This window comes from Bos indicus x Bos taurus, chromosome 14, assembly GCF_003369695.1.
Source record: "Bos indicus x Bos taurus breed Angus x Brahman F1 hybrid chromosome 14, Bos_hybrid_MaternalHap_v2.0, whole genome shotgun sequence".
Classification (NCBI taxonomy): Eukaryota; Metazoa; Chordata; class Mammalia; order Artiodactyla; family Bovidae; genus Bos; species Bos indicus x Bos taurus.
The window spans coordinates 42,252,139-42,396,317 of record NC_040089.1 but is presented as its reverse complement, the minus strand read 5'-3'; the positions used below and the strand labels follow the sequence as shown (position 1 = coordinate 42,396,317).

The 144,179-nt window shown below is 37.9% G+C and overlaps 1 protein-coding gene and 1 long non-coding RNA gene across 2 annotated transcripts; one reads left to right on the top strand and one right to left on the bottom strand.

Moving 5' to 3' along the window:
- Window positions 1-79,561: 79,561 nt before the first annotated feature.
- Window positions 79,562-83,857, bottom strand: LOC113904287. Its single transcript, XR_003514475.1, has 2 exons — window positions 80,944-83,857; window positions 79,562-80,237 (listed from the first exon to the last, which is right to left on the bottom strand). It is a non-coding gene; the product is annotated as an uncharacterized LOC113904287 (long non-coding RNA).
- IL7 (interleukin 7) lies at window positions 80,234-143,065 on the top strand. Its single transcript, XM_027561241.1, has 6 exons — window positions 80,234-80,536; window positions 86,804-86,937; window positions 132,686-132,766; window positions 133,805-133,936; window positions 137,465-137,518; window positions 140,891-143,065. The coding sequence occupies exons 1-6, from the start codon at window positions 80,527-80,529 to the stop codon at window positions 141,008-141,010; spliced, it is 531 nt and encodes a 176-aa protein (XP_027417042.1). The 5' UTR covers window positions 80,234-80,526; the 3' UTR covers window positions 141,011-143,065.
- Window positions 143,066-144,179: the final 1,114 nt, after the last annotated feature.

Sequence of the window (144,179 nt, the reverse complement as noted above, 5' to 3'; positions counted from 1 at the left end):
GCTAATTGACCAAAATAATCTGATAGAGTCACTTTGTCGTATTATCTACCTTAGTGCTGGTTTGTTGGTACTGATACAATGTATATCATACGACCGTGCATATGCTCACAACTGATGAAAATGTCAGTAACTTTAGAATCAACAGAGAAAATACGATTCTGTACACAGGAAACTCTTCTCCCAGAAATATTCAATACTCAAGAGTCTCCAAAATCCCCTTCCTCTTGCTACCAAACATTCTCTACTTTCTCCATGGCCTACAGAAAAAATATTCTTGTAAAAAGGGAAATCAGCTTTCTTTAGACAAACAACACCAGCTGCATTTTCTCTGATAATCTGAAGAATTCCAATTGTACTGAAAGAAAAAAGCACTCAATATAAAGTACCGTCATTTAGGAAGCGTTTTGCTTAGGGATAGATGTTAACGCCACTTGTGTAATCTAGAAATCTCCAGAGACCTATTTCCTAAAAAGAACAAAACTTACTCATGTATTTTTTAAAGTCATATATCATTGGTCTTTTAAAAAATAATTGTTTTATATTGTTTGTGGATTCTGTGTATCAGAAATTGGGAAAGGGCTCAGTGAGGAAGCACTAACTCTGTTCTGTGATGTCTGGAGTTTAAGCTGGGAAGACTTCAAGCATGGGGGTGACTATGAGAGGCTGAAATCCTCTGAAGGCTTGTTCACTGTTTGTGATAGTCACACAGGTCCAGTCAAGTTCATAGTTCAGTTCAGTTCAGCTCAGTCGCTCAGTCGTGTCTGACTCTTTGCGACCCCATGAATCTCAGCACGTCAGGCCTCCCTGTCCATCACCAACTCCCAGAGTTCACTCAAACTCACGTCCATCGAGTCGGTGATGTCATCCAGCCATCTCATCCTCTGTCGTCCCCTTCTCCTCCTGCCCACAGTCCCTCCCAGCATCAGAGTCTTTTCCAATGAGTCAACTCTTCACATGAGGTGGCCAAAGTACTGGAGTTTCAGCTTCAGCATCAGTCCTAATTAACACCCAGGACTGATCTCCTTTAGGATGGATTGGTTGGATCTCCTTGCAGTCCAAGGGACTCTCAAGAGTCTTCTCCAACACCACAGTTCAAAAGCATCAATTCTTTGGCGCTCAGCTTTCTTCACAGTCCAACTCTCACATCCATACATTACCACAGGAAAAACCATAGCCTTGACTAGATGGAGCTTTGCTGGCAAAGTAATGCCTCTGCTTTTCAATATGCTATCTAGGTTGGTCATAACTTTCCTTCCAAGGAGTAAGCGTCTTTTAATTTCATGGCTGCAATCACCATCTGCAGTAATTTTGGAGCCCAAAAAAAAGTCTGACACTGTTTCCACTGTTTCCCCATCTATTTGCCATGAGGCAATGGGACCAGATGCCATGATCTTAGTTTTCTGAATGTTGAGCTTTAAGCCAACTTTTTCACTCTTCTCTTTCACTTTCATCAAGAGGCTCTTTAGTTCCTCTTCACTTTCTGCCATAAGGGTGGTGTCATCTGCATATCTGAGGTTATTGATATTTCTCCGGGCAATCTTCATTCCAGCTTGTGCTTCTTCCAGCCCAGCGTTTCTCATGATGTACTCTGCATATAAGTTAAATAAGCAGGGTGACAATATACAGCCTTGATGTACTCCTTTTCCTATTTGAAACAAGTCTGTTGTTCCATGGTAAGTGAGCATAAACCTAATACCAAATGAAAAAAAAAAATGACAGGTCACATCATAAGAAAGTTCAGGATGAGAATATTACTGTGGCCATAACTGGAAAATAAAATCAGCCACAGCATCCCTGCTATGAACTTTGTATTTATCATTTTCATATATTTTAAAATTTACAAATAGACCTTACAAATAGCTGAGAAAAGAAGAGAAGCTAAAGGCGAAGGAGAAAAGAAAAGATATACCCATTTGAATTCAGAATGCCAAAGAATAGCAAGGAGAGATAAGAAAGCCTTCCTCAGCGATCAATGCAAGAAATAGAGGAAAACAATAGAATAGGAAAGACTAGAAATCTTTTTGAGAAAATTAGAGATACCAAGGGACCATTTCATGCAAAGATGAGCACAATAAAGGACAGAAATGGTATGGACCTAACAGAAGCAGAAGATATTAAGAAGAGGTGGCAAGAATACATGGAATAACTATACAAAAAAGATTTTCATGACTCAGGTAATCATGATGGTGTGATCACTCACCTAGAACTTGACATTCTAGAGTGCAAAGTCAAGTGGGCCTTAGGAAGCGTCACTATGAACAAAGCTAGTGGAGGTGATGGAATTCCAGTTGAGCTGTTTCAAATCCTAAGAGATGATGCTGTGAAAGTGCTGCACTCAATATGTCAGCAAATCTGGAAAACTCAGCAGTGGCCACAGACTGGAAAGGGTCAGTTTTCTTTCCAATCCCAAAGAAAGGCAATGCCAAAGAATGTTCAAACTACCACACAATTGTACTCATCTCACATGCTAGCAAAGTAATGCTCAAAATTCTCTGAGCCAGGCTTCAGCAATACATGAACCGTGAACTTCCAGAAGTTCAAGCTGGATTTAGAAAAGGCAGAGGAACCAGACATCAAATTGCCAACATATGCTGGATCATCGAAAAAGCAAGAGGGTTCCAGGAAAACATCTACTTTTGCTTTATTGACTATGCCAACGCCTCTGACTGTGTGGATCATAACAAACTGGAAAATGGTTCAAGAGATGGGAATACCAGACCACCTTACCCGCCTCCTGAGAAATCTGTTTGCAGGTCAAAGAAGCAACAGTTAGAACTGAACATGGAATAACAGACTGGTTCCAAATATAAAAAGGAGTACATCAAGGCTGTATATTGTCACCCTGCTTATTTAACTTATATGCAGGATGAAAGTGAAAGTGAAGTTGCTCAGTCATGTCCGACTCTTTTCGACCCCATGGACTGTAGCCTACCAGGCTCCTCTGTCCATGTGATTTTCCAGGCAATAGTACTAGAGTGGATTGCCGTTTCCTTCTCCAGGGGATCTTCCTGACCCAGGAATAGAACCCAGGTCTCCCACATCATATACAGATGCTTTACTGTCTGAGCCAATAATGAGAAATGCTGGGCTCGATGAAGCACAAGCTGGAATCAAGATTGCTGAGAGAAATATCAACAACCTCAGATACCCAAATGACACTACACTTATGGCAGAAAGTGAAGAAGAAATAAAGAGCCTCTTGACGAAAGTGAAAGAGGAGAGTGCAAAAGTTGGCTTAAAATTCAACATTCAGAAAACTAAGATCATCGCATCTAGTCCCATCACTTCATGGCAAATAGATGGGGAAACCACAGAAATGGTGAGAGACTTTATACTTTTGGGTTCCAAAATTACTGCAGATAGTGACTGCAGCCATGAAATTAAAAGACACTTACTCCTTGGAAGAAAAGGCATGACCAACCTAGACAGCATGTTAAAAAGCAGAGACATTACTTTGCCAACAAATGTCCATCTAGTCGAAGCTCTGGTTGTTCCAGTAGTCACATATGAATATGAGAGTTGGACTATAAAGAAAGCTGAGTGCCGAAGAATTGACGCTTTTGAACTGTGGGGTTGGAGAAGACCCTTGAGAGTCCCTTGGACTACAAGGAGATCCAACCAGTCCATCCTAAAGAAAGTCAATCCTGACTATTCATTGGAAGGACTGATGTTGAAGCTGAAATTCCAATACTTTGGCCACCTGATGCAAAGAAGCAACTCACTAAAAAAGACCCTGATGCTGGGAAAGATTCCAGATGGGAGGAGAAGGGGACAACAGAGGATGAAATGGTTGGGTGGCATCACCAACTTGATGAACATGAAATTGAATAGGCTCCAGGAGTTGGTGTTGGACAGGGAAGCCCGGTGTGCTAAAGTCCATGGGATCGCAAAGAGTCAGACACAACTGAGCAACTGAATTGAAATGAACTGAACTGATTTTCATATATGTTTAAAATTTTAGTATATATGCATGCAGAAATAAAAATATATTTCAAGCCCTCTATAGATTTTTTCTCAATTTTCTTTTTAAAATTAATCCAGATTGCTATATGTAGCCCTAGTTCTATTAATTTCCATATAATAATTTTGGGGTAAGATTGCTTAGTTGCTCAGTCATGTCTGACTATTTGTGACCCCATGAACTTTAGCCCATCAGGCTCCTCAGTCCATGGGGATTCTCCATCCCAGAATACTGGAGTGGGTTGCCATACCTCCTCCAGGGGATCTTCCCAACCCAGGGATTGAACCCAGGTCTCCCACATTGCAGGTGGATTCTTTGCCATCTGAGCCACCAGGGTTCTTCCTACTCCTGCTTATTTGATATTTTAAAGGCCCAGCAAAAGTGGACTTTCAGCACTCTTCAGTCTGCAATGATGTCTTGGTTATCAACATGTTTATTATGAGTTTCTATAACATGTTAACAGAAATAAAATAGAAATTGAAACAAGTTCATTGTCAAAAGTCTATGTGAATGTTTAACTCTTGTGTTCAATCTAAAAGAGCTTTTTAAAAAAATTTTTACAATGTAATACTTGTTTTTCAGTCACTAAATCCTGTCTGACTCTTTGCAACCATGTGGTCTACAGCACGCCAGGCTCCTCTGTGCTCCTCTATCTCCTGGAATGTATTCAAATTCATGTCCTTTGAGTCAGGGATCCTATCTAACCATCTCATCCTCTGCCATCCCCTTTTCCCTTTGCTTTCAGTCTTTCCCAGCATCAGAGTCTTTTCCAATGAGTCAGCTCTTCACATCAGGTGGCCAAAAGATTGGAGCTTCTGCTTCAGCAGCAGTCCTTCCAATAAATATTCAGAGTTGATTTCCTTTAGGATTGACTGGTTTGACTCCCTTGCTGTCCAAGGGATTCTCAAGAGTTTTCCCCAGCACCACAATTCAAAAACATCAATTCTTTGGCATCTAACTCTCCCATTTGTACATCACTGCTGAAAAAACCATAGCTTTGTCTATCTGGACCTTTGTCGGCAAAGTGATGTCTCTGCTTTTTAGTAGCTTTCTGGGTTTGTCATAGCTTTCTTTTCAAGGAATAAGGATTTTTTTAATTTCATGACTGCAGTCACCACCCTCAGTGTAATGCTTGCAATGTTATTTAAAAATGACAGTAAACTAGCTGAATAAATGAATCAATCAATCAGTGGACCAACCAATGCCCTGATGATTATCCAAGCAATCAGAGAACTGAAGACCTTCCATTATCTGGAGACAAACTTCCGGACTTGACTTGTCACACTCCCTCCTCCCTCTGTTGACATTGGTGCCTGCCTTGGAGTGCCTTCCATCACAATTTCTGTCAGTTCAAACCTTACCATCCTTCAAGCTGCATCTGAAAGTTGGTCTGGCAAAGTGACAAACACCCAGACTAATGATTCAGAAAAATCTAGTTCTGAATATCTGCTCAGTCACTTTTACAGGCTATGGGCTTGAGCGTGTTTTATATATTTTTAAGCTATGAAATATAAATAATAATTGTATTAACCTGATAGGTTTATTTAAAAATTGAAAAACTAATATATGAAAAATGCCTATCATGTGGTAAATTTTTGGTAGTATGAGCTTAAAAAGGTTTTGGGCATTTCCTTCATGATACTTTTCGTAAGCACCACATCCCAGTAGCATAGTGAAGTAGTTCCCACAATTGTTTGTTCCTCAGAATCACCTGGGTGATTTTTAAAAATCTAAATTCCTGGCTATGCCTCAGAATAATTAATCAAAGGATGATGTTTGGGAGTGGGAAAGAAGAAGTATTAGTTTTTCAAGTTCACTAGGTGATTCCAATATGCAGACAAACTTGGGAAATATGGCAGTAATGTCTACCCAATCTGCCCGATCATTAAAATGATCTGGAATATTAATTATCAATTAGAAGAACCTTCACTCCAGATCTAAGAATCTGAATCTCCAAGACAGAGACACAGGATTCTGTATTTCTAACATGTCACAGGTAAATCTCATTATCAGGGAGGTAGGGAAACAAGCTATTGGTATATTAGACATACTTCTGTGTTCAGTTCAGTTCAGTTCAGTCACTCAGTCGTGTCCGACTCTTTGCGACCCCATAAATCGCAGCACGTCAGGCCTCCCTGTCAATCACCAACTCCTGGAGTTCACCCAGACTCACGTCCATCAAGTCAGTGATGCCATCCAGCCATCTCATCCTCTGTCGTCCCCTTCTCCTCCTGCCCCCAATCCCTCCCAGCATCAGAGCCTTTTCCAATGAGTGAACTCTTCACATGACTCTCTTAATTGTTTATAAGCTCCCTTTCAATGCAAGGACAGTGCCTCTTTTAAACTTTGCTTCTTAGCATAGTGCTTACATATATTGGGTATGGGGAAAATGTTCTGAGTTTAACTGAATTAAGAATCATCAAAGTCCAGGTTCGATGCACGATACTGGAAGCATGGGGCTGGTGCACTGGGACGACCCAGAGGGATGGTACAGGGAGGGAGGAAGAAGGAGGGTTCAGGATGGGGAACACGTATATACCTGTGGTGGATTCATGTTGATATATGGCAAAACCAATACAATATTGTAAAGTTAAAAAATAAAATTAAATTAAAAAAAAAAGAATCATCAAAGTAGAGTAATTATTATAAATGTTTCTCCAAACTGAAACCCTTATAATTTGTATTAAAAAAAAAAAGTGAAGGTGGGCCATTAGTATCCAAAATATAAACCCTTGAATATAATCTCACATCTGAAAAGTGTTGCCCTTCGTTTCAACTTTGCCACCATCTAGCTTCAGGACCTTGGAAAGCTGCATCACTTCCCTGCACCTCAGTTTCCTTCTGTGTATAATGCTGTGAATGGGCACGTAGGTAATATGTTTTCAAAGTTCATCCCTACTGAATACCAAACTAAGTCCAAATTTTATTAAGAATGCATAAGGAGAAACAGAAGCTACTGTTTCTCTATTTTAAAATGCCTCTTAATTATTTCTTCCTGAAAACAATTTCATCACTTTTCTATAACCAACCATTCTTTCACATTTTAGGTTGCTTTTTACCGCCTACAGATGAAACGTGCTCTGAGCCTTGATACCTCCGCCTTCCCATGAGGGCGACAGCCTCTATCGGTGCACTCTGCCATCCACACACGCGTCTATCTACACTTATCTTTATTCTGAGGCTTCTCTCTCTCTGTCTGGTTCATGAATTATGTGTCTGCTTTCTGTTTCCTGCCAGAGTATTCACTCCTCACCAGTTAGCCATTTTTCATCAGTAGAAGCACAAAATCATCACCCTCATTGGTAATCCTCTCACTGTACCAAATGAAAAACGTATTTATTTTTGTTCCTGTATTTAACCCCATCTCTTTTCACTTTTCAGTGAACTGGCTTTAAGATTAAGATGAGAAGACTAAGAGAATAGATATAGAATGCTTATTCTCTGGTCTTATTATTATTCACTGATTATAACAGCATCATCTTCAGAAAGGATAAATAGCTGTTAACTTCCAATTCATTTTTCACTAATTATATGGAAAAAATGTATTGATATTGAAATGCATTTGACTCAATAAACTTAAATGACTTAAACACTATGCCTAAGAAACAATAGGTGTTAATGAGTATAATATTTATAGATAATTGATAGAAATAAAACTGTCATTGTTCATATTTTTTAAATATGCACTTAAAGATAATTCATTTTTAAATACATAAGAAAAAGTGAATGTTAAAGGAAATAATAATGACAAAAATATATTATTATTTTTTGTCAAATCATAAATATATTTTTATGTCATAAAATGACATAAATATATTATGAAAATAATTTTAAGAGAAAAATAAGACTACAATCATAGTGCATGTCTCTTCAATAAGAGTAAGCTTTTTTCAATACTGCCTTTTAGAATATGTGATTGAATGAGCTATCAAAAATGAGTTAAATTTTTATTACTAAATCTAATCCTGGATTGGGACCAAGATCTGCTTCATTTTGTCAATTGATGGCCTGAATGTTAGGTACAGGTCAAATGTCCATGATCATTCTGTAGGTCATTCAACTACCTACAGTCACAGTGAGTCATACAGCTTGACAGAACAGATGGAGATATTTTATGGTGATTCTGCTTCTGTAGCCAGATGAAACTATCAGAGAGATTCTTCAGCCAGACATTTGTAATCATTACCCTAAGTCTGAATAAATCAATAAATCTCTGTTCAGTGCTAGTAAATAATATAGATGATAAAGTAGAAGATGAAGAAGAGCAAAGAATAACTGCCATTTCAATTTTTAAATGCATTTTGAGGACTGATCATACAAGAATGGTTGTTGAAGATACAGAGATAACTGGCATACCAGACAAATGGTTTTAATAAACTTTAGAAATATAATGCAACTGAGCCCCATTCCCACATCCATTGAATGCTGGTCCTCAGGATAATCACTTTGAACATGTTTACAATATTCTCCTCCATTGCTCTCTTTCAAAACTGTTCTGAAATATCTCTTTTGGTAGAGATATTTCAGAACAGTTTTGAAATATCTCTTTTGGTAGAGATATGTATTTTCCATATGACAGAATGACTTGCTTGTGATGGGTTCCAATTTTTTCATTGTCTTTGGTAAATGGATTATTAGCATATACAAATACATAGCAAAATGGTTAAGAGAGTTGAATCTGAATTAAAAATGCTTGGAGTTAAATCCCAGTCCAACCAATTTCTACCTGTAAGATCTTGACAAGTTACTTAACCCATCTATACGTAGATTTCCTTTTCTCTAACTCTACACATAATTTATTGAGAAGTTGTGAAGATTAAATGATTGAACATATATGTATGGATATATGTATATATCATAGGTATGTATATATGACAGACTAAGTAAGTAGTTGCTATTATTATTATATAATTAGAGAATATCCTTCTTTTGATTTTTTTGGTAAGAAGTTTTCTTTGAAGTTATTTATCTTTCACTTTGTAAATAATGCCTTTAACCATGCCAAATATATTTTCAAAATACTGTAAGATTTATTAGAAATAAACTTGATATAACCATTACAATAACAATTTTGACATAGTAATCTCAGTATGATGAATAGTATTATTATGTGTTAATTTTTCCAAAATTTTTAGAATACTTTTGAAATGGCTTTAATCTTTATATAAATTTAGGAGAAAATATTTATATGATATTTAATCTTTCTACACATGTTCATAGCCTGTATCTCCATTTTCAAGCCCTCTTTTAAATGATACTCACTAGTATTTTGTCAGAGAAGGCAATGGCACCCCACTCCAGTACTCTTGCCTGGAAAATCCCATGGATGGAGGAGCCTTGTAGGCTGCAGTCCATGGGGTGGCTAAGAGTCAGACACGACTGAGTGACTGCACTTTCACTTTCATGCATTGGAGAAGGAAATGGCAACCCACTCCAGTGTTCTTGCCTGGAGAATCCCAGGGACGGGGGAGCCTGGTGGGCTGCCGTCTATGGGGTCGCACAGAGTCAGACACGACTGAGGCGACTTCACTTTCACTTTTCACTTTCACGCACTGGAGAAGGAAATGGCAACCCACTCCAGTGTTCTTGCCTGGAGAATCCCAGGGACGGCGGAGCCTGGTGGGCTGCCGTCTATGGGGTCGCACAGAGTCGGACACAACTGAAGTGATTTGGCAGCAGCAGTATTTTGTACTTTAATTCATATTGTTACTTTTATGCATTTTACATTTTTGATTTGATTTATTATGAATGGAATTATATTTTTCCATTGTATTTTCCAACAGGTAATTGCTGATATCTTAGGTTTGTTTTCCCCAAAGCAGATGCTAAGTCAAGGATTCCCATGCAATTAACTTTTTGAGTGTTTCCATGGAAAACTAGCAAGATAGTGAAAGGAAGGATAGGGAAAGGATAACAGCCCAGCAAAGATACAGTCTCAGATCAAATTCTGCATAAAGCAACTTCAAGTTGATCCCACAGGGAGCAGTGATGTGTAAACTAAAACCCAAGGCACAGAAGCTAATGGCTTTCATATGCCCAAACATGTCAGTGTATGGTTACTGGGCACACGCAAGGAAATATAAATTCCCTGACATTCCTTGATGTTCATTCAAGCAATGTAAGGCACAAATATCCTTAAGACAGTTATACAAAAATAAGGACCATAACTGCTGGTTTTTGGAAACAAAAGAGCGTAAGACTATGGCACATAGAACAGTAAAAAGTGATCTGGAAAGATCTTGGCAAAGCACCAAATGGTTTGCTTTGATCCCAGCATTACACTTCTCTGATCTACGCCCACCACACAATTCAGTTCAGTCCATCCTATAATAGATTCTTCAAAATGATGGCTGGTCACAATTTCTGAGTAAAAAGAACTTAGGGGAAAAATCCATATCTGGAACAGTAGCTATAATCGCAGTTATGCCTGATTAAGCTAAAATAATGCAGTCATTTCCAAAGACCCATCACCTTCTGTACAAGCCAACAGGAAGAGATAAATGGGAGTGTGAACATATCAACACCCTGCATCTTTGAAACATTTCACGGTGGCATTCATGTCTGCAATTCTCTGCAGGGATGCAGTGTTGCTTTCAGTTAAATATCCTGGTGAGGAGGGAAAGTTCAGAGGCTTCCACTTGCCCTTCCTGCTGTAACAGCCCTCACTTCCTGGATCAGAGGACCACTGCAGAGATCCTGTCAAATGCCAAGTGTGTCTGCCAGAGGTCAATTACACATTTAGGAACTGGAGAAATAACTGCAGGATGAGGCCATGGACCTTTTGGGCACTTGGTGATTCAAACTTAGAACATAACTTCAATTATTACCTGATTATCATAAGTTCCAGACAAAATATCTAAACTCTTGGGGATTGACTAAGCCTTGGGGATTCAGAGTTTAGATATTTCATTATTTTCAGTGCACAATTACTCTAGTAATTGGCCTCAGATCTCTTTTGACAAGACTGAAGGAAAGATAAATGATAGATCCCAATGGCAGGGTTTCGGTGGACCCCAAAGACTCCTTCAGTCTTGGTCTGTGAACTGCCTTCAGTCAGGAATTAAGAAAGAAGACATGATTTTCCTTTGCAGTTACTCAAATCATGAATTTGGCACACTGCTTGACATGTTTCCCTGAAAGATCCCCTGATTAATGAAATGGCAAACCGCTCCAATATTCTTACCTGGAGAATTCCATGCAGCTGGTGCACTACAGTCCATGGAGTCGCAGAGTCGGATATGACAGAGGAACTAACACTTTCACTTCAGAATTTTTATTGTTCTACATCAAGTAATGTTTTGCTAGTCTGCACATTTACCTTATTTTTAGGAAGATGAGATTTATTATCATCTGCAAAATATTTCTATGGATTAAAACTTCAGATTAAATGTACACTTAGTCTCTGGCAGTTAAATATTGCATTATTCTCATGAGGAACTCAGCTCAATGACAGCATCTTCCAACACTATACCTGGTCCATCAAAGATATTCCTATATTTTAAAGATATAAATGTTCCTCTCACCTATGTAATTTCTCAGTAATCTAGTGAAGGGAGTGCCCTTTCAGAAAAACCAATATGGGAAGGACCAGTTGCACATGATAAATCCATTCCAACTTGCCTATTTCCTTAAGCCCTTGGATTCTTTCCTCTATATTATACCAAGGAAGTTCTGATATCTCAACCTCATTGAGTAACCACTGAGTCAAAAATTTTTACTCAACCAACCAGGTAAAATGCTAGAGACCTTTCCACCTGCCGCAACCAACACATTACATTCAGATTCACTGGTAGGTGCAGCCATATAAATAAATTTGACTTTTTCCATGCACAAGCATTTTGCAATTCATTTTGACATATGAGATATTTTCTCCCAGGTTACTATGAGCATAACTGCTTGGAGCATGCTAAGAACTGATCCTAGTTACAATATACTTGAGGCAAATCTTGAGGAGAAAAGATGTATTTCTTATAAGATAACTGTACCAGGAAAAGTAATTAAAAAACCTTAATAAAAGCAGACTAATCAGAAACACAGAAGGGAAGGCTTCTTCCAAGGCATTATTTACAGAAGTTCAGAAAAGGAACTTCTGAGTGTTTAGATGTTCAATATTCTTAACATTATCCAAGTCTTCCCAAATGTTCTATTCCAAATCTCAGCAACTTTTCCTTCCCAAGTGATGCCTTGACTTCATATAAGAGATTTGATGAGGCTCTAAATTTATTTTATGTAACCCATACAATTAAGTTTTGTTTCTGATTTTCCAGAGAGATTATCGTAGAACTTTAGGAATGAGAGATGTTGTTTAGAATCATCATAGAAATTCTGTGACTCTCTGAATATGAGTTGGCTGAGAGTCACATAATTCAAGCGAGTTTAAGGATCTGAGATATAATTTTCATTCTGAAAGTCTCATTGCCCTGAGGAGCAGTCATCTCACTCCACATATTTTTGGTCATCATCAGAGTCATAACAGTTAGATGTGGCTACTTCAATTTTCCAAACATGTAGTTCCTCTTTTACTAAAGTATAGTTGATGTACAATATTATATGTTACACGTATACAATATAATGATTCACAATTTTTAAAGATTGTACTCTATTTATAGTTCCTATCAAATATTGACTATATTCCCATGTTCTACAATATATCCTTACAGCTTATTTTATAGGTGATAAGTTTGCACTTTGCAGTTCCCTACCCCAATATTGTACCTCCTGCCTTCCCTGTCCACAATGGTATCACCAGTTTTTTCTCTGTGTCTGTCAGTTTGCTTCATTTTTGTTTTATTCTCTTTTTGCTATTGTTGTTGTTTAGTCGCTATGTCATGTCTGACTCTTTTGCATCTCCATGGACTGTAGCCTGCCAGACTCCTCTGTCCATGGAATTTTCTAGGTAAGAATACTGGAGTGGATTGCCAATTTCCTTCTCCAGGGGAATCTTCCCAATCCAGCGATCAAACCCATGTCTCCTGTATTGGCAGGCAGATTATTTACCACTAAGCCACCAGGGAATCTAAAAAATACAACAAGCTAGTGAATCATATATTCACTAGGTAATTTTTAAGATTCCACATATGAGTTATATCAAACACTATTTGTCTTTCTTTGTTTGACTTATTTCACTTACCATATCCTCCAAGTGACGTATCCTCACTTACCATAATAATGTCCTCCAAGTCCATCCATGTTGGAAAGGGCAAAATTTATTCTTATTTGTAGCTGAGTAGTATTCCAGTGTGTGTGTGTATGTGTGTGTGTGTGTATGCCACATCTCCATCTATTCATCTGTTGATGTACACTTAGATTGCTTCCATATCTTGGCAATTGTAAAGAGTGCTGCTAAGAACATTCAGATTAGATCAGATCAGGCGCTCAGTCGTGTCCGACTCTTTCCGACCCCATGAATCGCAGCACGCCAGGCCTCCCTGTCCATCACCAACTCCCGGAGTTCACCCAGACTCACGTCCATAGAGTCAGTGATGCCATCCAGCCATCTCATCCTCTGTCGTTCCCTTCTCCTCCTGCCCCCAATCCCTCCCAGCATCAGAGTCTTTTCCAATGAGTCAACTCTTCACATGAGGTGGCCAAAGTACTGGAGTTTCAGCTTTAGCATCATTCCTTCCAAAGAAATCCCAGGGCCGATCTCCTTCAGAATGGACTGGTTAGATCTCCTTGCAGTCCAAGGGACTCTCAAGAGTCTTCTCCAACACCACAGTTCAAAAGCATCAATTCTTTGGTGCTCAGCCTTCTTCACAGTCCAACTCTCACATCCATACATGACCACAGGAAAAACCATAGCCTTGACTAGATGAATCTTTGTTGGCAAAGTAATGTCTCTGCTTTTGAGTATGCTATCTAGATTGGTCATAACTTTCCTTCCAAGGAGTAAGCGTCTTTTAATTTCATGGCTGCAGTCACCATCTGCAGTGATTTTGGAGCCCAGAAAAATAAGGTCTGACACTGTTTCCACTGTTTCCCCATCTATTTCCCATGAAGTGATGGGATGGGATGCCATGATCTTCGTTTTCTGAATGTTGAGCTTTAAGCCAACTTTTTCACTCTCCACTTTCACTCTCATCAAGAGGCTTTTTAGTTCCTCTTCACTTTCTGCCATAAAGGTGCTGTCATCTGCCTATCTGAGGTTATTGATATTTTCCCAGCAATCTTGATTCCAGCTTCTGTTTCTTCCAGTCCAGCATTTCTCATGATGTACTCTGCATATAAATTAAATAAACAGGGTGACAATATACAGCCTTGACGAACTCCTTTTCCTATTTGGAACCAGTTCCATGTCCAGTTCTAACTGTTGCTTCCTGACCTGCATACAAATTTCTCAAGAGGCAGGTCAGGTGGTCTGGTATTCCCATCTCTTTCAGAATTTCCCACAGTTTATTGTGATCCATACAGTCAAAGGCTTTGGCATAGTCAATAAAGCAGAAATAGATGCCTTTCTGGAACTCTCTTGCTTTTTCCATGATCCAGCGGATGTTGGCAATTTGATCTCTGGTTCCTCTGCCTTTTCTAAAACCAGATTGAACATCAGGAAGTTCATGGTTCACATATTGCTAAAGCCTGGCTTGGAGAATTTTGAGCATTACTTTACTAGCGTGTGAGATGAGTGCAATTGTGCAGTAGTTTGAGCATTCTTTGGCATTGCCTTTCTTTGGGATTGGAATGAAAACGGACCTTTTCCCGTCCTGTGGCCACTGCTGAGTTTTCCAAATTTGCTGGCATATTGAGTGTAGCACTTTCACAGCATTATCTTTCAGGATTTGGAATAGCTCAACTAGAATTTCATCACCTCCACTAGCTCTGTTCGTAGTGATGCTTTCTAAGGGCCACTTGACTTCACATTCCAGGATGTCTGGCTCTAGGTCAGTGATCACACCATCATGATATCTGGGTCGTGAAGATCTTTTTTGTACAGTTTTTCTGTGTATTCTTGCCACCTCTTCTTAATATCTTCTGCTTCTGTTAGGTCCATACCATTTCTGTCCTTTATTGAGCCCATCTTTGCATGAAATGTTCCTTTGGTATCTCTGATTTTCTTGAAGAGATCTCTAGTCTTTCCCATTCTTTTGTTTTCCTCTATTTCTTTGCATTGATCGCTGAAGAAGGCTTTCTTATCTCTCCTTGCTATTCTTTGGAACTCTGCTTTCAGATGTTTATATCTTTCCTTTTCTCCTTTGCTTTTCGCTTCTCTTCTCTTCACAGCTATTTGTAAGGCCTCCCCAGACAGCCGTTTTGCTTTTTTGCATTTCTTTTCCATGGGGATGGTCTTGATCCCTGTCTCCTGTACAATGTCACGAACCTCATTAGGATGCATTTATTTTCCCTTTTCTCCACTTCCTCACCAACACTTATTATCTGTGTTCTTTATGATGATAGGCATTCTGACAGGTGTGAGGTGATATCTTACTACGGTTTTTATTTGAATTTGGTAATGTTTGACAATATTGAACATCTTTTCATGTGCCTGGTAGCCATCTGCATTTCCACTTTGGAAAAATGTCTATTTTGTTCTTCTGCCTGTTTTTTAATGGGTTGTTTTTTTTTATGTTGATTTCTATCAGCTATTTATATATGTTGGCTATTAAGCCTTTATTGGTCACATCATTTGCAAATATTTTCTCCCGTTCAGTAAGTTGTCCATTTATTTGTAAAGATCCCTTTACCTTTGGTGATCTCTTAAGAAACTGATGCATTTAGGTATTGATATCATCTTCCTTTTACCTGCCTAAGATTCAGGTTTGCTTCTTGAATACAGAGATTCATGTAGTCAATTACAGAAAATCTTAAGCTTTGTCTCTTTAAATAGATTTTTTTCCTTCATTGGTTCAATTCTCTTCTAAAATTCCTAATAGTGTGAGTAAACATTTCATGACAAGTATATTTGATTATATTTTTCATTGCAAATTTTTTGTTTCCTTCTAAAATGTTTATTCTTTTTATTATTTGTGCTTCTTTCTCATATTTTCTATGTTGCCGTTGTTCTCATTCACTCTGCCTAATTTCCTTGTGTACTACTTTTAATTGCAAACTTATATTCAGTGGACTTTTTCTGTGGAATTTTCATCTTGCCTGGGATAAGTCATCCCTCTTTGGAAGACACGTACCTTTTCTCACAGCATATGTAAACTATCTTATTTCATGCTGTTTATTTTGTCCATTTTTATGTTTTATTTGGGTTTCTCAAGTGACTCAGCTGGTAAAGAACCCACCTGCCAATGAAAGCAGGAGACACAAAAGATGTGAGTTCGATCCCTGGATCAGGAAGATGCCCTGGAGAAGGAAATAGCAACCCACTCCAGCATTCTTGCCTGGAAAATTCCATGGACAGAGAAGCCTGGTGAGTTACATTCCATGGGGTCGCAAAAAGTTGGACATGACTGAGCATGCATACATGTTTATTATTTGTCTTTCACTATGCACATTATGTTTTGCTGCTTTTGAATCAACTTAAATTCAATTATCAGCTTGTGGTTCCCTTAGACACATGAGAAGTGTAAATTTAAACTCCAAACTAATGTGGCTGCACATTTGCAACGGAGACCTTTTGTTCATGGTTGTCTTCTTTCTTTGTTCATGAGAAATGTTTCTAGATTGTTGTTTTTATTTTTTCCATCTAATCTTTTACTAATAATTACTTTAGCCCTTTTGATTCTCAGCTTTCTTCAGGAGCTTCACTTCCAAACTCCTCCACACATAGGTCCAAGGCCTGGTCTCCTGGGAGAGCTTCTAGCTTTTCTGGAACTCTTCTGCACGAAAGTTGTGGATTTCAGTTTTATTTTCTAATTACTTTTCTCTCTCTTTTTTTTTTTAACCTCAAGGGATTCACTTCCATTACAGTGAATACATTAAAAAATGATTTGCTATATTTTATCCACATAGTAATGCATGTTTCTAGTGAAACTTTTCAGGGTATGTATTATGCATTATTGCCAAAATTACAAATCCTGAAATTTTCATTTTAAAACTTCATCTTTGATCTGAGACCTCCTTAAAAATAATTTTTAATTTCCACATATTTGTGAATATTTTTGCTTAATTTTGAGATTCATTGAAGGGTTATTCTGAAATATGACCCAACTGAGGAATTTACTGATGTTTCCTGTGTGGTCTAGTATATCATTGATTTGATAAATGTAAGGAAAATGAAAGTGTTGAAATATTTTTAAAGGAAGAAATGTCAATTATCAATTTAATAATTAAATCCACTAAATAGACTGTTTAATGTCTTTACTTTATGTCTTATCACTTGTCAAAAATTGAAAGTAGTCATGTTCAAAACCATTGCACTGTCTTATTTCCTTCCCATTTCCTCTAGCAGTTTCTACTCTGTATATATTAATATACTGTTATTTTCTGCATAGATTTTGATTCTTCTGTATCTTCAGTGTGAATAGTAGCCTTTATCTTTCTTCCATTTACTGGTTTTGTTTTGTAATTATGCCTCAGTGGATATTCATAATCTCACGCCTAATAAACAATAGAATTTGCTGAATATGCCTTTGCCTATCTTTTTATTGTTTATTTTTCCTCATACTTTGTTTTGGGTTATTTTTTATATGTACATGTTTAGATATTTTGGAGTGTGTTTTAATGGTGAGCTTAACCTGTTTTTCATTTACGATTGTGTATGAAATATTTAGTCACATGAGTATCACTGTGATTCATGCTCTATTTATTTTCTGCTTTCTTTCTGTTTCCTTTTCACTGGTCTTTCTCCACATAGATATTTTCTTTGCTTAGTTTCTGTAATAATTTATAAGCCACTCTATTTTTATTTTTCTACTGATTACTTAAAATTTAACATTTGAAAAGTGTACTGTAATATATATATTTAAATATTCTACTTCAGTGCAGAAGTGCCATTCACTGACTTCCTCCTATGAAAGATAAGAAACCTAGCAGACTTTACTTCCATGCCTCTTGCCATCAACCTCATTCCACTGCCCAGTTTTAATAAAAGATAATCTGGATTCAGTGGTTTGATTTGTTATTAATGTTTGCTATGTATCTTCCCTTGATTTTTTAATATTTACTTGAAATTTTACAGCTGTTGATAAAAAGAAGCAATGTTCAAATAGTTTCAGTGCTTACTGGTTGACATTTTATACCGCAACTTCCTCATTTTTGTGATCTCTGAATTAATCTCTTGTTTGACTGGTGAATTTCTTTCTTTTTTTCTTGAAGTGAATGTTGGCAGCCTATTTTCTGAGAGTTTGCATACGAGAAAAGAACTTTCTGTTGCCAAAGCACATGACCAATAATCTGGCTGAGTACAGGATTTTTCATTGCAAACACTACCCCTCAAAAAAAACTATTACCCCATTTTTTCCCTAGGCATTTAGCAGTAGAGGATTAATTCTTATATCCTGATGTGAGTGCTTTTTTTTTTTTCTCTTTTAAAAATATATATTAGGTCAGAGATCCAGTTGTCCTTTGAGAAAAAGTGAAGTTATCAACTCTCTGCATAAGTCAAACAGGGCCTCTGCCTCTCTTCAACAGTTTTTCCCTGTTGTCTTTGCCTGACAGGATACAATTTATCATTTGCCCAGCTTCTCACACCAGACAGATGGCTTGGCCACACTGAGGTCCTTCGATGTTGGGAACCAACCTCCATGTTGTAAACTCTCTGCTTGGTTGGAATTATTCATTCCAGGAACAAATCCTACAAATCTCTAATTCTACTGATGGAGCCCAAAACCACATGTTTGAAAAAGAGAAAAGCAATTCAAGTATAATTGCTATAAGTCTACTTCACCTCCATCATTCACCTGCTGATTTAGCTAGTAAAAATTATTTTATTTCCTAGCCTCATTTTTTCATATTCATGTATATTTCTCAATCCAATCGTTGCTCTTCATAAGAAGATGTATATGGCCCAGCCTCTTAATTCTCAATATCAACACAAAACAAAAACTCCTTGGCATAAAAGTAAATTGTACATATCCATGAAATACATAGTAAATGGCCCTGCTTTGACTTTTGCTGAGCTGAACTTGATTACCTATGCATTCTGCTTTTGTGAAGGTTATTAAAGGAAATCATCTTGACATTCATAAGTGCATTTGGTGAAATAGTGTACATTACATGGTACAGTAAGGCTGTCATCTATAAGTTCAGCCTTAACCTAAGTTTTCCCTAAGAAGGGACATTTCTCATTTTGTTTTCAAGGTATATCCTCATCTCTAAACTTAGGCTATTGACTTGTAGCTCAGTTTCAGTAACTGCGTTCTGCCCTAGTAAAGCTGTATCTTTTCTATTAAGTCTTTGTGCTGCCTTGTCCTTATCAGTTTGCCTAGTTATTAGAGTGCTGCCCCAAGCTCCAGTCCTTGTGATTGAACAAGGTCTATCTGGCATTAGCTAAACTGCTCTGACATAGACTCTTCCTACACAAGAGTTCTCAATCTTTGCATTTCTTGGCCACTGCCACACCTTCTTCAGAGCCTTCTAATTTCCTTCCAATTGCATACTTTAGAGGCTTTCCAAAAAAATCTCCACACCTCAGTGGGCCCATGTGACCCTAAGAACCTACGTTCCTAAATTCAATCTGTCCTACCATTCCACAAGCCTACAGTTCTAGCACAATACTTCTTTTTCCTGGAAAATATTTTGGTGCTGAAACATTAAAACTAAATGAAAAGAAGAAAATATGCACAGGAAGAAATTTTTTCAAAAATTCTATCCAAATATTTTTTTCTTTTAACCCCAAAGAGCAGAAGCTACCATTTGTTAGGCACGTAGTTAGTTCCAATTTTTTCTTTTTCTTTTTGAGTTTATTTATTTATTTTAATTGGAGGGTAGTTTCTTCACAATATTGTGGTGGGTTTTGCCATACATCCACTTACCTACCTCCTGAGAAATTTGTATGCAGGTCAAGAAGCAACAATTAGAATCCAACATGTAACAATGGACTGGTTCCAAATTGGGGAAGGAGTATATTGAGGTTGTATATTGTCACCTTGCTTATTTAACTTCTATGCATCATGCAAAATGCCAGGCTGGATGAAGCACAAGCTAGAATCAAGACTGCCAGGAGAAATATCAATAAACTCAGATATGCAGATGACTTCACTCTTATGGCAGAAAGTGAAGAAGAACCAAGGAGTCTCTTGATGAAAGTGAAAGAAGAGAGTGGAAAAGCTGGCTTAAAACTCAATATTCAAGAAACCAAGATCATGGCATTCAGTCCCATCACTTCATGGCAAATAGATGGGGAAACAATGGAAACAGTGACAAACTTTATTTTCCTGGGCTCCAAGATCACTGTAGATGGTGACTGCAGCCATGAAATTAAAAGACATTTGCTCCTTGGAAGAAAAGCTGTGAAAAACCTAGACAGCATATTAAAAAGCAGAGACATTACTTTACAGACAAAGGTCTGTCTAATCAAAGCTGTGGTTTTTCCAGTAGTCATGTATGGATGTGAGAGTTGGACCATAAAGAAATATGAGTGCTGAAGAATTGATGCTTTTGAACTACGATGCTGGAGAAGATTCTGAGAGTCCCTTGGACTGCAAGGAGATCAAAGCAGTCAATCCTAAATGAAATCAGTCCTGAATATACATTGGAAGGACTGATGCTGAAGCTGAAGCTCCAATCATTTGGCCACCTGATGCAAAGAACTGACTCCTTGGAAAAGACCCTGATGCTGGGAAAGACTGAAGGCAGGAGGAAAAGGGGACAACAGAGGATGAGATAGTTGGATGGCATCACTGACTCAGTGGAGTTTGAGCAAGCTTCAGGAGTTGGTGATGGAAAGGGAAGCCTGGCAGTGCTGCAGTCCATTGGGTTGCAACGAGTTGGACACGACTGAGTGACTGAACTGAACTGAACTGACATGAATCACCCACTCTCTTTTGAAAATATAGAGTGAATAGCTCTAATTTGAATCTGATAAATCAAAGAACAAAACAATCTAAATATTTTAATAAATGAGTATTTCATTTCTGTGATACTCATTTTATCTCCTTGAATCTTTACGCGAGTTTTTGAGTTTTGCTGATGACATTGCACATAGTTATTTTTATTTATCATGAGAATTTATTGCATGCCTATTATAGCCATAACTTTTCCCAAGCATTTCACATGTACTACCTCACTCCATCTCTTCTTAGATCTCTAAGACAAGATCATCATCACCATTCCATAGATGAGAAAACTGAAACACACAGCTCCCAAAGGCATCTTATGTCAAATGAACTAATACAAACATTCTGGATGGAAAAGGAAAAGGAGACCAAATCATTAGTATAATAATGTTGACCTAGTGCATAGTAATGCTATGAAAAAATATATATGTGTTTTACTTAAACAAATGCAATTGCCAGACACTTTTCTATTATTAAATAAATGTCCATAATTAACAAATATCAACTCAATTAACCCTCAGAACAATATGATAGGGAGAAGGCAATGGCACCCCACTCCAGTACTCTTGCCTGGAAAATCCCATGGACAGAGGAGCCTGGTGGGCTGCAGTCCATGGGGTCACTATGAGTTGGACACAACTGAGTGACTTCACTTTCACTTTTCACTTTCATGCATTGGAGGAGAAAATGGCAACCCACTCCAGTGTTCTTGCCTCGAGAATCCCAGGGACGGCGGGGCCTGGTGGGCAGCCGTCTATGGGGTTGCACAGAGTCGGACACGACTGAAGTGACTTAGCAGCAGCAGCAGTTATTATCTCCATTTTATAGATGGAAAAACTGAGATAAAAAGAAATTATAGCATGTTCAAGATAACTCAGTAAGTGGCGAAGCAAAATTTCAGATCCTAGCAGTCAGGCTTAGCTGTTCCTGTACATCACCATTCTGCTAAAATTAAAGACAAGACAGCATAGGCAAGTCTGTACAGAGCAATAACCAGTAATGTAATACTTCATAATGCTTTCCATACATTTGAGATTTTTGACTTTGGCATATAGCTTATTTTATTGAAAATAACAATGCTATATGTGTCTTTGCTCAGGTTTTTAGAAAGAAAAGGATGAAAACCAATGACTGGCAAGGGGAGTTAAAATAAATGTTCATGGGATTTCTCCCTTGGGAAAGATATTTTCTAAGAATGTATTATTCATTGGGGGGTATTATAACATCTGAGCAAAACATTCATAGAATTATTAAATTTGAAATACGAGGTGTAAAAAAGAGAATACCATCCAGAAGTATTTTTCTGCAGAAAAATGTTATCACCCTAGCTTCAAACCTTCAGCTCATGCATATTTAGCATTAGTGAAGAGCTCTTTATTTTTAAAGAAGTAAAATAAACTCCATTTCATGTGATGCACTAGTAAGGTGGCACCAGAATACACATTTGAAAATTTATCCTTTTCATCTTTCTACATTTCTGTAACTCCTTGCTTCTCCTTGGGAATTTGTTTCTTTAAACACTTTATTGGTTGGTGTCTGCCCCCTGTGGTAAGCCAAGGAGGCAGCAGCCATAATACATGGGTTATGTGTATTTCAGTTCAGGTTGTGAAGTTGTGAAGTTGCTCAGTCGTGTCTGACTCTTTGCGACCCATATAGACTGTAGCCTACCAGGCTCCTCTGTCCATGGGATTTTCCAGGCAATAGTACTGGAATGGATTGCCATTTCCTTCTCCAGGGGATCAGTTCAGGTTACAGAATGTGTATCATTGGGGACCCCACTATTTCAGCATAAAATCAATCCTGACACTTTGGGCTTTGTAAGGTGGGGCAAGGCCAGTGGAGGATGAGGGGAGGGGAACATAGCACTCAGGATGCCCCAAGCTTCTGAAGGAGCTAGAATATTGTAGGGTCTGACAGTGACAGATTTCCTAGGCTCCTGTGACTCTGGCTGTAGAAATGCTGGTCCAGCATTACGGGATAATCACCATGGGCCTCAGAGCTTAGTACTTTCTTGGGTACCTGGGAGACCTTATGTATTTAATATTTCACTTGATTTTCACAAACAGTTTTCCAACTACATAGTTCAGTTGCAGAGCTACCCTGAAATCAAATACAATATATTTTTTTGTCCAAAATGCTAACATTGAGGCAGTGCCTTTGTTAAATCTTGTTATTGATATAGTGACTGCATTTGCAAGCATCCTGGACGAATCTGCCTGCAATGCAGGAGACCCTGGTTCAATTCCTTGGTCAGGGAGATCCACTGGAGAAGGGATAGGCTACCCACTTCAGTATTCTTGGAGTTTCCTTGTGGCTCAGCTGGTAAGGAATCCACCTGCAATGTGGGAGACCTGGCTTAGATCCCTGGGTTGGGAAGATCCCATGGAGAAGGGAAAGGCTGCCTACTCCAGTATTCTGGCCTGGAGAATTCTGTGGACTGTATGTCCATGGGGTCACAAAGAGTTGGACACGACTGAGTGATTTTCACTTCACTGGAGAGAATAAGAGGTTAAAGGTGAGGAAGGAAGAATATATCAATGCTGAATCTGAATGAATATATTTCACCACTATTCTGGGTTTGTAATTTGTTTTTTTAACTTTTTATTTTATATTGAAGTATATTTGATTAGTAATGTTGTGTTAGTTTCAGTTGTACAGCAAAGTGATTCAGCTATACATGTATATGTATCTATTATTTTTCAAATTCTTTTCCCATTTATGTTGTTAGGTAATATTAGGTAATTAATTAGGTAATATGGAACAGAGTTCCCTATGCTATACAGCAGGTCCTTGTTGGTTATCCATTTTAAATACAGCAGGAATTAATTTTTTTATAGAGACAATATTCTAGTTATGGTGGTGAAATACCATTGACTTCCACTCAGAAATGTGAATTAAAATATTTGATTCTCAGGGAGAATAAGATGGCAGAGGAGTAGGTGGACATGGAGTACATCTCTCTCCACAGACACATCAGGAAAACATCTTCAGACGCAGAGTGCATGCAGAACACCATCTGAGAGCGGACAGGAGTAACTGACCAGTGGAAAAGAATATATAGAACCACTCAAACTCAGTAGAAGGAAGGAACTAGAGGGAAAAACAGAAGTGTTGGTAGGACTGGACCTGCCCTCAACCAGTGGGGGAACTGAAGCAGGGATCCAATCCCCATATCGGGGCAATGGTCTGAGTCAGGGGAAGAACATTTAAGGCTGAGAGTGAAACAACTGATCTGTGACAGCTAAATGGAATGAGAATGAGACAGTCCTTGCCACAGCCATACATACCCTGGGCAGGGACGCAGGTCCTCTGGAAGGCACAGCGGCTGGGAGCTGGAGTTTAGGGATTGTGGAGCAATCCCAGAGCGAGGGCTGCTGTTGACTCTGGAGAGACAGATTGAGGGGATGTGAGGGAGGAGATTGTGATGGGAAATGCCTGTGAAGGAAAGCCAGGCAGCTATGGAAGCAGGGCGATACTGCTGAGTCACGCATGGGGTGTGGAGCCATCACCAAAGCCTTTCTTTCCACAGGCCAGCATCGGAAGCTAAACAATAGGCTGGCCCATCAAACCTCTGACGCACTGAACTACAAGGTAGAACCCCACCCAGGGTGCCCCTTTAAGTGCCTGATGCTCTGATCTGCAGAGCAGGACCCCAACCAGGGGTCCCCTCTATGTGCCTAACATGTGGAACAACAGAGAAAGACCCAGGCAAGGGAGCCCTCTAAGTGCCTAAACAGGCAGAGCTACAAAGAAAGACTAACCAAAGAGGCCTTCTGAATGCCAGCTACAAGAGGTTTGAAAAAAGACTCTGATAGGGCCATAACTCCTGCGGCAGAGACGGTCCATGTCCCTGCACATTTGGCACCGTCAGGGTCTCCACAAGCCAAGCAGCTGTGCCACCTACATGCTCAAAACTCTCACTGGGGAAGAGCTGCCACAGGCGAAAAAAGTCTTGCGCCTATGCGCACAGGGTCGCTTTGGTCTTGTCTGACTCTTTGTGGCCCTGTAGACTGTGGCCTGCCAGCCTTCTCTGTCAGGGACAGGGAATCTCCAAGCATGAATACTGAAGCATATTGGCCAATACTGATTGCCATACGCTTCAGTTCAGTTCAGTTCAGTTCAGTCGCTCAGTCGTGTCCGACTCTGCGACCCCATGAATTGCAGCACGCCAGGCCTCCCTGTCCATCACCAACTCCTGGAGTTCACTCAAACTCACGTCCATCGAGTCAGTGATGCCATCCAGCCATCTCATCCTCTGGCGTCCCCTTCTCCTCCTGCCCCCAATCCCTCCCAGCATCAGAGTCTTTTCCAATGAGTCAACTCTTCGCATGAGGTGGCCAAAGTACTGGAGTTTCAGCTTTAGCATCATTCCTTCCAAAGAAATCCCAGGGCTGATCTCCTTCAGAATGGACTGGTTGGATCTCCTTGCAGTCCAAGGGACTCTCAAGAGTCTTCTCCAACACCACAGTTTGAAAGCATCAATTTTTCGGTGCTCAGCCTTCTTACAGTCCAACTCTCACATCCACTAGAGCACTATGTTTCCTGCTGCCCTAGCCGCCAACTCCCCTGAGTACCTGGTGTGGCCAGAACCCCTGCAACCCAAGCAGCTGCACCACCTCCACACCTGGCCCTCACAGGGGCAAACCCAAGTCCTCCAAGGCAGCCTCAGGGGAAAACCCCAGTGGACAACCCACATGCAGAAGTGGAAGTAAAACCACAATTGAAACCCAGGGGCAGTGTGGCTAAGGAAGAAGACCCAAAACTTTCCCACAAGCTGTACAAGCTGCAGATTAAATCCACACAATCAACTAGGCAGACTCTCTGCCTATGGGATATATAAAAGGTCGCTGAGAGCTTCCACAAAAGAAAAGGCACTAGTTCTGATAGCTGTGGACATTGGAAGCAAGAACACACAGGAGTAGGTCCAGATTAGACTCTGAGCTACACCCACAGCAGGTCCAGAGATCAGCACAGTGTTGGAGGACATCCTAGGGAGGTGAGGTGGACTGTGACTCCATCGAGAAAAAGGACTCTGACATCAGTGACTCAAGAAAAACATTTATTATTCTTATGTTTTGACTTGTTCTATAGATTTTTTCTTTCTCTCTCTCTCTCTTTTTTTTTTCTTTACTTTTTCTCCCTCTCTGCTGTAGTTGTCAATTTTATTGGCACTATGAAATCTAATTAAGTTTTGAGCATTTTTTTCCCCTCAGTCACATTTTTTATTGTTGTTAAAAATCTCTGCCTTTACATTGGGCCTTTGCAGTTCTGTGGAGTTTTCCTTTTTTTTTTTTTCTTTTTCTTTCTTTTTTTAATTTTAATTTTTTAAACCTATTAATACTTTTTCTACATTTATTCCTTTGTTTGCTTTTCCTACTGTTCTTTTCCCCTTGCAGTTAATCTTTAATGTATATACATCTTCTTTATCTAGCTCTATTTAATTTTCCATATCTATTCTTTATTTCTTTTCTTTCTTTCCTTTCCTCTTAACATATTTGTTAGTTTTATTTTCATTGTTTTATTTCCCAGTTGGCACCTTGCTTTAGCTTTGTTTTCCTGTTTGTGCTTTAGTTAGTTTTGTTCTGGGAGATACAACTTTTGGTTTCCTTTGTCTGCCGTGTCAATCTATTGTACCTTATTTTTGTTGGACTGCTTTGATTTTGCTTATGGGAGTATATGTATGTGTGTATTCAGTCACACTTTTTTATTGTTGTTATAAAACTGCTACTATGTTGGGGTTTTGCAGTTCTGTGGAGTTTTCCTTCTTTTTTTTCCATTTTTCTTTCTTTTTCCATTTTTTCCTTCTTTTCTTTTTTTATAATTTTAATTTTTAACTTTTTAAGCATATTATATTTTCTCTACATTTATTCTTTGTTTTTCTTTCCTCCTGTTCTTTCCCCCTTGCAGTTAATCTTTAATGTATATAAATCTTCTTCATCTACCTCTATTTAATTTTCCATATCTATGCTTTCTTTCTTTTCCTCTTAACATATATGTTAGATTTGTTTTCATTGCTTTATTCACCACTTAGCACCTTGCTTTAGTTTTGTTTTCCAGTTTGTGCTTTAGTTAGTTTTGTTCTTAACTGGTAAATATAATTTTTTAATTTCCTTTGTTTGCCACATCAATATACTGTATTTTTGTTGGGTTGTTTTGACTTTGCTCATGATTGTATATGTATATGTGTATATTCCATTATTTTAATTATTAATTGCCTGATTTTGTAACTGTCATTTGTCTGGAGTTCATCTTTGGTTTCTCATTTTTGGGTATTTCTATTAATCTCACTTAATGCCATAACAAACCACTTGTGGAATCTTCATTCCTGACCAGAGATCAAGCCCTTAGCCTTTGGAGTGGGAGCACTGACTCCAAGACCCTGGAATACCAGAGAACTAACCCTAGGGAGTATCAAATAGTGAGAACTCACACAAAAGAAACCACTTAAATACAAGACGTGGCATCACCCAACCATCAGTAGCACCCTGTTGCAGGACAACCCATCTAAACAACAAGCAAAACAAACATACAAACCCAATCATCAGCAGACAGGATTACCATCCCACTCAGCCTTGCCAATCAGAGGAAAAACAAACAAAAACTCAGCACAAATCTCGCCTTATATGAAGCTTACAGAAACCACTGGACCAACCTTAGAAGGGCAGAAATCAAAAGGAAAAAAAGAATTCAACCTTGAAGCCTGGAAAAAGGAGACCTCAAACACAATAAGTTAAAAAATAATAATAATGAAAAGGCAGAAATGCTACACAAATGAAGGAACAAACTAGAAACACAGAAGTCCAAATAAATGAAGAGGAAATAGGCAAATTACCTGAAAAAAGAATTCAGAATAATGATAATAATGATCAAAAACCTTGAAAACAAAATGGAGAAAATGCAAAAATCAATTAACAAAGACCTGGGAGAAGGCAACGAAGTCCATGGGGTCACTAAGAGTCGGACACGACTGAGAGACTTCACTTTCACTTTTCACTTTCATGCATTGGAGAAGGAAATGGCAACCCACTCCAGTGTTCTTGCCTGGAGAATCCCAGGGACGGGAGAGCCTGGTGGGCTGCCGTCTATGGGGTCACACAGAGTTGGACATGACTGAAGCGACTTAGCAGCAGCAGGAGAATTAAAGAATAAACTTACAGAGACAAACAACACAATTACTGAAATTAAAAATACTCTAGAAGGAATCAATAGCAGAATATCTGAAGCAGAAGAATGAATCAGTGAGCTGGAAGATAAAATGGTGGAAATAACTTCTGAAGATCAAAATAAAGTAAAAAGAATGAAAAGAACTGAGGATAGTCTCAGAGACCTCTGGGACATTAGCAAAAACACCAACATTCGAATTATAGGGGTCCCAGAAGAAGAACAGAAAAACAAACGGTATGAGAAAATTTTTGACTAGATTATAGTTGAAAATTTCCCCAACATGGAAAAGGAAATAGTCAATCAAGTGCAAGAGGCACAAAGAGTCCCACACAGGATAAACCCAAGGAGAAACACACCAAGACACATACTAATCAAATTAACAAAGACTAAACACAAAGTAAGAATATTAAAAGCAGCAAGGGAGAAGCAACAAGTAGCATACAAGGGAAACCGCATATGTTTAACAGTTGATCTTTCAGCAGAAACTCCTCAGGCCAGAAGGGAATGGCAGGATATATTTAAAGTACTGAAAGGGAAAAATCTACAGCCAAGATTGCTGTATGTGGCAAGAAAATCACTCAAAATTGATGGAGAAATCAAAAACTTTTCAGACAAGCAAATGTTAAGAGAAGTCAGTACCACCAAACCAGCCTTACAACAAATGTTGAAGGGATTTATACAGGCAAGAAATACAAGAGAAGATCTACAAAATCAACCCCAAACAATTAACAAAATGGCAATAGGAACATATATATTAATACTTACTTTAAGTGTAAATGGATTAAATGCTTCAACCAAAAGACACAGACTGGCTGAATGGATACAAAAGCCAGACCCATATATATGCTGTTTACAAGAAACCCACTTCATACCTAAAGACACATATAGACTAAAAGTTAGAGGATGGAAAAATATATTCCCTGCAAATGGGAAGCAAAAGAAAGCTGGAGTAGCAATCCTCATATCAGATAAAGTAGACTTTAAAATAAAGAAGATTACAAGAGATAAGGAAGGACACCACATAACTACATTGATCAAGGGATCAATCCAAGAGGAAGACTTCACAATTGTAAATATCTATGAACCCAACAAAGGAGCACCTCAATACATAAGACAAACACTAGCAGACATAAAAGGAGAAATTGACAATAATGCAATCATAGTAGGAGACTTTAACACCCCACTGACACCAATGGACAGATCATCAAAAGGGAAAATTAATAACGAAACACAAGTCTTAAATGATGCATGAGATGAGATGGATCTCATTGATATCTTCAGGACATTCCATCCAAATGCAGAAGAGTACACATTTTTCTCTTCACACGGAACATTCTCCAGGATAGAAGCACATCTTGGGTCACAAATCAAGCCTCAGGAAACTTAAGAAAATTGATCTTATCAAGCATCTTCTCCAACAACAACGCTATGAGACTAGATATCAATTAGGTGAAAAAAACTGTAAGAAACACAAACACATGGAGATTAAACAACACATTTCTAAATAACCAACAGGTTACTGAAGTAATCAAAAGGGAAATAAAAAACTTTCTAGAAACAAATGACAATGAAAACACAACAAATCAAAACCTATGGGATGCAGCAAAGCAGTTCTAAGAGGGAAGTTTACAGCAATATAATCCTACCTCAAGAAACAAGAAAAACATTGAATAGACAAGCTAACTTTACACCTAAAACAACTGGAAAAAGATGAACAAAGGAAAAAAAAATTAGTAGAAGGAAAGAAATCATAAAGATCTGAGCAGAAATAAATGAAAAAGAAATGAAAGAAACAATAGTAAAGATTAATAAAACTAAAAGCTAGTTCTTTGAGAAGATAAACAAAATTGACAAACCTTTATCCAGACTCATCAAGAAAAAAAAAGAGAAGAATCAAATCAACAAAATTAGAAATGAAAAAGGAAAGGTTACAACAGACAATGCAGAAATACAAAGGGTTATAAGAGACTATTATGAACAACTATGGAAACTAAGATCATGGCATCCAGTCCCATCACTTCATGGCAAATAGATGGGGAAACAGTGGAAACAGTGACTGACTTTATTTTTCTGGGCTCCAAAATCACTGCAGATGACAATTGCAGCAATGAAATTAAAAGATGCTTACTCCTTGGAAGGAAAGTTATGACCAATCTAGATAGCATATTAAAAAGCAGAGACATTATTTTGCCAACAAAGGTCCATCTAGTCAAGGCTATGGTTTTTCCAGTGGTCATGTATGGATGTGAAAGTTGGATTATAAAGAAAGCTGAGCACTGAAGAATTGATGCTTTTGAAACTGTAGTGTTGGAGAAGACTCTTGAGAGTCCCTTGAACTGCAAGGAGATCCAACCAATCCATCCTAAAGGAGATCAGTCCTGGGTATTCATTGGAAGGACTGATGTTGAAGCTGAAACTCCAATACTTTGGCCACCTGATGCGAACAGCTGACTCATTTGAAAAGACCTTGATGCTGGGAAGGATTGGGGGCAGGAGGAGAAGGGGAAAACAGAGGATGAGATGGTTGGATGACATCATCGACTTGATGGACATGGGTTTGAGTGGACTCCAGGAGCTGGTGATGGACAAGGAGGCCTGCTGTGCTGCAGTTCATGGGGTCACAAAGAGTCAGACACGACTGAGTGACTGAACTGAACTGATGAACTACTATATGACAATAAGATTGATAACCTGAAAGAAATGGACAGATTCCTAGAAAAGTTCAATCTTTCAAGACTGAGCCAGGAAGAAATAGAAATTATGAACAATCCAATTACAAGCAGTGAAATTGAAGCTGTGGTCAAAAATCTCCCAAAAAACAAAAACCCAGGACAAGATGGCTTCACAGGAGAATTCTGTCAAACGTTTAGAGAAAAGCTAATGTCTATCCTTCTAAAGCTCTTTCAAAAAATTGCAGAGGAAGGAACACTTCCCAACTCGTTCTACGAGGCCACCATCACTCTGATACCAAGCCAGACAAAGACAACACACACAAAAAGAAAACTACAGGCCAATATCACTGATGAACATAGATGCAAAAATCCTCAATAAAATTTTAGCAAACAGAATTCAGCAACACATCAAAAAGCTCATACACCATGATCATGTTGGGTCTTTTCAAGGGATGCAAGGATTCTTTAATATATGCAAATCAATCAATGTGATACACCATATTAACAAATTGAAAGATAAAAACCACATGATCATCTCAATAGATGCAAAAAAAGCCTTTGACTAAGTTCAGCACCCATTTATGATTAAAACTCTTCAAAAAATGGGCATAGAAGGAACCTACCTCAACATAGTAAAGGCCATATATGATAAGCCTACAGCAAGCATTATTCTCAATGGTGAAAAACTGAAAGTATTCCCCCTAAGATCAGGAACAAGACCAGGATGCCCCCTTTCACCACTATTATTCAACATAGTTCTGGAAGTCCTAGCTACAGCAATCAGAGAAGAAAAAGAAATAAAAAGGAATCCAGATAGGAAAAGAAGGAGTAAAGCTCTCACTGTTTGCAGATGATGTGATACTGTACATAGAAAACCCTAAAAATAATATCAGAAAATTACTAGAGCTAATCAGTGAATTTAGCAAAGTTGAAGAATACAAAATCAATGCACAGAAGTCCCTTGCATTTCTACATACTAACAATGAAAAATCAGAAAGAGAAATTAAGGAATCAATCCCATTCACCATTGCAACAAAAAGAATTAAATATCTAGGAATAAACTTATCTAAGGAGACAAAAGAACTGTACACGGAAAATTATAAGACATTAATGAAAGAAATAAAAGATGACATAAACAGATGGAGAGCTATTTCATGTTCCTGCATAGGAAGAATCAATATTGTGAAAATGACTCTACTACCAAATGCAATCTACAGATTCAATGCGATCCCTACCAAATTATCAATGGCATTTTTCACAGAACTAGAACAAAACATTTCACAATTCATATGGAAACACAAAAGACCCCAAATATCCAAAGCAGTCTTGAGAATGGAGTTGGAAGAATCACTCTTCCTGACTTTGGTTTATACTACAGAGCTACAGTCATCAAGACAGTATGGTACTGGCACAAAAACAGAAATATAGACCAATGGACCAAGATAGAAAACCAAGAAATAAATCCATGCACCTATTGGTACCTTATTTTTGACAAAGGAGGCAAGAATATACAATGGGGCAAAGACAGCCTCTTCAATGAATGGTGCTGGCAGAACTGGACAGCTACATGTAAAAGAATGAAATTAGAGAACTTCCTAACACTATACACAAAGATAAACTCAAAATGGATTAAAGACCTAAATGTAAGACAAGAAACTATCAAACTCTTAGAGGAAAACATAGGCAAAACACTCGATGAAAAGATCCTCTCGACTCACCTCTTGGAGTAACAGAAATAAAAACAAAAGTAAACAAGTGGAACTTGATTAAACTTAAAAGCTTTGGCACAGCAAAGGAAATTAAAGCAAGGTGAAAAGACAATCCTCAGAATGGGAGAAAACAATAGCAAATGAAACAACTGACAAAGGATCAATTTCCAAAATATACAGGCAGCGAAATGGCAACCCACTCCAGTGTTCTTGCCTGGAGAATCCCAGGGACAGGGGAGCCTGGTGGGCTGCTGTCTATGGGATCGCGTGGAGTCAGACATGACTGAAGCGACTTAGCAGCATCAGCATACAACTCAATGCTAGAAAAATAAACAACCCAATCAAAAAATGGGGGAAAGACCTAAACAGACATTTCTCCAAAGAAGACATACATATGGCTAACAAACACATGAAAAGATGCTCAACATCACTCTTTATTAGAGAAATGCAAATCAAAACTACAATGAGATATTACCTCACACCTGTCAGAATGGCCGTCATCAAAAAATCTACAAACAATAAATGCTGGAGAGGGTGTGGAGAAAAAGGAACACTCTTGCACTGTTGGTGGGAATGTAAGTTGATACAGCCACTATGGAAGATGGTATGGAGATTCCTTAAAACCACCATATGACCCAGAAACCCCACTCTTAGGCATATACCCTGAGGAAACCAAAACTGAAAAAAAAAAACACATATGTCCCATTGTTCACTGCAGCACTATTTACAATAGCTGATATGGAAGCAACCTATATGTCCATCAACAAATGGATAGATAAAGAAGTTGTGGTACATATACACAATGGAATATTACTCAGCCATAAAAAGGAACACATTTGAGTCAGTTCGGATGAGGTGGATGAACCTGGAACCTATTATACAGAGTGAAGAAAGTCAGAAAGAGAAAGAAAAGTATCATATTCTAACACATATGTATGGAATCTAGAAGAATGATACTGAAGAACTTATTTACAGGGCAGCAATAGAGAAACAGACATAGAGAACAGACTTATGGACATGGGGAGAAGGGAGAAGAGTGTGAGATGTATGGAAAGAGTAACATGGAAACTTACATTACCATATGTAAAATAGATAGCCCACAGGAATTTGCTATATGGCTTAGGAAACTCAAACAGGGGCTCTGTATCAACCTAGAGGGTTGGGGTGGTGAGGGAGATGGGAGGGAGGTTCAAAGGAGAGGGATATATGTATACCTATGGCTGATTCATGTTGAGTTTTGACAGTAAACAGCAGAATTCTGTAAAGCAATTATCCTTCAATAAAAAATAATAAATTAAAAAAATTTTTGATTCTAATTAAGCATCACTGGCAGAAGCAGGCCAACTTGCAGCCTTGTGAAGAAGTGAAAGGCAATATACCAACCAATGCAGCTAAGAGTCCTGGACGCAACCCCAGGTCTCTCATTCATCTTCTCCATGGCTTGAGGTAAGTTCCTTAATTTCTGTGCAATTGCAATGGCCATGTAATAGGGCTGATGGAGTTACTGTGTGTGAAAACTTGCAGAAGTTTTAAAATCGGGTACAGGGGCAACAGATAAATGCCAGGGTGCTCCTAGGAAGTGTCCCTCCTAAGAATTGTCCTACTCTAAGACACTTGGCAAGCAGCAGGGAAATGTGACTCAGAGGCCTGATATTTGAAAGGGAGGTTTTTCTGGGAGATACAAGATCCTTCATCCCTGGAGAGCCAGTGTGGTAGGTTTGGTCTGCCTGCAGGAAACTTTTGGATAATTCCCTCTCCCATTCCACACTCGCATAGTATTTGTGGCGGGGGGTGGGAGTGGGGGTGGGGAAATACTTATAAAACTTGATTCTTCTAGGGAAAATATCCATAGCCTCTTATTTAATAACTATTAGTTAAACTAATGTGGAATCTCTAGTAGAATGAGGTTTTAGGCTTTTAATGAACCAAAGACTGAATAAGTAAGCCCACATGCCATAAAAAATAGCTGTTTGAATTGTTTATTTTCAACCATAAAATCCATAAAATTTGCCTCTTATTTATTTTACTCTCATTGACTTTTAGAATCCATAGATTTGGGGACTCCCTCTGGTGGTTAAATGAAATATTATTTTTATATTAATAAAGTTAAATAAACAAAAAGAAAAAAAGTAACATCTATGTAAAATAACTTCCTGGAGAATATGAAAATTCTTTGATTTTTAAGATATGACACCCATCAAGCTATGGTGATCATGATGATGATGATGACAATGAATAATTTTACTCAATTCTGACTTGGGTTGATTTCCAGAATCATAGGTAAAAACAATCTGGCAAAAACAAGCAGAAAAGGCAAAGCAAATTATAAAATTTTTTAAATACATGTAATCCACAAATGACCAAAATTCTTGAAAACAATATAGAAACTGAAAAAAAACAATAAAACATCTTGAGGTTCACAAACAATACCCCAAATTCCAAAGTGCTTCAATATCAATAATGCAGATCAACAACAATATAAAAACAAATAACACTTTCACTGCTATAGCCAAAATATTGTCACTATGACTTTATTATTTTGTCCAAATTTTTTTCTGTTTATTCACTCAGAGCAAAATTATAATTGCTTTACTAATGAAGTCATCCTTTGAAAGTCTATTTGATAGATGGATTTATTTCTCCCTCCTTCTTTACCAGTCCTCATAAAAGAACAGGATTTATTTATCTGCTTTTCTTAGCTCCTTTATCCTTTCCACTGATCCAGGACAGAGGACTATTACTGTTATCAATCTCCTTTAGTATAGTGTGGTAGCTCAGCTAAAAATTCCCTTCTGCTGAAGTTATGCTGCTGCTGCTGCTGCTAAGTCACTTCAGTCATGTCCAACTGTGAGACCCCATAGACGGCAGCCCACCAGGCTCCCCCGTCCCTGGGATTCTCCAGGCAAGAACACTGGAGTGGGTTGCCATTTCCTTCTCCAATGCATGAAAGTGAAAAGTGAAAGTGAAGTCGTTCAGTCCTGTCTGACTCTTTAGCGACCCCATGGACTGCAGCCCACCAGGCTCCTCCGTCCACGGGATTTTCCAGGCAAGAGTACTGGAGTGGGGTGCCATTGCCTTCTCTGGCTGAAGTTATAGGGAGCACCAAATTTCTGCTATTGTCAAAGTTCTTTATCAAATACATTTTCTTGGATAATTACATAAATAGCACTTAACATGGTTGTATGTGGGTGTTCTAGAAGTAAAAAATGAAAGTGAGACAGTGGGTCTTATTTCTGGAAGATCTTCCAGGAATATGAAGAACCCTACCTCTTCCCAATCATCTCAGTCTTCACCAAATTCTTCATGCTTATTTTTTTCCAGTGGCATCTTAAGGGACCATAAAGAGAACAAATTAGATCAATCTCCTCCTATTCTGTACCTGACTGAAATGAATTTTTATTATTGTACTTTAGGAACTAAAATTTTTTTTCATAGAGAAATTATCTCAAATATAGAAAAATAAACTGATTTTTTTTCTAGTTTATAAGATCAGCTTTAAAAAATTGAGCTTTTTTAGAAACCATCAAGCAAACACTCTTATCTGAGTAAAGCTCATCTGCCCCTCATCCTGAATTCACATATAGTCATATAAGTATAGTCAAAGCTATGGTTTTTCTACTAGTCATGTATGGATGTGAGAGTTGGACCATAAAGAAAGCTGAGTGCTCAAGAATTAATGTTTTTGCACTGTGGTGTTGGAGAAGACTCTTGAGAGTCCCTTGGACTGCAAGGAGATCAAACCAGTCCATCCTAAAGGAAATCAGTCCTTAATGTTCATTGGAAGGACTGATGCTGAAGCTGAAGCTCCAATACTTTGGCCACCTGATGCAAAGAACTGACTTATTGGAAAAGACCCTGATGCTGGGAAAGATTGAAGGCAGGAGGAGAAGGGGATGACAGAGGATGAGACGGTTGGATGGCATCACCGACTCAATAGACATGAGTTTGAGCAAGTTCCGGGAGTTGCTTATGGACAGGGAAGCCTGGAATACTGAAGTCCATAGTGTCGCAAAGAGTTGGACATGACTGAGCAACTGAACTGAACTGAAGTATATCTATTTACACATCCAACTTTATGTGGCCCAGGTCATTTCTAGGGCAAAACAGTGAAAGGAAAATAAGGAAAATCTGTCTCACCAGCTCATATTACCCCAGATTCTTCCTCCCCTGGAGAAATCTACTAATCTATTTAATATAAATGAGCAATATGAGAAGAATCTTAAGAGATATTCATAAATTTGAGCTAAAGAGAGACTGTTGGTGGGAATGCAAACTAGTACAGCCACTATGGAGAACAGTGTGGAGATTCCTTAAAAAACTGGAAATACAACTGCCATACGACCCAGCAATCCCACTGCTGGGCATACACACTGAGGAAACCAGAAGGGAAAGAGACACGTGTACCCCAATGTTCATCGCAGCACTGTTTATAATAGCCAGGACATGGAAGCAACCTAGATGTCCATCAGCAGATGAATGGATAAGAAAGCTGTGGTACATATACACAATGGAGTATTACTCAGCCATTAAAAAGAATACATTTGAATCAGTTCTAATGAGGTGGATGAAACTGGAGCCTATTATACAAAGTGAAGTAAGCCAGAAAGAAAAACACCAATACAGTATACTAATGCATATTTATGGAATTTAGAAAGATGGTAACAACAACCCTGTGTGCGAGACAGCAAAAGAGACACAGATGTATAGAACAGTCTTTTGGACTCTGTGGGAGAGGGAGTGGGGGGATGATTTGGGAGAATGGCATTAAAACACGTATAATATCATATATGAAATGAATGGCCGGTCCAGGTTCGATGCAGGATACAGGAAGCTTGGGGCTGGTGCACTGGGATGACCCAGAGGGATGGTATGGGGATGGAGGTGGGAGGGGGGTTCAGGATGGGGAATACGTATACACCTGTGGCAGATGCATGTTGATGTATGGCAAAACCAATACAACATTGTAAAGTAAAATAAATAAATAATAATAATAAAAGACAAATTTAAAAAAAAACAAAAACAAAAAATAAATAGAGACTGAGAACCACTCCTAAGATGGGAAGTTGCAAACTTATAAGTAGGCAGCCACAGGTAGCAAGGACTACCCTCCAAATGGACATTTTCATCCCTTCTCTCAGCCTCTAACTATAGTGTTACATTCCCAAGTATGATGCCCCAGGATACTTGTAGAGCAATGTTCTGAGGGAGGAAAAATACATTCAAAATCAACTGAGTTAGAAAACGTTCCATATTATATGATTGGAATGAAGATGAGGAAGGAAGGAAAGGGGAAGAAGTAATGTTCAGTAAGTAAAATATATATGATATAAATCATTTTTTAATGAATCTGGAAAAAAAAAGGTGAGAGAGAGAACAAAAGGGAGAAAAAGAGTCTAGGAGAAATACAACCTATTTGCCTATGTATGACTGTGGTTGAAGTGAGTAGACACAGGAAGTATCATGACCAGAGTATGAAAGCATGATGTTCCCCACTGTTAACACCAATCTATAAACATTGCATGAACTAGCATCCTACAGACCGTACTTTGGGGGAAGCTTTACAGCAGAACTCATAAAAATGTCATGCATGTGTGCTAAGTCACTTTAGTCACGTATGACTCTATGCAACCCTATGGACTGTAGACCACCAGGCTTAACTGTCCATGGTATTCTCCAAGCAAGAATAATGGATTGGGTTGCCATTCCCTTCTCCAGGGTATCTTCCCAACCCAGGGATCAAACCCGTGGCTCTTATGTCTCCTGCATTTGCAGGCTGGTTCTTTACCACTAATGCCACCTAGAAAGCCCCCAAAATGTCATAGCTAAGTGAAAAACTAATAAGAGGATTGATTTATATGTATAAAGATTTTCCCCAAAGTTTTACAATCCAGGTTCTTGTGCCCAATTTATAATTCTTACATGCCTTCAAAATGCCCTCTTGATAGAAGAGCCACTAGATCTTAACCCTGGCTGCATCTTATAATCACTCAAGGAGCTTTAAAAACAGTCTGGTCTTACCCCCAGATTACTGGGTGATCCAACTAATAATGTTCTAAGGTGACTAATACATACAGAAGTACTCAGATAGTCAAGTTGTAAACCCAGTGTTAACAGTCAAAGGACACCTCGTTTCCTCTTGGTTACAGCTCCTTGGTTTTCTTCCCATCTTTCCTTTTCTTTTCCAACTTTGTTATTGAGGAAGCATCACCATTTCTCTCCTTCACTAAGAGCTGATTCCACAGGTTAAGAGTAGTGGTGACAAGAGAAATAAAAACAAGGAGAAACAGGAGGAACCCAGCTGCCCTTCTGGACTAGCCTCCTCCACACACTGTCAAGGTTCTAAGCCTACAGGGGAGTCCTCCTATAATTCTTAAATGGAACCTCAGTTTCTTGATCAGTCCTGAAAGTAAGCAGAATCAGGTATACCAGTGATCTGTTTCTTCACCCTGAAATATCCTAGAAAGAGCCTAATGTACACAGGTATAGACTCTGCCCTTCAATATGAGTAAGTCTTGTTCTTCGATATACTTTTCTATAGGAGCCCCATCATGACTTCTGGATTGTGGATTGTAAACAGTGATGCCAGGAAGCATTTTCCAGGGCATAGCTTTGGTGTTTGATCGTCCCAATCACAGCACCCAACTCTCTCCTGAAATGTTGATTCCTTCTCTAGTGCGGCTTGCTCTTCTACCTAATTCTCTTGCTTTCCCTCTAGGACTTGAAGTCTTTCCTAGACCTCTGGCCATTCCTCTGAGTCATGGGACCTTGTGCAGTTCTTTTCAAGCCCTTCTTTTTTTGTGCCTGAACCAAGGCTTGACTCTCTAGGAGAGGCACATGCCACCTGGGCTCCAACTTTCCATCCACAATGTGAATCACAGTTGCCATGCCCCACCCTTAGGACTGCAGAGCTTGGTATGCACACCTGCAGAGTTAGAACTGGGAGAGATTCATCACTATCTGACTGCCTTCCAAGAATCAGCCCCAGTAGCAAGGTGAGTGTCCCCAGATCTGGTTCTGACTCACTTTGCAGCTTCCAGCTAGACCTCAGGAGGCCTAATGCCTTTTAGGATATACTTGTATCCAAGCTTATAACTTTAATTACTCTACAACAAAAGCATTGATAACATGTGTAACAAAACATTCTGCAATGTAAAACCCCATGCACATTATGCCTTAACATCAATTAGCTTACATTTTCATTAATAGAGCAAGGCCTTCCTGGTGGCTCAGTGGTAAAGAATCCACCTGCCCACGCAGGAGATGCCAGTTCAATCCCTGATCTGGGGAGATCCCCTGGAGAAGGAAATGGCATCCCACTCCAGTATTCTTTCCTGGGAAATCCCATGGACAGAGGAGCCTGGGGGCTACATACAGTCCAAGGGGTCGCAAAGAGTCGGACATTACTTAGCAACTGAACAGCAACATCAGATACATTATGTATTAATTAGGATCTGTGAGTCTTCCTCATGAATATCATGAAGAGGGTTGTTTCTATGAACAACATGCACTGAATTCTAAAGCACCCACTGGCATATTTGGTTCCCCAGATATCTAGTTAAACTACAAAATCAGTATCTCTTGGTAGATATAGGTAAAATGTGCTTTGTTGGCAACATGGTTACCAAAAGGAATCTTGAATAACAAGATCTCTTTATTACTGGTTTGTTTTTTTTTTTACTGTATCTAAAAGAATATGTGCCGATCAAGATAATACAGGGTAATTCAGTGTGGAGACCTGGCCTGTAAAGGTCTATGTGGCTCTGTCTGCAAGAGGGTGTGCCCTAGTGAAATCTGCCCAAAAGGGGTTGTGCTATGTCACAGTTTTATATACTGCAGCACCAATATGCAGGCACAATGAATTTTTCTTGATCTTGGATGCCCTTAGGTTAGCAGAAGGGCAGAACCAGTCTGCCCTTAATCATAAAATCTGCTGCATTGCAACCAAGTAGAAAAGTCACTGTACCCTTTCCCTTTAAATGCTAAGGCTGACTTATCCTCAGTGAATATGTGTATTCAATATCTATTTTCCAATAAGTTTCGATTTCATCTGCTCTGACCGTTAGTTCTAGTCAGCTTATAACACCTCCCCTCTAGGAAATTCTTTAGCCCCAAAAGACAAATCTAGGATGGCAAAGTGATGTGCTTTCTGTTAAGATCATTTTAGGCACATAAAAATTCTTAAAATATTCCTACTTCACTCCCAGCAAAACTGGGGTAGCCAAGCAGGTGCCTTCACCCCAGGTTGTTCATAGGAATATTTGCATAAGCTTTAAACTTTCTCGTGAAACATGTTTCTTTCAAGAGCTCTTAAACTCAGTCACTACCATGTGATTCATTCTCTACTACCCAGCCTCATGTGATTATGTCTCAGCAACATTTCAAGCCACTGCATCATGCATTTTGGGAATGTTCTTAATTTACTAAAATGATGAATGTCCACTATTCCCAGGACAGGGTTCTTCTGCTTCAGTTAACAATCTTTATGTGCTATCCCCATGTGCCACATAGCAAGGACAGAGACAATCCATCCCCAAAGCAATTTCCAAAAGATGAGCTAGACACCTTCCCTTTTTCTCCCACTTAATAAATTATGTCATAAATCAAATGAATGACACTGATGTTATTTTAAGTATAACCTGAAACACAGTGCATTTTGTCTTTAAAAAGGAAACTGCATAATATTACAAACTTGGAAATATTAAGAACTAGCAACATATTTCACAGTGAAGCGCAACACATTACAACATTACAACACATTACAACAGCACGTTTGAAAAGAACTGGTCCATAGACTTCATTGTTGGACAGTCAGATTTTTATAGCACTTTACATGCATTGCTTCACTCAGTTTTCACAATATTCCTATAAAGTGGGAGATGAACATATATTTCCTTCATATTAAAACTTCCATATATATATATGGCATATAAAAATTCTCCTTAAAATATTCCTACTTCACTCACAGCAAAATTGTGGTATATAAATATATATATTTATATATATGAGAGCCTGAGCCAAGTAAGCAGTTCTGTGTTGCATATCAGGGGCATTTAAGTATTTGCTGCATGAACAGAGGGAAGAGGGGAGCAGTGAGGGAGGGAGAATGAAGAATGTTTTATGATTCAATTTGCAAGGCTCAGATATGCAAAGAACACTTCCTTTATTCTTAACTTCTTCACCTACAATTAGGAAATGATGTTGCTATACCAGTATTTCCCATAATCTGTTCTACAAATTTGTTTTTCCTTTGTGATGATTTATGGGAAAAAAAGGACTGAATTTAAATAAGTTCTAGGAAAACATCGTATATTATGTCTGTCTTATACGCTCACAATTTTCTTTTCACATGTTAAAGGGACTAAAAGTCCCTTAGTAAAGAATCGTGTTTAATTTTGTTTCATTTGTGTTATTAACATTTATTTGATCATGAAAACCTATTCTCCTGTAACTCCTATTAACATGTGTAGAACTGGGTTCTGAGGAACACACTTTCGGAACTATTGCAATAAGGAGTTAACTGTCTCATAGTTCAAATAATCAAGTGCCTTAGAGATGCTTTACTCACTATTATTTGAAAGAAATGGCAGTGTCTGATGGAGCCCCCTTATAAAGGCCTCTACTTGGAAACTGACAAAGATAACTAAAAAGAAATAAAACATGAGAAAGAAAGTGCTTATCAGTTCTGAAACTAGTAAATACTGCCAATGACAGAATTTCACAAATTTTTGGCAGGAATTACCAGCAAATACAGTAAATTTTAATCAGTGTGAAGAAAAGCATCAAAGGTTGATGAGCAACTTCCCTTCCTGAAAATGTGGTTTCCAGAGAAATCACTATATATTCTGGCAGTTCTCACTAATAGAAAGTAAATGGAGAACAGGGCTGGAACCAGAGGAGACCTTGAAAGAAGCAGCTTTCTGCCCTAGAATGCCCCTGCCCCGAGGCTAAGCAAATTCAGAAAAATGAACAGCCACTCTTTAGCATAGCATGTTGCGTGACTGACTGAACGATGACATTCTTCTTTTGTTGTTCTGTCGCCCAGTCGTGTCCGACTCTGCGACCCCATGAACTGCAGCACGAGAGGCTTTCCTGTCCTTTACAGTCTCCTGGAGTTTGCCCAAGTTCATGATCACTGCATCAGAGATTCTCTCCAGCCCCATCTCATCCTCTGACTCCCTCTTCTCTTTCTACCCTCGATCTTTCCCAGCATCAGGGACTTTTCCAATGAGTCGTCTCTTTGAAGAGACGCTTTTCTTAAAAGTAGCATATTCTCCAGCAAGTCGGTGGGGAAAGAATTCTCATCGTCCAGAGACTCTAGAAGCAAGGGTGAATGATTTTTACAGATGCAAATGTGGTTATGCAAAAGAACACTAAAAAAAATGTGACCTCACCAAACTAAAAGCCGTAGGCCATGTAACTTTTCTCCAAGCTGATTTCTTACCTCTGTCTTAGTTTTCTTGGGCTGCTGGAACAAAATACTATAGACTGAGTAGCTTCAATAACACACATTTATTTTCTCAGAGTCTGAAAGCTGGAAATCCAAGATAGGGGTGGCTGGCAGAGTGGGTATCACAAATGTTCCTGGTCACAGATGGTCACGTTCTCACTGTGTGCTCATATGACCTTTCCTTGGTGTGTATGCTTTTTCCTTCTTTTCTCCTCCTAAGGGCATTAATTTCTTCTTGAGGGTCTTACCCTCAGGACCACATGGAAACCTAATCACCTTCCCCAAACCCATCTCCAAATACCACCACACTGAGAGTTCAACATATGAATTCTGAGGTAATACAAGTATTCAGTCCATAACACTTGCCTAGTAAACACAGGTGATCAGTCAAATGCCAAAAAAGTACTTTTTCATACCCTTAATGCAAAACATACACAAAATCCATCCAAACCCACCACCACTTATCTACATATACTGGAACACACACAACACACTAGAAATGAAGTCTTCTGCTTTCTTACCCCATCACATATAGAGAGCAAAACATTCAGAAATAGTTTTCTAACAAAAGGGCACAGTCTTGCCACAGAAATCAGAACAGTCTTATCAAGCATCTGAATCCAGTTGCCAGCTTACAGAAAATGTACACGATAAATAAAAAAATATGATGATTTGTGAAAAACCATCTAAGTCCAATTCCCTGGGACATTCAAGGTATTTATTATGAAGGAATGAATGGGAAAGAGAGAGAATGTGTAGATTAAAAAAGAAAACACTTGTAAGTAAAATAAAGTTTTAAAAAGTAGGGATGCATTATTGGGTGATAAAATCATAAAGAAAAGCAAGGAAGTACTAACTATAAAAGTCAGAATAGTGGGTAATTTGAAAGGAGAAGAGCCCTAAGTAAGATGGGAAAATAAAATAAGTCCTGGAATGTAATGTACAGGATGGTGATTATAGGTAATAATACTGTACAATATATTTAAAAATTACTAAGAGTAGATCTTAAAAGTTCTCATCACAAGAATTTAAAATATATAACTCTGTGAAGTGACAGATGTTAGCTAAATTCATGGTAGTTATTTTGCAGTATATACATCAATGCACTATATCAGATCAATTTTTTGTATACCTAAAACTAATAAGATACATCAGTTATATCTCAACAAAAAATAAAATTCAAAAACAACAAAAAGAAGATAAGAAAATGAAGGGGTTCCTGGAATGGATACTAAAATTCTATTTTTTGATCTAAATAATGGTTATAAGACTATTAATTTTTTCAGATATGTAAGATAAGTTATTGAGATCTATATTGCACTATGCCAATAGCCACTATCCTATTGTTTACTTAAACCTTGCTAAGAGAGTAGCTCTTACATTAAGTACTCTTATCACAGATAAATACATAAACTAATAATAAAAAAGGAAGTAGGAAGAAGCTTTGAGAGGTCTTGCATATGTTTATGGCCTTGAAGGTGATGATAGTTTCATGGATGCCTACTTATCCCCAAACTCAGTAAATTGTACACATTAATTATGTACAGATTTTTATATGTCAACAATACCTTAATAAAGTGGTTTTTAAAATTATTCAGCTTTTAATAATTCATTAATCTCTAAATTCCGTTTTTTGCTTTCTTTGTGGTTTATTTTACAAGAAAATATTTTTTAAATGTGGCAGAAAGCACTGCATGCAAAACATAAATGAAGTATGTTCTTTGCCAACAGAATTACTCCAGAAAAGAGAAGAATTTTTAAAGAGGAACTATGGCTTTAAGAGAATTTTAAACATAGGAAATAATATAAACTATTATTTACAGTAATTCCTCTCCTTTTCAAGTTCCCAGAGATGGTATTAAATTTATATAAAGTATTCAACACTATGATTATAAGTTTGAAAATCTATTTGAAAGAAATTTTTCCTGGGAAATAAGTGAAGTAAATTGTCTGAAAATAAGTCAACAGCTAAATAAGGCATTGATGAAGCTGTTACACAACAGCAAAGAATGTGTTACAATAGAATTCTTTCAGAGTTCAAGGAAGAGTTTACTTCTAGGAGCACAAAGAAAGAAAGCTTCACAATCTTTTATGTAAAGTTAATTTAACTCTGAAACAAAATCTACTAAAAACAGTGATGATATAATCATAACTTCAAACAACATGCATCCTCAGTCGTGTCAGACTCTTTGCAAGCCTCTAGACTGTAGCCCATCAGGCTCTTCTGTCCATGCGATTTCCCAGGCAAGAATACTGGAATGGGCTGCCCTTTCCTCCTCCAGTGGATCTTCCTGAGCCAGGGATTGAACCCTTGTCTCTGCTTTAGCAGGCGGATTCTTCGCCCACTGCACCATCAGGGAAGCCCAATAAAAATATAGACAACATGTCAATAAAAATTTAACAGCAAAAATTGTTAATAAAATGTTAATATTTGTAACATTATTGATTATAATTCTACTATTATATGACCAACTGATACTCATTCCCAGAATTAAAAAAAAATTGTTCAATACTAGAAGGTTTATTAATGCAATTTCTCTCAAAAAAATAAATAAATGAAGGAAAAAATGCTCTGCAATCATAATAGGTACCCAAGTCATTAAACAAATGTTTTACATTTTTAAACTTCTAAATAAAGATCTTTAACATGATTTTTAAAAGATAGATGGCAAGAGGAGAAGGGGGTGACAGAGGACAAGATGGGTGAATGGCATCACTGACTCAATGGACAGGAGTTTGAGCAAGCTCCAGGAGATAATGAAGGACAGGGAGGCCTGGCGTGCTGCAGTCCATGGGGTCGCAAAGAGCTGGACATGACTGAGTGAACAGCAACAACAGCAAAAAAACCTAACAGAACTTTTTACTCTCAACATTACCCTAATATTGTTTTAAAAATAACAAAGGAATTGTTAAAAGTGCCTTCTAAGAATATGAAATATAAACAATTGAAAGAAGACCTTACAGAGTAAGGGCTCAAAATTTGTTAAATAGTTTTGTGTTCAGATAAAAATAATTCTACATGAAGAAAAGAAAATATTAACTAAAAATAAGAAAGTTTCACAAAGGTATCCAGTTACAAAATTAATATTTTTAAAAGTATCTTTCCTATATTAGTAATTAAAGAGAATAAGTATATTCCAATCACAATAGCTATTGTTATTGGAAAACCTTCAGTTTAATTCAGTTCAGTTGCTCAGTCGTGTCCAACTCTTTATGACCCTATGGACTGCAGCACGCCAGGCTTCCCTGTCCATCACCAACTCCCAGAGCTTATTCAAACTCCTGTCAATTGAGTCTGCGATACCATCCAACCATCTCATCCTCTGATGTCCCCTTCTCTTCCTGCCTTCAATCTTTCCTAGCATCAGGGTCTTTCAAGTGAGTCAGTTATTTGCATCAGGTGGCCAAAGTATTGGAGTTTCAGCTTCAGCATCAGTCCTTCCAATGAATATTCAGGACTGATTTCAAAAGCCTTACAGACATCAAATGTTAATAGTGAGAGATGGGATTACCTGTGCTTTTATTTTCAACTTTGTTAGTTTTCTGTACTGCTTTTTAAAAAGACATGTATTAGTTTTACTACTGAAAAAATAAAGATCCATTTTCTTTAAAAATAAATACGGGGGTTGGGGCGAGAATGGATACATGTGTACGTATGGCTGAGTCTCTTCAGCATTCACCTGAAACCATCACAACATGTTAATTGGCTAAACCCCAGTACAAAATGTTTTTGATGTTAAAGAAAATAAAAATTAAAAAAATTTAAGTGGAAAAATAGAATACATTAACAAATTCTGCATTTGTATTTTAATAGGTGATATATTTAAAAGGAGTCTTTATTAAAGACTCACTTTGTAGAATTGTTTTTTAGTACTAGCAGAGTTTTTAGAAAGTATCTAACTCAAGTTCTCATTTTCAAATAGGAAATTTAGGGCCTCATAGTTTACAAGGTTTGCTTCAGGTTGCTAGCCAATGACAAAGATAGGATTAAAATCCAAGACTTCTGGTTTCAAGTCCATATTTCCTTTTCTTTTGCCTAATTCTCGTGTTCATTTCACTCACGTTATATTAAGAATAAAGTCTTAGCTATTAATGGTCTTTGTTGAATTTGATTACATTTTAAAATATTAATAAAACACTTCTTTCAGTTCACACTGATACTTTAAGCTTGGAGCCAAAATTTATCAATGGCAATTTAGGATTCAGTCTAGCTTGATATAAAAAATCCTTGCAGGTATGTTTTCTCATTTGACATTGACCATTCTGCAACAACCATATTTATTTTCTGCTGTTTATAAAATCTAAAAATGGGAAAATGTTCCCTCTTCCAGTGGCTTCTCTGCCCCTTGCTCTTCTTTACACTCATCTAAGAACAGAAACAGATAAAGGTAACATATCCATTCACAAAAATACATGTCCTCCTTGACCACTTGTGAAACTCTTTAAACAGAATGAAAGGATTTGTGGTCAGATATTGTCTTAGTACCAACATGGTTATACTGATCTGCAAACTTGATTCAGAAACAGATCCTTCTTGGAAATCTAGTTTTAAATTCTAGCTTAACCAAACATGGTCAATATTAATTATTCATAAAACAGTGGAAAAAGTTACAAGTTGCAAACAATTTGCCCCTAGGACCATAACTCAGTCACAAAAGTGTGAACAGTATGGTTTAGACTAGGAAAGGAAGATTAATTATATCTCTACTGATGTGAGGCTTCCCTGGTGGTGCAGATGGTAAAAAAAATCTGCCTGTAATTCAGGGGACCCGGGTTCAATCCCTGGGTAGGGAAGATCCCATGCAGAAGGGAATGGCTACCCACTCCAGTATTCTTGCCTGGAGAATCCCATGGACAGAGGAGCCTGGTGGGCTGCAGTCCATGGGGTTGCAAAGAGTCAGACATGAATGAACAAGTAACACTTTCACTTTCTTTCACTACTGATTCAAGGAGCCAGCTCATCGAAAAAGTCCACAATGCTGGGAAAGATTGAAGGCAGGAGGAGATGGTTGGATGGCATCACTGACTCAACAGACAAGAGTTTGAGGAAACTCTGGGCGATGGTGAAGGACAGGGAAGCCTGCATGTTGTAGTCCATTGGATCACAAAGTCAGACCTGACTCTCTGAACAATGACAACTCATCAGGAAGCAGAGGCAGAAGAGGACAAACGCTAGGGGTCAAGCAAGCTTTGACTAACTTTACAGTCCTGAATCACCCTTTGCAATAATGGCGAGGACATCTCCCACCCACCTGTACTTGTACACTCTGATTATCTAATCCACTCTTCTACATGACTTCTTTCATAAGTATCTCCCTTCATATACACCCCAGACACTTCTTCTGTCATCATTCTCAACTTACAGCTGTGCTTCCTTCTTTGCTGTAAAGACTGAGACCATCAGAATGCACCCTCACAGCCTCCAACTATATTTGCCCATAGTAAAAGTGAAAGTTGCTCAGTCATGTGACTCTTTGCAGCCCCATGGACTATACAGTCCATGAAATTCTCCAGGCCAGAATACTGGAGTGGGTAGCCTTTCCCTTCTCCAGGGAATCTTCCCAACCCAGGGACTGAACCCAGGTCTCTTGCATTGTGGGTGGATTCTTTACCAACTGAGTCACAGGGGAAGCCCAAAAATACTGGAGTGAGTAGCCTAGCCCTTCTCCAGTAGATCTTCCCAACCCAGGAACTGAACTGAAGTATCCTGCATTGCAGGTGGATTCTTTACGAACTGAGCTATCAGGGAAGCCCTCTTAGTTAAGGCGCTAGCTCACATTCAACCTAGCTATTCAAGGCTACAGCTCCTCAAATATCTCTTCTACCTGCATCATCAATTTCCTACTCAACGCCATTTCCATTAGTGTTCAAGCACTTTGTTATTTCTTCTGTACTAAGTTAAAACACACACATACACACACACACACACAAACGTCTCTCTTGACCTTATCTCTCTATTCAGATGCCACAACACCGCTCTGCTCCCTGTGTATTGCTATCCAGTCTCTGTTCTTTTCCTTCTCCAACCTTTCCCACTCCACTGAACCAACAACATGAGTGACCTTCATGTTACTCAATCCCTGATCAAGTCTCAAATTTCACCTTATTTGATTAACTAGAAACATTTAAAATAGTTCTTTACTTTCAAGACGTTCTTGAAAAAGATACCCTTGTACAGTGTTGGTGGGATTGTAAACTGATGCAAGCATTATGGAGAACAGTATGGAGGTTCCTCAAAAAACTACACACAGAGTTGCCATATAAATCAGGCACCTCTCACGCCTGGGCATATCTCCAGGCAACATTGTAATTTGAAAACATTCATGCACTCCTATGTTCATAGCATCACTACTTACAATAGTCAAGATATGGAAGCAAACTAACTGTCTATCAATAGATGAACGGATAAAGAAGATATGATGTATATACTCAGCCATGAAAAAGAAAGAATAATGCCATTTTGCAGCTACATGGATGGACCTAGAGATTACCATACTAAGCAAAGTAAGAAAGAGAAAGACAATAGCATAGTATATCACTCACATGTGGAATCTACAATATGACGCAAATGAACTTACGTACCAAACAGAAACAGACAGACGTAGAGGGCAAACTTGTAACCAGAAGAGGGGCTCGGGGCAACGTAGGATTGGGAATTTGGGACTAACAGATGCCAACTATTATACAGAGTAGATAAACAAAGTCCTACTGTGTAGCACAGGGAGCTATATTTAATATCCTATAATAAACCATCATGGAAAGAATATACATACATATGTACATGCTGCTGCTAAGTCGCTTCAGTCGTGTCCGACTCTGTGCGACCCCATAGACGGCAGCCCACCAGGCCCCGCTGTCCCTGGGATTCTCCAGGCAAGAACACTGGAGTGGGTTGCCATTTCCTCCTCCAATGCATGAAAGTGAAAAGTGAAAGTGAAGTCGCTCAGTCGTGTCCGAATCTAAGCGACCCCATGGACTGCAGCCTTCCAGGCTCCTCTGTCCATGGGATTCTCCAGGCAAGAGTACTGGAGTGGGGTGCCATTGCCTTCTCCACATATGTATGTGCATATATATATATATATATATATATATATATATATATGTAATTGAATCATTTTGCTGTACATCAGAGACTAAACACAACATTGCAAATCACCTAAATTAAAAAAAAAAAAGTGCTCCTGATTTTCTTCCCCCCTCACTCCTGCTCTGTTTCCTTCACAGCCTTTCTTCATCTCCTAGCCCTTTTAAGTTGTAAGACTCTCATACTCAGTCCTTTAACCTCATTGCCTTGGGGACTTTATCTTCACTCACAGACTTCAATACTATTCTGTCATGGATAGCACACAAATTTGTATCTGAAGCTCACAATTTCCCCCTGAACTACGTGTTCATAAGTCTAAAATGTCCTTTACAATTTAGATTAGCGTATCCAAAACAGAGCCTTTCTTCTTTTCTAAATGCTGCTCCTTCTTCCCATCTTAGAATGGAATTACCACTTATTCAGGTACTCATATCAAAATCCTTAGGTTTGTCTTTCTTCTCTTTGCGTCACACCCTACATCCAATTTGTTAACAGCTTTTGATGACTCAACCTTCAGATTATACATAGGACCTAACCTCTCCCTAATCTCTCACTATTGTCACCCTGGACTGTCACTAACTTCTTGCACCTGGATTGTTACAACATCTTCCAAACTGGTTCTCCTGCTTTCATCTTAACCCATTTCAGTCTGTTTTTCAATAAGACAACAGAGTACTGTTTTAAAACGTAAGTCATATCAGCAAAAGCTAGGTTCTTAATATTGCCTACAAAGCCCTACACCTCTGGTTCCATCATTGCCTCTCTGACCTCCTTGTCGCTTCACCTTGCTCCTTCTGCTTTAGCTACAATGGGTTCATGGTGTTCCTGTAAGAAATGAGGAACACTTTCACTTCAGGGCCTTAGCACTTGCTGTTCTCATGACAGACATATACAACCTGTTAACAAATCCTGATAACTCTACCTTCAGATTAACTCTAGAATCTGATCTTAACACAAAAATGTTCTCACATTGTCCCCCCTAAATAGGACACAGTCTGCTCAGAATCAGATCTACCTTCATCGCAACCCCTAATCCTTTAGATATTCCCTAACTCTATTTTATTAATCATTTTCATTGTGCATAGAGTATTCTTACCATGCCCATGCAACTTAATTATTTATTATATTTTATTGTCTATTCCCCCTCTCCAGAATGGAAGTTCAGTAAGGGCAGGATATATACTGTTTTGCTTATTGCTTTATCCCTATTACTTTTCCCCTATTGTTCAGAACTACCTCAGACACATAGTCAGAACTACATCTGGCACTTAGTAAACCAATAACGTTCCCTGATGTTCCCTGGTAGAGCAGGTGGTAAGCAGTCTGCTTCAATGTGGGAGACTTGGTTTGATCCTTGGGTTGGGAAGATCCCCTAGAAAAGGAAATGGCAACCCACTCCAGTATTCTTGCCTAGAAAATCCCATGGACTGAAGAGCCTGGTGGGCTACATTCCATGGGGTCACAAAGAGTTGGACATGACTGAGTGACTAACAACAAATCAATAAACAATTAAATGAGTGAATGAATGAATCTAATTGTGTAGTTCATTACCAGGATAGAATTTACAAGAAGGATTTGTGCTGTCAGAATAGTCTGTTACTAATATATAAAAAAATAACATTTTACATTTGCTTGGCATTTCATTTACTGTTTACATAAAGCTTTATTCCATAGGTCTTTCTACTCTTACAGTTGGCAAAATTTTTTTCCAAAAAAAATTGATACCTAATTTAAGGCTGATATAATCAATTTGATATTTCCAAATAGCTGAAACCCAAGTTTGGTTTGTAATATCTCAGGATTCAGGAGCTGTGATATTTCCATCCTGATTACCCCATATTCTCAGATTGTTAACTGACTCCATTCCTTCCTTTTGATTCTCATGGTATATTTATTTAAATTTAAATTAAATTTATTTAATAAAACATGGAACTCAAGATATTATAATTCAGTCTGTCAGCCCATCTGCTCTGTGACCCCTGGCACAGATAACTTGCCTGGTGATGCACTTGGAGGTGGCAAGTATAAATTGCCCCAAGTTGACTTACCACACAACACTGGAAGTATTTAGACCATCTGCTGACTGTGGAGAGACATGTTGCAACTAAATTTTTATGTTAAGACCAGCATCAGTTCATGAGAAAGGATGATAATCCTTTCTGATTTGTGGAATACACAAACCTGCCTTCAGAGACATCAAACTGGAGAAGTTAGACCACGTTACTGAAAGAATTGATCTGTATCTTGAGAAGTTTAGAAATGTGATCTGCCAAGATATGGAAGACCTATGTTAACTGCACAAGAACATCACTGATGCATATGTTTAGTTTTGTTTTCACCTTTTCAACCAGTTAAAATGCAAGAGATAAAAAAAAAATACAATAACTATAAAACAAAATAGGGCTTCCCAGGTGGCTCAGTAGTAAAAAAATCAACCTGCCAAGCAGGAGAAGCAAGTTTAGTCCCTTGGTTGGGAAGATCCCATGAGGAAGGAAACGGCAATCCATTCCAGTATCCTTGTCTGGGAAACCCTGTGGACAGAGGAGTCTGGCAGTTCATGGAGACACAAAAGAGTTGCACATGACTGAGCAACTAAATAATCAAGCAACATAAAGCAAATGCCAATATTTTTTGAGTTCTTTCTAATATTAAACCTGGGCTTCCCTGATACCTCAGTTGGTAAAGAATTTGCCTGCAATGCAGGAGACCCCGGTTTGACTGGTGAGTCTGGAAGATTCACTGGAGTAGGGATAGGCTACCCACTCCAATATTCCTGGGCTTCCTTTGTGGCTCAGCTGGTTAAGAATCTGCCCACAATGTGGGAGACCTGAGTTTGATCCCTGTGTTGGGAAGATTCCCTGGAGAAGGGAAAGGCTACCAAAATACCAGTTCTATGGTGAGTTCCAATTTCTATTTCCTGGGGAATTATAATGGACAGGAGTATTTTAATGTGATAGTGTGGGACCTGATGTTTCTACAAATGCAGAAAACTGGTAATGTTGCTGCTATCATGAGCTCTCTGTGTTGGTGGTACTAAAAAGGTTTGCCTTCCTCTTTTCCTAGAGCCATTGTAGACCAGAGCCACCACAAAGTCTTTGCAATGTGTCAGGCTAAGACATGGTGGGGAATCCATCTTTGAAATATGAAGGCAAACTACTAAAGCAAAAGACTTTAGACCAACCAGGAAATAACTTGCCTCTGGCGTGGCTGCATCTGATTAGGTTCTCTCTCTCTTTCTCTCTCTCTTACACACACACACACCACCTTTATCTTACCACCATCACTAAGACACATTTCTGATTACGGTTTGTAAAGTCTCAGTCTTGTAAGCTCCTCTAGATCTCATGGTCCCTATGAGATCTTTGTGTTAAGGGAGGAACATCTACATGTACTTGGTTAGAGAACTGGGTATTACTCCATCCTAGTCTAAATCTTAGAACATGTGACATGTAGCTGAAAAAAAAAGTAGATAATTTTTCACTACTATACCATGCTTATCTCTAAGCATAGTGAAAGTCCCCACGATTGTAAATTACCAGACTGCTTCACTTATACAACTGAGAAAAAAAAAAAAAGGTGTTTCCCATTAGTCTGCAAAATGCTTCACAGTGCTCAGTTTATATTTTACTATGGTGTAAAAGGCTGAATCAATAAGCGAAAAAATTAAGTGCTCACTATAGAAGCACCAAGGGAGAGAGCTGCTTCCTGTTCTAATTCCAGAGTGCTTGCATCACTGGATCAGGCATTTCCCCTCATGACTGGAAACATCTCTGCTTCCTGCCCATCCTCTGATGTGCTCTGCACCCGTGCAGCAGACAGGCCTTCAGCGAAGTGCTAAAGGGCCAAGTCATCCTGAATGTGCTGAATGGGCATTCGATGTCATGAGGATGTTGTTTACGAAATAATTCAAAAGCACACCACCAAATTGTCTTTTTGATTCAGAAAAAAGAGTAAAGTAAGTTTCAAGATGGTTGTATTTATTCAAAGCTATACCCTACCCAATGCTGTGCATCAAAAAAAAATCACAGTAAATTATAAAATTCATTTTTTAAAAATAAGGAAGAAGTAAACTAGAGAAATGGGTAAAGGCAGTCAGAAGGTACAAACTGGGGATGTAACATACAGCTTGGTGACTACAGAAAAACAGACTAACAGTACTGTTTTGTATATTCAAAGGTTTCCAAGAGAGTAGTTCTTAAAAGTTCTCATTAAGAGATGAAAACTAAAATTTGAAAAAATGTACACATTCCAATGTTTATTTCAGTTCTGTGTACATTAGCCAAGACATGGAAGCAACCTAAGTGTCCATCAGCAGATGAATAAAGGAGATGTCATAGACAATGGAATATTACTCAGCCATAAAAGAAAGTGAAATAATCCCACTTGCAGCACAATGGATGGGCCTAGAGATTATCACATGAAGTGAAGTAAGTCAGACAGAGAAAGACAGATATCACTTACATGTGGAATCTAAAAAAGTGATACAAAGGGACTTATGTACAATGCAAAAAGTGACTCATAGACATAGAAAACAAACTTATGACTACCGAAGGGGAAAAGTACGAGAGGAATAAATTAGGAGTCTGAAACTTAACAGATACACACTACTATATACAAAATAAATAAACAACTATGCTGCATAGCATAGGAAACTGTATCTGATATCTTGTAATAACCTACGATGGAAAAGAATCTGAAAAACAATATAAATAGTATTTAAATACATATATATATAAAAAAACAGAATCACTTTGCTGTACACCTGAAACTAACACAATATTACAAATCAACCATCCTTCAATAAAAAAAAAATGTTCTCACCACAAGAAAACAATTTGAAACTTTATGTGATGATGAACATTAGCTAAATTTATTGTGGTAATTACTTTACAAATCAGTTCACCTAAAACTAATATACTATTATATGTCAATTATATCTCAATTAAAAATAAAACTGGAGAAAATCAACCCATCAAATTTCAGATAGCCTTTCTTATCCTAAAATGGGGAAAATTTTTTCAAAGATTTGTAGATTACATATTATTTTAAAACTTTGGAACATGAAAATGCATCATAAAGTCAAAAGGCAATTAATAACCTGGAAAATTATTTCAGCACACATGACATAAAAAGGTCAATGTCTATGTTAATGTATAACATATAGAGATGTCTTATAAATCAGTGTGAATAGCCTAAATAGGCAATGGACATGGAGAGGAATTTTACCAAAGAAGAACTGATAAATACTAGGTTATGATATGGTACTTTATTAAGCCCCAAATCTCTGGCACTTAGTACAAGAAAACTGATTTCTCATTCTTGGGACAAGTTTATCACAGATTGGAGGGGAACTCTGTTTCACACCATCACCAACATTTAGGAATGTAGCCTGAGGAAGGTCCACCAATTCACAGCTGTTTCATTTGAAACCATGCCCTTCTTAGCTAATGAAGAAGTGTGAGAAGAGGGAAGAGAATCATATGTAACCTCTTCTCTGCTTTGACCCAGAAGTAACACAGGTCACTTCTGCTCCCAACTTCCTTACCTGGTACAAGTCATATACCTTTCCAATTCCTCTCAATTTGGCAGAAATTTTTAAAAGAAACAGAAGGAAGGAAGGGAAGAAGAAAGGAAGGAAGAAAGGAGGTACGGAGGAAGGGAAGGAGGGAGGGAAGGAGGGAGGGGAGGAGGGAGGAAGGAACAAAAAAGAAAGAAACGATCTGTGTTGATCAAGATATTTCTTGTTAAAAGAGCAGTGTGAGAAGGGGAACCAGACATGAAAGTGTATGGCATATTTGGAATTCTGCAAGGTCTTTAGCTGAGAGAGAAAAGACAGTAAGGAACAGATTGGGAGGTAAAGAGAGGCTGCCTAATAAAGGACCTTACAGAATTTCAACTTCACTCTGAAGATAATTAGGATTACTGAAGATTTTAAAGCAGAAAGCGTTATGATCAAATGCACATTTTGAAAAATTTATCTGGTTGCTGCAAAAAAAAAAAAATGAAGGTGGAAAAACTGGAGACTGAGATCAGGGAAGACACGCTAGCAGGACTAATAAAAGTATAAATTAAGAACAGCCACTCTGTAACACATTTGAGGATGTCTATCAGCTTAACTCATGTTCCCATTCAATTTCATACAGAACCTAAGCATTATAAACCAACTTAAATAACCAAACTACAGGATTTAAAGTTCATACTGCAGCTGGTACAAGAAGCTGCAAAACCCTTTCCCCAACTATTCATACCACCAAGATCTTATCCTTGTGACATTTTTGAATCCTGTGCTCTCTTTCCAGTTGCGGAAATGAGATGGGTTCTAACAAGCTGCAGACTCCAGTAAAGCCAGCTATCTTCGACAGTGTGCTTTTTCTCTTTCCAAAACCCAGAGGCTACATGCAAACCTTTTTTTTTATTCCTCTTCTAATTTCACAAAGGGAGGAAGATGTTTAGTGTCATCTTCTTGCAGTAACCTTTTTTTCCCTTCTATGTGGCTTGTTCATTCTTTCTCTTTATAGAGTTACTTCAAAGCCCCTTTGATATCTTTTGCCTTTCTTTCTCTATCATCTCTTCAACTGATTCAAAATTGTCACTCAAGAGTAAATCATAGGAGTGAAGGGCACAGATTGATACCAGACGGCTGGAATTCAAATGCTAGTGCCACCATCTAATTAATCTATGACCTTGAGCTGGCTACTCAGTAGCTTAGTTTCTTTTAAAATGAAAATAATAATAATAATGCTTATTTGTGGAGGAAAAGTTGCATGAATGGCTCCAGTTCTTTACTGGATTCCTACACATAGCATTTTGACTTTGTAGTCCTTCTCATGAAGAGGTAGAGCTTGTCCCCACCTTTTGAGCCTGGACCAGTGTTTTGATTTCCTTTATCAATAGAATGATAGAAAGCAATTGCATAAAGTGTAAGCTTAGATTTCAGGAAAGATTAGATGCTTTCACTCTTTCCCTTGAAATCTTGGTGTGACCATGGGAATACTCCCAGGCTAGCCTTTTGGTTCTTATAGTCAAAGCTATGGTTTTACCAGTAGTCATGTACAGATAAGAGTTGGACCATAAAGAAGGCTGAGCACCAAAAAATTGATGCTTTTGAACTGTGGTGTTGGAGAAGACTCTTGAGACTCCCTTGAACAACAAGGGGATCAAATCAGTCAATTCTAAAGGAAATCAACACTGAATATCCACTGGAAGGACTGTTGCTGAAGCCAAAGCTCCAGTATGTTGGCTACCTGATGCAAAGTGCCAACTTATTGGAAAAGACCTTGATGCTGGGAAAGATTGAAGGTAAAAGGAGAAGGCGGCAGCAGATGATGTGATGGTTAGATAACATCACTGATTCAATGCACATCAATTTGAGCAAGCTCTGGCACATAGTGGAGGACAGGTAAGCCTGACATGCCACAGTCCATGGGGTCACAAAGAGTCAGACATGACTAGTGACTAAACAACAACAGCTTTTTGAAAAATCAGCAACCACATAGAAAACACCAGGTTGTCTTATCCAAGGTCATCTTAGACCCACAACTCCATTCAACCTGACAGTTGACTGCAAACCAATGAGCGACCAAAGTCATGATCACTCCATAGCAAATAGATGGGGAATCAGTGGAAACAGTGACAGACTTTATTTTTTGGTGCTCCAAAATCACTGCAGATGGTGACTGGAGCCATGAAATTAAAAGATGCTTGCTCCTTGGAAGAAAAGTTATGACAGCATATTAAAAAGCAAACATTACTTTGCCAACAAAGGTCTGTCTAGTCAAAGCTATGGTTTTTCCAGTAGTCATGTATGGACTTGAGAGTTGGACTATAAAGAAAGCTGAGTGCTGAAGAACTGATGCTTTTGAACTGTGGTGTTGGAGAAGACTCTTGAGAGTCCCTTGGACTGCAAGGAGATCCAACCAGTCCATTCTGAAGGAGATCAGCCCTGGGATTTCTTTGGAAGGAATGATGCTAAAGCTGAAACTCCAGTACTTTGGCCACCTCATGCGAAGAGTTGACTCATTGGAAAAGACTCTGATGCTGGGAGGGATTGGGGGCAGGAGGAGAAGGGGACGACAGAGGATGAGATGGTTGGATGGTATCACCAACTCAATGGACATGAATTTGAGTGAACTCTGGGAGTTGGTGACAGACAGGGAGGCCTGGCGTGCACGGTCCATGGGGTCGCAAAGAGCTGGACATGACTGAGCAACTGAACTGAACTGACTGAAGATCAGCAGAAACAGAGACTTGTAAAAAATTATACGTGGCTATTGTTGTAAATTGCTTTACATTTTTTAAGGTTTTGAGTGGTTTGTCATTCTGTCATATAGCATTATTATTGCAATAGATAACTAATACAGTATCACAGCATTGAGGTTTAAATGAGTTAAAACATGTCAAGTACCTAAAACAATGATTGACATTTATTAAGTGTTTTGTAAATGTTGATTCTATTATTATCTGTAGTAGTTTGGACTTCCCTGGTGGCTCAGATGGTAAAGCATCTGCCCGTAATGCAGGAGACCTGGGTTCAATCCTTGGGTTGGGAAGATACCCTGGAGAAAGGAACGGCAGCCCACTCCAGTACTCTTGCCTGGAAAATCCTATGAACAGAGGACTCTGGTAGGCTATAGTCCTGCCAGACTGTAGGTCTGGTAGGGGTTGCAAAGAATTGAACACGACTGAGTGACTGAGTGACTTCACTTTCTTTCTTTCTTTAATGATAGTAGTAGTAGAGAATTGGGATTTGGATTGGAAATACAGAACTAAAAACAATAATGAAAGTAGCTACAGAAAACATGACAACAGATGAGGCTCACAGAAACCATTTAAAAACCTAATTTAATTTGCTTTTTAAAACTTGGCAGATTGAAAGGTACATTTATTTTGCTATGTCTAGAAGCATTCCAAAAATTGAAATTAAAAATTGTAAAATTACATAAAGACAATGAGAACAAAAGGTTAGCAGTTGAAAAAAGTTACATCAATTACAAGAGAAGAGGTTTTCCTTAGCAAAAATCCATTCATCAGATTCTATGCATGGAAGGCAGTAGTAAGAAGTGTGACTGACAATGAGGCATTGGAGATATCTAGGCAACTTAGCCTGATTTCAGTCCCACAGCCCTACCAATCAAAGACAGACTACTACTACTTCCACCCACCCCCACAGCCCCTTCACAGGAGTCTAAAGATAATTTTCTTGGAAAACAGGACCAGAGGGACTAAACTGTGGAAGAGTAAGCAAAGAAGGAGGAACTATGGTAAAGAGAAGAGATAAGGAGTTTAAGGAAAAATCTGCATGCATGCTTAAGATATCCAGACCCCTCCTTTCTGCCCTGACATTAGTAGATAGCTTTATGCCAATTACCCTCTTCTAAGAGATAATGAAGACTCTTCTCAGCTTTAGCAAGATACACAGTGAATAGGAAAAAAAAAAAAAAACTCAAGTGGAAATAAAGCAAGTGAAAAATGGTCATTGAAATATCTCTCTCTCTGTCTTGCAACATAAAAGAAAATATTGCAACCACAAATCAAAAATTGTCTTCTATACAAAAAAGGGAAGAATCAGAGAATAAGAACTCAAAACTGGGTGCTCTAATTAACCACTCACTGCTTTAAAATATGACACCAAATAGGGGTACCCTTATTGTAAACAGGCACTGTAAGTAACACAACATTTGATAGACTTAGATAGACAAGCTTTTCATCACTTGGATGGTCGGAGAAATCTCAAACTTTGAACTCAGATTAAGATGATCGCAGACTGGAAGTGCCTTCAGTTACCTGACAAAAAAAAGCAAAAGTCCTTTCTAGAGGATGACATCCATCATTCCAGACTTCAAATTATTCTTACAAATGAGGTTTCTAAAACAATGTCTAGTACACAAGGTAATGTGCCATCACCAGGCACACAAAGAAACAAGACCCCATGAGTGAAAACAAACAGTAGAGATAGAAACATAGCCACAAATACTTGATATACTACCTTTATGATCAGTAGCTGGAGGTATAAGAAGACTACAAGGTATATATACTTATGCTATTCAATAAAAAATAAAAGATCAAGCTTGATTATTTCAGCAGGCACTATAAACTATAAAAAGTGACACAGCACACTAAAAAAGAGCCAAATATAAAGTCAAGAACAGAAGAACACAATGAAAACAATTTCTATGGGATTTTTCTTTTCTTTACATATCATCAAAGAAAGAACTAGTAACCTGGAAGAAAGATTTGCCAAAACTAAACATTTAAAGCACTGAAGGACAAAGGGATGAAAAAAATGGAGGAAATGGTAAGAGATTTTGTAAGTACAGTGATAAAGTATTACATCTCAGAAATAGAACATAAAGAATGTGGCAGAGAAAATATTTGAAGAAATAATAGGTGAGATTTTCTAGAACTGATAAAAGATAGCAAACTACATTCAAGAAGCTCCAAAAATCTTAAATAAGATAAATAAAAAGGAATCCATATCCAGACGCACCATAGTAAAACTTTATAAAAATTAATATCAGTAAGGTAAATTTTTAAAGAGCCAGAGAGAAAGTGATGGATAAATTTCAAAATAGCAACATATTCTATGACCTAGAAATGGCAACCCACTCCAGTGTTCTTGCCTTGAGAATCCCAGGGACGGGGGAGCCTGGTGGGCTGCCGTCTATGGGGTCGCACAGAGTCGGACACAACTGAAGCGACATAGCAGCAGCAGCAATTCTATGTGCTGAATAAGTTTTACAATTATATCTTCCATAAGCAGATCTCTAAAACAGACCTTAATACCACCTGTGAGTTAGACCATTCCACTGTTGGATAGCTCTAAATGTTAAAAAGTGCTTTCTTTTACTAAGCCATTATCTCACAACTCATGCCAAATGGTGTACTGATAAATGATACATTTAACATTTTTATCTTGCTGTCTTCTGTGGCAGAAACACTCTCACCATAGCTGGTTTTAGGCAATCAATGGGGCATCACTGCATTTCACTGAATGTCATCAACTTTCCCAGGCCAGTAGAGCGAAAGCCAGCACATTCTTGATTGTACTCCTGATTATGTCTTTTCTTGTCAAGGTTCAGTTCAGTTCAGTTGCTCAGTCGTGTCCGACTCTTCACGACCCCATGAATCGCAGCACGCCACGCCTCCCTGTCCATCACCAACTCCCAGAGTTCACTCACACTCAGGTCCATCGAGTCAGTGATGCCATCTAGCCATCTCATCCTCTGTCATCCCCTTCTCCTCCTGCCCCCAATCCCTCCCAACATCAGAGTCTTTTCCAATGAGGCAAGTCTTCTCATGAGGTGGCCAAAGTACTGGAGTTTCAGCTTCAGCATCATTCCCTCCAAAGAAATCCCAGGGCTGATCTCCTTCAGAATGGACTGGTTAAATATCCCTAATTCTTTAGTTATTTACAATTATCTGTGGAGTATTCATTGAATATATATTAAGAACCTACTATTTTCCAGAAATGTTCTAGGAACTAAGTTTATGTCAGTGAACCAAAAAATAAATAAAATCTTTATGAAGCTTATGTTACAGTGGAGAGAAAAAGACAATGAACAAACGAGTAAATATGCAATCTGTCAAATGTTGATAAATGACATGGAGAAAAATATATGGGGACAAGGTAGGGGAAATTGCTATTTTATAAGGGGGAAAGCCTCATTGATAAAAGGCCTTTGCATATTTCTTCTCTGCTCTCACTCTTTGCCATAGTATTATTGATTAATAAGAGAGGTAAACAGTTGGCCTGAAGAAGGCTGAATTTATGAAAACTGTAAGATGAGCTTACATAGGATATACCAAAATTGCAAGTCAAGTTTTCAAAAGAACTGAGTCATAGTAGTAGTAGTAGTAGTGTTAGTCACTCAGTTGTGTCCGACTCTTTGTGACCCCGTGGACTGTAGCCCACCAGGCTCCTCTGTCCATGGAATTCTCCAGGCAAGAATACTGGAGTGGGTTTCCATTCCCTTTTCTAGGGGACCTTCCTGACCCAGGGATCAAATCTGGGTCTTTTGCATCGCAGGTAGATTCTTTACCATCTGAGCTACAGGAAAGCTCAAGAAGAACTGAGCCAACACTTAAAAACTGGGAGGGTCCAGCTAATATGCAAATTTTAAGCCTTGGCCACAAGACTAGAAAACCAGGCAATGCTGATTCTGCATTCTGGCCCCGTCTGGACAAGGCCTGAGCTCTGCAATGAATCATCACCCTCCCCAGCAGGCTGTCTGCACATTACCTACCTGGTCTCTGTAGCCATGTAAACTTGTGATCTGGCCAAAATTAATAATTGCATTTTTAAGAATTCCATAATTCCTTAATTCCTTCTATGATTTATCTTTTCACTGTTTTCAAAAACAAAACCCATAATCACAACAGAAATATTTTTTAAAGAATATACTAGAGGCGCTGCAATAGACACTAAAAGGCTTTCCCAAATACATCTTGAAGAATGACTGCATGAATAAACTAAAATAGGTGAAAAAATTCATAAGGTTGCCACTTTGAAGGGGAAAAAAATCAAAGTAAAACTTCCAGTGTTAAATGTTCATAATATCTTATATTAGTAATCAAGGTACATAGTATTATACAGACACCCTTATTGTTCAATATGTTAGTATTTCAACATAACTTGATTTTAGAACACAGTTTCTTCTTATGATCACTTTATCATACCTGAATAATATCATATCATTTTTGAAACATAATGAAATTTAGGTGGCATGTCATACTTTGAAAGTATTTAATAAATATTGGAAAATGTAGGAGGTTACACCAAATTAATTAAAAGTATGCTTTCATCAATGAATTTACTATTAAATGTTATCAAATTATTGCCCATCCAATTCAGATAGAATATCTTTTTCCAATTCACAATTCCAAAATGCAAATACACTTTAAAATCAACATGAAAACCAATACCTACACTAGTTTATAAATCATATTTCATGGACTTAGTTTTTGCAATATCACCTGTCATCTGCCAAGACACATGCAAACTAAATTCTATTTACAATGCTGCCTAGAAACCACCTTTAGTCATCATAATCATTGCTATAATCAAATAATTCCCATAAACCAAACATCACAAATAAAAATGAGTGATTCTGGAATAATTTTATTTTCAATTTAACAATATATGTAAATGAAATGCTTTAAATAAATATTTGATGTAAGAAACTATTTAACATTTATCTCAATTCTCCTTCCCTCCATTTTGCTATATCCTTATATCTATTTCTCAGTTATAGAACACACACAATAACACACAATACACAAGGCATTAAACCCATCTGGAGGCCATTTTTTAATAAGAAACATTTTATATTTATAATGCTGTTCTATCAAGATTATTCAAAGTGTGAGTACATTAAACTCCTTAGGGTAAGAATTCTTCCTTGCACTGTATTTTTAATATGCCAAATATGCTAGATAACATAGATGATATCAGGTATGTATGATGAAATCATAACAGTGAATTTATTGTTCGAATATATGACTAAGTTGAATGTGTCTAAAAGGTGAAGTCTGTCGGTATCTAGAATTCTGAAGAGCAAGATATTCTAATTAATCTAAACCCTAATCATCGGCAGATAAGTAAACTGTTGTTCAGTCACTAAATCGTGTCCAACTCTTTTGAGATCCCATGGACTGTAGCCTGCCAGGCTCCTCTGTCCATGTGATTTCCCAGGCAAGAATACTGGAGTGGGCTGCCATTTCCTTCTCCAGGGGATCTTCCTGACCCAGGGGTTGAATCTGCATTTCTTGCATTGGCAGGTGGGTTCTTTATCACTGAGCCACCAAGGAAGCCCCGTTGAGTAAACATCTAGCATGATGGTTGGATGGCATCATCGACCCAATGGACAGGAGTCTGAGCAAACTCTAGGAGGTAGTGAAGGATAGGGGAGCCTGGCGTGCTGCAGTTCATGGGATCACTAAGAGTCAGACACGAGTCAGTGACTGAACAACAATGATATATGCATCTAGGTCTAAGATGATATTGACTATATGTTTACTGAGTGTGATGGTCAGGGACGGTGCTAACACTGAGAACTGAATCACAAACAAGATAGATATCTGTCTTCAGGAAATTGTAAGTCTAGAGTGTAACACAAGCACCAGTAGAATCAGTCATGCATTCATTCAACAAGCTTAAATCAAACACCTAATGTAAAACAGTCACTGTGCTGGACACAAAAGACACTGTAAGAAAAGAGAAGGCTTTGCCTTCAAGGATCTTACATGGTAGGGATAAAATTATTGAAACAAGTACAGTATAGCTGATGAACATCTGATAAAATAAGGACCTAGACCACACAAGTGATACTAAGTAGAACATCCCACTGGAAATAAAACCTGAGCTTAACTTGAAGAGTGAAGTAGGGAAGCACTTTAGGCGGAAGGACAGTTTGTGCAGAGGTTGGGGAGCCTGGAAGTCTGAATGATTTGAGGGTTCAAGATGCCAGGTGGGGCATCAAAGTGATTGGATGGCAAGAGGGTGGCACTAAATCATGAAGGAGCTTGAGTTCTGTGCACTGTATCTGTGAACACTTCTCTAAGGAAACAGGAACCACTGAAAACATTTAAGCATGGATTGACTGAAGCAGTTTTGTCAAAAAACATCTTTCAAGGAGTTTTATAATTGAGGGGACATGGGAAAAGAGCCTAAATAAAAGTAGCAGGAAAGGATGAAAGAGGACAGTTACAAGCAAGCACATAGCATCGAATAGGATTTAGCAATTAATTTTTATCAATCCTACATTTCCTCCAACACGGAGGATAAAAAGTACAATTAAAGTATATATTCTAGACGGATATAGGGTGGGAGGAATGAACTAGAAAATCAGTATGTGTTTGTATATGTTGAGTTTGAGCTATCTTTGAGAAATTCAGAGGTGCACCATAGCCTATTGGATAACAGCGTTGGATTATAAAGCCATATAGAACCCACCTGCAAGTGCAGGAGATGTGAGAGACACAGATGCAGTCTCTGGGTTGGGAAGATCCCCTGGAGGAGGACATGGCAACCCACTCCAGTATTCTTGCCAGGAGAATTCCAAGGACAGATGGAGCCTGGCAGGCTATAGTCCCATAGGGGCACAAAGAATTGGACATGACTGAAGCAACTTAGCACACATGCACGCAGGACTAGGCTGGAGATGTAAGGTGAGCAATGAGCATAAAACAGTGGTTAACACCATCCAAGCGGAGGAGGTGACTCGGGAAATGAGAAGAGAGGGGCCAAGAACAAAGCCCTGAAGAAAAGAAATGTGTCAACAGACAAGCAGAGGAAGTGAATACAAAGGATGAGAAGGGAAGATTGTAGGTCTATAAGATGAGAATTAGGAGAATGATGTTAGTGGAAACATTGGAGGGGATAAAAACCCAAGAAAGAGTAATTAAGGGCCCAGTGCTTCTGAGATGTCAAGTAAACTAAGAGGTAAAAAGTACCAGAAGTGCTTTTTTATGACTCTGTCCAAACGAAGTAGCCAGCAGCAGAGGTTTTGTTGACAGAATTATGAATCATTTACATATAATGCATCTATTGAAAACCAAAAAAAAAAAAAAAAAAAACTGTATTTCTGACATGGGGGAAATATTTACCCACTGGGTGAAGAAGACAAGGGGTAGAAGAGGAAAAAGAATTTGTCACTCTGTACTACACTTTCTAAAGCAGTAAATTTTAGAATACCCTTGAAAACAACTGAAACTATCATAAGCTAAACTGATTAAAATAAACATAAAACAGATTGATTTAAATGACTTTGGAATACAGCATTTTGATGTTACATATATTTTTAGAGAAATGCATTCAAGGAACAGAAAGAGCTTGAATATGGTCTAAAATTCCCTTAGAATTTATGGTACTTAGGTGCCCAGTCACGTTTGGATGCATAACTGGCTGCCGCAGCCTAACTAAGCTGATATAGAAAACTGCTCACCACAGATGTTTTATCAATGGTGCTATATAGAAGGAGAAGTTTTGAAACTACTGTAAAAATAAGACCGATAACTGGAAGCAGGAGGCTTAAGTCCAAACCCTGACTCCAGGGAACTCCTGACTCCAGGGAACATTAATTGACAGGAGCTCATCAAACGCCTCCATACCTACACTGAAACCAAGCACCACACAAGGACCAACAAGTTCCAGGGCAAGACATACCAAGCAAATTCTCCAGCAACACAGGAACACAGCCCTGAGCTCCAAGATACAGGCTGCCCATCTCATAACTCATTACTGGACACTTCATTGCACTCCAGAGAGAAGAAATACAGCTCCACCCACCAGAACACCAACACAAGCTTCCCTAACCAGGAAATCTAGACAAGCCACCTGTACAAACCCACACACAGCAAGGAAACACCACAATAAACAGAACACAGAAAGGACACCCCAAACTCAGCAATTTAAACAAGATGAAGAGACAGAGGAATACCCAGCAGATAAACAAACAGGATAAATGCCACCAAACCAAACAAAAGAGGAAGAGATAGGGAATCTACCTGATAAAGATTCCGAATAATGATAGTGAAATTGATCCAAAATCTTGAAATCAAAATGGAAGCACAGATAAATAGCCTGGAGACAAGGATTGAGAAGATGCAAGAAAGGTTTAACAAGGACCTAGAAGAAATAAAAAAGAGTCAATATATAATGAATAATGCAATAAATGAAATAAAAAACACTCTGGAGGCAACAAATAGTAGAATAACAGAGGCAGAAGATAGGATTAGTGAATTAGAAGATAGAATGGTAGAAATATATGAATCAGAGAGGAAAAAAGAAAAACGAATTAAAAGAAATGGGGACAATCTCAGAGACCTCCAGGACAATATTAAACGCTAAAACATTCGAATCATAGGGGTCCCAGAAGAAGAAGACAAAAAGAAAGACCATGAGAAAATACTTGAGGAGATAATAGTTGAAAACTTCCCTAAAATGGGGAAGGAAATAATCACTCAAGTCCAAGAAACCCAGAGAGTCCCAAACAGGATAAACCCAAGGGGAAACACCCCAAGACACATATTAATCAAATTAACAAAGATCAAACACAAAGAACAAATATTAAAAACAGCAAGGGAAAAACAACAAATAACACACAAGGGAATTCCCATAAGGATAACAGCTGATCTTTCAATAGAAACTCTTCAAGCCAGGAGGGAATGGCAAGACATACTTAAAGTGATGAAAGAAAATAACCTACAGCCCAGATTATTGTACCCAGCAAGGATCTCATTCAAATATGAAGGAGAAATCAAAAGCTTTACAGACAAGCAAAAACTGAAAGAATTCAGCACCACCAAACCAGCTCTCCAACAAATACTAAAGGATATTCTCTAGACAGGAAACACAAAAACGGTGTATAAATTCGAACCCAAAACAATAAAGTAAATGGCAACAGGATCATACTTATCAGTAATTACCTTAAACGTAAATGGGTTGAATGCCCCAACCGAAAGACAAAGACTGGCCGAATGGATACAAAAACAAGACCCCTACATATGCTGTCTACAAGAGACCCACCTCAAAACAGGGGACACATACAGACTGAAAGTGAAGGGCTGGAAAAAGATTTTCCATGCAAATAGGGACCAAAAGAAAGCAGGAGTAGCAATACTCATATCAGACAAAATAGACTTTAAAACAAAGGCTGTGAAAAGAGGCAAAGATGGTCACTACATAATGATCAAAGGATCAATCCAAGAAGAAGATATAACAATTATAAATATATATGCACCCAACACAGGAGCACCGCAATATGTAAGACAAATGCTAACAAGTATGAAAGGAGTAATTAACAATAACACAATAATAGTGGGAGACTTTAATACCCCACTCACACCTATGGATAGATCAACTAAACAGAAAATTAACAAGGAAACACAAACTTTAAATGATACAAGAGACCAGTTAGACCTAATTCATATCTATAGGACATTTCATCCCAAAACAATGAATTTCACCTTTTTCTCAAGTGCACATGGAACCTTCTCCAGGATAGATCACATCCTGGGTCATAAATCTAGCCTTGGTAAATTCAAAAAAATTGAAATCATTCCAAGCATCTTTTCTGACCACAATGCAGTAAGATTAGATCTCAATTACAGGAGAAAAACTGTTAAAAATTCCAACATATGGAGGCTGAAAAACACGCTGCTGAATAACCAACAAATCACAGAAGAAATCAAAAAAGAAAACAAAATTTGCATAGAAATGAATGAAAATGAAAACACAACAACCCAAAACCTGTGGGACACTGTAAAAGCAGTCCTAAGGGGAAAGTTCATAGCAATACAGGCATACCTCAAGAAACAAGAAAAAAGTCAAATAAGTAACCTAGCTCTACACCTAAAGCAACTAGAAAAGGAAGAAATGAAGAACCTCAGGGTTAGTAGAAGGAAAGAAATCTTAAAAATTAGGGCAGAAATAAATGCAAAAGAAACAAAAGAGACCATAGCAAAAATTGACAAAGCCAAAAGCTGGTTCTTTGAAAGGATAAATAAAATTGACAAATCATTAGCCAGACTCATCAAGAAACAAAGGGAGAAAAATCAAATCAATAAAATTAGAAATGAAAATGGAGAGATCACAACAGACAACACAGAAATACAAAGGATCATAAGAGACTACTATCAACAACTATATGCCAATAAAATGGACAATGTGGAAGAAATGGACAAATTCTTAGAAAAGTACAACTTCCCAAAACTGGACCAGGAAGAAATAGAAAATCTTAACAGACCCATCACAAGCATGGAAATTGAAACTGTAATCAAAAATCTTCCAGCAAACAAAGCCCAGGTCCAGACGGCTTCACAGCTGAATTCTACCAAAAATTTAGAGAAGAGCTAACACCTATCCTGCTCAAACTCTTCCAGAAAATTGCAGAGGAAGGTAAACTTCCAAACTCATTCTATGAGGCCACCATCACCCTAATACCAAAACCTGACAAAGATCCCACAAAAAAAGAAAACTACAGGCCAATATCACTGATGAACATAGATGCAAAAATCCTTAACAAAATTCTAGCAATCAGAATCCAACAACACATTAAAAAGATCATACACCATGACCAAGTGGGCTTTATCCCAGGGATGCAAGGATCTTTCAATATCCGCAAATCAATCAATGTAATACACCACATTAACAAATTGAAAAATAAAAACCATATGATTATCTCAATAGATGCAGAGAAAGCCTTTGACAAAATTCAACATCCATTTATGATAAAAACTCTCCAGAAAGCAGGAATAGAAGGAACATACCTCAACATAATAAAAGCTATATATGGCAAACCCACAGCAAACATTATCCTCAATGGTGAAAAATTGAAAGCATTTCCTCTAAAGTCAGGAACAAGACAAGGGTGCCCACTTTCACCATTACTATTCAACATAGTTTTGGAAGTTTTGGCCACAGGAATCAGAGCAGAAAAAGAAATAAAAGGAATCCAAATTGGAAAAGAAGAAGTAAAACTCTCACTGTTTGCAGATGACATGATCCTCTACATAGAAAACCTCAAAGACTCCACCAGAAAATTACTAGAACTAATCAATGATTATAGTAAAGTTGCAGGATATAAAATCAACACACAGAAATCCTTGTATTCCTATACACTAATAATGAGAAAACAGAGAAATTAAGGAAACAATTCCATTCACCATTGCAACAGAAAGAATAAAATACTTAGGAATATATCTACCTAAAGAAACTAAAGACCTATATATAGAAAACTATAAAACACTGGTGAAAGAAATCAAGGAGGACACTAATAGATGGAGAAATATACCATGTTCATGGATTGGAAGAATCAATATAGTGAAAATGAGTATACTACCCAAAGCAATTTATAGACTCAATGCAATCCCTATCAAGCTACCAACAGTATTCTTCACAGAGCTAGAACAAATAATTTCACAATTTGTATGGAAATACAAAAAACCTCGAATAGCCAAAGCTATCTTGAGAAAGAAGAATGGAACTGGAGGAATCAACCTACCTGACTTCAGGCTCTACTACAAAGCCACAGTCATCAAGACAGTTATGGTACTGGCACAAAGACAGAAATATAGATCAATGGAACAAAATAGAAAGCCCAGAGATAAATCCACGCACATATGGACACCTTATCTTTGACAAAGGAGGCAAGAATATACAATGGATTAAAAACAATCTCTTTAACAAGTGGTGCTGGGAAAACTGGTCAACCACTTGTAAAAGAATGAAACTAGAGCACTTTCTAACACCATACACAAAAATAAACTCAAAATGGATTAAAGATCTAAACATAAGACCAGAAACTATAAAACTCCTAGAGGAGAACGTAGGCAAAACACTCTCCGACATTCATCACAGCAGGATCCTCTATGACCCACCTCCCAGAATACTGGAAATAAAAGCAAAAATAAACAAATGGGACCTAATTAACCTTAAAAGCTTCTGCACATCAAAGGAAACTATTAGCAAGGTGAAAAGACAGCCTTCAGAGTGGGAGAAAATAATAGCAAATGAAGCAACTGACAAACAACTAATCTCAAAAATATACAAGCAACTCCTACAGCTCAACTCCAGAAAAATAAATGACCCAATCAAAAAATGGGCCAAAGAACTAAATAGACATTTCTCCAAAGAAGACATGCAGATGGCTAACAAACACATGAAAAGATGCTCAACATCACTCATTATCAGAGAAATGCAAATCAAAACCACTATGAGGTACCATTTCACGCCAGTCAGAATGGCTGCGATCCAAAAGTCTACAAGCAATAAATGCTGGAGAGGGTGTGGAGAAAAGGGAACCCTCTTACACTGTTGGTGGGAATGCAAACTAGTACAGCCACTATGGAGAACAGTGTGGAGATTCCTTAAAAAACTGGAAATAGAACTGCCTTATGATCCAGCAATCCCACTGCTGGGCATACACACTGAGGAAACCAGAATTGAAAGAGACACGTGTACCCCAATGTTCATCGCAGCACTGTTTATAATAGCCAGGACATGGAAGCCACCTAGATGTCCATCAGCAGATGAATGGATAAGAAAGCTGTGGTACATATACACAATGGAGTATTACTCAGCCATTAAAAAGAATACATTTGAATCAGTTCTAATGAGGTGGATGAAACTGGAGCCTATTATACAGAGTGAAGTAAGCCAGAAAGAAAAACACCAATACAGTATACTAACGCATATATATGGAATTTGAAAAGATGGTAACAATAACCCTGTATATGAGATGGCAAAAGAGACACTGACGTATAGAACAGTCTTTTGGACTCTGTGGCAGAGGGAGAGGGTGGGATGATTTGGGAGAAAAGATTAAAAAAAAAAAAGAATTTATGTTACTTAATGTAATATTAGATTCAATATTTTGCAACTATATACTTCATGTATATTGTTTAAAAATTAGCCATTAAGTTAATTTCTTCAGTGGAAGAGAAAAGTGATAACATTCTAAATTTAAAAATTAAGTTTAAAAAACTGAACTATTAAAATTTCATTAGAAAGAGAACACCAACTTATAAATTTTTCAGCTATGACCACCAAAGAGGCCTAGAAATAATAAGCACTTCTAGTGCTCAAATTGTGGTTTCTAATATAATCTACTGAAAGAAACAAGAACTCCAATGTAATGAATGTTTTGGGGTCAGTTTTAGAAATTTGAATATCTAGGTATTAGATTAAAATTACTGAAATATAAAAGTAGAAACAGATGACTGAAGACAAAGCATGCTGTAGAACAATATGTATGACCTCATTCTGGTTAAAAATATATATAAACAGCAGGATTGACACAAATGTGACGGTTAGATGGAGTTTTGATTTTCTAAAATGTTTCTTATCTCCATTTAGGATGTGGAGGAAAGGGAATCCTCTTGCCCTGTTGGTGGGAATGTAAATTGATACACCCACTGTAGAGAACAGGCAACTTTCACTTTCAGTTTCTTTCACTATAGAGAACAGTATGAAGATTCCTTAAAAAGCTGGGAATAAATCTATCATATGAACCAGCAATCCCACTACTGGGCATATATCCTGAGAAAACCACAATTCAAAAAGACACGTGTAACATGTGCCCCAGTGTTCACTGCAGCACTATTCACAATAGCCGGGACATGGAAGCAGCCTAGATGTCCATTGACAGATGAATAGATAAAAAAAGTTGTGGTACATACATATATACAATGAAATATTACTCAGCCATAAAAAGGAACAAGTATGGATCAGTCTGAACTGAGGTGGATGAACCTAGAACCAGTTATATACAGTGAAGTAAGAAAGAGAAAAATATCATTTATTAACACATAAATATGGAATTTAGAAAAATGGTACTGATGAACCTATTTTTAGGGAAGGAGTAAAGATGCAGACATAGAAGATGGAAATACATAAATATATGTATTTATATATAGTAATGACTGATTGCCACTGTGGTACATAAGAAACCTAGGCAACACTGTAAAGCGTTTATCCTTCAATTAAAAATAAATAATTTAAAAATGTTTATACTTTGCATGCTCTGTTTTTATAAATTTTTAAAAGGCAATTTAAGAAGTAACACCACCAACAAGGACTAGCCAACCAGTTCACTGATGTGAACTGGATGTGGTAGCCAGAAATCAGGTTGCAGTAGTAGAAAATGACCAGGAGTGTAAGCTCTTCACAAAGAGTCAGGTACATAAAAATGGAAGGAGAAAGGAGAATAACTAGAAGCAGTCAGCTTGAAATCTCCAGGTGTTCTCCCTGCCACAGGACTTTGTGTTCGCCTTCCTCTCTCCAGAGGATTCTTCTTACAGCCATCCATGTGACTCACTCACCTTTCATTTTTTGTTCTAATGTCAGGTTCGCACTGAAGCCCACTGAGAATCATAGCACCCTTCCCGACTCACACTCCCCTCCACATACACAAAGTCTCTATCTTGATCCTACACTTTTTACATAGACCTTAATAAATTTCTAACATTTAATATAATTTTTACTTTTTTATTGTTTATCTCCTCCACTAGAATGTAAGCTCAACAGAAACTATTTTTGTCTGTTTTGTGCACTGATATATTCCAAGCATCAAGAATAGTGTATGGCATATTACTTGATAATTGTGTGTTGAATTTTTTTAAATGGGGTTATTTAGGGTTGAGAGAGATTTCAATACATTTATGTGCTGACCTTCACTATTTCTAGGAAGATATAATGATACTTTCGAACAATGCAGTGAAGTATTATGTATTCTTTGAGTAATATAGCCTATGAAATGGTAGCTATTGGCTTCGATTTCCTTGTTTGTTTGACTATGTTACTGATTCTCTCTAATGTTTAACGGGTTTTCTAACCATGTCTTCCTCTTAGACTTTTTTTTGACCAACACTTTTCATTTGATTTGTCTTAAGTAATACATTATTTTTATTACCAGTGAAATGTGATACATTCTATTTCTTGCTATTTCCCTCCTTTCAAAGTGATATTCTGTCATTTTCATTCTCTGAGCTTTCTAAACTTTTATTCAGATTAGAAAACTAAGACTCCTTATATTCTAATTCCAAACTAACCCGTTTTATAACTTTTTTATTCTAAAGTAAGCTTTATGAAATTAGGACTGTTTACCAAATACAAACATGTTCTTAATGTATTAAGTTATTTCAAGTCATTTTTTTAAGTTTTCAGTAGATATATTTTCACTTTGTAGGGCATGCTTTATGTGGCTGGCCTACAATGAGACCTAATAAAAAAATAGGACGAAAAAATGGATATTGTATTTACTTGTACTAATACACTGTTCATTTAAGAATCAACCTCCGAAACTAGCAGTGTTTGCAGGCATTCTCCAGTAACACCCAGATTTAAATCAGTGACTTTAAAGCAAAATCCAAAAACAATCAAAACAAAACAAAACTGAGGATTTTCAGTAGCCACAAAGATCACTATCAGAAGGAAAAAAAGAGTAGATTTTCAAGGAAATTTTGGGAAGTTGAATCTAGAAAAGTGTTAGGAGATAGGGAGTAGGTTAAATTCATACTTTGCTGGTGTTATTGCTATAGTTGCTTTGTATTAATCTTGATCCACCATCTTATGATTTTAGTTTTCTCCAGGTCTTTTGAGGGCCTTAAGAAATACTTGTTTCAAATTTGTCCTATATTTGACTTTATACAATTCCTTCTTTTCTTTCTCCTGCTAAATATTTATCAAATATTAAGCTGTTAAAGGGGCTTCCCAGGTGGCCCTAGTGGTAAAACACCTGCCCGTTAATGCAGAAGATGTAAGAGACTCGGGTTCAATCCCTGGGTTGGGATGATCCCCTGGAGGAGGGCATAACAACACACTCCAGTATTGTTGCCTGGAGAATCCCATGAATAGAGCAACCTGGCAGGATAGAATCCATAGGGTCGCAAAGAGTCAGACACGTGACTTAGCGCACACAGGCAAACTGTCAAGGGAAATCAATAAACCTTATGGCAAATCTGTTCTATCAAGTAGATTTCTATGGCCGTTCTCTTTCAGTGCTTTTCGCATTGTATAGGTACAGCTAATTCAATATACCATATCAGTAAACGGAATTAACTGAACCTCTGATTGCCAACAACACATCGATTAGTGTACAAACGGATTGGTTAATGCAAACTACATATGCTACAGCTGCTCCTTCTGAAAGGTAATTTGGCAGCATTTTTTTTTATCGGAATATAATTGCTTTACAATCTTGTGTTAGTTTCTTCTGTACAATGAAGTGAACCAGCTATAGTATACATATATCCTCTCTCTTTTGAACCTCTCTCCCACCCCACCCCCATCTCACCCATCTAGGTCACCACAGAGCACTGAACTGAGCTTCCTGTCCTTTACAGAAGGTCCCACGAGCTATCTATCTTACACATGGTAGTGTCTATACGTCAATCCTAGTCTCCCAATTCATTTCACCCTCCCCTCCTCCTCTACCCACCGCATCCATGGATCTGTTCTCTATATCTGCATCTCTGTTTCTGCCTTGGAAATAGGTTCATCTGTACCATTTTTCTAGATTCCACAGACTAGCCAGTACTCAGTCCAGAAGTAGACAAGTAAGTATCATAGGGAACATTTCAATAAGGAACATAAAATTAGGCATAGTGGATTATAGTAGATTCTAATTGTTTAGAATTTAAGGAATGAGATGAAAGAGGAGTGAGTGTAAGAAAAAAATTACTCTGATATCTTGGGTTTCTTGGTTCCATCCTTTTCTACTTCTTCAGAAAAACCTAATTTTAACCATTAATATATAAATATGTTGTAGTACCTCTCATATATGAAAACTAGCACTTCCATTATGCTTTACATGCCTTTCAAGCCATTATCAGATTCCTTTTATCTTCGCCAGACATCCTAAAAAATTGTCTCCTCTCACTTTATTTGCTTCTTCCCTTACATCCCACAAACCAGAATATTATGTCTCACTACACTGCTCTTCTCAAACTGTTGTCATGAGGACCACAGACTTCTCTTCTACTCTGTCCAGTTCAGTGGACATGCTTTTCAATCCTCATCATCTCTTTGTGACATTTGGAAATACTGATAATTAATCTGTTTTGAAATTCTCTCTCTCTGATTCCTGGAATGCTAAGCCAACATCTCTCTTACTTCATGCTCTATTGTTTATCAGTTTGCTCTTTGGCACCCAGTTCTCCACCTACCCTTAATTCCCACATCTCAAGTTTCCTCCTGGCACTGACTGACTCTTTCCTTTCTTTGAAATTGCATGTTGGATGATTTCATTCATTTTCATGGTTCAAGCAATCATTCACATGCTGATATGCATATTTCCAGCAGTTCCTGACATTTTGAAGTGGCCATTTTGATCAAGCCTTCAGAAGAATCCTTTTCATTTTCATTCTTGCAATGCTTGAAACTGGTAGTCTCATCTTATCCCTAGGTTGCATCCCACAAAATAAAATAGGTTTCATTATTGAGCTCAAATCAGTCATATAGTGCTTAAAAATTACAGTTTATAGAAAACAACAGAATTCCCAAATACTTTTATCAAGCTAAGAAAATTAGACAAAAATAGCCCCGGCTCAGTTGAATATGATATGAAGATCAAACATGCACAAATTATGAATATAATTGAAAAATTAAAAGTAAAATGTTAGCAAATTAAATTTAGCATTATGGTAAATTTGTGGTTTATTCAGGAGCAACTGGAGAAGGAAATGGCAACCCACTCCAGTATTCTTGCGTAGAGAATCCTGTGGATACAGGAGCCTGGTGGGCTGCTGTCCATAGGGTCACATAGAGTCGGACTCAACTGAAGCAACTGAGCATGCATGCATGCATTGGAGAAGGAAATGGCAACCCACTCCAGTGTTCTTGCCTGGAGAATCCCAGGGATGGGGGAGCCTGGTGGGCTGCCGTCTATGGGGTTGCACAGAGTCGGACACGACTGAAGTGACTTAGCAGCAGCAGCAGGAGCAACAAGAAAATACATGACCATGTAAATAAATTCTAAATAGTCATTTGATATAACTGAAAATTCATTGTCAAGCTCAGGCTTGAAAATCAAACAGATCTGCTTTAGAATTAAAGTTTATTCACTTACAGCTATTTTTCCATTGAATGGGTGTGTTGTTATTTGTCATTCAGTCGTGTCCAACTCTTTGAGAGCCCATGGACTATAGCCCACCAGGCTCCTCCCTCTGTCCATGGAATTCTCCAGGCAAGAAGACTGGAGTGGGTAGCCATTCCCTTCTCCAGGGGATCTTCCTGACTCAGGGATTGAACCCAGGTCTCCTGGATTGCAGGCAGATTCTTTACCATATGAGCCACCAGGTAAACTAATCTATTTTGGATCCTAGTTTCACTAATTTTTAAAACAGGCCTAGACTTCCTTAAAACTCTAGTTTGAAACACATCTCAAATTTTCCTTTTCATAATACTTTTAAATTAATGTTAAATTCTACATTTTAAATTAATGTTAAATTCTACATTTAACATCTGTTTTCTCCACTAAGCTGAAATCACCTTGATGACCTGTGTTGCTGTCCACAGTGTGTAGCTTAATATGTGTGAGTATGCATGACCAGTTACAGAATTTGTGGGGCCCAATGCAAAGTGAAAATGAGAGTTCCTTTGTCCAAAAATAATTAAGAATTTCAAGACAGTGACTGCAGAGCATTAAACCAAATCTATAGTCCTTCTAAGCACAGGTCCCATGTGTTCTACACGAACACATGCCCATAAATCTGTTTTGTGTGTGTGTGTGTGTGTGTTTGAAATATGTTGAATATTACGCCTGGAAAATTAAGCTACAGGAACTTCAGAAAATACTGATAGAATGATAGCTAGCATTCAGATCTCAGACTATAAAAAATGATCATATTATGTTGGGTAAAAATAGTTCAGATAATTATCAAGAAAAGATTTTCAGATTACCAATAATGAACTATTTAGATTGAAGATTGTGGAACATTTAAAAAGACATTCATTAACATCAAATGATTCTCTCTTTAAGCTGACATTCATATGGTTTTATTTCCATTTTTCAAGTACATTGCATTAATCATTCTGAGAATGTTGTCTTCTTTCTTAATATTTATTGGTTATAACTCATAAACTTTATATACTATTTTGTTTCCATATTGGCTTTTCTGCACCATTGGGTCTATAAGTGAACTTGATGGTAACCACCCAGCTTTTCTAATCACATAACATTAGCATATAAAAATTCATGACATTTCTTTTATCCTTATCTATCTGTCTAATAAAAAATAATGTTCATTTTATCAAAATATCAACTACAAATTTAAGAATACATTTTGGAATTTTTTTCCAAATGGTATTAATTCTGCCATAGACAGAAAAATAATAACTTGAAGTTAGAAAGTGCCCATTTGCATATAATAAAAAAAATGCCCAATGATTTATGAATATTTTTTTCAGAGATTCTTCACATTTAGGCTCAGAGTCTGGTGAGGAATTTACATCTCCTCTTGGAGCTCTGAATAATTTTCCCTCATGCTTCCCAAAAGTTCACTTATGCACAAGCTCTTGTTCAACCAAGTTTTACAGTGATTGCATGAAAAAGGAAGACGGATTTCCTGCTGAGCAAGTTATTGATGGATGCTCTTTTATCTGTCCCTGAAAAGTTAAAAAAATAAAAACTACAGGCTATATGCAGTTACATACCTCAATTCTGCTGTCAGGGATTTTAAATAAATCAATAACCAACATTGTCATGTTTAATTACAAAATTCATTTTTACTTTTCACTCCAGCCTCCTGTTTCTCCACTCCCCACCTCCACCCTAAGTTCCAGTCAGATGGAAATACTTGACATCCCCCCAACCCCCACCACATTCTGTGTCCTGTTCTTGTTCGTTTCCCTTGTTCTCTTCCCCTTTCCTCCTATTTTCCTCCTGTCTTCACAAACTGTCTCTTCCACACATGTTCTCATTCATGCCTCTCACTCAATTGTCCTCTCTCATTCTTTCACTTTCTGCATGGCTGTGTGCTAGACACTTTCTTTTTCTTTTCACATGATATATGGAATCTCGGTTCCCAGACCAGGGATCGAACCCACGACCCCTGTATTGGAAGGGAGGAGTCTTAACCAATGGACCACCAGGGAAGTCCTAGATGCTCATCTAAGTGGAAGTCAGCTTGGCTGGACACAGGGAGGAAAAAAGTCATGGGTACCAGAGAGCCAGGGAGGGCAGCAGAAGCCCAGATCACTCAGGGCCATGAAAGCCCCATGTACAGCAGGAAGTGGTCAGGGAGTGGTCACGGAAAATGGCAAATGTAAATCAATATCCTGCTGCTATGAAGAGAATGAAGAGGTTGTGGGCAAGAGTAGAAACTGGAAGGTCCCTAGACAGCAGGGTTTTAATGGTTAACCTTAGGCAATTCACAGAATAGATTTGGGATTTATTTTAGAGGTATTGCTGACAGGACTTGCCTATGAACTGGATGTGAGAAATGAGGCTAAAAGAGGAATAGAAATCCAGGTTTCAGCCTTAAGCAACACTGCTTCACCCTCTGTTTCATTTTTTTTTTCTTTTTCTCTCTGCTTTCTTTTCCTTTTTTCTTTGTTCACACTATCAAAGAATCTGAAATGCTCACATCGTCAAGTTAATTGACCTGCTTGGGTCTCAACTGAGAACTCACAAATTCCAGAAATTTGTCCTGAGGTCCCCACACTGGAGCAAAGCCATACCCACACTACATGTGACTCTGTTTCTGTCCTGGCATCAATTTCTGCATTGTTCACAGGACTTCTAACCCAAGGATCCCAAGTGTGGACTCTAGAGCTGATTTACAGTAGGTTTGTGTGCCACATTTGTTACTAACCAGGGGAGTGAATTCGGGCATATACTTAAGGAAGTCTTAGTTCCCACAAAATTATCTACCACAGAGGAAATTTTGCCTGAGATGACATATATAAAAGGATTAGCACAATACTAGTACAGAACAAATGCTAGGTAAATGATAGCCATAATATTATTATCACTGTTATTTCTTTACATCACCCACCTTCATTTAAGCAGGGTTTCTGCAGAATATCAGAAACCGAACAAGACAGAAAATATCTAAATAATTCAGGTCTAGAAAAAAAAAAAAAAAGATAAACTTTTGTTTATCTTATAAACTTATCTTTATCTAATAAGCTTCTGTAAACACACAGTCACAATGGATAATTTGATTTATTAGCCAATTCAGACAAACGCACAAGGGAGACATTGTTAGGAGCTATTATCGGTCTCCACTTTCTCCACCTAATTTGGGCTTTAATTTCTAGGTCCAAAGATAGCTCTTCCCAGAGGAGACTGACCCACCGCTTTATTTTCCTTTGAGATCTCACCTGAGCAGGTGCATGTACAAAAGACAGAGAGGAAAGAGACCAAGAGAGGTTAGAGAGGCCGAGGGAGTGGCCCGTGGCCCTCTTAATCATTCATCATTCTTTACTTCCTTTTTTTTTTTTAAACAAGAGGACTTGGCATCGTCCACCACCACATCCGCGGCAAGAGCTGCTACGCCTCCTCCCTGGTTCCCGCTTGCAATAGCCCAGCTCTCGCCCCTCACATTTACGGCTTCTGTGGACTCATTAGCAACCGATGCTTTTAGATCCTAGTCGCCTACTTTTGCCAAGGCGGCTAGAGGTCATTTGGGAAGTCTTTTGCCTCAAATCGCCCGGAATCAGAAGACCAACTCATTCCTCCTGCGGTGCTTTGGAAATCCGCGCGCTCCTCTGGTCTTGGTCCAGGCGCACAGGAAGCGCTCGGGGAGGACGCAGGTGACCAGGAGAAGGGAGGCGGGGGGGTGCTGTGAAGGCGCCCCAGTGATTAACTTGGAGATCGAACCTGCAGACCAAGCGCAAAGTAGAAACTGAAAGTACACTGCCGGCTGATCCTACGGAAGTTATGGGAAAGGCAAAGCGCAGAGCCGGGCCCTGGTGTGTGCCGCCCCCCTTGGGATGGATGAAACAGCAGGCTCGGCGTGGGTAGGAGGAACCAGCGACAGAGACGGCCTTCCCGGCACGGACTCCCGGTAACTCCGCGGAAGACCAGGGTCCTGGGAGTGACTATGGGCGGTGAGAGCGTGCTCCTGCTGCAGTTGCGGTCATCATGACCACGCCCGCTCCCGCAGACCATGTTCCATGGTAAGCGCTCCTCTCTCGGGCGCAGAAATTCGCGCGCCCGGCACTCCCGGGGACTCGGACGCGCTGCGGGGCCCCGCGCTCAGGCGCGTCCGGGAACAGCCTGGCCTTGCACTTTGGACCTGCGGAGAGCTCGGGCTCTGCCCCGGGGCAGCCGGCGACCGCGCCCGAGTACCCTGGCCCATTGCCACTTGCACCTGGCAAGCTGCGTGGGAGCCTCGGTCCCCGACGCCGGCCCTCTGTCCCCGAGACCCGGCGCTGCAGCCTCCGCGCCGTTCAGCTGTGGCAGCCTGCGCCCAGGTCCCGGGGTAACAACGCGCTCCGTCCTTCTCCCGGAGCCAGCGCCGCCCGCTGTCAACCGAGCGCCCAACCCACCCACCCCGGGCTCCTGGTCGCGCCGAGGTACTCACCGGCGCCCCGGGATCTGCGAGGATGTGGGCTCTTGCAGCTCCAAATCCTTAGAGAAGTGAAAGCGAAGCTCCCACGGGACACGCTTTTAAACCCCAAAGGGACAGGTCTCCGGAAAACCCCGTTTTCACCCACTTACTGAGGCTGGGAGTTTCCGACTGGGGCTGTACCCGGTGTCTTTTGCTGGGAAACCAAGTGCTCCGGGCTGGCACTGAGAAGGGACACTTTGGGTTTTGTTTTGTTTGTTCTAAATGGGTGCTCCTTGACGGAGGCAGAATTAACAGGCATAATTCTACATTTTAGACCCTTGCTGAGACCGAATAGATTTTACTTGTGTGGAATACGAATTTTAAATGGGCAAGGACAGAGCTGAAGCGATGGCGTTAGCAGCCATACGGCTAGTATAGAGTCCAAAAGTTGACTAGGGGGAAAAACAAAACAAAAAAGGTGTGCTGGGGGGATTGGGGGGAAGGGAAACGTGCTTAGGGAGGGATCGCCTGAGGAAAATTCTGCTGTTTTACAGTAAATACTTCCTCTATCAAAAGGAGACGAATGGGGAGGGGGCCAGAATAGACAGGAGGTTGTTGTCCTGTTTGATGCCTTTCCTGGCTCCACCTTTAGATTAGAAGAGCTTTTTGCCCACTCACAGGTATTCAAGCATCAAAAAGTGACATAGTCCAGAAGTACCTGATTAGTAACAAAATAACGGAGTAGGGTTTAGAGTATAGAGAATTCTTAATGGGCCTCCTCTAGAAGTTTAATATAGAATTAGAAATTAGGTATATTCCTGTTTTCCTTACAATGCCCACCGAGCTTCTGCAGTTGCTTCTTTCTGGATGGCTCCCAGCTCTTATCCTCCCATCACCTCTGATCTAGAGCGGAGAGGTAAAGCAAGAGGAGGAAGCTAAGGTGTCCATTACTGACAAGGAGGAAGCTAAGGTGTCCATTATTCCATTTCCTGAATATCTACACTAATCATGTAGCATAAGTTATCAGCAACCAAAATATTAGAATTCTAAACTCCTAATAATAATTACTCTGAGTGGCTATCTGCAGTTTGTTCCAATAGATTTCATTAGAGGTTTCATTACTTTTTGTCCTTTCACTTTGACACTTCTTTTGGAAGTTGAAGTAGTTGAGGACCTCCTATGTGGTCCTTGATGATTGTGCTCTCTAGTTTTGATAATTTAATTATTTGACGACCCAAAAATGGAATAGTGGTACAAATGGAGAACTGAGGAAGATTAGAAAGCCTGAACAAGTTTAAAGAGAATTACACAGGGCATCATAACAATGCTGAAATACCTTAGACAAAAATGGAAGAGGTTACTTTGTAGGACCACATTACATGTTGATTTCTCTGTGATGTGAGATTTTTTTTTTTTTCTGGCTGCACCTGTGACACATAACCTAATGTAATAAAACCAAACAGTCAATGTCTTTTTCCCCTTAAATAGGAGTATGTGGTGCAATGTTTCAGAGCTTGGCCAAGGAAGCACCACAGTGAGTTTCATGTGGAGAAAGATGGGGTTTTTGCACATTTCCCTTGAGGACACACATGCAGTTATTTTTACAGGAAGCAGTGTAGCTCAGTGGCTGAAAGCTTAGTTTCTAGACTTTTCAACCTGACAATCTTGGATTTGAATCCTGACTCTTACAAAACTCGTTTTATCCGGGGAAAAATTTGGGCCCCAGATTCTCCATCTGCCAAAATGTTTAGTAATTGATAGTACTTACCTCAAGAAATGGTTATGGGATTAAATGAAATACTGTATATAGTATTATAGGATGGCTTCAGAAATGTCTTTATCTGCTGTTTATCATAGGACTTATGGATAGAATTTATAATCCAATCAATATGTTTGTGGCAAATATTAGAATGCTTTGTGTGAACATAAAATTGATTTTAGAACCTTTAAATGGTGGTTTTCATATATGATTATTTCCTACTGTTTATTAACTTTTTATTTATTCACTCGTTTATGCCAATTGCTCATACTAAAGCCAAATCTTATATATTCAGATAATGTCTTTCATGAAAATAGGTCTATGTAATGTGTACAGTAGACAGTCAATACATACTGATTGGTCTTAAACAGTAATGAAAGATTGGATTTGAAGGATTGTAGAAACTAATTTGTTTATGTTCACTTTGACCCCATAACAAGCATCTGAGGATTGAATGTATTATTTGGCTTAATATAAAAACCAACAAGACTTTTTTAGACAGCCATCATTCTGGTTTAACCAAATTCCCTACTGAAAACAAATTCTCCAGTTTCAATCCCTTCAGGAAATCTAAAGAAAATTCCACAAGCCCAAGCTTGCCTTGCATTATTCTTTACGGTTTATCTTTTTTTGTAACCTAAGGGAAAAGTCAAGGTGGGGGGGGATAGGGTTGGTATTCTATGCATAATCTAAAAATAAAAGCAGAGTCCTTTCCTATTGTGACAACAATGTCAAAAGCAGGCTCAAACTAGGCAATATTAATATGTTACTCTCTATGTGGTATGGAGAAAAGACTTCAGTTGAAGGCAAGTCATTAATGAGAAATCTAGGAACTTCTGAGACCTGGGTTTGAAGCACTGGAATGTATTTGCAACATTGTCCATCAGGGGATTTCAGGTTTAAAGAGTTACTGTATTTGGATGGCTAGGTAGATTCTTAGAATTAAGGTGCTTACGAGTTGAAAGGGATATCAAGGGATCAGTTAGTCTGAGGTTTTCATTGTACAAATTAGGGAAGTGAAGATTTTGAGCTGCTCTGTCCTTTTAGTGGTCTCTTAACCCATTTCCACACCAAGACACAGCCTCCAGGTCTCCCTCTGTGCTTTGTGTTGCCAAGGCTATCTGGAGCTGAGCTGCTGGTGGTGATTTAATTCCTAAGTCACGTCTAACTCTTTTGTGGCCCAGTGAACTGTAGCTTGCCAGGCTCCTCTGTCCATGGGATTTCCCAGGCAAGCATAATGGAATGAGTTGACTTTTTCTTCTCCAGGGGATCTTCCCAACCCAGAAATTGAACCCATGTCTCTTGCATTGCAGATTCTTTACTGCCAAGCCACCAGGGAAGCCCAGGGCTGACCTATTTAACAAGTTAAGTCACTCAGTCATGTCCGACTCTCTGTGACCCCGTGGACTGTAGCCCACCAGCTCCTCCATCCATGGGATTCTCCAGGCAAGAATACTGGAGTGGGTTGCCATTTCCTTCTCCAAGGGATCTTCCCAACCCAGGGATTGAACCCAGGTCTCTCACATTGCGAGCAGACACTTTAACCTCTGAGCCACCAGGGAAGCCCATTTAACAATAGTGGCAACCAAAGACGCTCTAGATAAGGCAAATATTTTTTAGAATTGCACAAAAAAGACTTAATTCCCCACTAAGTCATCATTTGAAAGCATTGATAAAATACCATCCAATGACCAAGTGGATCAACATGAATTTTGGGAGCACTCATTACTGAAATTTGGAATGAAGAGGGCACAATAAGTAGTGCTCAGAAAAAATAAAACTGCCTCCTAAATCGAAGTGTAAAATGTGGACCTTTGAAATAACATTTATGTACAATAGTAAAAATGTCTCCTTTTCATTCTAATGTTTAATTACTTTGTTATTATTCCTTTAAAGCTCATTTCAAGCTATATGGTGTATAAACTTTCCTTATCCTCTATTCCTCCTGAAGTATCCCTGCCAGACACCTTTAAGATGACAGAGAAAAGAAAAAGTTTGGCTCTGCACTATCTATACAAATCTAATTACAAAGTTAGGATACTAAATAATTAGCAATTGATCATTGTTTGAGAATCTTCAGGTGAGAGAGACAATAGTAGAAGAAAGAGAGGTGGAGATAGATAATAGAACCTGGAGGTAGTTTTCATTTAGATAAAAATGATGACGTATTATTAAAAGATTATGGGTAGGCTTCCCTGGTGGCTCAGTGGTAAAGAATCCACCTACTGATGCAGGAGACATGAGTTTAATTCCTGATCTGGGAAGATCCCACGTGTCCCAGGGCAACTAAGCCCATACACCACAACTATTGAAGCTGTGCTCCAGAGCCTGAGGACCACAACTCCTAAAGCCTGTGCGCCCTAGAGCTGGTGCTCTTCAACAAGAGATGTCATGGTGATGAGAAACCCGTGCTTCGCAACTAGAGAAAAGCCCACACAACAAGGAAAACCCAGCACAACCAAAAATAAATAAATAAATAAGATTATTTTTTAGAAAGATTATGGGCATTTAGGATCAAATCCTGGTGAAGCAATTGGCTCAGGTTAGAATCCAGACCCGGCACCTACTATTTATGTTTAACAAAAAGATTAACTACCTGGTAGGACCCTTTGGATCTTTAGAGACAGTAAGTATAAGGCACTGAACAGTGCTTGGTACATGACAGGTACTCAGTTAAAGGCAACTAGCATCATCATCCGGAGAAGGCAGTGGCAACCCACTCCAGTACTCTTGCCTGGAAAATCCCAGGGATGGGGGAGCCTGGTGGACTGCTGTCTATGGGGTCGCACAGAGTCGGACATGACTGAAGCGACTTAGCAGTAGCAGCAGCAGCATCATTAATCTCCTAAGTGAATTCTTGCTCATCATGCGTACAGAAACTTAGTGTCAGAGCTTTGAGTAGATCCTGCCTCTCATTTTGTTTTTCTTACCTTGTTAAATGTCAGTATGAAGATTTGATGTGAGATTCATGTTTGTTCCTCTATCTGCTATCCAGTCTACATACTGTATTGTAAATATATGGGTCACTAACAGCACATAATTTAATGGGGAGAGTTACTCACTTTTGTATGACAGATAATGATGTAACAGATTATAATGTTATCGGGAAGTTTATGATATATTTGACAGTCTTTAGTTCCTTGGGTTCCAAGCAGCATTGTTTGTAATCTTAATCAGGAGTAGGCATACATGTGAAATGTCTTGCACTCAATGAGAATAGTTAAAGTTCACTGGTGAAAGTCACAGGAAATACATTGTCATCAACACTCAATAGTTTACAGAAAGATTCAAACAAGACACTCTGGCAAGCTTGTGAAGAAATAAAATAAGTCCCCATAAAACCAGATTTTAATCCCTCAGGGAATCCCTAGCTTTCTATCAGTGTATTACTATTGCCAAAAATGATGTCATTTATAATTTCATCCATTTTGATTAAAAAATGCCCCTAAATAAGAAGACATTTAAAAACAGATATAAATAATTAGTTAACAGGGTATGAATTTATTTATTGTTTTCCTAACATGTCAAGAAGCTAAACAGGGCTGTGTTTGAAGAGAATGTGAGTCTCTGGGCATTTAGAAATAGAAGATACTGAAAAGATAAGGGGTCTTATAATATAAATGTCAACTTTGTACCAGTTCTAGGAAAGGTAAGCCTTCTAAGGTCCATTATTAAAAAGAAAGCATATGATCATAGTGCCGTACTGTGGAGATAAACTTCCTGCGATGTTGCCTCCAGGAAACAGCTGGACACTTGATCAGCCACCAAGTTTTATATAAATATACAGTCACGTGCCATAGATTGTAAACTTTCAAGAATTTCTCATTTTTAACCTATAGTTTACCTGTTTTTCTGTCAATGGAGCAAAGAGACTTTGCTGTCATCACACCTGTTCTGCACTATCCCAAAGAGTTATATCTGAATTCAAATGAAAGAAACCTAGACTCTAAAATATTGTCTTACTTTGGCTGTTACATAATAATGAACTTCGGAGTTTTTCCCTACACTCTGCAGAAGCAAGATACATTTTAAAAATTCTTAGAAATTAGTGGTCAGGCCAATTGAAACACTGCCATCAGATGATATAATATGACTTAAAACATTTGGCTGATTCTTACTTACTGTTGAATTCAGTTTCTTTTAGGTATATCTTTGGAATTCCTCCCCTGATCCTTGTTCTGTTGCCAGTAGCATCATCTGATTGTGATATTAGCGGTAAAGACGGTGGAGCATATCAGAATGTTCTAATGGTCAACATCGATGACTTGGTATGTGTTCGTTTTCCTCGCATTTTAACTCATTGGCAAAATTTTATATGTACTGTTGGTATGCAGTTTTATATTTTAGTATTTACTTATATTCTTTGAAAGACAGTGAAATAACTAAAGAATAAAAGTGAATGGGGGCTAACAGTATTTTTTTTTTAGAGTTGTCATCATTATATCCTTTAAAAAGAATTCTTTCCTAGACTCCAGACTCATCAATCCTAGTTCCCTTCACTACCAAAATTTTTCTGAACATAATTTAGCATAACTCTCTGCATCTCCTCATCTTCCACTGACAGTCCATATAAAAGCATTACACTGTGGCTTCCCTGGTAGCTCAGATGGTAAAACATCTGCCTGCAATGCTGGAGACCCAGGTTCGATACGTGGGTCGGGAAGATCCCCTGGAGAAGGAAATGGTAACCCACTCCGGTACTCTTGCCTGGAAAATCCCATGGACAGAGGAGCCTGATAGTCTACAGTCCATGGGGTTGCAAAGAGTCGGACATGATTGACAGTCCATATAAAAGCATTGTATTCGAAGAAGGAAAATAACAGAATATATAGTTTAAAATTTATCGTGAAGGGATTTCCCTGAAAGTCCAGTGGTAAGACTCCATGCTTCCACTACAGGGGAATGTGTTTGATCCCTGGTCAGGGAACTAAAATCGAAAAATTATCAAGAAGAGAAAGAGATGTATAGTTATTTTATTTTATCTGAATGTGTGTATTGGCATATACTTAAGTATTTTATATATATATATAATTTGCTGTGGTATTTTTTACTTACTTTGGACATTTTTTGATAACAGCTATTATTCTTTAGGGTAGTTTTAGGTTTACAGAAAAGTTGAGGAGAATGTAGAGAATTCCCACACACCCACCCTCCCTCTGTACAATATCCCCTGTATTTAACATCTTGCATTTGTGTGGTACATTAGTTACAATCAATGAACCAATATTGATACATTGTTATTAACTAAATCCCATAGTTGACATTAGTGTTTGTTTCTCCTGTTGCACAATTATATGGTTTTTGACAAATGGGTAATGTCCTGTATCCACCCTGACAGTATCATGCAAATAGTTTCACCATCCTTAAAAATTCCCTGTGCTCCACTGATTCATACTTCCCTCCCTCCTCTTAACCCATGGCAACCACAGATCTGTTTACGGTCTCTGCGGTTAGCCTCTAAAAATGTCATATAGTTAGAATCATGCAGTTTGTAGCTTTTTTAGACTGGATTCTTTGATTTAGCAATGTGTATTTAAGGTTCTTCCCTGCCTTTTTGTGGCTTGATAGCTCATTTCATTTTATTGTTGAACAAAATTCCATCGAATGGATGTACTACAGTTTGTTTCTCCATTCACTGATTGAAGGATATGTCTTTATTGCTTCTAATTTTGACAATTATGAATCAGTTCAGTTCAGTTCAGTCGCTCAGTCGTGTCCGACTCTTTGCGACCCCATGAATTGCAGCACACCAGGCCTCCCTCTCCATCACCAACTCCCAGAGTTCACTCAGACTCACGTCCACTGAGTCAGTGATGCCATCCAGCCATCTCATCCTCTGGCGTCCCCTTCTCCTCCTGCCCCCAGTCCCTCCCAGCATCAGAGTCTTTTCCAATGAGTCAACTCTTTGCATGAGGTGGCCAAAGTACTGGAGTTTCAGTTTTAGCATCATTCCTTCCAAAGAAATCCCAGGGCTGATCTCCTTCAGAATGGACTGGTTGGATCTCCTTGCAGTCCAAGGGACTCTCAAGAGTCTTCTCCAACACCACAGTTCAAAAGCATCAATTCTTCGGCGCTCAGCCTTCTTCACAGTCCAACTCTCACATCCATACATACATGACCACAGGAAAAACCATAGCCTTGACTAGACGGACCTTTGTTGGCAAAGTAATGTCTCTGCTTTTGAATATGCTATCTAGGTTGGTCATAACTTTCCTTCCAAGGAGTAAGCATCTTTTAATTTTATGGCTGCAGTCACCATCTGCAGTGATTTTGGAGCCCAGAAAAATAAAGTCTGACACTGTTTCCACTGTTTCCCCATTTATTTCCCATGAAGTGATGGGACCAGATGCCATGATCTTCATTTTCTGAATGTTGAGCTTTAAGCCAACCTTTTCACTCTCCACTTTCACTTTCATCAAGAGGCTTTTGAGTTCCTCTTCACTTTCTGCCATAAGGGTGGTGTCATCTGCATATCTGAGGTTATTGATATTTCTCCCAGCAATCTGGATTCCAGCTTGTGCTTCTTCCAATTCAGCGTTTCTCATAATGTACTCTGCATATAAATTAAATAAGCAGGGTGACAATATACAGCCTTGACGGACTCCTTTTCCTATTTGGAACCAGTCTGTTGTTCCATGTCCAGTTCTAACTGTTGCTTCCTGACCTGCATACACATTTCTCAAGAGGCAGATCGGGTGGTTTGGTATTCCCATCTCTTGAAGAATCTTCCACAGTTTATTGTGATCCACACAGTCAAAGGCTTTGGCTTAGTCAATAAAGCAGAAATAGATGTTTTTCTGGAACTCTCTTGCTTTTTCCATGATCCAGCTGATGTTGGCAATTTGATCTCTGGTTCCTCTGCCTTTTCTAAAACCAGCTTGAACATCAGGAAGTTCACAGTTCACGTATTGCTGAAGCCTGGCTTGGAGAATTTTGAGCATTACTTTACTAGCATGTGAGATGAGTGCAATTGTGCGGTAGTTTGAGCATTCTTTGGCATTGCCTTTCTTTGGGATTGGAATGAAAACTGTCCTTTTCCAGCCCTGTGGCCACTGCTGAGTTTTCCAAATTTGCTGGCATATTGAGTGCAGCACTTTCACAGCATCATCTTTCAGGATTTGAAATAGCACAATTGGAATTCCATCACCTCCACTAGCTTTGTTCGTAGTGATGCTTTCTAAGGCCCACTTGACTTCACATTCCAGGATGTCTGGCTCTAGGTCAGTGATCACACCATCATGATTATCTGGGTTGTGAAGATCTTTTTTGTACAGTTCTTCTGTGTATTCTTGCCATCTCTTCTTAATATCTTGTGCTTCTGTTAGGTCCATACCATTTCTGTCCTTTATCGAGCATAAAGCTTCTGCAAACATTCGTGTGCAGGGTTTTGTGTGGACATACATTTTCAACTCATTTGGATAAATTCCTAGGAGAATGATTGCTGGATCATATGGTAAGACTATGTTTAGCTTTGTATTAAACTGCCATGCTGTCTTCCAAAGTGACTGTACCATTTTGCATTCTCAACAGCAATGAATGAGAGCTCCTGTTGCCTTACATCCTTGCCACATTTGCTGTTGTCAGTGTTTTAAATTCTAGCCATTCTAATAGATGTTTCATTGTACTTCACTGTCCTTTTAATTAGCAGCTCCCTAATGTCATATGATGTTGAACATCCTTCACAGACTATTGCCGTCTGCATATCTTCATTGGTGAGGTATCAGAACTCACATCCTACCTGACGTCCTAACTGTATTGAATCTTACTATCCATGGTCATGGAATATCCTTCTATTTATTATTTCTTTTATCAGAGTTTTGTGCTTTTCCTCATACCAATCTTGTTCATATTTTGTTAGAACTATACTTAAGCACAGGATATTGTATTTTGGGTAGTTTTGTAAATAGTGTTGTGTTTTGAATTTCAAGTTCCAATTATTCATTGCAGGTATATAGGAGAGCAATTGACTTTCATATATAACCTTGTATCCTCAAATCTTGCTAGAACTGCTTTTATTTCCAGGAGGTGGTATTGGTATTGTTGCTATTCTTTAGGATTTTCAACATAGACAAATGATTCATTGACCAAAATAATTTTTTTACAGTTTAAGAGCCATATTAATGTAATAGGATATGTTGATTTAACAGTAATCAGTACTTGAAACCCCAAATGACAAAGCAAACTCTCTCACACGTTCATAAGATGGAAATAATTGTCTAATCTTTCCCTTCCTTCCCCTCACTCTTTCTCTGCATACTCATACTGAAGGGGCACAGCTCCTTGGGAAATCAGTGTCTTACCTCTTGGGGGGATACAGGAAACTCAAGATGCTATATAACTGCATGCTGTACCACTTCAATATATAGAACTGCTGACAAAAAATGCACACTACATGGTAATTGCCCACTTTTCCATTTCATGAATTGAGGGCGTTTTCTGCATTAAATTATGCTACCAAATTAATATTTTGAGTCAAGAAATGGATTTTACTCTTTGCTAACTTTTAAAAACATTATTTATTTATTCATTTTAATTTTTGGTCGTGCTGGGTCTTCATTGCTGCCTGTAGGCTTTCTCCAGTTGCAATGAGCAAGGGCTGCTCTCTAGTCACAGTGCAAGGGCTTCTCATTACAGTGGCTTCTCTCATTGCTGAGCACAGGTTCTAGGGCATGGGGGTTTCAATAACTGCGGTGCAGGGACTTAGTGGAATTTCCTGGGTCAGAGTGATCGAACCCGTGTCCCCTGCATTGGCGGGTCATTCTTAACCACTGGACACCCCAGGAGAGTCCCTTTACTTAATCACCTTCATTTCCCAAAGGAAAATTCTGAGGCTCAGGGTCACCCTGTTACGTGGCAGAGCCAGGATCTGAGCTTCTGCTGTTCACCAGCACACTCTCCTGCCTTCCAGTAGCAATCACTGTGTCATTATATGCATTCAGCCAACATTTATGTGGAGCCTGTTATGTGCCAGTTGTGAAAACCCTGTTGTGTGGTGAGGAGGTGGGGGTGTGGGGATAGATGCAAAAATAGACCAGATACAGACCTGTCTTTTAAGGACTTTACATTTGGTGATGGTTAAGTCTTGGTGTGAGAATGCAAGTTGCAGCTTGAAAAGGAGTGGCTGCCATACTCTCATTTTAAACAAACTGGTTGTGAGTCAGATTTGGAAACAAAGAAATATAAACTGTGTGCTAGGAAAACTTCAATAGATCAGCTTGACACCAGGAGAGAAACCATACTGCGGGTTAATGTGCTGATCTCCAGACCTTTTAGAGTGTACACCGTTTAGTAAAACTGTCTTAAGCCTGCACTTCCAGTATCTATTTACTTACCTGTTATAGCATTTGCATAGTAATTGCATACATGTTAGTAATGATATATTCCAAACAATAAAAATTTACAAAAGATAAAGAAAAACTGTAGATAGAATTCCTAAAGCTTTTCCTTCCATGCTTGCCGTGGATTCTCCATTGTAGACTCTACTTTGAAAAGACCTCTAACATAGTGGAAGACACAAGTGTATATATAACAAGATTGTGAGTTATCTTGACGTGATGTTATTTAGACATAACCAAAAGTCAACAGTGATTTGGTCATAAAATAACATTTAATTTCAATGCAACTTTTGAGAATTTACTGTGTACAACGTAAGTCATTAGAAAATAAGATAGTCCTTGTTCTTCTATAATTTATGAGATTAAAGTAAACACATGTTACTGTAATAGAAAGTAATGAGTAGTGCATTACAAAGCGGTTTCATACACATTATTTGAGCTTCATAATATCTCTATGACATGATAATAATAATAATCAATTCAGTTCAGTTGTTCAGTCGTGTCCAACTCTTTGTGACCCCATGGACTGCAGCATGCCAGGCTTCCCTGCCCATCACCAACTCCCGGAGCCTGCTCAAACTCATGTTCATCGAGTTGGTGATGCCACCCAATCGTCTTATCCTCTGTTAGTTATAATAATAATAATAACACAAATTCAGGGTTTACTATGTGCCAGCACTGCTCTGACCACTTTCCATGTAATAATTATATAATTTTAATATAATAATTAGATAATTCCATGTAATGAGGAAAGTGAGACCTGAACCACATAGCTGGCAAGTGGCAAAGCTGGAATTCAAATCCAAACAGTCTAGTTCCAGAAAAAGTCCTCATTATGATGAGGCAAAGCAGGCAATAGCCTGTTTTTTTTTTTTTTTTGGTGGGGCCGGGGGTAGGGGAAACACATGATAGAATGTTACGGTAATAACATAATTAAAGAAGGGTGTCAGGACAATAAGAGGGTAACTGATCTGGTTGTATTGTAGGGAAAGGTGAAGGGGAGCTGGACAGATATTTTGAATACATCTGGATGTTAAAATCATCCAGAGCACATCAGTAAAGTAGAACTGAGTTGTGGAAGTAAGAAAGTACAAATGATGGAAGCCTTGACACAGAATCCATATAAGGTTCAGGGTAAGGGCGAGACTCATTTTTCTACTTAGCTCAGAAGGAATGGAAAATTCATAATAAATAATAAAGGTCCTTTTTCTATATGGTCTACTAAGTAAGGATTTAGATTTCTAAAACTAGGATGTCTAACTTAAATAGAATCAGCACTTTAAGCTTCTTAATATATATTCAGTTAAGTTCAGTTCAGTCGCTCAGTCGTGTCCGACTCTTTGCGACCCCATGAATTGCAGCACACCAGGCCTCCCTCTCCATCACCAACTCCCAGAGTTCACTCAGACTCATGTCCATCGAGTAAGTGATGCCATCCAGCCATCTCATCCTCTGGCGTCCCCTTCTCCTCCTGCCCCCAATCCCTCCCAGCATCAGAGTCTTTTCCAATGAGTCAGCTCTTCGCATGAGGTGGCCAAGTACTGGAGTTTCAGCTTTAGCATCATTCCTTCCAAAGAAATCCCAGGGCTGATCTCCTTCAGAAGGGACTGGTTGGATCTCCTTGCAGTCCAAGGGACTCTCAAGAGTCTTCTCCAACACTGCAGTTCAAAATCATCACTTCGGTGCTCAGCCTTCTTCACAGTCCAACTCTCACATCCATACATGACCACAGGAAAAACCATAGCCTTGACTAGACGGACCTTTATTGGCAAAGTAATGTCTCTGCTTTTGAATATGCTGTCTAGGTTGGTCATAACTTTCCTTCCAAGGAGTAAGCGTCTTTTAATTTTATGGCTGCAGTCACCATCTGCAGTGATTTTGGAGCCCAGAAAATTAAGTCTGACACTGTTTCCACTGTTTCCCCATCTATTTCCCATGAAGTGATGGGACCAGATGCCATGATCTTCCTTTTCTGAATGTTGAGCTTTAAGCCAACTTTTTCACTCTCCACTTTCACTTTCATCAAGAGGCTTTTGAGTTCCTCTTCACTTTCTGCCATAAGGGTGCTGTCATCTGCATATCTAAGGTTATTGATATTTTTCCCGGCAATCTTGATTCCAGCTTGTGTTTCTTCGAGTCCAGCGTTTCTCATGATGTACTCTGCATATAAGTTAAATAAGCAGGGTGACAATATACAGCCTTGACGGACTCCTTTTCCTATTTGGAACCAGTCTGTTGTTCCATGTCCAGTTCTAACTGTTGCTTCCTGACCTGCATACAGATTTCTCAAGAGGCAGATCGGGTGGTCTGGTATTCCCATCTCTTGAAGAATTTTCCACAGTTTATTGTGATCCACACAGTCAAAGGCTTTGGATAGTGAATAAAGCAGAAATAGATGTTTTTCTGGAACTCTCTTGCTTTTTCCATGATCCAGCTGATGTTGGCAATTTGATCTCTGGTTCCTCTGCCTTTTCTAAAACCAGCTTGAACATCAGGAAGTTCACAGTTCACGTATTGCTGAAGCCTGGCTTGGAGAATTTTGAGCATTACTTTACTAGCATGTGAGATGAGTGCAATTGTGCGGTAGTTTGAGCATTCTTTGGCATTGCCTTTCTTTGGGATTGGAATGAAAACTGTCCTTTTCCAGCCCTGTGGCCACTGCTGAGTTTTCCAAATTTGCTGGCATATTGAGTGCAGCACTTTCACAGCATCATCTTTCAGGATTTGAAATAGCGCAACTGGAATTCCATCACCTCCACTAGCTTTGTTCGTAGTGATGCTTTCTAAGGCCCACTTGACTTCACATTCCAGGATGTCTGGCTCTAGGTCAGTGATCACACCATAGTGATTATCTGGGTCGTGAAGATCTTTTTTGTACAGTTCTTCTATGTATTTCTTGCCACCTCTTCTTAATATCTTGTGCTTCTGTTAGGTCCATACCATTTCTGTCCTTTATTGAGCCCATCTTTGCCTGAAATGTTCCCTTGGTATCTCTAATTTTTTTGAAGAGATCTCTAGTCTTTCCCATTCTGTTGTTTTCCTCTATTTCTTCGCATTGATCGCTGAGGAAGGCTTTCTTATCTCTTCTTGCTATTCTTTGGAACTCTGCATTCAGATGTTTATATCTCTCCTTTTCTCCTTTGCTTTTTGCTTCTCTTCTTTTCACAGCTATTTGTAAGGCCTCCCCAGACAGCAATTTTGCTTCTTTGCATTTCTTTTCCGTAGGGATGGTCTTGATTCCTGTCTCCTGTACAATATCACAAACCTCATTCCATAGTTCATCAGGCACTCTATCAGATCTAGGCCCTTAAATCTATTTCTCACTTCCACTGTATAATCATAAGGGATTTGATTTAGGTCATCCCTGAATGGTCTAGTGGTTTTCCCTACTTTCTTCAATTTAAGTCTGCATTTGGTAATAAGGAGTTCACGATCTGAGCCACAGTGAGCTCCTGGTCTTGTTTTTGTTGACTGTATAGAGCTTCTCCATCTTTGGCTGCAAAGAACATAATCAATCTGATTTCGGTGTTGACCATCTGGTGATGTCCATGTGTAGAGTCTTCTCTTGTGTTGTTGGAAGAGGGTGTTTGCCATGACCAGTGCATTTTCTTGGCAAAACTCCATTAGTCTTTGCCCTGCTTCATTCCGTATTCCAAGGCCAAACTTGCCTGTTACTCCAGGTGTTTCTTGACTTCCTACTTTTGCATTCCAGTCCCCTATAATGAAAAGGACATCTTTTTTTGGGTGTTAGTTCTAAAAGGTCTTGTAGGTCTTCATAGAACCGTTCAACTTCAGTGTTACTGGTTGGGGCACAGACTTGGATTACTGTGATATTGAATGGTTTGCCTTGGAAATGAACAGAGATCATTCTGTCGTTTTTGAGATTGCATCCAAGTACTGCATTTCAGACTCTTTTGTTGACCATGATGGCTACTCCATTTCTTCTGAGGGATTCCTGCCCACAGTAGTAGATATAATGGTCACCTGAGTTAAATTCACCCATTCCAGTCCATTTTAGTTCACTGATTCCTAGAATGTCGACATTCACTCTTGCCATCTATTGTTTGACCACTTCCAATTTGCCTTGATTCATGGACCTGACATTCCAGGTTCCTATGCAATAATGCTCTTTACAGCATCAGACCTTGCTTCTATCACCAGCCACATTCACAGCTGGGCATTGTTTTTGCTTTGGCTCCATCCCTTCATTCTTTCTGGAGTTATTTCTCCACTGATCTCCAGTAGCATATTGGGCACCTACTGACCTGGGGAGTTTCTCTTTTAGTATCCTATCATTTTGCCTTTTCATACTGTTCATGGGGTTCTCAAGGCAAGAATACTGAAGTGGTTTGCCATTCCCTTCTCCAGTGGACCACATTCTATCAGATCTCTCCACCATCACCCACCCGTCTTGGGTTGCCCCACGGGCATGGCTTAGTTTCATTGAGTTAGACAAGGCTGTGGTCCTAGTGTGATTATATTGACTGTTTCCTGTGAGTATGGTTTCAGTGTGTCTGCCCTCTGATGCCCTCTTGCAACACCTACCGTCTTACTTGGGTTTCTCTTACCCTGGGCGTGGGATATCTCTTCACGGCTGCTCCTTATCTTGGACGAGGGGTCTCTCCTCACCGCTGCCCTTCCTGACCTTCAACGTGGGATAGCTCCTCTAGGCCCTCCTGGGCCTGCGCAGCCACCGCTCCTCAGGCGGAGGGTAGCTCCTCTCGGCCTCCGCCCCTGGCCCCGGAGTTGGGTAGCTCCTTTCGGCCGTTCCTGCGCCGTCGCAGCCGGGCACTCTCACTGCTGCCCCTGACCTCAGACGTGGGGTAATTCCTCTTGGCCGCCGCCCTTCGGGCATATATTAGGTAATACATATTACCTAATTCTTTTCCAGAAAGGGTGCACAAATGTACAGTTCTTACAGGAATATATGAGGTCATCATTTTTGTCAGCATTGAGTATTTTTATTTTTTATAATATCTAGCAAGGCAATAGAAAAACAACTTGTTTTGATTTACATTTCTTTGATTGCTTGTGACATTGTTTTTTTTTTTTTTACATGTATTCATCATTTATGTTTTTATTTTGCACTGAGATAAAATACAAAGTACTGTTAAAGTGTACAATTTAGTCACTTTAAGTATAGTCACAAGTTGTGCAATCCTCACCATTATTTACTTCCAGAACATTTCATCACCTCAAAGAATGATAAAACCATTAGCGATAGCTTTCCATTCCTCATCACTAGACTCTGGTAGCTACTAATTTACTTTCTGTTTCTATGGATCTGCCTTTTCTCCATGAGTCATACAAATGGAATCATACAATATGGAGCCTTTTGTATTGGACTTCACTTAGTGTAATGTTTTCAAGCTTAGCCCATATTATAGCATGAATCAGTACTTCATTTTTCTTATAGATTAATAATCTGTTGAATGGATATACTGTATTTCTGTTTATCCATTCATCGGTTGAATGGATACTTTTTTTCCACTGTTTGGTTATTATGAGTAATGTTTCTTCAAATCTTGGTTATACAAGTTTTTGTGGAATACTCTTTGATATATACCTACGAATGGAATTTCTGGGTCATATGGTTAACTCTGTGTTTAACTTTTTGAAGAAATGACAAACTATTTCACAAGTGGCTGCACCATTTTATACTCACATCAGCAGTATTTGAGGATTCCAGTTCTCCTTGCTGACTTTTTTACTATAGTCGTCCTAGTCGTTGTGAAGTGGTATGTCGTTGTTCCTTTGATCTATACTTCACTGATGACTAATGATGTCGAGCATCTTTTCAGTATTGACCATGCTTCTTGGCCATTTGTGTATCTTCTTTGAAGAAATTTTTTTCAAATGTTTTGCTCACTTTTAATTGGGTTGTGTTTTGTTTGGCTGTGAGAGTTTTTAAAATATATTCTGGACACTAGATGTTATCAGATGTGCAATTTGCAAATATTTTCTCCCATTCTTTGCATTTATTTTCCTTTCTTTATGGTGTCTTTTATAGCACAAAAGTTTATCTTGATGAAGTTCAACTTATTTACTCTTTCTTTTTTAGTAATGCCTTTGGTAGCATAGTTAAGAAACTATTACCTAATCCAAGATCACAAAAATTTACATTTTTTTTTCTAAGAACTTTATAGTTCATATTTAGGTCTTCAATCTATTTTTAGTTAATTTTGTACATGATATGAGCTAGGGAGTCCAATTTTATTTTTTTCCAGTTGTTCTTCACCTCTTGTTGAAAAGACTATTTTCCTCCATTGAATTGTCTTAGCACCTTTATTGAAAATCAGTTGTACTAAAATGTATAGGTATATTTAAAATTTTTAATTCCATCCCATTGCTTATATGCCCATCTTTATGTCAATACCACACAGTCTTGATGGCTGTAGCACAGTAGTTAGTTTTAAAATTATAAGTGTGAGTCTCCAACTATGTTCTTTTTTAAGATTGTTTTGGCTCTTACGGATCCGCATCACTTATTTAAGTCTGTTGTTGATATTTATTCTACTTTTTTAGGGATTCTTTTGTTTAAAAGCTTTAGAATTTAAATGTAGTACAAAACTCTGGTGATGCCATCCCTCTGTGCAATAATTATACAGCATAACTCCACACACCTATAATCATGGCCATGTCAGTGGTATGGACAGAGGAGATGACAATGGACAGGATGGAGACTGGTTTAAGACTATCTTCTTCCTTATAGCCCTCAAGATCCTTTGCCATTTTCCTATTGGCTATAATTCAGTAAGAGATCATTATATAAGTATGATAACTTTATGACTATCATACTTGTTGAAAACATTTCCCAGTTTACATTTACTTTTTATCTTGTTTTTTTAATATACAGATTTTATTTTATGTAGCCACATCTATAAAAATAGGATTACCTATAAATTAGGATGCAATATGGGCACCAAAGTGGAAGCTGCCATTTCACATTTTAAGGAGAGAAGACAATCAAGTCTTCATGGAACACATGACTTTTTTCTCCTGATTTTTTTTAAAGACAACTTTTTAGAGCAGCTTTAAGTTTACAACAAAATTGAGAGGAAGGTACATTTTTCTTATGTACCCAGTCCTCCGACCTATATATATAGCCTCCCTTATTATCAACACCATTCACTTTTTATGAAATACATCTTTTATGAAGGATGTACCTACATTGACTCATCACAATTGCCCAAAGTCCACAATTTCCCTCAGGGTTCACACTTGTGTTGTACATTCTGTGGATGTGGAGGAAGCATAATGGCATGTATCCACCATTGTAATAACATACAGAGTGTTTTCACTTTTCTAAAAGTCCTTTATGTGCTGCCTGTTTATCCTTCTTCCCCCACCAACCTCTGGCAACCACTCATCTTTATATTGTTTCCTTTGCTTTGCCATTTTGAGCTTTATGCCTTCTTTCCCAATCTGTATACCTTTTATTTCCTTGCCTTATTGCATTAACAAGGACTTATTGAATAAGCAGGGACTTTCAGTACAATTTTGAAAAGAAGTGGTATGACGGGCCATCCTTGCTTTTTACCTGATCTTTGTGGGAAAACTTCGAATTCCTCATTGCTAAGTAAGACATTATTGTTGTTGTTTAGTCACTAAGTCATGTCTGACTCTCGAAACCCCATGGACTGTAGCTCACCAGATTCCTCTGGCCATGGGGTTTTCCAGGCAAGGATACTGGAGTGGGTTGCTATTTCCTTTTCCAGGGGATCTTCACCACCCAGGGATCAAACCTGCATATCCTGCATTGCAGGTGGATTCTTTAATCTGCTGAGCCACCAGGGAAGCAAGCAAGCCATTAGCTGTAGTATTTTTGTGTAGTCTTTATCAAGGTGAGGAAGTTCCCTCTTTTCCTAGTATATTGAGAGTTTTTTTCTCATGAATGGGTATTAGATTTTGTCAAATGCTTTTTTTGCATCAAGTGATAAGATCATGTGATTAAAAAAAAACTGTACTGATGTGGTAGATTAAATTAATTGATTTTCCACTGTTGAATCAGCCTTGTCTGCTTGGAATAAACCCCTCTTGGTTGTGGTATATAAATCTGTTATTTACTAGATTTGATACGCTAATATTTTGTTGAGGACTTTTGCATCTGTGTTAATGGGAGAATCTGGCCTGTAGTTTTCTTTTCTTTTTTTTCCCTTTTTCTTGTCTTTTTCTGGTTCTGGTGTTAAAGTAATGGTATTCTCGTAGACTGACTTAGGATGTGTTCCCTCTTCTCTGTCCTCTAAAAGAGATTGTAGAGAATTGGTCTAATTTCTTTCTTAAGTGTTTGCTAGAATTTATCAGTAAACCCATCTGGACTTGGTGCTTCCTGGCTTGGAATGTTATTAATTACTGATTCAGTTTCTTCAGTAGACATAGGCCTATTCAGATCATCTATTTCTTCTTGTGTTTTGGTCATACATAATTCTTTTCTGTTTTATATTATTTTTTAGAACTTCTTATTTTGAATTGGGGTATAGACAATTAACCACGTCGCCACAGTTTCAGGTGAAGAGCAAGGGGACTCAACCATACATATACATGTATCCATTCTCCCCCAAACCACTCCTCTCCCATCCAGGCTGGCACATAACATTGAGCAGAGTTTCTTGTGCTATACAATAGGTCCTTTTTGGTTATCCATTTTAAAAATATCAGGGCCACATATAATTCTTGAATGTTAAAAACACATGTAGGTTTTACCAAAAGGAATAGAACAGGCTTGGGGGGCTCCTCTACGGAGGGGATGGATCACCTTGCAAATGAATATAATTAAGAAACCAATTGCATGGTGTCGTTGGATTGTAGGATGCAAGACAAGAACCAAATCCTCAGAGAAAGCCTGGACCACTGAGTGCTGGGTTCATTATACAAAGGAGTTTGGACCTCTTTTTTAAGCATCCTGAAGTCATTGGGGAATTTGGAGGGGAATAAAAGACACTGAATATAAGCACCACAAGAATAGAAATCTTTGTCCTTTGTATTCACGGCTATTCCCTGAAGGCCTAAAACTCTCAATAAATATTTGATGAATGAATGGAGAATGAAATAACATCATCAGATTTATATCTTATAATTTTTTTCTGGCAATGGAGATAATTTGTAGGTTAGCATGGAAAGCAAGGAGAGAGTGTGGAACAACTTCAGAGAACTTTAGATAAAATTGCTGATGGCTGTGGCGCAACACAGTGATTCATAACTTTAAGGTACTTGAGGTGAACTGAGAGGATTGTTAAAACACAGATTGCTGGACCTACTCCCAGAGACTTTTTAAGGAATTTTGATCTGGGAATTCCACTGGATAACTTCATTATGTCCTTGCCTCATATGGAAAGAATTTATAAACTTAAAGGAAAAATTAGAATAGTACCCTGATATTAGTCTTATACCTAAATTTTATTGCCTCAGATCTCGAAAGGCATATTTCTCTCTGTGGGTATCAGCTCTTATGAAGTTTGTTTCTTTTTCAGTGTTTAATTCAACCACAGTAACAAAAAAAAATAAACAACAACACATCATAAATTAAATTAGCCATTATTTTAAGCTTCCCTGGTGGCTCAGATGGTGAAGAATCTGCCTGCAATGCAGGAGAAATACATTCGATCCCTGGGGTCAGGAAGATCCCCTGGAGAAGGAAATGGCAACCCACTCCAGTATTCTTGCCTGGAGAATCCCATGGACAGAGGAGCCTGGTGGGCGACAGTCCATGGGGTCGCAAAGAGACATGATTGAGCAACTAACCCTTCCTTCCTCATTTTATTTTAGCATCCATGATTAAGCATCTGTCTTATGGATAAATCAAGCAATCTTCTGCAGCAAGAAAAAATATCCTTTCATTGATAGCCTTGAATAGATTGCTTTTCAGTGAATTTGCATTGCAGTGCAGTTCAAGGGACACTGAGTGAAGGATCAGAAGACCTAAATGTGTTACTGGCTTTATTATTAGCAAGCACTGTGATCTTGGAGGGCTTCCCTGATAACTCAGTAGGTACCGAATCTGCCTGCAATTCAGAAGACCCCGGTTCAATCTTGGATACCTCATTTAACCACTTTGGTACTTTCCAATCCCCTACAAACTATGAACACTGAATTATCTCTGGGGTCCATCATAGTGCCCCAACTTTTTGAAACAGGGAACAAAAACCACATTTTAGTTTCTTCTTTCTTTTCCTCCCTTACTTTATTACTGGCCTGAACAATTGATTGTTTTCCTCCTTTTATAAACACGTATCAATCCTCTACTATGTGGAATGTTCTGTGTCAAACATTATACCTCTAAATTAATAATATTAGTAATAATTAATAAGCTATCTGTCTCTAATCTACATATAATCAAGGACGGGAGTGAAATGTATTCAGCAATTTATAAAGCAATAAATAAACCATATTGGAGAAGAAAAGATGATCCTTTCCCCATTGACTAGTCCTAGTACTCTTGTAAAAAACCAATCAGTTGATCACATATGTGTGGCTTACATTTCATTCATAGATACATATTTATGCTGGGCCAGTACCAGACTTTTATTACCATTGCTTTGGAGTAAGTTTTGAAAGCAGAAAGTGTGAATCCTTCTGGTTTGTCTTTCTTCTAGACTGTTTTGACTGTTCAGTCCCTTGCAATTCCATATGAATTTTAGAATCAGCTCATTAATTTCAGAGAAGTAGTCAGTTGGGATTCTGCTAGGGACTTTGCTGCACCTATAAATCAACTTGATAGGTATTGTCTCTTTAACAATACATAATGATGCCTCTGACCCATGAATATGGGATGTTTTCCCATTTATTTAGATCTTTAATTTAACAGTGTTTTGTAGTTTTGAGGCTGTAAGTTTTAAACCTATTTTGTTAAAAATTATTTCTCAGTAATTTATGTATCTTTGATGCTATTGAAAATGAGATTCTTCTCTTAATTTTATTTAAAAATTGTCTGTGAGTCTTAACTGTGCTTCTTGTAAGTATAACTAAGTTTTTGTCTTAGTTCCCCATATAACACTATAGGCATCGATAGCTTAAGGACAGTTTAAGTTTGATTCATCTTTGCATTGCACAGAATGCCCAGCAAAAGTGTCTTTCACATTGTAGTTTTTCATATAAATAATAATATGAATTGTAATAATATATTGGGTTGACCAAAAAGTTCAGATTTTTCATAAGATGTTACAGAAAAACCCAAATGAACTTTTTGGCCAATCTTATATAATACATAACTTATGAACTGTAAATCAACACCATAAATTAATGGAAACTCAGAACTTGTTTCAAATATGCTAAGGAGTATTTTTTCTTGACCACCTGTTTGTTTAAAAATTTCTTATGAATCAAATGTCAAGTACTTTTCTGATATCCAGTATAAGCTAGTCTTTTACATTATACAGCATTATTTTATCCATTAAAAAATTGTTTTGCCTAAACATGACTCATATGAATGACGTGACTCTTAGTCACCAGAACAGCATCTGGTTAAAAATATAAAGGCTGCTAAATATGGCCAAATACTTTCTAGGAATGATTCAGTCTAATTGCAGCCATATAAAGGATTGTCCTTTAAATTATTAAATTATATAATCTAATGACTAATAATTGGCTTTTATCATTTCTAATATCTTTAACACTGTCTCTGTCTCTATTCCAGGGGCCCTCACAGATTTAAATTTCATAGATAACTCTCAAATCTACCCTCCAGTCTACACCTATCTCATGAACTTTAGAATCATTCAATTCAAACATCATAGAAATCTCCACCGGGATATATCGTGACACAATGGAAGACTAATTATCATTACTTTTAGCCTGTTCCTCCTTCTACATTGTCTGTCTTAGGGAACAGCATTTGCTCAATTATTTAGTCATCAAAGTCTGGAATCACTCTTAAGACCTTTTCTCCTTCATCTCATCCATCATTAAATCCTAGAGAGTAGTATATCTCCTTAACACCGGTAAAAGTCAAGTCAGTCACTCTATGATTTCCACTATCTTAGTCTTAGTTCAGGGCTTCCCTGTTGGCTCAGATAGTAAAGGATCCACCTGCAATATGGGAGACCTGGATTAAATCCCTGGGTTGGGAAGATCCTCTGGAGGAGGGCATGGCAACCCACTCTAGTATTCTGGCCTCGAGAATCCCCAAGGAGACAGGAGCTACAGTCCATGGGGTTGCAAAGAGTCAGACAGGACTGAATGACTAAGCACAGCACAGTCTTAGTTCAGGCAATCATCAAACTTCCCTCGCACTACTTCTATAGCACTTGGGTAGGCCCCTGGCTCATCTCACCACCTTTTGCGTGCATCCGTCTTCTTCACTGCCATTTGAGTTATCTTTCCAAAATTCAAATCTCTCTCCTTTTCAAAAACTTTAATTTTTAAAAGTCTCACTCCCCTAATACCTATCCTACAATTGATTGGTTTGCTAACAGAAGTAGCTAAGAAAATAAATGATCAAATTCTAGTCAAATATTACTTTAGAAATAGTCCAAATAGATTATGTTTGCTTGCATGCTAAGTCATTTCAGTTGTGTGTGACTCTCTGCAACCCCATGGACTGTAGCCCACCAGGCTTCTCTGTCCATGGGACTCTCCAGGCAAGAATACTGGAGTGGGTTGCCATTCCCTTCTCCAGGGGATCGTCCAACCCAGGGGTCAAACTCGCATCTCTGGTGTCTCCTGCATTGGCAGTCGGGTTCTTTACCATTAGCACCACCTGGGAAGCCCACATTATGTTTAAATAACTATAATTAACAGAGAAGCTATTTAAATTGACTAAAGTAAAAATTTAAGTAGTTCTTTATTAATTGAGTTATTCTAGAAGATAAAAAAAAATTTCCTGTGTATATAATTTAGCGGCAGGACTGAATCTGTTACAATCTAACAGGAAAAGTAAACTTTTAAGAGGTAAGTCTTTTTTGTTTTATTAATGACTTTTTAAAGTTGTAAAGATGAAATAAAAATACACCAATTAGGGAGGGACAGTTAGAAGTTTGGGGTTGACATGTATATACTGCTATATTTAAAATGCAAAACCAGCAAGGACCTACAGCATAGCACAGGGAACTCTGCTCAATATTATGTAACAACCTAAATGGGAAGAGAATTTGAAAAACCATAGATACATGTGTGTGTGTGTGTGTGTGTGTGTGTGTGTGTGTGTGTGTGTTAGTCACTTAGTTGTGCCTAATTCTGTGACCGCATGGAATTAGCTGTAGCCCACCAGGCTCCTCTGTCCATGGAATTCTCCAGGCAAGAATACGGAGTGGGTTGCCATCTCCTTCTCCAGGAGATCTTCCTCACCCAGGAGTCGAACCTAGGTTTCCTGCATTGCAGGTAGATTCTTTACCAGCTGAGTGATAGGGAAGTATAGATACATGTGTATGTATAACTGAATCACTTTGCTGTACATCAGAAATCAACTATACTCCAATATGAAATAAAAGTAAAATAAAATACATCAATTAAAAGACTCTCTGAGTAGATAGAAAAAAAAAAATGAAACCCAACTATATATTGTCTACAAGAAACCCACTTTAAATGGGTAAAGACACAGACTAAAAATGAAAAGATGGAGAATGATATGTCAACACTAATCAAAAGAAAGCTGAAGCAGCTATATTAATTTCAGACAAAGCAGATTTCAGAGCAAGGAAGATTCTCAGGAATAAACAGGGCATTACATAATAATAAAGGGGTCAGTTTTCCAAGATAACATTTTGATTCTTAATGTGATTGTGCCTAACAGCTGCATTGAAATCTTGGGAGCAAAAACTGATAAAATGCAAGGAAAAATAGATAAATCCACCATTATAACTGGAGATTTCAACACCTCTCTAGGACTAACTGACAGATTCAGCAAGCAGAAAATCAGTAAGAATGTAATTGAACTAAAAGCATAGTAAATTAACCAGACCTAATTGATGTTTGTAAAATATTAATAATTCATTCAACAACAACACAATACACATTAAATGGAAGCTAACATGGGATTTTCAATAGGGTTGAAGACATTTTGAGTCAAAAAATATACCTTAACAAGTTTTTAAAAAATAGAAATGATGAAAACTATGCTCTCAAACCAAAATGTAATTAAACTGAAAATAAATAACAGAAACAGAGATGGAAAGTCCCCAAGTATTCAGAGATTAAGAAATATACTTTTAGATAGCACATGAATCAAAGAAGAGATCACAAGAGAAATTTTAAAATATTTTAATCTTAATGAAGAGAAAATCCAGATTAACAAAATGTGTGGACACAGTGAAAACAACACCTAGAGCACTGAACGCTAATATAGAAAGAATAAAGATATAAGATAATCCTCTAACTTTCATATTAGAAAAATAGAAAAGAGAGAACAAACACAAATAGCATATATCACATACGTGGAATTTTTGAAAAGGGTACAAATGAACTTATTTACAAAACAGAAATAGAATCATGGATGCAGAAAACAAACTATGGCCATCAGGAGATGGGGTGGGAGGATAAACTGAGAGGTTGGGACTGAAATATACTCACTACTACATATAAAATAGATAACTAAAAAGAACCTGCTGTATAGCACAGGCTGCTGCGGCTGCTAAGTCGCTTCAGTCATGTCTGACTCTGTGCGACCCCATAGACGGCAGCCCACCAGGCTCTCCCATCCCTGGGATTCTCCAGGCAAGAACAACTGGAGTGGGTTGCCATTTCCTTCTCCAATGCATGAAAGTGAAAAGTGAAGATGAAGTCGCTTAGTCGTGTCCAACTCTTAGCGACCCCATGGACTGCAGCCTACCAGGCTCCTCCGTCCATGGGATTTTCCAGGCAAGAGTACTGGAGTGGGGTGCCATTGCCTTCTCTGCTATAGCACAGGGAACTCTACTCAATACTCTGTAATGGCCTATGTGAGAAAAGAATATTAAAAAAAGAGCAATGTATATATATATATATGTAAAATTGATTCACTTTGCTGTATACCTGAAACTAACACAACATTGTAAATCAACTATACTGCAAAAATTTATTTTTATTAAAAAAAATAATCAGAAGAAAAGAATTAAAATTTAGAGAAAAAATTGAAAAAAAAATTAATAGAGAAAAAACAATGAAACTGATATCTGGCTCTTTGAAATGAATAAAATTAGTAAACCACTCTCTAGTCAGGCTAACTGAAAAAATAAGAAAGAAGATGCAAATTACTAATATTAGAAATAAGAAGGATCATTACTACTAATTCCATAGCTATTAAAAGAATAATAAAGGAACATTACTGTGCTGATTAATTTTATGGGTCAAATTGGCTAGGCTCTGGTACCCACCTGCTTGGTCAAGCAGCAGTCGAGATGTTGCTGTGAAGGTATAGTTTAGGTGATATTAACATTTAAATCAATAGACTATGAGGAAGACAGGTTAAGTTACCTTCGTGGTGCAGATGATCTCATTTGTTATGGACCGAATGCCTATATTATTCCCAAAATTCATATATTGAAGCCCTGAACTAAACTGTGATGGTACTAGGTGGGGACTTCAGGAGGTAATTTTACCTGAGGTCATGAGAGTAGACTACTCATGATGGGATTAGTTCTCTTAGAAGAAGAAGAGGGCTTCTCAGGTGGCGCAGTGGTAAGAATCCACCTGCCAATGCAGGAGATGCAAGAGATGCGGGTTCAATCCATGAGTCAGGAAGATCCTCCCAGAGAAGGAAATGGCAACCCACTGCAGTATTCTTTCCTGGGAGACTCCCATGGACAAAGGAGCCTGAGGGGCTACTGTCCGTGGAGTTGCAAAAGAGTTAGGCAAGACTGAGCTATTGAGTACACACACACAAGGAAAGAAACACCAGAGCTTTCTCTCTCCCACATTGTGAGGACACAGTGAGAAGACTGTCCTCTGAAAGCCAGAAAGGTTCTCACTGGGAACCAAATCTACTGGCACCTTGATCTTAAGATGCTCCAGCCTCCAGAACTGTGAGAAATAAATATCTGTTGTTTAAGCCACCTATTCTGTGGTATTTTAATATAGCAACCTGAGCAGAGTAAGACATCATTCAGTCTCTTGAAAGCTATAAGGGTAAAAACCGTGTTCTCCATGTAAGAAGGAATTCTGCTTTCATGCTGACTTCAGATTCAAGACTGAAACATCAGCTTCCCTGGACCACCAGCCTACTGACCTATCCTGCAGATTTTAAATTTCCCAGTTCCCACAATCACATGAGCCCATTACTTAAAAAAAAAAAGAATATATATATATATATATGTATATACACACACATATATATGTATAAATGTATATATGCATACACATATGTGAATATATATAAATATCATATATAAGTATATATAAATATATGAATAAATATATGTGTAATATATGTATAATACATATAATAACATATGTGTATAGATATACGTGTGTGTGTGTATATATATATATATATATATATATCCCCCCTATTGGTTCTCTTTTTCTGAAGAATCTTGCCTAATACAAATATGAACAATTTTATGTCCACAAATTTGATAATTTAAATGAATGAACCTTAAAAGACATAAGTAACCAAAACTCACACATGAAGAAATAGATGATATGAATAGGTCTATTTTCTCTATGAAAGTAATTGAATCAACAAGTAACAACTTTCCAAAACAAAATTCCAGGCCCAGATGGTTTCACTGGTGAATTCTACCAAATACTTAAGGAAGAAAGTATATGAGTTCTGTACCAAGTCTTGCCAAAGTAGAAATAGAGAGACTGTTTACTAACTCATTCTATGTGGCCATCATCAACCTAAAACCAAAACCTGATGGTGGTGTAACATGATAGGAAAGCTGCAGATGACTATTTCTATGAACATAGGTGGGGAAAAAACCTCAACAAAATTTTAGCAAAATAATTTCAACAATGCAATAATTATGCAACATGATTAGTTGGAATTTATTTCAACTATGTATGTAAGATCGGTTTAATATTTGAAAATCAATTAATTTTCATCAATAACATCAACAGGCTAAAAACAATCAAATCAATAAATGCAGAAAAAGGATTTCACAAACTCTAATAGGGATTCATTATAAACACTTTCAGCAAACTAGGAATCAGTTCAGTTCAGTCACTCAGTCATGTCCGACTCTTTGCAACCCCATGAATCGCAGCATGCCAGGCCTCCCTGTCCATCACCAACTCCTGGAGTTCACTCAGACTCACGTCCATCAAGTCAGTGATGCCATCCAGCCATCTCATCCTCTGTTGTCCCCTTCTCCTCCTGCCCCCAATCCCTCCCAGCATCATAGTCTTTTCCAAATCAGTCAACTCTTCGCATGAGGTGGCCAAAGTACTAGAGTTTCAGCTTTAGCATCATTCCTTCCAAAGTATACCCAGGACTGATCTCCTTTAGAATGGATTGGTTGGATCTCCTTGCAGTCCAAGGGACTCTCAAGAGTCTTCTCCAACACCACAGTTCAAAAGCATCAATTCTTCGGTGCTCAGCCTTCTTCACAGTCCAACTCTCACATCCATACATGACCACTGGAAAAACCATAGCCTTGACTAGACGGACCTTTGTTGGCAAAGTAATGTCTCTGCTTTTCAATATGCTATCTAGGTTGGTCATAACTTTCATTCCAAGGAGTAAGCGTCTTTTAATTTTATGGCTGCAGTCACCATCTGCAGTGATTTTGGAGCCCAGAAAAATAAAGTCTGCCACTGTTTCCACTGTTTCCCCATCTATTTCCCATGAAGTGATGGGACCAGATGCCATGATCTTCCTTTTCTGAATGTTGAGCTTTAAGCCAACTTTTTCACTCTCCTTTCACTTTCATCAAGAGGCTTTTGAGTTCCTCTTCACTTTCTGCCATAAGGGTGGTGTCATCTGCATATCTGAGGTTATTGATATTTCTCCTGGCAATCTTGATTCCAGCTTGTGTTTCTTCCAGTCCAGCGTTTCTCATGATGTACTCTGCATATAAGTTAAATAAGTAGAGTGACAATATACAGCCTTGACGTACTCCTTTTCCTATTTAGAACCAGTCTGTTGTTCCATGTCCAGTTCTAACTGTTGCTTCCTGACCTGCATACAGATTTCTCAAGAGGCAGGTCAGGTGGTCTGGTATTCCCATGTCTTTCAGAATTTTCCACAGTTTATTGTGATCCACACAGTCAAAGGCTTTGGCATAGTCAATATAGAGAGGAATTTATACAACCAATAAAGTTTATTTACAAAAATCCTACAGCTAACACCACACTTATTTGTAAGAAACTAGATGCTTTAAGTCTAGAACCAGTTAATGTTCACCTCTCTTATTCAACATCATTTGAGAAATCTACCTAATCCAACAAAAAGAGAAAAAAAAGTAACACAGATACAGAAGGAAGAAAGGAGTTTTGTTTCTAGAGGACATGACTGTATTAATAAAAAAATTCAAAGGAATCAACAAAAAAACTCATGAAACTATTAAGCAATTATATGAAAAGTAAGGTTACAAGGTACAAGGTTAATTACAAAAGTCTATTGCTTTTTATATACCAGTAATGAACAACTGGCATTTGAAATAAAAAACACAACACCACCTACATTAGCATGAAAATGAAGTAATCAGGTAAAAATAAGTACAGTAATGAAATAGGTACTGTGTGTATATAATATATATATACATATACATATATTCTTGTATATATATATATGTGAAAAACAATAAAACTCTGATGAAAGAAATAAAAAAGATTTCGATAGCGAGATATTCCATATTTATCAATAGGAAGACTTACTATTGTTAAGATATTAATCCTTCCCAACTGTCATCCTAAAGTTCAAGAGGTTTTATTTATTCATAGTGCCAAAAATGAACCAACCAAGGTGTCCTTCAACAGGTAAATGGATAAACAAATGTGGTATATTCATTCAGTGGAATATAATCAGTGATAAAAAGAAATGAACTATGAAGCCACAAAAGGTTAGGGAGGAATTTCAAATGAATATTGTGAAAAAAAAAAAAAATCCAGTGTTAAAGGACTACATACTGGTGATTCCAACTATATGACATTCTAGAAATTACAAAATTATGGCAATAATAAAAAGACAGGGATCAGGGAGGGAGGGAGAGAAGAAGGAATAGATGGTGCACAGGATAGTTTTAGAACAGAGAAAATTCAATATGATATTTCAGTGGTAGATATATCACATACATTTTTGTCTTTTGGCGCACAGAAATTTACCATACAAGAGTGAACCCAAATGGAAATGATGAAATTAAGTCAATAATAATGTAACAATATTGATTCATGGGCTGTAACAAAGCTGCCACTAATGCAAGACATCATTAGGAAACTAGATCAAGAGGGAGAGATATATGTGAACTTTGTCCTTTTTTTCTAGTTTTCTTGAAAACCTGAAGTTGTTTTTAAAAGGAAAGTTTATTTTTAGATAAACAACAAGGTCCTATAGCAAATGGAACTATATTGAATATCCTGTAATAAACCATAATGGAAAAGAATATGAAAAAATATATATATATGAGTCACTTCGCTGTACAGCAGAAACTGACACAACATTGTAAGTCAACAAAAATTTTTTAAAACAGTGAAGTTTATTTTTACAAAAGATGCAAAATAAAATAACTAAAAATAAGCCTAGTAATACTTATTTTATGGTGACCTAAATTCTAGAAATCCAATGTGTATTTTTATGCATGACTGGTTGCTAAAGAGGAAATAATTACATTTCCATAGACAGTTTCCTGGGAAGAATAAGATTAAACCCAACCTCCTATTTTTTTAAGGTTTCATGATATTCTTTATCAAAGAGTGAGGTTTTTCTTGATTGATATCCACTGATAGGGTGAATTCATCATGAGAAAAAGGAATACTGACTGGTCAGGAATGCTTACTGGTCACCTGGGCTCAACATCAGGTTCAAGATGTTTGTTGGGGAAAGTTTACTTTGGAAAAGAGTGTATGGATTGGCATCACTTGCAGATTCAAGTACCCTGACATTGCAGATCTCTTTGGAGATAATGCTGGGCATATAAGTATGCATTAGATATTTATAAACTTGGGACCCAGGCTTGACAACTAGAGCTTATACAAATATCCAGACCAGCAAGAACATTAGACTATGTTGCACTGGTTTTCTCTGTTGATACCTTTGAGCTGCAACAGAAATAAAAACAAACAGAAAAAAATCTGTGGATGGTTCAGATAACCCTGTTTTCTCTCTATGGCATTTGAAAAGAAACCTAGTTTGTTCACACTGAATAAACTCATGTGTGCGTGTGTGTGTGTGAGTGTGTGTGTGTGAGTGTGTGTGTTACTCATTCAGTCATATCTGACTCTTTGCGATCCCAAGGACTGTAGCCCACCAAGGTCCTCTATGGAATTCCCCAGGCAAGAAAACTGGAGTGGGTAGCCATTCCCTTCTCCAGGGGATCTTTCCAATCCAGGGATCAAACCTGGGTCTCCTACATTGCGGGCAGATTCTTTACTGGCTGAACCACCAAGGAAGCCTGAATAAACTGTATTCTCAGACAATTCAGTAGACTGAAAAGAGATTTCTAGAAATTTAGCAGGTAGAGATAAAACTACATTAACTGGAAAAATTGAAAAGATAGGAGATCATGAGTGCTCTCTATCTGCTGAAGTAGGTCATACCTATTTTGATGGCATATCATACTCTTAAAAACTACTGTGATCTCATTATGCAAAGAGTAGTACACAACTAAGAGACTGAACAACAATCTCATGACAGCAAAGAAATGATATAACATAGATTCTGAACTTCATAATGGACTTTACCATAATTTTAATAATTACACATACTGAGTCGCTTCAGCTGTGTGCGACTCTATGGACTGCAGCCCGCCAGGCTCCTCTGTCCATGTGATTTCCCAGGCAAGAACATTGGAGTGGATTGCTGTGCCTTCCTTCAGGGGATCTTCCTGACTTAGGGATTGAAGCCATGTCTCTTACATCTCCTGCATTGGCGGGTGAGTTCTTTACCACTAGCGCCACATGGGAAGCCCCACAATACCGTCTAAAGGTATCTGTATTGCTGTTATCCATAAATTAAAACATACTAGTAGCGTAAGATGACAGGTGGAAGCACATTAAAACGAGCTAAAACTGGGTGCCTAAAACCTTACAAAAGTATAAAATAGAGAATCAAACTAAGTAAAAGGCACTTCTTTATGCAAAAAAAGTCATTAAAAGCTGGCAGCCTGCAAATGAGAAAAAACTTTCAAGGACCTACATGATGAATAACATCTAAAACAACAGCCCCTCCCCAAAATAATAATATTGGTGGTATTGTGAATTGAGTGGTGGCACTACAAATGATATGCACAGCTAGGACCTGTGAATGTGACCTGCTGCAGAAAAAAGGCCTGTGCAGATGTATATAATTAATTTAAGACTCTCTAGATGAGATATCCATGGACTAGGTGTGTCCTAAATCCAAAGCATCCTTGGAAGGGAAGAAAGAGAGTAAGAGACAAAGAGGAAAATGCCATGTAAGAAAGAGGCAGAAATCAAAGTTAGGCAGTTACAAGCTGAGGAACACCAGCAGCCTCCAAAAGCTTGGAGAGAGGCATGGAACTCTGTCAACACTCACTTTGATTTCAAACTTCAGCTTCCAGAACTGTGAAAGAATACATTTCTCATCTTAAGCCATCCAGTTCATGGTCATTTGCTATGGCAGCCATAGAAAACTTCTAAGGATGGTCACAAAAATGGACAAAATTTTGAAAAAGATCTCAGTACTCCACGTTGCAGAGAGGCAAATAACCCCTAAATATTATGGTCTCCATCAAAAGCAAAACACTTCACTCTTTTTTTTTTTTTTTAAACTTTACATAATTGTATTAGTTTTGCCAAATATCAAAATGAATCCACCACAGGTATACATGTGTTCCCCATCCTGAACACTCCTCCCTCCTCCCTCCCCATACCATCCCCCTGGGTCCTCCCAGTGCACTAGCCCCAAGCATCCAGTATCGTGCATCGAACCTGGACTGACACTTCACTCTTAATTGGAAAGAAATCTTGAAGACCAAGTGACCACTCTCTCACTAAAAAAAAAGCAAATCATCAAACCCCACGGTGGACTCAAAAAATAGTTAATAGGGAACACAGTCCTTGCTCACCAATACAACTGACCATAATTTTGCCATCTTCCATTTCCCTGCCACACTACCATCTCCACACACCTTTATAAATCCACCCTGGGTTCTCAGGCTTAATAAGAACAGATAAAACGGACAATATCATGTCTTTTCCCAATTAGAAGTGCTAAGAAAAGACAGTATTCTCTGGTAGGTGAGAAGGGCATCATGAGATATGGAGTTGAATAAATATCAGCACAGAGTTGGCTACTGTAAATTTCAGATAAAAACAACATGGCAACCATATAGAAATACCATAGACAGTAATAAAGCAATGTATGGATAAATGTTCCTATAAAAGATAAACTGCAAATGGAAAAGTAAATTAACCTATGATAGGGGAAAGTTTTCCTCCAAGTGACTGAAAAAAACAGAATTTCATATACTACAAAAAACTGATATAAAATGATTTTCAGTACATTATATCCTGGTAGTGGGATTGAACTTTAAGACAAAAGAAGAATTCAAGAGTTCAGGTACACTATGGCTGATTCATGTTGATATTTGGCAGAAACCAACAAAATTCTGTAAAGCAATTATCCTAAATTAAAAAAGAATAAAGAGTTCAGGTATAAATGGTACCTCATCCAGGGGAAGGATGGGAATCAGAGTGGTTTCAAATTTTACACATCTAAAGGCAAAAGCTACCGGAATAATAGCTACAAAATTCTGAAGGAAATAAAATGTGACTTGAAGAATCTTATATCTAGCCAAGATATTTTTTTACTCAAGTTGATATACTCACATGTATGCTTAGTCATGTCCAACTCTTTGCAATCTATGGGCTTTAGCCAGCCAGGCTCCTCTGTCCATGGGATTTCCCAGGCAAGAATACTGGAGTGGGTCACCATTTCCTTCTCCAGGGCATTTTCTCAACCCAGGGATCAAACTCATGTCTTCTGCATTGCAAATGGATTCTTTACCATCGGAGCTATAGATAGCATCACTGACTCAATGGACATGAATTTGAGCAAATTCTGGGAGATAGTGAAGGACAAGGAAGCCTGGAGTGCTGCAGTGCATGGGGTTGCAAAGAGTCAGACATGTCTTAGTGATTGAACAACAATGACAACAAAGATAATGTTTAAGTGTAAAGTGCACAGGTAGAAATTATGCACCTTGTCAAAATGAACAGGGCAGAGCACTCATGAGCCTTTTCTTAAAAAAGAAGAAAATTTTTTTTTTTTTTTTTTTTGCTAAGTCACGTCAGTCATGTCAGACTCTGTGTGACCCCATAGACGGCAGCTCACCAGGCTTCCCCGTTCCTGGGATTCTCCAGGCAAGAACACTGGAGTGGGTTGCCATTTCCTTCTCCAATGCATGAAAGTGAAAAGTGAAAGTGAAGTCGCTCAATCATGTTCGACCCTCAGCAACCCCATGGACTGCAGCCTTCCAGGCTCCTCCATCCATGGGATTTTCCAGGCAAGAGTACTGGAGTGGGGTGCCATTGCCTTCTCCGGAGAAAATAATTACTAGCCACAAAATCCACCCAACCAAAATAACAGAAAGATGAATTGATGAGCATAAAATTCACTCCTTGCTAGAATTAGAGTAGCCTCTCCTATTCCTGCAACGCATTATATACTTTATCTTCATGCCACTTTTATTTTTTTTTTATTTTTTTATTTTTTTTAGATAATAAACCTTTAATGTTATCAAATACCCATTTGATTTTTTTTTTTTTTTATATTTTCTTTTTTTTTTTTTTTTTTTACACATGCTCCCCATCCTGAACCCTCCTCCCTCCCCCCTCCCCATACCATCCCCCTGGGCCTTCCCAGCGCACCAGCCCCAAGCATCCAGCATCGTGCACTGAACCTGGACTGGCATCTCGTTTCATACATGACATTTCACATGTTTCAATGCCATTCTCCCAAATCTTCCCACCCTCTCCCACAGAGTCCATAAGACTGTTCTATACATCAGTGTCTCTTTTGCTGTCTCGTATACAGGGTTATCGTTACCATCTTTCTAAATTCCATATATATGCGTTAGTATACTGTATTTATGTTTTTCCTTCTGGCTTACTTCACTCTGTATAATAGGCTCCAGTTTCATCCACCTCATTAGAACTGATTCAAATGTATTCTTTTTAATGGCTGAGTAATACTCCATTGTGTATATGTACCACAGCTTTCTTATCCATTCATCTGCTGATGGACATCTAGGTTGCTTCCATGTCCTGGCTATTATAAACAGTGCTGCGATGAACATTGGGGTACATGTGTCTCTTTCCCTTCTGGTTTCCTCAGTGTGTATGCCCAGCAGTGGGATTGCTGGATCATAAGGCAGTTCTATTTCCAGTTTTTTAAGGAATCTCCACACTGTTCTCCATAGTGGCTGTACTAGTTTGCATTCCCACCAACAGTGTAAGAGGGTTCCCTTTTCTCCACACCCTCTCCAGCATTTATTATTTGTAGACTTTTGGATCGCAGCCATTCTGACTGGTGTGAAATGGTACCTCATAGTGGTTTTGATTTGCATTTCTCTGATAAAGAGTGATGTTGAGCATCTTTTCAAGTGTTTGTTAGCCATCTGTATGTCTTCTTTGGAGAAATGTCTATTTAGATCTTTGGCCCATTTTTTGATTGGGTCATTTATTTTTCTGGAGTTGAGCTGTAGGAGTTGCTTGTATATTTTTGAGATTAGTTGTTTGTCCGTTGCTTCATTTGCTATTATTTTCTCCCATTCTGAAGGCTGTCTTTTCACCTTGCTAATAGTTTCCTTTGATGTGCAGATATCTTCATGCCACTTTTATTAATGACTGTATCCCCAGCATCTATAGAATATTACCTAGCATAGAGTACGTCCCTCAAAATGACTGAATAAGTGAATTTCCATACTTTACTATATTTATATAAAAAACCTGAAATGTCATTTTTAAACTTTAGTATAAAGATATAAATATACATGAGTGACATTGCAAAATTTATTATATGACTTACAGTTTTTTACCATATTGGCTATACTCATGACTCTACCATTCTTGGTTCATGTGCTACCAATACAAGCACACATAACTTACCTAATGTCTTGCTTATTGTTGCTTGACTACACAGTGTTTACAGCGATACTCTCAGAATAAAGTACTCCCCTTGTGATTTTGCATAATAATTTGGTCCACCATGCTTGGTTGTATTGCTTTGCTGGACACTTTTCTTCAGTAAATCTCTATCTTGTTCTATCTGTGACCATCTCACTTCAGCTCACCAGAATCTTTAAATATATTCAGTCTAATACTTGGCTCATATTCTCTTATTCATAAAATCCTATGGGCCCTATAGTTGGACAACTATACATAAAGGTCAGGCAAGTGGTAAGGCAGTTAGAGCATGGAGTATATAAGCACTGGTAATTAGAATTTTATATTTGGCACATTTGTTAATTGCTGATTGCCATGCTTAGGAGACCCTATGTAACCGTTACTGCATATTAACCTTAAGACTGATAATTAAAATCTTCTAAGATGATCATTGTGCATATTGGCAGATTTGCAATGAGGTTTTCTAGATCTCTGGAAAAATCTTAACTTCTGTTCCTTAATAGTTCAATTAAATATTTATTAAGCATCTGCTTATTATAGTCTGCCAATTCAAAGATGTGTGATATGCACTCTGAGAATTCTGCTGCTAGGTTGCTTCAGTCGTGTCCGACTCTGTGTGACCCCATAGACGGCAGCCCTCGAGGCTCCTCCATTCCTGGGATTCTCTAGGCAAGAACACTGGAGTGGGTTGCCATTTCCTTCTCCAATGCATGAAAGTGAAAAGTGAAAGTGAAGTCGCTCAGTCGTGCCCGACTCTTCGCGACCCCACGGACTGCAGCCTACCAGGCTCCTCCATCCATGGGATTTTCCAGGCAAGAGTACTGGAGTGGGGTGCCATTGCCTTCTTTCTTCTAGTGAGTAGTAAAGGGAGAATTACAGTTTTAAGATTACTTTGAAAAATGGATAGGTCTTAAGAAAGTAAGATTGGAGTCCAGGGTTTTAATACAATTTGATATGAATTTATAAAATGTCTGCTGGTGATTAGATGCAACCTGTTATTTTTTTCAGTTATACATGTATATACACTCCTTTTCAGGTTCTTTTCCGTTATAGGTTAGTACAAGATACCGAGTATAGTTCGCTGTGCTATACAGTCAGTCCTTGTTGGTTATCTATTTTGTATATAGTAGGAGAAGGCAATGGCACCCCACTCCAGTACTCTTGCCTGGAAAATCCCATGGACAGAGGAGCCTGGTAGACTGCAGTCCACAGGGTTGCTAAGAGTCGGGCACGACTGAGCGACTTCACTTTCACTTTTCACTTTCATGCATTGGAGAAGGAAACGGCAACCCACTCCAGTGTTCTTGCGTGGAGAATCCCAGGGATGGGAGAGCCTGGTGGGCTGCCGTCTATGGGGTCACACAGAGTCGGACACGACTGAAGTGACTTAGCAGCAGCAGTGTGTATATATTAATCCCAAACTCTTAATTTATCACTCCTCATCTCCCTCCTTACCCTTTGGTAACCATAAGTTTGTTTTCTATGTCTGTGAATATGTTTTTAAATAAGTTCATTTGTATCATTTTTTAGATTCTACATATACGTAATATCAATTATTTGTCTTTGACTTACTTCACTTCATGAGATGATCTCTAGGTCCATCCATGTTCCTGCAAGTGACATTATTTCATTCGTTTTTTATGACTCAGTGATATTCTATTGTATATATGTACCACATCTTTTTAATCCACTCATCTGTTGATGGACATTTGGGTTGCTTCCCTGTCCTGGAATAATGCTGCTATGAACACTAGGCTGCATATATCTTTTTGAATTAGAGTTTTCTCCAGATACATGCCCAGGAGTGGGATTGCTGGATCCTACAGCAACTCTAGAAGCCTTCATACTGCTCTTCATAGTGACTATACCAGTTTACTTTTCCACCACAGTGTAAATGTGTTCCTTTTTCTCCACACTCTCTTCAGCATTTATTATTTTTAGACTTTTTAAAGATGGCCATTCTGACTGGTATGAGGTGATACCTCCTTATGGTTTCGATTTGCATGTTAATTAGTGAAATTGACCATCTTTTCATGTGCCTGTTGGCCATCTGTATGACTTCTTTAGAGAAAATGTTTATTTAGGTCTTCTACCCATTTTTTATTGTTTTTTTTATATTAAGCTGTATGAGCTGTTTGTATATTTTGGGAATTAATTTCTTGTTAATCTATTAGATATTGAACATGAGTATAAAAAAAAAGTCCATGAGACTAAGTTCCAGTCCTATAAGTTAACAGTTTTGAAAGACAAACTCTTAAAAAAAAAAAAAAAAAGACAAACTCTTAAAGAATTACAACACAACAGGATAGTGCTGATAATTGAAGATAGAATACATACAGACAGTAACTTATTAAATATGGGGGCTAGGAAGTCACATTTAGCAGCCAACAGCCTATGTGGCTTGAGCATTGGTTGAGATGTGTGTATAAGGTTTGGAAGTTAGGCTGTGATCAGATCTTGGAAGGTCTTGCATGGCAACCTGAGGAATGTGAACCTGACTTTCTAGGACTAGGTAATAAGGAGCCATTGATAACTTTTTAAACTCCATAACAGTAGAACTGGGCTTCCCAGGTGGCACTAGTGGTAAAGAACCTGCCTGCCAATGTAGGATACATAAGAGATGCAGGTTCAATACCTGGGTCTGGAAGAACCCCTGGAGAAAGGCATGGCAATCCACTCCAGTATTCTTTCCTGGAGAATCCCCATGGACAGAGGAGTCTGGCGGGCTACAGTCCTTAGGTTGCAAATAGTTGGACATGACTGAAGCAACTTAGCATGCACAACAGTAGAATTAGGTCTGGGATTTAGAAAGGTAACTCATATGGCTCATAAAATAAGCATTCAGAAAGATGAGTTATTTCTGAATTCAGAGTTTACATATGACTGATGTTCTCTGAAATTTTGGTAATATGTGATAAGTGTAATTGTCATTCTTCAATCAGTAAATTTTGATTACATGAAGATACAATGGAAAACTTAAAGACTAGTTAACTGTAGCTCTTGCACTGGAAACAAGTAAACAAAAAGTAGTAAATACTAAGTGGATGGAGTTCTTAGATGAACATTTCCAAAAGGAGTAGTGGGACTGAAATGGCTCCCAGCAGCTGGAGAGAAAAAGAGACTATAAATTGCTTGATTTATGAAGGTGAAATTCTATTAAAATTTAAACATATACATGATGACTCTGCATTAATTTTTATTTATCTATGAAACTTTTTTTTTTTTACAAATGAATCCTACAAAAAACTCCAATGAGGCCCTGAGTCTTGATTTAATATTATGCATCATCTCCTGCTTATTTCCAAGTCCTCAAGTCATCCTGTAGAACCCTAGGATTACATGGAGTATGGTGTGTGAAAACCACTGCTCAAGTTCAACAAACTCATACTACAGATGAGGAAATTCAAGGAGAAGCTACCTTATGTCAGCACAGTGCTGTATTAATAGGGCCACTGGTCTGAAATGAAAATGTTAGGGTCGGAGTCCCAGCTTTGCCACTTTGACTATGAGACTTAGACAAATCAGTTGACTGCTGTTTTGCCTCACTTTTCTATTATAATTCATAAGGTTAGAAATTTGGCTTACATAATCTCTGTAAGTTTATTACTGCTGGAAAATTATTTAAGGCCAATAGTGGAAATACTAAGATGTAGTTATCCACATCTCAGTTTCAGTGTTCTTTCCATGGTACTGAAGTAGGACTGCAGTCTATTTAGAAGACACAGAGAATGGATGCCCTGTATGAAACTCTTATATATCTCTCATAATAAGAGTTCCTACATATCCAGAGTGGATATGCACAACCTCTGGATCCATGGCACTGCACCAACTATAGATGAATATGCTGCCAGGTTTCAGTAACTGTTATGTATTTCTATTTGACATGAACAATGATATTTACTGAAATCTGCCAACTGCTGAATCATACCATTCCTGGAACACTGTTTCTTATCCCCAAGCTTACAAAGCCACGACTTGATTAACATAACTGAATAAAACATCAAGTTATGTATCTAAGGTGTGTTTTAACACTGGAAAGGCATCCCATAAATAGAACATATATATTCACTTCCAGAAAAGGCATACAATGCATAGACAATTTTACACAAGAATGGGTTTGAAACTAAGATTTATTCATTATCCTTTTGTGATATCCTCCTTGTGTTTCTAATGAATTCTGCTGGCTGATTTTCAATTTTTTTTATTGAAGTATAGTTGATTTACAGTGTTGTATTAATTTCTGGTGTATAGCAAAGTGATTTCATTATATATATGTGTGTGTGTACATGCATTCGTGCGTGTGTGCTCAGTCATGACTGACTCTTTTCTAACTTTTCTGCATGAAAAGTATATTGAGGGTAGTTTTATGATATTATTTTGACATTCCATATTTGATAATATAGTCATTTTCAATATTGTTTTTGAACTGGTGATTTTTGCTTTTATTCCTGGATTGCTCTCTACAGAATGACTGTCAATATTGTTAAAGCATTTAACTCTGTATTTCTGCTTTTACGTACTATGCTAGTCACTCAGTCGTGTCCAAATACTTGCAACCCCGTGGACTATAGCCCACCAGGCTCCTCTGTCCATGGGGTTTCCCAGGAAAGAATACTGGAGTGGGTTGCCACTTCCTTCTTCAAGAGATCTTCCAGACCAAGGGATTGAACCTGAGTGTCCTGCATTGCAGGCAGATTCTCTACTGTCTGAGCCACCAGAGAACCTCCTGGAGACATACAATATGAAACATTATTTCATGAATGTAAGTTAAATAAGAAGCAAAGTGACAATAAATTTCATTAGAATTGCTTTGCTTTGGCTACTCTTGGTCTTAGGAAGGACTGGAATGAACATAATTATATTTTGGTAACCTCAGAGCTTTGATTTAATTAACTTTTGGTTGTTAATTAGTAGCACTATATATTCAACTTAGAATTTTAGCATAAAACTTAGTACAAAACACTTTATCTGTTAAATTACTGTATTAAGTATCTTCCCTTTCTTGAATATCAGAGCTTAATTAGTTGTGGTCATGTATGGATGTGAGAGTTGGACTGTGAAGAAGGCTGAGCGCCAAAGAATTGATGCTTTTGAACTTCGGTGTTGGAGAAGACTCTTGAGAGTCCCTTGGACTGCAAGGGGACCCAACCAGTCCATTCTGAAGATCAGCCCTGGGATTTCTTTGGAAGGACTGATGCTAAGGCTGAAACTCCATTACTTTGGCCACCTTGTGCGAAGAGTTGAATCACCGGAAAAGACTTTGATGCTGGGAGGGATTGGGGGCAGGAGGAGAAGGGGACGACAGATGATGAGATGGCTGGATGGCATCACTGACTCGATGGACGTGAGTCTGAGTGAACTCAGGGAGTTGGTGATGGACAGGGAGGCCTGGCGTGCTGTGATTCATGGGGTCGCAAAGAGTCGGACACGACTGAGTGACTGAACTGAACAAAGAATAAACACTAAAGCAACAACATACCAAAATTACAAAACAGGTGAAAAGGAGCATAAAATAGTAATAAATATCTGTATTATTTTAATCTCTGAACTTTAAACTAATTATATAAAAAGTATGTTAATAAGAGATGCACCGGAAACAAAACATAGAGAAAGTTTTTAAAAATTCCTAATATAAAATGTAGAAACTGATCATTAAAAGACAAACAACTTAAGAAAATGGCTAAGAAGAGGCTGTTCATAGAAAAGGAGATGCAAATTGCCAATTAACATAAAATGATGATCATCCTCTAGTAGTCATGGAGATGCAAATTTAAGCTATAATGAGGCACAAATTTTCACATATCAGGATTGGTTAAAGGCTTATGACATCTGGTGCTGGCAAAGATGTGACAAAATGGACACATTTGCTGGTGGAAGTGTGAATCATTTGTACTGAACATAATGATTTCTAAATGGATATACTATTCCCTTCAGCAAGTTTCAATTACGGAAACTAATTCTATAAAAATGCAAAAATTAATATAAAAGGAGTACTATATATATGGGCTTCCCTAGTGGCTTAGCGGTGAAGAATCTTCCTGCCAACGCAGGAGATGCAGGTTCAATCCCTGGGTTGGGAAGATCCCCTGGAGAAGGAAATGGCAACCCACTCCAGTATTCTTGCCTGGAAAATCCCATGGACAGAGGAGCCTGGCAGGCTGCAGTGCATGGGGTTGCAAAAGAGTTGGATACAACTTAGCAACTAAATAACTACAATATACACATACAAATACACAAAGATGTCTATTGTGGCATTGTTTGTTGGAACAAATATTGACTTTTTTCATCAATGAGAGAAGTGTTGAATAAACCTCAGAATACACTTAATGTAGATTATGCAGTTATTTAAAAAAGATATACTTAACTTAGAATGATGATTATAAAGACCATAATATAAAGTGAAAATAATACAGAACAGATTGAAGAGTAATATATATTTTATGATCCTATATTTTAAATGGTAGAGGAACATGCTTTCATAAACCCTATATATCATTTATACATGTGAATTTTGAATGCGCATTATACATATGCGTAGTTTTTTTGAGCAAGAAGCATTGAAACATATATATTACCATATGTAAAATTCAATAGCCAGTGGAAACTGGCTGTGTGATACAGGGGGCTCAAATCCAGTGCCCTGTGATAACTTAGATGAGTGGGAGGGGGTAGGAGGTGGGAGAGAGGTTCAGGAGTGAGGGGACATACATATACCTATTCATGCTGCCTATTCATGTTGATATATGGCAGAAAACAGCATAATATTGTAAAACAGTTATCTTCCAATTAAAAGTAATTAAAAAAATATTCTTATCAAACTGCTAATATGAATCATCTTGGGGAGGTGATTCTAGTGGGGGCAGTGGAGAAAAATTGGAAAGTTTTTCATTATACATTTTAGTATTGTTTGAATAATGACATGTAAGCAATATAGATGACATAAAAATATTTTTATGTTCAAAATAATTTAAAAAGCCAACAGATCGGAAAGCTATATCATGCCAACCAAAATCAAAATACCATAATACAAGTAGGGTGAGAAAAAACTTTATTGCCCAAACTGGAAGACTTTTAAGAATGCAAGGGGGAGCTAAGCAAACAAGCTGTCATTCTGGTATAAAGCAGAATGATCCCATAAAACTGAGACTTCAATCTTGGGAATGTAATCTACAGCATAGTGACTATAGTTATTAATACTGATATATATTTTGAAAATTGCTAACAGAGTAAATCTCAAGAGTTCTCATCATAGGAGAAAACATTTTAACTATATGTAGTGATGGATATTCAGAGAAAGCAATGGCAACCCACTCCAGTACTCTTGCCTGGAAAATCCCATGGATGGAGGAGCCTGGTAGGCTGCAGTCCATGGGGTCGCAAAGACTCGGACACAACTGAGCGACTTCACTTTCACTTTTCACTTTCATGCATTGGAGAAGGAATGGCAACCCACTCCAGTGTTCTTGCCTGGAGAATCCCAGGGACGGCGGAGCCTGGTGGGCTGCCGTCTATGGGGTCGCACAGTCGGACATGACTGAAGAGACTTAGCAGCAGCAGTGATGGATGTTAAACTTACTGAACTAGACTTATAGTGGTGATCGTTTTGCAGTATACACAAATATCTAATTATTGAATGCTTAAACCTAATGTTATATGTCAGTTATGACTCAGTTTTTAAAATGTCTGTGGTTTAATAGAGCTAAGGCAGGAATCTATGGTTTCAGTGTATACTGGGCCACCTTATGGGCTCCTAAGTGGCAAGAGAATGTTACACTCCGATCTTGGTATTCACCTTGTCTGGCTAAAATAACCTCTGGCTGGAATGCTGATATTAAATGATATTTTAAAACATTTAAATTCTTAAGAAATCAGATACTGTGCATGCAAGACTAATCACAGATGCAGCCATTAAATGACAGCATGTTAATTTTCTATTGGTACCCCACTTGTCTCTGTAAACAAGTCCCTATAAAATGTTTATTTCCCCAATTTTGTTTTCAAAGATAAGTGTTTGTGTGTGCATGTGTTTGTACTATATAAAAAGTATATTATGGTATGGATATGGATAGTGATGCTCTCATGTATATTATTTTTTATATATTATATACTACATATATATAATATATACTTTATCACACACCTATCCATATATGTGGATAGGAATAGTGCTACTATAATTATTACAATCAGGGGAAATATACATATGTATATATATATATGTATGTGTTTGTGTTTTGAAGTTTTAAATTTAGTGAAGTATAGATTATCAGTTATATCCTTCAAGAATCATGCCTTTGGAATTTTATATAAAAAGTCAAAGCTTTACCCAAGATCACCTAGATTTCCCCTATGTTATCTTCTAGAATTTATTGTTATGTATTTTAGACTTAGGATTGTGATCCATTTTGAGTTATTCTGTGAAGAGTATAAGGTCTGTTTAAATTGTTTTGCATGTGGATATCCAGTCCCAGCACCCTTGAAGGGACTTTGTTCCATTGTATTTTCTTTACTCCTTTACCAAAGATCAGTTGACTGAGTTTGTGGGTTTATTTTGGGCTCTCTGTTGTGTTGCAAATAGATCTATTTGTCTATTCTTTTGCCACTGTCACACAATCCTGATTGGTATAGTTTTTCAGTCAGGTTTTTGCTATAGTTTTTGAGTCAGTTCTATGACTTAATCTTCTCTTTCCAAATCGAGTTGGCTATTCTAGATAGTTTGCCCCTCCATATAAGTTTTAGAATCAGTTTGTTGATATTCACATAATAACTTGCTGAGATTGAGTTTATGATAAATCCATAGGTCAAGCTGGGATAACAAACATCTTGACAAGGTTGTCTTCCAATCCATGAACATGGATGATTTTTCCATTTATTTAAGTCTCCTTTGATCTTTCACCAGAGTTGTGTAATTTTCTTCATAAAGATCTTGTATATATTTCATTAGATTTATACCTAAGTACTGTAAACACTGTTGTGTTTTTAACTTCAAATTACTTTTGTTCATTGCTGGTATGGAGGAAAACTATTAACTTTTGTCTTACTTTGTATACTGCAACTTCACATAATCATTTATTAGTTCCAGGAGGGTTGTTGTTTTTGTTTAGTTTTTCCTGTTGATTCCTTAGGATTGTCTAAGTAAATTAAGATGTCATATAGTAAAAAGGACAGTTATATTTCATCCTTCCTACTTTGTAAATCATTTATTTCATTTTTGTTCCTTATCCAATCATCTAAGATTTTTGATATAGTGTTGATCAGCAATGATGAGAGGGACATCTTTTCCTTGTTTCTAGTTATAGGAAAGTTCTGAGTTTCTCACCATTAAGTATATATTAGCAACAGGATTTTTTTTTTAATAGCAATAGGATTTTGTAGATGCTTTTTTATCAAGTTAAGGAAGCTTCCCCCTAGTCCTTGCTTACTGAGGTTTTTATAAATGAATGGGTGTTGAGTTTTTCAATTGTTTTTTCCTGCTATTTATAATTTGATCATTTTTCTTTTTTACCCTGTTAAAGGGATGGATTACATTCATTGATTTTTTGACTGTTGAACCAGTCTTGCATGTATGGGTAAATATCACTTGGTTATGGTGTATAATTATTGTATACATTGTCAGATTTAATTTCCTATATTTTGTTGAGGATTTTTACGTCTATTTTCATAAGATATATTGATGTGTGATTTTCTATTCTTGTCTTATCTTCATTTGATTTTGGTATTAGGGCAAGCCTGGTCTCATAGAACAAAATAAGAAGTATTCACTCTGCTTCTGTCTTCTGAAAGATATAGAAAATAGCTATGATTTCCTCCTTAAATGTTTGATAGAAATAATCAGCAAACCCATCGGGGCCTGGTGCTTTAGTTTTGTAAGGTTATTGATGGCTGAACTGCTTTGTTATTGCTGTTCTGTCACTCAGCTGTGTCCAACTCTTTGTGACCCCATGGACTGCAGCACACCAGGCTCCCCTGTTCTTTACTTTTTCCCGGAGTTTGCTCAAACTCATGTCCATTCAGTCAACTATGCCATCCAACCATCTCATCCTGGGCTGGCCCCTTCTCATATTGCCCTCAATCTTTCCCAACATCAGGGTCTTTTCCAATGAGTCGGCTCTTTGTATTAGGTGCCCAAAGTATTGGAGCTTCAGCCTCAGCATCAGTCTTTCCAATTAATATTCAGGGTTGATTTCCTTTAGGATTTGATCTACTTGTGGTTCAAGGGACTCTCAAGTCTTCTCTAGAACCACAGTTCAAAAATGTCAATTCTTCAGTGCTCAGCCTTCTTTATGGTCCAATTCTCACATCCATACAGGACTAGTGGAAAAACCATATATGGACCTTTGTCAGCAAGGTGATATCTGCTTTTTAATATGTTGTCTAGGTTTGTCATAGCTTTTCTTCAAGAAGCAAGTATCTTTTAATTTCATGGCTGCAGTCACCATGTCTAGTGATTTTGGAGCCCAAGAAAACAGTCTGCCAGTTTCCAAATTTTTCCCATCTATTTGCCATGAAGGATGGGACCAGATGCCAGGATCTTCATTTTTTTAATGTTTAGTTTCAAGCCAGCTTTAAAGTGGGGAGATGGGAAGGGAAGCATTTTATAGTCCGTCAATTAAGTCTCAGTCTTTTGATGTGTCTGTGCTCCTGAACTGTAAACTCTACTAGTGCTTCTTAGTGCCTACCAACTTATGTGAGAAAGGATATGGAGCAAGGACTGATATTGAGTATTTCTCTTACCCCAGATAGGTTAGACTCATAAAAACCACAGCAGGCTAGGTTTTGTTTTTCTAATTTTGTTTTGCTTTTTTTATGGGCATAGATTTTGCACAAGACCACTTACTTGACCTCTTGGTTGGCATTGTACATTATGGATCACCACTTACTTGACCTCTTGGTTGGCATTGTACATTATGGATCAGCACCTTCTTAAAACTATCTATTCCCCTATTTTCCCAACTTTTGGCTTCTCTGTGTATGCTCTTGGATCTCTGAATGTCAACTTGATCTATTTAAAAGCAAACATTTTACTCACACCATCTCTTCTACTATCTACCTATCTCAGTGAATGACAATACAGTATATTCTGTTGCACACACCAGAGACCAAGGAATCATCCCTGGTCTGTCAGTCTCCATTAACTTTAATTCTCAAATCATGTTTTAATTTTCTTTATATATATTTCTCGAGTCAATTTAACTATCACTACATTCTTTCCTACCACCGAATCCAATAAACTATTATTTCAAGCACTGACTATAATAGCCTCCTATTACCTTCTTGAACACTTCCAAACCATTTATCATGCGGGTATTAACATGATCCTTCAAAAAAGTATTTATCCATTAATTATTAATTTGAGGATCAAGGCAAGGCTCCTTAACATGTTCTTAAGTCCCTGCATAACCTGGTATCCTCTAGATTTTGTTTCATATGGAACCAGTGATTTCTCTTGCTTTCTCAGCTATATACTAGCTTTCCTACTCTTTCATCCAGCAGCATATTTGCCATTGTTCCATCTCATTTACCTGAAGCCATAAATGCTGTTTTCTATATCTTTTCACCTCCTCTATTTTCTTTTTCTCTAGTTTACTCATGCTTCAGATCTCAGGTGATGTGTTCCTTTCTTAGGGAAGTCTTCACTGAAGTTCCTAAATAAAATTCTTTATAGGCTTTCATGGTAGCATATACTTTTTATTTACAACAATTATCAACTTGAGATTTGATTGTGGTTATTGGATTGATGTCTGTCTTTAACACCAGAAGGTAAATTTCTTAAAAGAAGGAACCATCTGTAATCTTGATCACAGTTCTATACCCAGTTACTATAAGGTACATGGTAGATGTTCAACAAGTAGTTGATTGAAGAATAAATGAATGATTTTTCATTTAAGCCAGGAATTAACTACCAATTCTTACTATAATCTGATAAACTACCTGACTAACGGTAAAACCTGTAACATTTGAAATAGGATTCCAAGAACAATATAGACCTTTTCAAATTTCATACAGATTACAAATTTCATTTAAAAGAAGTTTCACTTTTCAAAGGGTCCTCCAAATGAATCTTTTTATGTCATAAGATTTTGGACCATGAGTGGGTTGTAATAGTGATAATCAGAAATGGAAGAATATTTCTGTAGGGACACCAAGTTCATTTTCAAAGAGTAGTAAGCCATAAGACTAAATCTTTCTTTTCTATGTCAAAACCCCAATCCTTAATCCCATATCTACAAAATAGAAGAATAGAAAGGAGGGAGCCATCAGTTATGTAGCTGCTGATGAGAATCATTTATAAGCTGTAAATGGACAGTAGTTCACTTAGAGCACATGTGACCATGAGTGTCCAATTAGAACAGGCACATCAAAGGTATGTTGGCAAAAACCACACAAAAGTGAATCTTGGAAAAAAAAATCAAGGAAAATATATAAAAGAAAAAGTGAAATAGAAATCAATTTTGTAAGAAGTTAGTGTTTTTGAAGAAGGGACTGCTATGAATGCAATAGAAAATTTTCCAAGATAGAAGAAAACTATGCTGCAATGAAAGAAGATGTAATTCTACAAATGGAAAGGACATTAGGTATTTTAGGAACAACGTAGATAACATAATGTTTTTACTGGAGAATACTGAGTTCAGAGTCAAGGTGATCCTGGATTGTCTCTTACCTTTCATTTTCATAATAAATATGACTATTCAAATATGTCAAGATCCCTTTAATAAACTACTACTGATAAAGTAATTCTGCTATTTTCTAAATCAAAAGATGGATGTATAAGCTTCTTTCCAACTCCATGATTCTATAAATCTTAGTCTGAACCATCTTTTTCATAGGGCTTAAATGAAAACAATTGCAGAAAGCAACTGTAGTTGTTACTCACTTATGTTTATGTTAAATTTATTCATAAAATGCAAACTAAAGTTAACTGTTCAGTTATAATTGCAACTTCTATAGGAGTTAGCCTTTTATGTCAACCTTTTAAGTAACAGTTTTATCTACTGAAGCACACATTTGGCAAACAAATCACTTGGTACAACATTACCTTTCTGTATCTGCCAAAAATGAGTCTTGTTTAATACCTGGAGCAGTGGCTTAACCAATATGGCTTTTCAAATATTCATGTCTCACACAATTTATTAAAATGCTCCAAGAAATAGGTACTATTCCATATTATAATTTTTGGTAAATTGAAAAATGTCACACAGATTGGTTTCATATTTTTTAATCCTTTTTTTTTTTTTTTTGAGGCATTGCATGGCAAAAACAAGGCTTTCCCAGGTGGTTCAGTGGTAAAGAATCTGCATGCCAATGCAGGAGATGTAGATTCAATCCCTAGGTCAGAAGATCCCCTGGAGAAGGAAATGGCAACCCACTCCAGTATTCTTTCCTGGGAAATCCTATGGATAGAGGGCCCTGGCAGGCTACAGTCCATGGGGTCGTGAAAGAGTTGGAGGTGACTTAGCAATTAAACAACAACAATAACATGGCAAAAACAAAATGCATGTCTTATCAGACAGAAATGTATGAATGATTTACTGTCCTTCTTGAGGTTAAATATAAGTCAATAAGAAAGTGAGAGAACGTTAGAGAACATTAATTCTCCACTATCTTTTCAGGAATGTGTATTAATATAGTGGCAACATGAGCATCAGTTCAGTTCAGTTGCTCAGTTGTGTCTGACTCTTTGCGACCCCATGAATCGCAGCACGCCAGGCCTCCCTGTCCATTACCAACTCCTGGAGTTCACTCAGACGCACGTCCATCGGGTCAGTGATGCTATCCAGCCATCTCATCCTCTGTCGTCCCCTTCTCCTCCTGCCCCCAATCCCTCCCAGCATCAGAGTCTTTTCCAATGAGTCAACTCTTCACATGAGGTGGCCAAAGTGGAGTTTCAGCTTTACCATCATTCCTTCCAAAGAACACCCAGGGCTGATCTCCTTCAGAATGGACTGGTTGGATCTCCTTTTAGTCCAAGGGACTCTCAAGAGTCTTTTCCAACACCACAGTTCAAAAGCATCAATTCTTCGGTGCTCAGTCTTCTTCACAGTCCAACTCTCACATCCATACATGACCACAGGAAAAACCATAGCCTTGACTAGACAGACCTTTGTTGGCATAGTAATGTCTCTGCTTTTGAATATGCTATCTAGGTTGGACATAACCTTCCTTCCAAGGAGTAAGCATCTTTTAATTTCATGGCTGCAATCACCATCTGCAGTGACATGAGCATAGTTATAGAAAAATGTATCTATTTGCACTTGAGATATTTTCAGTATGACTAGGATGGTTGGTGCTAACAAATCTTGTTTATATAAGCATACTTTTACAAACATAAGAAATGATGTACAAGTGTCAAAGGATGCAGCATCTGCCGTTTATATCAAATGGCACAAGAAAATGGAACTTTGTTTTCCCATTAAGCTTGACAGAGAGCCTTGCACACTGACCTGTAGGAAGTGCTGAAGGGTTAAATGAATGATTACATGTTCAGGCTGTATAATTCTTGCAGGTAAAACAGATAATAAATACATTTAAATTCAGGATAAAGCCAGAGACTATTTATGCTTTTCACAGGTGAAAAGACTAATGCATATTTTTCTGAGAGGCAGATGAAGATTAGAAGCCCATGATTAAATCCTGCCATTACCCCACTTTTTGTCTGTTTCTTTGATGACAACACATAGGCTAAGATTGCTTGATAGAAGCTTTGATTATCATGGAATTGCTAGTTTGCTGGACAGAGCTAGTCCAATCCTGTGCATAAAGAATCTGAATCCTTAGGAAATTCTAATATGTCAACTATATTCTGGATTCAGGTAATCCCCACCTTCAAAAGATAAGAAATTCCTTAGATAAGAAAAATGAGAATGTGCCAGTCTGCCTTCCCAATCCTACATGACAATACACACATTCAATCTCACTTTTTCACAGCAAAATTCTACCTCAAACATCCCCAACTGGTTTGTTTAAAATGCTGTAGAATGAATTTCAACTTTACTCTCTCAAGTAAATCATTCTTAATTCCCTTTGTTGCTGTTTGTGTCAGGAAACTGGACCAAATAACTGCTTAAATGAATCTCAACTTAGTGATTTCAAAATTTATACTGTTTCCTATATAGTGAAAGACTCCTTTCGACCCCATGGACTGCAGCCCGCCAGGCTCCCCTGTCCATGGAATCCTCCAGGCAAGAATACTGGAGTGGGTTGCCATTCCCTTCTCCCATATACAACTCCTATATAGTAGAACTACTAAAATACATACTTTCATTACCCCCTCCCAAGAACCAGTTTCTCTCGTTTCTTGAGTTAAACTATGGAGTCTAGGGAAGCTCTTTTTAAGGGTTTGTGTATATATTTGTTTATTCTTCAATTATAGAAAACTATTCTTCCTGCCTAGTCAGCTGAGCTAGGATGTTTTCCTAAAAATGCACATATAAATACCAAATATTATAACATTGTTATTTTTATAATTACAACATACTAGAAAGGTCCCCAGTTTAACCATATTATTTTATATTATTTATTACAGGACAACATGATAAACTTTGATAGCAATTGCCTGAATAACGAACCTAACTTTTTTAAAAAACATTCATGTGATGATAATAAGGTAATGATAATTATTTGGAGTTTATGTCATTTGAGCTTGATATCATAGAAGTTTATATTTCTTGTATCTGTTTATTATATTGATTATTGACATAGTCTTTTGGTTCTAACCTGACAATTGCCATTGATATATTGTTATACTGTGGTCTTTTATACTTTTATTTTACAAATTGCCCTATGCTTATTTGATAAATATTCCTTTCAATTTTAGCATTTCATTTTCACCTTGAAAACAGTAGAACTGCTGAATTCAAACATATACATCTCAGTTCTGAAACATTTATTCAGGGAAATGCTTGTCAGAATGATTGCTTGCATACACACACACATAATTAATGGGCATAATTTAGTTGTACACATTTTAAAATTTTTTCTTTCAATATTTTCTTATCTTCAAATCATTACCTCCTCTATTTGGTATAATGTTACAATATACAGAATTTTGAATAAAAGTTTGTGTCATCTCTTTCTTCAGAAACTAGCGTGCTATTCAAGTCTTTTTGAAACTCACAATAACTGAGTTAACCTTATGGCATTTGAGTGTATCCATAAATTCCTAAAAAAAACTCCTTACATTAAGCATCTGAAACACTTGTTTTAGGAAAATAGGCCCTTTATTATTGCCAGTTATTCATCCATATCTCCAAAGGGGCAAAGATAATAATAATAAAAATCACACATACCTTTTCTTATTGCTGCTTTCAGAAGCACTCTCCTTTAGTTATCTTGTTTAAAACTGAATAAACTTGTTATGTGCTCAATCATAAGTGATAAGATCATACATAACAAAGAAAAGAGAATTTAAAAAGTCACATAATCATTAAACTGAGTTCTAGGCACTTTAGGCTGTCACCTGGAAGCTAAACAGTTTCAGTTTAGTTGCTTATCAGTCATGTGATTAACTGGAATAGAAGAAAAGTGGGGTGGAGGTGGGGCATTATTTAGCAATACAGTTCTGGCTTTAGGCTCTTTAGAAAAGCTTATTACTTCTTAATATTTTATTTGAACCACAGCCCTTCTGATGTTTTTTCTATAATAGGAAGCTTCATTTTTGAATCGTGCTTCTCGAAAGTTGAGGCAATTCCTTAAAATGAATATCAGTGACGATTTCAAGCTTCACCTATCAACAGTTTCACAGGGCACATTAACACTGCTGAACTGCACCAGCAAGGTAAGCTGAGGACTATTTACTTTGAACCAAAATATAAACTCCTCCTGTGATAGGATACTATTATTCTCTGATGATCATAAGCATTAGCAGAGAAATCTAAGTGCTTATAAGAAAACTAAAATGCATTTACTCAATTCTAGAAGAGGAAAATTTCAACTTGTAACATACCTATTCCTCTTTTGGCTAGGGCAAAGAAATCATTTATAAAAGGGGACTAAAAATAAAAAAGGGCAACAAAAAAGGAAAACAAATAAATGAAAGAAAATAATAAATAATATTGCCATGGGCTTCCCTCATAGTTCAGTTGGTAAAGAATCTGCCTTCAATTCAGGGGACCCCAGTTCAATTCCTGGGCCAGGAAGATCCACTAGAGAAGGGATAGGCTACCCACTCCAGTATTCTGGCCCAGAGAATTCCATGGACTGCATAATTCATTGAGTCGCAAAGATCAGACACAACTGAGCAGCTTTCACTTCACATTGCCATAGTAACTTTCAAGGAGGCTAGGGTGATAAGTTGGATGAGGATGGTAAATTTTTATTTCTAAAATATCTTAATTTCAATCCATTTATGTACACATTTGTAAGAACTCAGAACCTATAAAAATTAATCAAATATTTAACAAATATATTTTTATATAAACTTTCAGTGTATTTATGTCCAACAATTTTCAGTTTTTTTGCCTGAATAATTTTGATAAGTACAGGGCTAATTTTTTCTACTTCTCTACTAGCAGTTATGAAATATAACCAATAAAACAAAATTTGGAAGACATTATCTTGGGACTAAGACAACAATTTCTTCACCTGCAAAGTGGAGAAAAATATAGTATCTACATTATAGGATGCTGAAAAGGTTAAGTGTTAAATGATATAATGCATATAGCATGCATGCATGCAAGCTCAGTCATGTCCAGCTCTTTGCAACCCCATGCACTGTTGCCTGCCAGGCTCCTCTATCCACGGGATGATCCTGTCAAGAACACTGGAGTGCGTTGCCATTTCCTCCTCTAAGGGGTCTTCCTGACCCAGGGATCAAACCTGTACCCCCTGCATTGCAGGTGGATTCTTTACCACTGAGCCATCTGGGAAGGCTGCTTAGTACTAAAAAGCTTCAATGAGTTTTTATTATTACTATTATTACTTTACTCTCTCTTTAAGAATTTTACCAGCTGCCGTATAAAGTCAAAATATTTCTTATATATTAAAAAAAATTTAGCACTTTTATGATAGAAAAAGAATTGTTTAAAACAAATTTAATACTAGTAGTTGCCCACGGAAGGTAAAATGGCAAGACTGTCCTTGAGCCCTACAGACAGTGATGAAAATTCATGTTGGACCTTAATAAGTTGTGCTACTTCATTTATTGTAATGGTTATTTATTTCATGCAAGCCAGCCTCCTTCTGGTGGTGTTTTTATCAAGTTTATTTCCAATCTTGTCCCCTTACTCATGTTAATTTCTTATATAGAATTTCTTCTGTTTTCTACACATTTGATCTCTCCTGTTCTATCTACTGGAGAAGGAAACGGCAACCCACTCCAGTATTCATGCCTGGAAAATCCTATGGACCAAGGAGCCTGGTGGACTACAATCCATGGGGTCGCAAAGAGTCGGACACGACTAAGCGACTTGTGTGTGTGTTTGTGTGTTCTATCTATACATCCTTCAAGGCAAAGTTTAAGATTCATGAAGCGCTTATATTTCAGCTCTTAATCCTTATTTATAATGATTTAAAGTACAGTCAGCGGGAGAAGGACAGGGAAGGACTAATTGAGAAAGTAGCATTGATATATATATATACACACTATCATGTGTAAAACTGGTAATTAGTGGAAAGCTTCGACACGACACAGGGAGCCCAAGTCTGGCACTCTGTGATGACTTAGAAGGGTGGGATGGGAAGGGATAGGGAGGCTTCTGAGGGAGGGGATATATATATATATATATATATATAAAATTATGACTGATTCACATTGTTTGGCAGAAACTGATACAACACTGTAAAGCAATTATTCTATACTTAAAAAACAAAAAAATGAGGAGGATGACATAAAAAAAAAGTACGGTCAGCCCGTCATATCCATTGGTTCTGCATTCTCTTATTCAACCAACTGTGGATCAAAAATATTCAAAAAAAATTCCATAAACTTCCAAAAAGCAAAACTTGAGCCACATTTACAACTATTTATGCAACATCTACATTGTGTTTACAACTACTTACACAGCATTTACACTGTATTAGGTATTATAAGTAATCTGGAGACGATTTAAAGTCTACAGGAGGATGTGCCTGGTTATATGCAAATTAATTGCTATTTTCTATAAGGAACTTGAGCATCTGTCCTTGGATTTTGGTATCCACCCACGTCCCAGAACCAATCCCCCTACAAATACAGAAGTATTACTGTACTATCTTATCAGGAATAGGAAGTTCACTTCATGTTGCTTACAAATGCAATTGCTTAGTAATGCCTTATGTTGAGTATAAGTTTCAAGTCAGGGCTTAACTGAAAAGACTGCAGAGCAAACTAGCAATATCACCTCTTGGAACAGGAAGGGTTAAAGGTCATAGGTATGCTGTATGTTTGTAATTCTTTCTCTCACCTGAGGAACTTTGCATGGATCGCCATGTTCCAAAATCAACTAATTTTAGAGGGAGAAATAACGTGAAAATTTAAATCTTGATATTAAAATGGTTACAAAATTAACTGATATAATTCACCTTTTTCTTGTAATGAGAAGACAAGATGTTAAAGATGGTTAACCACATTGAATTTTCTTCTTGAGTCAGGCATACTACAAGCTTTTTACTGTTGTGTATTTCATCTTGCTTCTGATGGGTAAAGTTTAATAAAATTCACGGTTAGGATTTAACAACTTAGTGCAATATCATTTTCATGTTTTGTCTGTTTTCTAGTTTTGTCTGAAATTCTAGTTTTGTCTGTTAGTATACCCTTCCATGTTTGTTTTTCAGATCTCACAGCAATTAACACAGTGCTGGACATATCTGCTGGAGAAGGCAATGGCACCCCACTCCAGTACTCTTGCCTGGAAAATCCCATGGACCGAGGAGCCTGGTGGGCTGCAGTCCATGGGGTCGCTAAGAGTTAGACATGACTGAGTGACTTCACTTTCACTTTTCACTTTCATGCATTGGAGAAGGAAATGGCAACCCACTCCAGTATTCTTGCCTGGAGAATCCCAGGGACGGGGGAGCCTGGTGGGCTGCCGTCTATGGGGTCGCACAGAGTCGGACACGACTGAAGTGACTTAGCAGCAGCAGCAGCAGGACACATCTGCAAAATACTCCAGGTTATTTGGAGGACTAACCTAACCTTTCTTGTTTCTCCCTTTTCCTTGATATTTGATAATATTTCTAAATGAAATTAGTATTCTGCCATACTAACAATTTAGATTCTCAAGTAGATTAGATGAGCTGAAGGTAATATGAAATTTAGCAGTTATAATAATGGAAGGAGTAATAAAGGATTAATAATCAATATTATAAATATGACTTTGTTTTTAAGGGTAAAGGAAGAAAACCACCTTCCCTGAGTGAAGCTCAACCCACTAAGAATTTGGTAAGTTATTGCACCCTCCAGATGTTTGCCTTCAACAGCTTGAAATAACTACAGCATCCTGATAAACCTCAGCCCTGTTTAGGAAACAACAAAGCAGAAGTCCTCATACATGACAAGCTTTCAAAATAAACAGATCAGAAGGGCTGTAAGGCTAGGCCTTTCCCCAAAGCAGCCCTCTGTAACCTTTGGGTGGTGGGCTGGAGCCAGTGTGCACCTCTCTTCCCAATTCCATGTTCTATGTCATTTTAGTAGTTTGGTACTGTTTACAGGCATGAGGGGGCTTCTTAGGTGACATTAGTGGTAAAGAACCTGCCTGCCAATGCAGGAGATATGAAACGCGGGTTCAATCCCTGGGTCAGGAAGATCCCCTGGAAAAGGGCATGGCAGCCCCACTCTAGTGTTCTTGCCTGAAGAATCCCATGACAGAGGAGCCTGGCAGGCCACAGCCCCTGAAGTTGCAAGAGTCAGACACAACTGAGTAACTGAGCACACGTGCATGCATGGGCTGGAGACCATGCAAATTGGCAGAGGCCAATGTGAAGGCAAACATCTTTTCTATCAGCTTTTTGCTCAACAATTTCTGAATGTTTCTCTTTGAATTGTTTCCTTTTATATGGTTGGTTTTGAAAATAGTCATTATAATATTGGTAAAAGGAGAAATGAGATACCACTTAGAAATTGGACCTCTTTAAACTGCATTTTTAAAAACCACTATTTTAAAATTAAAGAAGCTAAGGAAAATGTCAGAGCATTGATTTTTTAAAAAAGAAAATTAAAACCTCAATAGGTAATAGGCAAAGGACATGACCAAACTATATAGAAGAAAATAAACTAGAAAACAAGATACAAATAAAGAGAGCTAGCTTAGTAAAGAAATACATATTAAAAATGAGGACCCTTTTACTCATATAGATTATACAATATATTAGTGTTGTTGTTTTGTTGCTAAGTTGTCTGCCAGTCTCCTCTGTCCATGGGATCTGCAGGGGATCTTCTTCACCCAGGAACTGAACTCAGGTCTCCTGCATTGGCAGGCAGATTCTTTACCACTGAGCCACCAGGGAAGCCCATACACTATATACTGTATAATATGTGTAATAGTACATGAATACTCTATATGTACACACATTCTATTAGATTGTTGCACAAAATTATATAGCAATATGCAAAATATTTATGAATGAAAAAGAATATTTCACTAAATGTGACAATGATATATTAACTAGAATGAGGCATGGAAAAATGCACACACCTGGTTCATGACAGCGATAGATTCTTTTTTCACATTTCCATTATGTTATTTGACCACTCTGTGTGTGTTAGTCATCAGTCGTGTCTGACTCTTTGTGACCCCATGGACTGTAGCCCTACTAGGCGCCTAAGCCCATGGAATTTTCCAGGCAAGGATACTGGAGTGGGTTGCCATTCCCTTCTCCAGGAGATCTTCCCAGCCCAGGATAGGAGTATGGAACTCTCTTACTCCTCTTAGAGAAGCAAAGTGAGTCTGCACACCCTGGGACTCAGGAAACCCTAGGTATTCCAACTTGAAGTGGAATAGTTGAATACCTGAATAGTATCAATATATGAGTGCTTCTGGCTAGGGTAATTTGGAGAGAAAGTTTAGAAAAAGGAGATAACACCCATGTTCCTGAAATTACAGACAAAATCATGTTTATTTGTATTTTTACTCAATGTTTAGCCTTGGTCTATGTAGAAAAGTCATGAAATGTTCATGTCTATGTTTTTCAAGTCTGCTAGTCATATAAACTTCAGTTTATACGTTTTAAAGGTGTTTTGGCACATGACTTTTTTACTTTACTTCCTCACACCCCTCCCTCTCTGTTCTGTAAAGGAATCTGGCATCCAAACCCCGAGATGTTAGTTAATTCTGAGACATTAATTCACTTCTCAGGCATCCAGAGTCCACATCTCAGGGACTAACAAAAATATAACCGAGGATACGCAGAGCTACTCTCTTTTATGTCTATTACATCTGAGGTGTCTCTTTCCCCACTTCCTGTAGGTTGTACAGGTAGCCCTTGTGAAGATTTTTGACAGAGCCATCTTCTTGGTCTTCTGACTTTCAAAATAGTCATATTCCTTGCCTCAAAAAAAAAATGTTCTGGGATCCTCAATACAAAGAATATTAGAAATCCTCCTTCATATTTACCTTTGAAATCTGTCCGCTATAAAAAAAAAAAAAAATCTGTCCACTAATCTTTTAAATAAATTATTTTAAGAGTATGTGTTAGTGTTACTAAATATATAATTGAAAGAAATCTGAATGTGACCAAAGTAAAAATAGGACAAACAAGCTCAAGACCCAATCTATTACATTTACTTGACTATGTGACCATGGCAGATTACTTACCCTCTTTGCATCTCAGTTTCCTCAAATGTGAAAGGTGAAACCATCAATTTTATAGTTACTAAGTAGATAAAATGAAATAATATATGTATAGCACTGAGCACAGTACCTGACCTAGAAAACCTAATAATCGGTTGTTATTGAAATGAAGAAATGGCCCTGTAGTAATTCACTTCTCAGGCATCCAGAGTCCACATCTCTGGGACTCATGAAAATATAACTGAGGATACGCAGAGCTACTCTTCTATGTCTATTACATCTGAGGTGTCTCTTTCTCCACTTTCTGTAGGTTGTACAGGTAGCCCACTTGAAGATTTTTGACAGAGTAGGAAAGCTAGCTTATAAGGCAGGCATCTTCCATTCTCTAGTGAAAACTAGGGAACAAACTTAATTGGGATATATATATATATATTAAGGATATATCCTTACTAATCTTTGCCAAAATAAACTGAATATTTTCAGTATTTCTTCCATAAAAATATTTTTCCATTGTAAAAAAAAACTCAGTTAAATAATGTACAGATCTTTCTCACAAAAGTTTAAACAGTACTCTTATGTCCAGTTATGTTGCATTGGTAAAACTGGTGGCCACCTGACAGCTCTTTAATCCTAAATTTTAAATCGTAACAACCTTGTATATCCTACACATCAGTGATTGCAGCTACGAACTGTAATTTTTTAAAAATGTCATTCAATGTTCTCCTTTTTTAAAGATTCTTTTGACGTGGACCGTTTTTTAAATTAGCTACAATAATGCTTTTATGTTTTGGTTTTTTGGCCACAAGGCTTGTAGGATCTTAGCTCCCTAACCAGGGATCGAACCTGCACACCCTATACTAGAAGGCAAAGTCTTAACCACCGGGACTACCAGGGAAGTCTCAAGATTCTTTTTAATTACAAAATTGTTCGTATAACCTAGTATAGTGGAAACTAAGATTGAATGTTTTTCAATGTGTATTTTTACTAAAATGTGAACTAAAAATTTTTTTTTTATATTTCTCTAGGAAGAGAATAAATCTTCAAAGGAACAGAAAAAACAGAATGACCTGTGTTTCCTAAAGATACTACTACAAAAGATAAAAACTTGTTGGAATAAAATTTTGAGGGGCATTAAAGAACACTGAAAATATGGAGTAGCAATATAAAACCTTGAGCTTTATTTGTGTCCTCCAAGAATCTATCCGCTCATGTGATTTTCAAGGGCAGAATGCCTCCTGGAAGTTACTGAACGCATCCTGGTTAAAACAGATTACAGCAACTGAGAAATCCTTACTGTAGTACCGGAAGATGGACCTAAACAATGGAAACCAAATCCTGCAATCAACAAAACTATTTCACATGTATGAGGACATATATTAATTGGTATTAATTCTGAACAGTTTAAGACAATCCATGTAAGGTATTAGTTGCAATAATACTTTTTAAATGTGTTTAAAATTTTCAGAAGATATATAAAAGATATATAAATTCTGTGAAGTATATAAAGGTTATGAGGGTTAAAAATTAACATGTCATTATTACCAAAATATATAGTTTTATGCCCATTATGTATACTGCCCATCAGTATACTGCAATGAGAGTGGAAATTGTTGTCGTCTGTGCTGGAAATGTTTCAGAGTTAACAGTGAGATATGGATAAGGCCCATGAGAATGAGTCATGTAAAGAAGCAGTAGCATAAAGGAGTCCAAGGTAACTGAAAGATATTAAGAGATGTAGTTAAACATGAATGTATAATACAGTGCCTTTGATAAACGATATTACAGATGTTTTAAAATTAAAGTAAAGAATAGTTTCACAAAACAAAGTCACCTGCTCTAAGGATGCTAAACCATAGCACTGGGTTACTTTTGTCATTTATGTGTAATAAAATTTGTCTACATGAGTTTGCAATTTGGGAAGTATATTTTTAAGAGAATAATATATGTTGGCCTTTTAATTAATGGAATGTGTATATTTAATTTTGACACAATATCTGTATATAAAAATATTTTCATACAGTATTACAATTGCTTACTTTGGATAACATTTTTCCTTTGATAATAAATGACCTATGTATTAACACTGTCAGATTCATTTAATTAATCCCAACAGGATTTTTTTTTTTTTTTGGTCATGCCATGTGGCTTATGGACTCTTAGTTCCCCCTTGTGGGACTGAACCTGGGCCCCCTGCAGTGGAAGTGCAGAGTCCAAACCACTGGGTCACCAGGGAAGTCCTTCAAAAGAATTTTTTAAACCCAAGACTTTTAATGCTGCACCATTATTTGATTTTTCCCTTCCATTGAAATATAATCTTTAATCTCTTAACCATCAAGAATGTACATGAGACTGGGACCCCCACACTAAGTAAGAATAGGAACACTACTTTACTGCCTGTTTTTGTCAGGGCCTGAAAACCTGCTTATAAGGCAGGCATCTTCCATTCTTAAAAGTGAAGACTACTGGCAAATCCTTCTAAGCTTAGATTTGCCAATAGCCTTCACCTACAAAGAGAATTGAAAGCACTATTCTAGGCAGGCCAAGTGTTCTAAAATAGCCACTGTGGTCTCATCATCACCGGCTTCAGAGCTGACTGACTTATTTAATCTACAGACAATGCTCCGGTGCCATCCTCAATGTGTGGAGGGAAGACCTTCCTCTCAGTTCACGTCTGTCTCTCAGGTTCTCTTTCTCTTTCTCTTCTCTTTCTGTTGTGTCCCCAACCCACACAGAGTTTCCTCCTCACTGGTGCAGACGGTTGTATAGAGTTGTACACACAGTTGTACAGATTCACTGATTATCTCAGTAATGAGGCGGTGAGTCAAGAGGTTTTCTCTTTGGTTTTTTATTAATTCCAGAAAAGGGAGTTTACTAACACTTTTTGGGAGCAACTGGTTCTTCACCAAGCTTTTCCTTCAGACAGACTTTTCAAAGTCTTCAAGAAGGCTATGTTTCCTTCCACCACAAAACAGGTCAACTATGCAGCACACCTCCACCCTGACGAACTGGTGCTATTGGTAAACCATCAGCTATGAAGAGAAGACGTTTTAAGTTTCTAAAGGGAAACTCTTAAAAGTGTTCTTGAAAGTGTTTCCATGAAGGCTGTCTATAATGTCCCTAACAGGGTTGAGACTGTGACAAAATAAGGAGCGATTATTTTAAAATACTTCATTAAAAATTATTAAAATTTTCCTTTTTAACTACTGACTTTCATTTTTATCATTTGTTTATGATAGAATTGAATTGTAGAGAAAACTCACACCCCAAAATTCTTATTCAGCATAGCATGTAAAATTCATGGAAAAAACCACCAGGCTTTTATGATTGTATTTCTCTCGTTTCCTAGCTACTAGCAAGGTAAGTAAAGACATGGCAGGTTGGTTAGTAATGATCTTGGATACTACATTTTTTTATTATTTCTATCCCCTAGTTAGATTTGTCTTATTTCAATGGACACTGTCTTTCAGATATGTATGTGGATGCCTTAAATCAGCACTTTTTAAAGACTGTCACAAGAAACCCTCTATAGATTCTTAAAAAAAAAAAAAAAACAGAAAAAACCTTAGTTCTGAGATCAGATAATTTTTTCTTGGAGACTCACAATTCATATATTAAAAGCTCTGTAAACTCATAAAGTTTTTTAAAAAGTTTAACATCAAGATAGCATTTCCAAAATTGACTACAGAACACTTTTATGTAAAAACCACTAACCTAGCACACTTGGAGGAATATTGCTTTATACAAAGAGACTCAGTTAAGAGTCTTTTAAAACAAGCTCTAAAGGAATTTGCTGAAGTAAGTGATATTCCTTTCAGGATTAACCTAGTTCTACCACAGCCAGAAGTGTTTCTTTTCTTTAAGCCATCCTTTCATTTAGTCAGTTTAAGAAGGACATTTCATCAAATCTACTGTAAATTTTTCTGTGGAAACACACATCCTCTATTCTAATTCAGATGGTCTTTATGGTTCTCTATCCATGAAAACTTCATGCTTTTAGGCATTATAGTCTTACTCCTTAGGAAGTGCTTCGAAATTCTATCAGTTGTAAATAAAAATCATGTTTTCCATGAAGGTAAAAATTTCTAAAATCTCACTTTTTTTTAAATTCTTCATTTACCTTCAGCACAGTCCCAGTAGCTAAAATTCCACCAGGCTTTACTTTTTGAGGTATTATGAAAAAACAGGTATAATGTATTTGCTTTTGTAAACTATCTATTGCTCCATTTCCATCATCACAAAATTTGGACACATATTTCTACTGTCATTTAAAATCTTTGCAGTAGATTAATACTAATAGTAATTAACACATTTCTA

What these genes read in the sequence shown, in the direction of transcription:
- IL7 (XM_027561241.1), top strand. An exon ending in TGGTCAACATCGATGACTTG is followed by an intron (nt 86,938 to 132,685) that starts GTATGTGTTCGT and finishes TATTTATTACAG; the next exon opens with GACAACATGATAAACTTTGA. An exon ending in TGCTGAACTGCACCAGCAAG is followed by an intron (nt 133,937 to 137,464) that starts GTAAGCTGAGGA and finishes TTTGTTTTTAAG; the next exon opens with GGTAAAGGAAGAAAACCACC.